The sequence below is a fragment of the Gobius niger genome (assembly GCF_951799975.1).
Source record: "Gobius niger genome assembly, chromosome: 18".
Classification (NCBI taxonomy): Eukaryota; Metazoa; Chordata; class Actinopteri; order Gobiiformes; family Gobiidae; genus Gobius; species Gobius niger.
Window position 1 is genome coordinate 23,161,247 of NC_136869.1, and position 142,485 is coordinate 23,303,731.

Genomic DNA, 142,485 nt, shown 5'->3' on the forward strand with positions numbered 1-142,485 from the left:
CGGTGCTGAGAGACTTGCGTGAAAAAATTTGAGAAAAGTAGAAACCTGGTGACCACTTTTGATCGAGACAAATGTTTAAACTAGGTCAGGACTCATACAAAGACTTCTAAAGAGGTTTTGTGGACAGTCTTTTTATGGTCTTGTTTATTTATTACATATCATATCTAATCTGGAGTTGTCAACCTGTTTGAAATCCAAACATAGGAGTGAATGGGCGGACCGATCATGGGCGTATCCGGGACGTACTGTAGTTGTAAACGGTTTTTTTGGCTGGCTCACTTGGCACCGACTCCAACACTAGTCTAAAACATTAAGACACTGAGCTCCTCCGTGATGGTGGTGGCGTCGATGTCTTCCCGATCCCCGGCTCTCAGCGCGCGGTTCTCCACAACCTTCTCGGTGAAGAAAAACAACTCTGTTCGGCGTTAAGCCCGCCGACTGAGCGCAATTCTGCACCCCCCGCTGTCATAAGCGGATTTGCACGTTAATTAAGGACCGCGTGCCACGACATTTTGTAAACATCCTCGCAGTTTGTGGCGGTTATTCCCTGTAGTGCGCCACCAGGATGACTTTGGGGGGGTTGGGGGAGGCCGGTTTGTGCGGGGACGGGCTCGGCGAAGGGGAGTGGCGGCGGTGTCCCTTGGAGGAATCGTCGCGGATGGACAGGGAGACCGCCGGGTGCGCCCTCTCCTGGCGGATGGTGCGAATAGTCCTGGTCGCCCGGGAGAAGGACTTGAGCCCGGAGCCGCCCCGGCCCACGCGGGAGCAGCTGATGAAGGCCCTGAAGCATCTGTAGAACTGAGCATGGAAAGTGTGCGTTAGTGAGGTCAAACGCAACGGACTTTTTTAACACACGCTGAACTTCACAATGACATACATGTTCAAGTTTTACGAAACTTACATAAACATTATTTTGACAGTACGACAGTCGTAAAGATTGTTGTCGACAATCCAGTTAACAAAGCGGAAGGAGATTATGTAAAGTAACTAAGTAAGTAATCTTTCACAGACAAAGGCCACAAACACAGTTAAAAGCAGAAATTACATACAATATAAAAAGGGGTCAAAACAACACAGAAATCATAGCAGCCCAAAAGTAGCTAATTAACAGCTTGAACAAATTAATGTGTCTTAAGTTCGCTTTTGAAAGAATCAACAGAGTCAATAGAGCGCAAAGAGGGCGGAAGATCATTCCAGAGCCTGAGAGCAACAGCCTGGAAGGATCGGTCACCTCTCGTACGAAAACTTGCACGTGGAACCTTTAGCAGATTCTGATCCACAGACCTCAGAGCCCGCGCAGGGGTGTAAGGCTGGACCAGAGCACTGATATAAGAAGGAGCCTGACCCCCCCCCCCCCAGAACGACTAGTAAATTTTGTGCGGTTGCAGAAAGATTTGGGGTCCACGTATGATGATATAAGGAGCCACACTAACACAAGTCTGCTTCATTTCTCTTTGGTGAAAAGAGGCCCCAACACAGTTCAACGGAGCTTGTTTATAGTTCTCTCAAATGGAAATTAAAAGGAGGATCAACGGCAGTAGAGACAGTAGAGCGAATAGCGATGTACTCTTTGTAGGTATCAAAGCGCTGGCCTCGCCGCTTCTGGAACGTGACCAACACAGTCAGCACGTGTCGGTAGTATAAAGTATAAAAGTATAAAAAAAGTAGTATAAAAATGACCAACTTGCATTTAGTCTCTTTAATGTCACTATTTTCGATAAAAAAAAAAAAAAATCTAAGCTATTCACCTTATTCCGCCCCGCCCACTTTTACCACTTTTTGCGTTGTCTCGGCACTTCCGTTGTCCAGACACTTCCGGTCGAGCGCGAAGCTCGTTCATTTTAACGGAGAACGAGGGAAAACATTCTCCGCTCAAATCAGTCGATTGATTTGTGTAAAATGCCCGATGTTCATTTGCACCAACAAGTCGACACTGCAGCGTTTCTCTGTGTTCTCTCTTGTTTTCGTGTAAGTGACTGATTTTACGCGGACTTCTCCAGCCCCATGTCAACACATAGGAGAAAAGGGGCGGGCACAATTAATGGCGGCGCCCACGCGAATGTCCGGGATAAGGTGAATAAGCTTAGTCTATTGGATACAAAATAGTAATGGTCATTTTTATACTCACTACTGCCACCTCAGGTCTTGTGCGTAACTGCAGTTCTAGGGGGGGGGGGGGGGGGGGGGGGGGGCTGCATGCTCAGGAATTCATTCTCTTCAAAGGGCCACATTAAATCATCTTTTGGGCCAGGCTCGAATCTGACAAAATCAAAGTCTGCCTTATAATTGAAATGGTTTTAACTTTGAGTTGTTCAAACTCACATACTTACAAGGCAAGAGCCGCTGTGACCGCCCTCAACTACTCACAAACCTCAGCAAACTCAACCCACAGCAGGAACAAGGTCTGGTTCTAATTGTCTCAAATCTGCCACATACAACGAGACATGGGCTCTCTTTCAGAGCGTCTTGGTCTCACTCCATTGTCGCTCCATGCTCTGGCCAAATGGAACCGAGCCAGACATGTTTGTTTCTTCGCTGTGACGCATATTTCACTAATGCTCCATGTGTTCTTTGTCTTTGTCGAAGCCGAAGAGCTCATTGTCCAAGATTCTTTACACAAAGCAAGATGGCGCCCAGAGCTTCATGTGTTTATTCACTCTTAATTCTGTTCAAAGTGATGTTTGTAACGCTTTAGGATTAAATGGTAGATGCTTAATTCCAAGGTACTATACCTGTACTAACACTGTCCATCTAATTACCAAGTATTTGTATCAATTCCATGAACTCTCAGGCGAGTTTTCTAGCACCTATGTGACAATGACCTTGAGAGGTGGCCCTGCAAGTTGTAAAATGTGCCTCCAACCTCGTCCCTGTGAAGAATCGGGATAAATATGTTAGAAAAGGAATGTGTTTGGACCAACTAACACATCCATTTAGTCGCCTCCTCTTTCGTTGTATTGGGACTTTAACTAAACTAAGACTTATTGTCGTCAAAAGCCTGTCACTAAATGTAAAATAAAAGATGTGATTTCTTGCCAGTATTAACACTGATTGCCAACATTTTAGGTTCGCCTTGCGGACTGGCATTAGACACATGTGGGTAAGGAGACAAGAAAGGACACTTTTGGAGTGTGCACTTGACCTGTTGGTCCCAGCAGGCAGCGTGCACCCCTGAATAAACGTAGTGTACTTAGTATACTCTCTGCTTCCACACGTATACTGAAAGTCAACTACATTTTCTCAGAGGGCCGCGATGCAAACTGTGCATCTAAAACGGTTCGGCTCCCACTGCGCTCGCCAGTCGCTCACACAACCGCAGCACAGATGGGAACAGTGTTGATTCGATGAACCTGCCAGTGTCTAACAGCAGTGAGTTTAACAAGGCGACCGGTGACTGAGACGGCGAGAATGTGGAGAGAAAATCAATTCAAAAAGTGATTTCATGTCAGTCGGGCTGGGCTTCCTTGGCCACTACACGTTAAGGATTTCTGCTTAAACTTCTAAATAGAGTTGTTTTCTTCATTCAGTTTGTTAAATGATGAGCTCACACGGTAAACACAAACACACTGAACCCTGTTGTCTTCCATAATGACAGTCAGAGTAATTTTGTCAGAAAGTTGTTGTACTTTTTTTGCTCAGTCCATGCCTCAACTCAGCCATAACTTCCCTGCAAACCAGCTTTGACGACAAACAACCGATTTTTCCAATCCCGGCCTTCCGTTGAACGCTCACAGTCGTTCTCATAAGACCTCCCCCTTCACTCCAGTAACTCGTCTTTATGGAATGGAATGGCCTGCCTATAGTGGAAATAAGAGAACCGTATTTATTGAGCATACAGTCGCTCACAGACACTCGCATTCCGTCTTGACAGAGTCCACAGATCGTTTTATACAGCCATGTGTACATTCAAAGTCAACAAGGCCCGGAGATCTACCTGTAGATTTCTCGAAAGGTCGCAAATGGGGAGTTTTTATCAGGGTTGTAATCATTGGAATGGCACAAAATGGTAAAAATGACAGTCCTTCGAATTGCATGGTGATTCATTTGATTTTTCCACCCCCAATGACTGGAACGAGCTACAAAAGTCAAGTTGAAACCTCCGAACCGCGATTCCTTTTGCCACCTTCAGATTCTCCCTCAGATCCGTGGTTATGGATGTGCGCCAATGGTGTAAAAACACCCTTTTAAATAGACTATGCAGACTGTGAAAATTGGTTCTGAATCTGGTCTTACCTGGATAAAAAAAGGTCACATAAATAAATCAAACCAATTTAGCCTATAAAGTTCTTCCAAAGAAAATGACGCAACCTTGTTTTTGTTTACCGCTGAGTTCGGAGCGCCCGTGTGTTCATCTAAAGAAGAGATGTTATTGGAAAACTGCCGTGGGCTTTTCAAAGTGAACCCCCCCCCCAAGGCGTATAGAGAAGGGGGGTGGGGGTGGAATGTGTGAAGTGGGTGGGAAGTGTGAAGAAGCGAGAGATGGCTTTAGGAGGAATACACTCCAGGGAGGAAGATGCAGCAGCAGGACAAAGTGAGAATGACTATCTGTGGCTATCTGCGCTGTAGACTGAGGATTAGGAGAGGAGGTTTATTGTGGGCCGACATTTTCTGTAAGGTGACTTTGGATTTGCCAGGGGAACAACACTAAGAGGAAATAAAATAGAGAAAAGTGGGGGGGGGGGAATTAGGTTGGATATCATATCGTAATCCCTTCGGTATGTTTGTGAACAGTCTTCGATGGCCAAGACAGTTCACAGAGTGTTGGAGGAATAACTTGAAATTGCATTTAGTTTTTTAATATTTGACTTAAAATGTATTTTGTCATGTATTCCACTACTTTGTCTAGTCAGAGGATTGTACTACTACTTACTACATTATTTTCACATTTATTTGCATTATAGTTCCGATCAAAAGCTTCAAGGGATATTTCAGGATTTTCAACATAGGGCCTCATTTCCTAGTTATCCACAGTGTTGTTGATTTCTGGAGATATATATATTTTTTCAATTCATGCAGTCGTTATATTTGAAGAGTTTAGTGGCGCTCGGCTGGTGCTAGTGCATTTCTACGGTATCAGCTAGTTGGGTCAGACTGTTTTTAATGCAGGCTAATATGCTAGCCTTGCACTAGCGCCACAAATCTCTTCAAATATAAGGAATACATGAATACATTTTCTTTTTTTTAAATCTCCAGAAGGACAAGATCACGGATACAAGCGGCCGGAATGAGCGTCCTTCGCAGGGTGGCAGGGAGCACCCTTTCGAGATCGGGTGAGGGGCTCAGTTACCCGGGACTTCGGAGTAGAGTCGCTGCTCCTTCATGTCGAAAGGAACAGCTGAGGTGGCTTGGGCATCTGTTCCGGATGCCTCCTGGTCGCCTCCCTTGGGAGGTGTTCCAGGCATGTCCTGGAGGGACTATGTCTCCGAGCTGGCCTGGTGTCGCCTGGGGGTCCCCCCAGAACAGCTGGAGGAGGTGTGCGTGGATCGGGAAGTCTGGGCATCTCTGCTGAGATAAAGCGGAAGAAAATGGATGGATGGATACATCTCCAGAAATCAACAACACTCTGGATAATGAGGAAATTAGGCCCTATGTCAAAAATCCTGAAATATCCCTTATTGAACTCTATCTGTTCAGACCGCGAGTGGCCTTATGTCAGACATGATCGAGATAGGATAGAGCGCATGTCTGCAAGGAGTTGTCAAAGGTACGCAAAAAAAGCATGTTTTTTGTGAGAGTGCTATGTGAAAACAGTAGATTATATAATAAAAAAAAGCTGGCATGTTTTTATCGCCACATGTCTCTAGATTCTATTGAGCCAGGTGTGAGCTGAGTCTGCTGAAACACCAAGGACTAGTACATTAAAACATCAGGTGAGTGAACATGGCTTCCTGTTGGTCGGAGGGCGGAGCTATAATCATGCTTTCTGACTGTCTCTATGTGCTCTATCACTGTGCCAAACGGAACTGATGTATGCCAAAAAAGGCATGCCAGGGGGCGCTGACGAGCCATTCTGTTTTTGGGGCGTGTGCATGTCGCCCACTGCCACGCCCGTCGCCCACGGATCACTGTGCCAATTTCTGTGAGTTTTCGTGCACTGGAAGGCACTGAAAAAAGCAATTCACCAGGGGGGAAATAATATTACCAAGACATCGGGGAGAACAAAAGTAAACATTGGTGGAAATAGGGAAAATATTAGTAATAAATAATAGAGAAAAAAAATAATAAAGAAAAAATTAACCCAACTGCAATGAAATAATCCTTTGACGAGCTTTGGGAGCCCAGTATATTCCATAATAACTGAGCTCATTACGTATAATCAGATTGTACCATTTCTGGCATTTTGAAAGGTCGCTTTATATCAAATGAATGGTAATGCACGCAGCCCATTTTCCTTTGCTGCCAACAAACAATAGGTGTGAAAAAAATGAAGTAATTGTGACATTTAGGAATAAGCGATAATTAAACCTCGTAGCATTTGGAGCAATAGTGGATTGTGAGGGGGAAAGAGAGAGGCGAGTGAGATAAGCGCGGCATGTTGTTCCAGTGTGCCGGTGCTTTTGGGATTTGGTGTAATAAAACAGAGCCTGTGAATAAATATGTCCTGAATTAGACGATAAAGCTCGCATTAGAAGGGAAGATCTCAGGCCATAATGGGCTCATGAGCAGCGATTAAAAGGCCTCTCAGGGGACGGACGCAAACACAGATTTATCCTCTGAACCCTTACATTCAGTTTTATTAAATTATAAGTTTACTCAACCTTTTACAGTTTTTTGTTGCAACTTTTAATCCCAGCAGTAACAGGATCACGTTTGGGCTGTTCCTTGACAACATTATGCTTGTGCTTACAGCGGGAACCATATGTTAATATACACTTTATAAAAGACACATTAGCATTTTTTTCTCACAGTCTGACATGAAATCAGAGTTAAGAGTTAAGAGTTAATATATATCTATATTTGCTAAATGCCAGAAGAATGAGAGATAGAATTTTCTACACGGTTTTAACCAAAAGTTTACATACATTTCATTAATATTTGGTAGAATTGCCTTTAAACTGTATAACTTGGGTCAAACGTTTTGGATTTCCTTCCACAATTTTCTCACAATAGTTGGGAGGAGTTTTGGTCCATTCGTCCAAACAGAACTGGTGCACCCGAGTCACATGTGTAGGCCAACTTGTGTGCCTATGCCTTTTCAGCTCTGCCCATACACTTAACTGGACTGAGATCAGGACTTTGTGACGACCACTTCAGAACATTGACTTTGTTTTCCTCAAGTCACTTTGTAACCAGTTTGTCAGTTTGCTTTGGGTCATTGTCCATTTCGACCCATCTGTGCCCAAGCGTTAACTTTCTGGCTCTTGAGATTTTGCTTCAATATTTCCACATAGAGTTCTTTCTTCATGATGTCATCTATTTTGTGACGTGCACCAGCCCCTCCCACAGCAAAACAACCCCACAGCATGATGCTTCCCCCCCCGAATTTCACAGTTGGGATGGTGTCCTCAGGCTTTTTCCTCCAAACGTGACCATGGTCATTATGGCCAAAAAATGTATGGATTTTTTTAGCAGACCACAGGATATGTCTCTTGATCTTTACTCCTAACTCCAAACTGGCTTTTTCATGTTTCTTTTGGAGTAAGAGCTTCTTCCTGACAGAGTTCCCTCTCCCATGTCGGTACAGGACTTGTTTCACTCTAGATCAGGGGTGCCCAAAGTGGGGCCCGCGGGCCAAATTTGGCCCGCCGACGCAATTCTGTTGGCCCGCCAGAGGGTGACCTACGTTTGCGCTGCGTGTGGTTAATACTAACTCTCTTCCATTCACTCTCAATGGTAAATATGGATGCAGTACACTTTTTGACCACGAGTGTCAAATTGGGGGCGCTGTTTCACTCCTTTCGCAAAGTTAAGGAAACACTGTTGTGGTGTCTTGGTATTTATCAGTTACAGAGCGTTGTAGCAGCAACTTTCAGAGTTTTCCAAATTTTATTGCAAAGGTTGTTGACATTAACAACAGTATATGTTAAAAATTGACTTTTTAAAGAATTGATGCTGAACTGACATATCAAAATAATCTAGAGTGGCATTTTCTTTGAGTGAACGAATGAGGTAAAGTTATTGTAGGTGCTGTAGATGCAGGTGTTTGTTTGTTTTTTGCACTAAATTGCTACAATGGTTGATTTTGTTCTACTAAAACTAGGCTTTTGCCATAGTTACCATTTGTTTTAATATAGCATGTTATTTGCATAGATAGAATCAAATGCAAATGTAGGCTATGTTATGGAAATTATGGAAATCCAACTGTATATTATTATATGTTTATTGTAATCACATTACGTATGTGTTATGAGCGACTGACAAGTACGCACTGTACCCTGTTTACAGCTAAGAGACAGTGTTTACAGCTAAGGGACACCTGCTCGGACACCTGCTTGGCCGGGGTCAGGACATCTTATCTCGAATTGGAGACAGGGTGTTTGTGTCCTTCCTGTGGCGACGTTTGTCTTATACATCTGCGTCAGCGTTTTTGAATGTCTTAGGTCAATCTGAACCATTACACCATTCCACAATCGTATGATCATTGTTTGTCTTTGTGTATAAATACTGTGAGCTCTGAACTGTGCTTCAGAGCATCTTGTATCCCGGTACTTGGTGTGTCTCCATGTGCACATGTCCAATAAATCGGCACGCTTGACTCACGACAACTTCTCTCCGGTTTTTATTTAATATGGTCTCAATATTTACCATAACAGCTATCGAAAACATTAAAAGTGAATAAAATAAAGTACCTTTATAATTTGCAGTTATATGTTGTTTTTTTTCATGCTTGACATCGCCGCGTTTGGCCCGCGACTCACAGGCACTTTTACATTTTGGCCCTCGGAGACAAAAAGTTTGGGCCCCCCTGCTCTAGATAATGACAAACTCTTACCAGGTTCAGCATCTTCCCCAGGTCTTTGGCATTTGTTCTTGGGTTGATATTCACATTTCAGAACCCGCCTTCTTTCTGATCTGTATGATGACTGGTCATTTCCATCATTGTTTGAACCAATGACCATGGCACCTTTAAGTGAACCCAAGGATGAACCAGACTTGTGCTTCCCAGGGCATGACACCATCATCTGGAGTGTCCCAAATTGTTTAAAGGTACAGCAATCTCAGTGTATGTAAATAGTACTCATTTATCTGCGCCAATATATTTATCTTATATATTATCTTATGTACAATAATGTGTGCCCAGAAGGAGTTAAAACTAAAGACTTCTTTCCCATCTGTCCAGCCGCCCTGATAAGTCAGAGTCAGCCGTACAAAAGTGGAGATTAGATGTTCCCCCTTTGCGTTATGTAAAAGCCTTACGTAAGCAGCCTTTGACAGGAACAGAACCAGGTACGAGGCGGGGTTAAAGATAAAAAAAAAAGGGCAATAAAAAGAAAGGATCAAGATTATCCCGACCGAGCAGCTTCTTCAAAGAGCGTCTAAAGCCCTGGCCACATCTCCAAAGAGGAACAGCTGTAAGGTCTAGCGAGGAGGAATCCGCGTGATCACAGAGCACGGCGGCGGGGTCGGGGAGGTGAAGAGGCTGCTGTGGAAGACGGTTATTAAATGGTTAGAAATCTTCAACAGAACGACAGGTGAGAGTTACAAGTCAAGAACGAGAGGTCTCGTCGTTGCTGATACGTATAATCAACAAGACTTGGTTTATCGCTGGAAGAAATGCACTTCTGTAAATCCACAGTCTGTTACAAGTTACTGATGAACTGGCTCAGCAGAGTCACGCTATAGAGAAGTAGAGGCTTGCTTTTTCAAATTGATTTAGAGGAATAACTTACCACAAATCAGAGATCAAATGCTCAAAAAATTAAGGAGCAGGTTCTAACCCAGACCTGGGCAATCTGGCCCACGACTTGTGGAGCATAAATTCCTGAGAATGTCCCAAAAAAAACAGTAAGACTTTAGCCCATTTAATTCCGTTGCAGAGTTATGATTTTTTTTAAAGAAATGACCAGAATGTTCACTCCAGCCACTAGAGGGCGGCTTATATAAAAATAAAATAAAAGAATGTCCAGCAGAGGGCACTGCCATGAATTAGAGCTCAGGAAACAAACAACACTTTGGCTACAGTCCTGTCAGGCTCATTATTATTTACTATTGAAAAAGGTTTCCTCAATAGTATTTTCCCAATCCAACATATTTTTATTTAGGAGCTTTAGTTAATGGACCCCGGCGATACACTCCCCATGCATGTTTTGGCCCCCAGGGAACTTGGAGACCCCTTGGTGCGGCTCCGACTCAATTCAGGATTCTTCTCTGGCCCCTTAGGAGAATTAATTGCTCACCCCTGATCTAACCTGACTCTAGATATGATCCGTCTGATCGGACCACGGCTTAATTCTGTACAAAAATGAGCTTGAAATGAACTGGCATGTCTCATCCCCTCACGCTCTCTCTCCCCCCCCGGGATCAGGAGAGGGGCGGACCAAAGAGCAGAGGTAATGCCAGCTCACACAGGGGCTCATACTGTGGAAAATAGGACACACTGACCGTCTCATCCTCTACCACCACCAGCGTCCAGACTCCAGGGGGAAGACTCTGTCAATCATTCACCATTGCCATGTATTTCATATGCTTAATTATCTTCCCCTGGGGCCTGAGCCTCAATCATGTTTTATGTCCGATAAAACTGTTTGTGTGAGTCTTTTCAGGCTGAAATGAAAGAAGAGACTTAGATCTTTGGGTTCTGCGAAAAGCGCTGGCATAGAGTTCAAAATCGTAATGTAAAATCTCCCGGGCCTATAGGAATGCCATAGTGGTGCTACGGTTGGCAGCTTTCCTATTTTCCTCAAACATAGGAGCCTCTAATCTCCTTAGCTTTGTTGACCAAACCCAAGTTATCTGTGTGTTTTGAGTTCATTCGCAGTTGAAGTCGTTGCACAACCCATTCACTTTTTTCTTAAGTATTTAGTCCGAGAGCGTGTGAGCTAACTGCTCATGCTTAGCAGAAAAAGAACAGAACATCTTGAATTCCTGCATGCGCGCTTCGAAATTAATGCTAATCTAGTCGGCGTGTGCGCATGTCGTTGCTGTGTATGCAAAAAACAAATTTGAAAGTGAAATGTCTTTTTTATGTGCAGTGGAGGAGCAGGAGGTAATGTGTGTTTACAGGTTCTCCCCTCCTTCATTTGACACGCTGCTTTGGTTGGGTCACTTTATTATTTAATGGTTTATTTGCTCATTTGGAGAGACAGGGCATGTTAATGAACACACAGGAGACCCGTGCATGTTTACGCTCACTAATGAACGGACTCAAAAGTGCGATGGTACCGATTTATAGATTTATGTCTTAAGCAAACATCTGGGACTTGTCTTGCAGCAAATCATGTTTGGTGTTGATCCAATTGCTGATATTTGTCTCATATCTGACCAACAACAACCAGGGCTTGATCTGGAGAATCTGCAGAAGTCTGCTCTGCTTCACACACACACAAGGGTCATGCACTCTAAGATTTGGTTGGAGCGCCTTTAGCTTTGATCACTGTGGCATAAGCTCCTGCAATGTCCCAAGATCCAGTGCTGCTTACATTTGTCATCAAGATGTTGGGTAACACTTTATAATAATGGTACATGAGTTCATACATGATTTTCATGAACTTGCATGAATTAATGCAGGATTTCCTGATGCATTCATGCATTAGTAAATCATGACTTCTCAGGAACAAACATGATCACATGTCGGATGACTTCATCCCTGAATTAAACGTCTAACTACTGTAATGAATGTACATGAAAATTTAAATAATTCATCATGATCATGAATATCATGACTCACATGGTGGAAATCTACTGTACATTACAGCCCATAATTTGCAAGTAGATTTCCACCATGTGAGTCATGATATCCATGTATGATCCTCATGATCATGATTGGTCAATTATTTTATGGTCATTTCATTCCGTTTTAGTGACTTCCTGGCATTCTTGTGTGATCTTCATGATCATCATGAATTATTAAGAATGAATGCAATACAGTAGTTAGACGTTTAATTTAGGGATGAAGTCATCCAACATGTGATCATGTTTGTTCCTGAGAAGTCATGATTTAGTAATGCATGCATAAGTGCATGAAATCATGCATTAACTCATGTACCATTATTATAAAGATGATGATGGGAGAGTGTGACCACATCGATAATCACTGAGACAGATAAAGGTTCTTGAGCTATCGTCTATACTCTTTTTTAACTCACTGCTGCCAATATGGCTTTCTGGTGTAGACGTGGCTTACACCCACTTTGAAAGTTTAATTTTATGAAGTGGCACTTGGTTGGAAAGGTTTGACAAAACTCAATTTGACATGTTCCAACAATGTCCTAATGTGTAGAGCCCAGATCTATTCATCACAACTGCCTCTAATCCTGCACCGTCACTCAAAACGGTGTGACTTCGGGCCTGAATTGCCGTCATGCAGGAGCTTAATGTAGAAGCTGCAGTTACATGTATGACCTGAGGTGGCAGTAGTGAGCATAAAATGGCTGACTTGCATCTAGCCCCTTTAAAAGCCTTTTACTTTCCATCCCAGTGGTCTTGTTTTTAAGGGTTTAAGGTAGGTTTTCACTGCTGATGGACGTGTCTCCATGGTTTTGTACATTGCATTCAGAAAATCTCCCAGAAACCCTAAAAAAGCTGAAATAAATAAAATCGGTCCTGGAACATCATGGAGCCCACCAGGATGGAAAGCAAAAGCTAACCACATACAGCAGCTGGGTCACTGAAAGGTCAAATACACACTAATATCAACTATAACTAAATATTTACTACTGATTTATTATGCATTAGGTCTACTAAGAATCATAATTTCTGTTCTTAATAATAATGTTCAATATAATACTAAATAGTCTATATTGTGATGAATATGATTTACAAAGATTTCATGATGTATCTTTGTAAATAGCCTAAATGCTTTCCTGCATCTACTCTTAATTCAGCGGTGAGAAGCCTCCCATTAGGACCCAGAGGCGAGAGGTGTTTTAACTGCTCACCTTGGTCGATGTGTGGGGCGTAGACACAAGTCAAATGATGATGTATCTGGTCAGAGGTTAGTGAGTAGATTGTTTGACACGACAGGAGCGCTTCTGGATGGCGCAGGCTTTAATACACTTACACTCACACTACACGCACACGTTTGTTTTTACCATATTATTATTTGTTCACTTTTTCAAACTCCCGAAATGTGTCAAACTGAAAGGCTGTTGGATTGAAGTGTCCCTGATGATGGCGATGTTTGTAATGAGAGGAGCAGCCAAAGTCTCACAGTCTCAATCGAGTGAACAGACTTATTATGCAGCTGTTTTCCCTCACATAAATTAGGAGGGGGAAAGCATCTGAAAAACTCCAAAAGCTGGTCAGAGGGAAGCAGCCCTCCTTAAAATTACAAAAATATTGGGATGGGACTGTAGAACCATCACGCGTTTTGTAGAAAAAGTCACTCAGAAATCAAACATAAAGCCATCAGGAATCCATTTTCTATCAGTGCTGCCATTTTCAGCAGCTGCATCCGGCCCGAAGTGTCCAGAAGTAAAATGTTAAGACTGGGTCAGGAATCATCTAAAGACGGAGTTTTCAGTTTCATGAACTGTTGAGATCAGAGTGACTCTGGATGGGCTCGTGCCTGTATCAGTAATGGGTAATAAAGCTCTTTTTGGGCCAGAAAGATGGAGGAAGGGCACTGAGGTGAGCAGATATCATTAAAGATGAGGTAGTTGGACTATTTCAAGTTGACAGTGGACTTGAAACTCGACTCCCAAACCTCCTGCCAGTTCTTAGAGGATGTCTCCTAGTGGTGGGAGTCGCTCTGATCTAGTTAGTCCATAAATCCTCTGTAAACACTGTCTTTAGATCATTCCTGATCCCGTCTATACATTTGAGCCAGTGTCTCTTGATCAATAGTGGCTGTATTTGCACTTTTTTCCACATTGGCGATCTCTCTCTGAGCACTGAACACCTTGTGCTTCTGGACACTTCATGCGGTCCTTCAAGTGATGCTGCTGAACACTATCAATATGCACATAAATCTCGGCATATTCTGGAGCAAAACCTGGACACAGAGTACATTCCGTCCGTTACGTCCACCGGGCCCCTCGTCTCTGCCCATACATGCCTTCAATAGTTCATCTCACCGTTTGATCAATTCCAGATACACTTCCCAGGCCATTACGTAAGCTCCGTCGAGTGACTTTTCCCCCCGTGTGTAGACTCCTGCAGTTGCAGTCTGTTGCAGCGCTTAAAGTCTTCAACTCGCCTCAACACTCTGCAAGAACAGGGTCCGGGCTGGGAGGAACTGAAGACTGACAGCGCCACACAGAAGAGGTCCAAGTCGGGAACGCTCGGCAGTCAGGTGACATAGGTAAAATAAAAAAATAAAATGTAAAAAAGTCTGTAGAGAAAGGAAATGGAAAAGAAAATGTGCCAGGAAGAGGCGATGGAAAGGAGACGTAGGAAAGACGTTCATCTTCTTGATCTGTGTAAGCCTATTGCGTTTTTTCCAATAGTGTGAAATGTTAGTATGGAAATGTCCTGATTCCATCTAAAGCCACGCTGGGGCACAATTCTGCTTTTAAAGTTGTCAGCGGCAACCAAGCAAACGTTGCCCGTGTGAGCAAACATGCACCTTATGCATGAAAAAGGCTTTTAAATATTGTGCTCCTTCTGATTAGAATCAGTGAGCTGGTCTCTCTTAACTCTTTTAAATCTAAACTGAAAAAATGTGTACAAAGCCTTGATGGTTGCTGTTGTTTTACCTAAGATGTATTTTATATTTTGTATTACATTTGATGTAAACTGTTTTATGATGTGTTGCTGCCTCTCAGCCAGGTCACTCTTGTAAAAGAGATTATCAATCTCAATGAGTTTTTTTCAATGGGCGCTGGCTGCTGTGCTTTATGACCACGACCCTGGGGGCCGCCATTGCTGTAGTACCTCCATATCGCCACTAGGCCCCCATTGAAAGGCATTGGAGTTTAGACACCTTAAAACAACTTTATCGCCTGGTTTCAATTTTTCAACACTAGACTAGGCTAGATATTCCTCCTGAGATAACGCTGGGTTAATCACAATATATGAAACCAGGCTGGTTTTCGTAATATGAATTTTTGAAATCTCGTACTTAATGAGGCTCGGACTGTTAGCATTGGAGCAGCGCGAGCTACACGTCACGCAAGGGCCGAGTCTACGGTGAAAATCCCGCCCTGATGCCCTTTTTAGGAACATGCTTCGTCAGAGCTGGGGAGGGGGAGTCTGTAAATCCGCCATGAATTCCCCCTCAAATTCAAATTCAAATTCAAATTTACCTGGTTAAATAAAGGTTAAATAAAAAATAAATTATGGTCTGAAAAATCTGGTAAGGCTGTTTGTGAAGCGGGGACGAGGACAATTTTTATAATGTATAAATGCACTGTCCTCAAAATTATGTGTTCAAAGCAATTGTGTAATATTAATGGCACAATAATTAGCCTATATACACTGATAATAAGAGCTGCTGGCGGTGGGACAGAATTTTATTTCCTGGCTTATTTAATTCTCTCCACATATTGTGTTCATGTGTCCCTTGATTCCGATCACAGCTCTGCCTCCGCTTTCGGATTCAGTCCAGCCAATCTCAGCCCGATGCACCGCAGTGAGAATTCGCAAACCTGCATGGCCCGCTCCGCTCTGCATGTTGGGGAAAAGAGAGAGCCAGAAGACTATTAACAGGACACTAGGCACTGATCCATCAAGGGCTATTCTTTCGGGGCTGTCGGTGCTTATGCAAATGGGCCATGTGGTAAAGTTTTCATGAAGTATTAAATGTTCACTCTTTACTGTTCATTTAAATAACTAATGCTCATATTGATGTTTTATGGGCTGGTTTTGGCTTCTTGTAATTGTACGTTGCTGTGAAGCACTTTGAATTGCCTGCTGCTCTTCAAATGAACTCAGCTCGCCTACACGCGATATCAAGCTGCTTTAGTTCGATGAATGTTCTTACGCCAGGCTGAAGTTCTGAAGCTTCTCCAGTTTGAGAATCACTGATCTAAGAGACATTATTCACTCTTAAACTGCTTTCATGCATGAACAGCAAAAACAGAACGTTCCTTATTCAAAATCCATAGATATTGCGTATCCATTTATGTAAAACCTTACGTAACGTCAGTGTGTACGTCTACATTAAAACCAGAACAAATTCCCGTGAACATCTCTAACATTGGCGGGTGCTCTTCACGGCCGTTCATCTGCGGGACAGTTTTCCAGTTGGGAGGCATTGCCGACCTGAGAGGGGGAGCTTTTCCCCAGGGCTTGTGTTCACTCTCATGCGACGGCAATTTAACTAATGACCAGTAATGACGGATCCGTGGTCGGAAGCAGCGAGGAACACCTTGGCTGTGCCCTAACACGCAGCGCCGACTGTCATCAAGCAGATTAGCGGGACTTAGCCGCACTTAGCCCGCGGTGTCCTTGGCGGTTAGCGATGCGTGTCAGTCACAGGAAGACCTGGAGAGCTGAGCAACACGTTCCCATATGTGCCCAATGACATCTGGGAGCTGCTGGGACCATTCGATTTGACTTCATTACTGCACTTTACCAGAGCTTTTGAGGGGCCTGTACTTTACTTGAGTCATAGTTTTGTTGAGAGAACTTTTTACTTATACTCCACTGGATCTGAAAGACATACTTTGTGCACCACTACATGTCTGTAACGGCTCCAAAGTAAAAGCTGTGTTTTGTCCTGTTTAACCCCGGGATTCCACATCATCCGCCTGTGCGCTCAGCTCCGCTCCGCTCCCCCCCCCCGACTCCGAACGGCTGCGATATCAACACCCACTGTCTCCACTTCAGTCCGCCCCGGTCCTCTCCGCCAGTGCTCCAGCTCCACGAGGAGCACGCGCACGAAGCAGCGACTTTGAGAAATAAAACTCCCAATAAAATCATAAACAACTATGTGAGCATGTGAGCTATGCCGCGTTGAAGCATGAACCCTGTGCCCCCCCCTCATGCGCGAGGGAGAGAGAGGCAGAAAAAAAAGTTATGTGAACGAAAGCAACAGAAGCTTAATCGGGTCGTGTGATTGTTTTCGTGATAACAAACTCCGCAGAGGGAATTATCGAGGTCACTTTGTGTGAAATAGTGACATTTTCGTTAAAATAAAGTCCGCTCGGAGGGTATTTACTTTGAAAATACGGATATTGTTGTCGTTTTGTTTCCCGTTTGGTGCGGTCTGAACTGTGGAGCTTGATCCGGCCGGAGCTGACGGGGCGCAGACGGACCTGAAAATAGAGCTGATCCGTATTTTTATCGTGGCGAGGCGGAGAGGCGACGTAGGCCCCTCGGAGCGGAGTGGACGATGTGGAATGTTTCTGAACGTTCAACATTATTACATTTTGGGCAAATTTGGTCTCTTAACATCTGTCCATATTTTTATTTGATAAATTTTATTTTTTTATTACATTGGCGCGACATAAATAGCACCTACAGACTTCAAGACTTTCCAGCCTCGGACTGGAAAAAAACCCACCTGTTTGTTCATGAACACGTAGATGAACGGGTTGATGGCGGTGGAGCACTTGGCCAGCAGCGACGGCGTGATGCTCGCCGCCGGGGTCAGGAGGTCGCGTGGGCCGAAGGTGGAGAGCAGGGCGGCGACCCCGTACGGCAGCCAGCAGACCAGGTAGCACACAACCATCGTCACCACCATCAGCAGGACGCGCTGCTCCCTGCGCCGCGGGACGATCGAACTCATGCGGCTCACCTGGGGACACACGGGGGGGAGTCGCTTTATGTCCATTTCCAAACCGGTTTTAGCCATAGGATCTGGCAACCCAAAGTGATTGGCTCACTCTGGATTGTGACGGGATGATTGTCTTGAGAAACAAAACAAAAAGTGTAACGAGAAACAACCTTTAGATCAAAAAATATGGATTTCACTTACGCACTGCAGTTTCTCGGGTACGATTTGGGACAAACAAGACCAAATTGGTGGGAGGTCTCTGCCATGATAAGAAGTGTCCGAACAGTGCTGTGTGGTGGTGATGTAAACTCCAGGTGGGGCTGTTGTTGCAATGCACACATGTTGGGTACATTTTTTACAGATCAGATCAACGGTTACAGCTACATGACGCCATTTAAACAGCAGAATATTAACAAACAATGCATTTACCGAAAGCCCAAAATATGACTACATAAACGAGTCACTTATGTCCTGCTAAAAGTGAACAGCGCTGTACAGGCAGAATGACGGAGTAAACAGTAAATTAACCCACTCACCCAGTAGCATGGAGTCTGTTAAGCCTCTTTGAAACTCACACAGCAGCTTCCCCACTACAGAGTGATCCCAAAAAAATAAGGAGAATATCCGTATAATCCACCGGTCTTTTGCTAATTGACTTCAGCAGAGGCCCCTCCACTGATTCTGAAAATTGCCAATGTAATGCCAAATAAACACCAGACTCACCACGGAACATTGCACATCACACTGTCAGTAAATGGCCCAAATGAAGGCAGTCTGTGCTTTTGCTTTTGTTCAGAATTGAAACTTTGCATACGTCATCAGCTGTTGGTGATGTCACTTCTCCTTTCCACCACTGAGTGAGGACGGTGGGATTGTCCGAACGCCGTTTAAAGGAACAGGCCACTGTTTTTACATACGGAAATATGTTCTTACCTGAGCTTAGACGAGTTGATGCGTAACTGTGTGGTCTTTGTGTGTGCCCTCAGTCACACAAAACGACCAAAGATGTTGTTAGCATTTGGCCTCTCCCAATGTATTCCTATAGCTCCCAACAGGGGTGAATTTGGAAGCTACCACACTCTTTCACAGGCAAGCACAAAGACCAGACAGGTCCGCATCAACTCGTCTAAGCTCAGGTAAGAACATATCTCAGTATGTGTAATATTCTGTATGTATAATATTGGAATAAGGTCAACCGTTACAGGTGAAACTAGGAAAATTAGAATATCGTGAAAAGGTTAATTTATTTCTGTTATACAACTTAAAATGTGAAACTACTATGATAAAGACTCATGACAAGCAAAGTGACATATGTCAAGCCTTTGTTTGAGTGGGCTGACATTTCTCTGTTTAAAATCTTTTTTATTGTTTTCAATATTCTTATCTTCTGAACTTTTTATTTGGTGCTTTTACAAGCTGTAACCTGGCTCTATCCATGATCTAGATTTTGGCCATTTTCATGCATTATTTTTTAAAAAGCAACACATTTTGCCAGTAATCAACAGCAAAAGTGATGTCTCATAATTGACACAAACTAACGCACTTTAACAACGGCATGAACTCTGAATGTAAATGCTGCTGCAACTCTTTCACAAAACACGCCACAAGTAGCTTCACGTGTTATTTCAGCGCTAGTGCCATATACAAAAGTTCAAGCAAACTACAGGCTAACGACGCTATGGGATCAATACTGTTATCCGATTTACCAGCTTGTCTCCAAGGGTACGACGCGCTTCTGTTTTAATTGGATGTATGCCCACACGTTTGTGCGAGCATGCCATTGGCCTCAGCCTCCAAAGACAATCCGACGAGTTGCAACTATTAAATTGTTTATCGTGTACAGCCTAGATTAGGTCCCGCGGTCTCGTTGTTGCCGTCCCACAGATCGCTCGCTATTACAGAACGCCGGGTGAATAATTGGTTTTCCGTTAATAGATAAACCGGCGCGTTGCGTCTGCCTGTTGTTTTGTCCTGCTCTCTATAGTAAGCCACAGCAATGCCATGGCATTGCAAGTGTTCAATTATCCAACACAAAGGGACGGAGAGAGAACGCGCTCCCGTGCAGTGACACATTGTCCTGGGCAGGGGGCTCGCTGGGACGACGGCACGATGCTTTCTTGTCATCGAATGTTCCCGTCTAGCTTTGGGGCTGTTGTTTTACAGAAACATCCAAACAGACGATGCACAAACGTTGAATCCCATTGGGCTGTATGTAGACACCTTTTCACTTTGACCCACTGCTTGTCTCCATCGTTTCATACAAGTTGCTGCTGTTTTTTCTCTTGGTTTTTAGTCAAATCGTCAGACTGGTCAAAAAATCTGCACATTTTGTCCCCATTGTATCGAGACCAGGGCTTGGATCTGGAGAAGGTTCTCAGGGCAATACACCACCATCAAGTGTAACTTAGCCTGTTACCTGCCATCTTAGGCTCAGGGCTAGATTTAGGGCTAGAGTTATCCAAATCTCAAAGTGTATTGGCTTGAGACCTTGCAGCCAATATGCTAGTGTGTTACCTCATTTGAAAGCCAAGACCTTCTAGTTTCTAAAACGGTGTGAAAGAGCTGAGTGAATGAAACACAACTTACATCATATTTGCCATTCGTAACCCTAATCATAACCCCCTGATCCGGGGGGACGGCAAGTAACAGGATGAGCTAAATGACTAGAAAATGGTAATAGACAACGAAGAAACAAGGGTCAACAGAGATGAGTGGGTGGGTATTGTGTCGTGAACATCTGCTTGGGTTTACATTGAAAACAATACAGTCGTGGCTTCATAAACGGTCACCCATCCTTATTCCTCCGAAAAAACATCTTCTAAACATTAGTTTCCACAGGAGCATAAGTCGAGAACAGGGAATATTTCTTGGTGATATTCTGAAGGAGTTCGTATTCCGGTCGCTCTGCGGCGTCATCGACCGAAACACTCGTCTTTGATTAACTACTTGATTTTGCAATTAGTTCATTGCGTTTTGATTTGGCATTTGAATCAAGTGAACGATTTGGCCCAAAATGAAGTTAATATGTTCCACGACGAGTCATTTTCCACTAACAGGGAGGATGTTGTTGACAATGTCTGTGCCAGTTTGTCTAATGAAGTGGTGGCTCCAGAGATCATGACCATATTCAGGACAAAACGTCTGTTGAAAGGCAAACTGCACCGTGAAATTGCGGCCTCCTCCTCAATATTCCTCTAACACTGAGGGTGAGGCCTAAACTCGATGGTAGTGTTTGGCTTTTAACTCTTAAAACGCAGACATCGGGACATGTTTAAAGATCACTGTCTCTGAATCTGCGCAAGACACAAAAACTGCTGCAAAGTTCAGTGTGTCCTTTGCACATTATTTTTCACGATTGCACTAAAGCCTCATTGTCGGTTGAACAGATACTTGAAGCCACACGATTGATGTGTGCAGATTTATTTTAAAAAAGATAGTTACATCATAGGGTTTCTTAGGTCCTTGCCCTCCGTTTTGAGAGTTCCGATTCTAGGGAGAATGTGTGAACAGTTCTGCATCTGCACACTATGGACTCTTAAACATGTTCAGACGTCACGTAAACGCAGCGTGGCGCTCAGCAGCTCGTGCTTAAGGCGGCTCCCCTGCAAAGACAACGAAATAGGCTTCGCGGACTCCTCTGCCAGAGATTGTGTGAGGTTATTTGTAGCGTGCTGATTCAAATCGCTCAATAATGCGCCGCGTCAAATGAATTTGCTCCCATGCCAATACAACAGTAATAAATTGCCAAACAAAGGCTTCGGCTAATTTCCTTGTTATGACAAATAATGCGGGATGAATGCTAGTCGAGATGAAACGCAGTATAAACACAAGACAGGAAATCAAGCAGGAAGACCTGAGCGTGAGATCAGGCTGCCCTGCGGTTAGGCCTGACCGATTTAGTCAATCAATATTTTACATTTACCTAGAAACAGCCTTTAGTAGTTGTAGGATATTAAAGGATCTACATCATGCTATTTTAGCCATTCCAAAGTTAAGTATAGGCATTTATATGATACATTGCACCTCTACCACTATGGAGTACTCATTTTTGTGATAAATATAAGTATTTTCTTGAGGTATTTTTCAAACCCGGAAGACAGGATGCTTGGATTCAGTTAACTCCGCCCCTCTCCCCGAATTGATGCAGCCGATGCAACTTTTGAAGTAGTAGAAATATATCACAGCAAAAAGTGAAGTTACTTCACAATGCAGTTATAAGGAGTTGACATTTGCAACACAGCTTCATAAATGGCTAACACACACGCTAACACACACACTAACACACAAGCTAACACACAAGCTAACACACACGCCAACACACACGCTAACACGTGTTTTGACTCACCATCGCTCTGGCCGCTCCATCATCGCTGGTTATAAGAGTTTAATCCACTTTGATTCTGGTGAAGATTCACCAAACATCCATCAAGAGACAGTCACAGAAAAACACTATATTGGCTGTTAGTCGCTGAATCCCGGATGGAAATTCCAACTTCTGGAGAGTGGCCTCTTCTTTAGGAAGGTTGAATGAAGTCCTGTCCTCTCATACCCAAACGCTTTTTCGCCATGACATTAGTCTCAGGTAAGAAAAATGAACAGGCGTGTCCAGAGTAGGTTCGAAAGAGCTCCATCTTCACAGCTTCCAGTGCAAACATGACATCTGTTCAGACGCTCAGGGGTGCGTTTGTTTTCTCCACAGGGGCAGCGCGGACACCTCGGGCACTTCCTTTTTTATTATTATTTTTATTTCTCACAACGGAAATAATGAAAAGTCTGTTTTATAAATCAAAATCAGGCTGTAAGTTGTGCAGAAGTTGTGCTCTTCCTGTTTGACACTATGACGTAAAAAACATCACAACTCAGTGGTTTTCCAGCAGAGGGCGGCGTAGCAGGCAGCAGGATTCAGAACTGCGTGAATGAAGCCAAAAACCACTCTGGGGGTGTTTTTGATAAGGAAGTAGCACAACAACATGGCTAAAAGCTCCAAAATGAACTCTGAATTGGGTACAAACTGAGACCAATTTATTGACAACTGACCTACTCTGCACTTAGTAAGAAATAATGAATTAGAACTGCATTATAAACGTTTCACCGTACATGTACATATGATATACTGTGCACTTTAACTAGACCAAAAAACGAAAGCATATGGTGGAGCACACGTCTCTCATCGCTCCATTCACTTCTATGGACCACAGCCATCATTGTGCCTCTGCCATTTGGAAATCCTGTTATGTATTAAAATTCTTTATACTAACTATAACTTTAAACAACAAATAAAGAAACCTGCATCCTTGTGTGTCGTCCATAAACTACACATTTATGGAAAAAGGTCACAAAGGTCACTTCAGGCTTTCTTGTCAACAAATGAATATATGTAACCTGGCTAACACCAGGCTGCTGTGTGCGCTCGAATTATTTCGAACTGCACAACAGCCTGGGGACCATGGCCGAAATCTCCGGTGGATTTGGGAACCAATCACAGAGCGAGGAGGGACGGCAAGACGATGACGCGCTATTCGATATACGGAAGCTTGTAGTTTATTTACGGATAATTAAAAAAAAGTTTATTTACGGATCCAACGTGACAGCAGCAGACACGATGGTATTTTTTGATCAAGCTTTAGACCTTGTTCTAAATAATTTAGCTCAAAAGTTTACGGCGGATACGTCATACGTCATCTCATACGATGATACGATTGGCCATGGCTACGTGCAGACGCATGAGACTTTTTTTTTTTTTTCGTATCGCCCAATAAACGAGTATGGACGATCGTAAACCACACCTCTCCTACAAGAAAATGAATTGGTGGTCCCCAGACTAAATATCACTTGTGATTTTAGTCTGGTGTTAGCCAGGCTAGAATATATGAGCATGTGCATCCATATCCATAATGTGTTCAATATTGAAATCCATGGCAGGCGTCGGCTTATAATGGTTTGCTGTGATCAAATACAATCATCTGTGATTTCTACTAAGCCCATTGTAATGAAATGGACTTTGCACGGATAAATGAAACCGTCACATCGACATGCAGTACAGTTTTCCCTCTGCTGCTGCCAACCATGTAACGTGTGAGAACCTGGAGGCCAGAAGATGCTGTGCTCCATGTATGGCCAGTGGGGACGTACTTGTGATGTTGATGAGAATATGTGGCCAAATATTTGTGTTTGCATATTTGGATTATGAAAAGCAATTTATGCTTACATACGTCCATTACCTCATCGTGTGTGGGTGTGTGTGTGGCTGCGTGTGTGTGTGTGTGTGTGTGTGTGTGTGTGTGTGTGTGCGTGTGTGTGTGTGTGTGTGTGTGTGTGTGTGTGTGTGTGTGTGTGTGTGCCTGCGTGTGTGTATGTGGCTATGGGGAGGGGGGTGGGGTGAGCAGTGTTGTTGTCTGTTTGGAAGAGTGGGTGGTTGGGTGGGCGGGAACTGCTTTTAATCTGTAAAGCACTTTGTGTTACAACTTTGTATGAAAAGCGCTTTATAAATAAAGTTTTGATTGATTGATTGATACTATTATCTGTTACACATGTAACATTCTAAATGGCTGCGGCTGATGCATGTTTGATACGAGCAAAGGCTCCTGTCCCTCATGTGCAGTGGTGACGAAGAGACAAATGCAGCATGTTCATGTGGTGCTCACTTCAGGGTCAACACAGTGTCTTTCTTATATTTATTTACTTCTTTTTTTATGTCATTGTTTTATGATTGAGCCCAATGGTAAAGTATCGTTATGTTTTGGTGCATTATTCAAACATGATAGAAGTGCCATTTATTCCAATATAGACAAAAGATTGGCAATATTGGCTCCAGTATTTACTTGGTGTTGCTCAATACCAGAATGTCAGGCATCACTCTGTTTTAAGATGCAGTCACCCAGAACACCAGCAGAGGACGCACAACCTTCTCCGACAGCCGCAATGATGAGGGAAGTGGTTGATGGTAAAACGCAAATGTTGGAAGAGCATCAGGTTTGATGAGGGCGTCCTGAAGCAGAACTGTGTGGATTCTTCCATGTCATGTTTCTTGGAGTGTGGGCTGGCATTTAGAGGGCGGAATCTGGACCAAAAAAAAGTCACGATTACATGAAGAATAGCTAGGGAACCTTTTATATCTGTTCAATTACATCCATCCAGTATCTTGTCAGTAATATGGTGTTTTTATACTTGCAATTTATCCCAAATCAGAGCTTTCTTTGTGGACTCCAAATATGACTCACATGCCTATAATTTCTGAAAGGTTTGTGACGGGGTGTGTGCCAATGCGATATATTGGATCAAATAATAAATTTAAATCCAATTTGGTGAAGTAGTTGGTGGGTTTGCAACCTTCCGATAATTAGTTTCAAACATAAGCGATGTTGTTCAAATGAAACACGCTTGTCGAAACAGATAGATTATTGAAATACTCGACTGTGAGAGCGATGAGAAAACACTGTAATTAACCTCGAGAGTTGCATATTCATAATAATCCCCTGAGCAACAACTTTTTACTGCAAAACGATTTTTGGTGTTTTTGTCTTTGTGGACTGTCTTCTTTGCGTGAACTATTTGACTATTTTCTTTTACCTGACATAAATATTAGAGATCTTAAGTCATATTTTCATAGACTTAAAAAAAAAAATACATTGGCTACATAATTCTAAAAAGTAGGGATGGGCAATTCCAGGATACCAGTGATTTTAAATGAATGTATCATACATTCATTCTAAATATTGATATCTTTGAGCTTGAGACTCAATACTTATAATTGAGCTGCCTGGATCAAAATATAAAAATGTTGGCATCGATCGGCCCATCTTCACTGAATACATAATCCTGAATACATTTCCTCTGCGTCCCTCCGTGGACCCATCACCTGCAGGAGGAGCCATAAGGGGCTGGTGAAATGTGATCCATGATGGATGGACATCTATACATAAAGATCAACTGGCATTTCTAGGTCTTTATTTCTGTGGTTTTGTTTTGCCTGCTCTGCTCGCTTTGGCTACTTACTTCCTGTAGCTGTCATCCAAAAGGTCATGAGACAGACTTGTGTTGTGAGTCTTGTTGCTGCATAGCTTTCCTCACTTCTGTCCGAAGCCTTCTCCAGAACCGCTCCAGGTGTGCGATGAAGTGTACGCTTCGTCGTCCCCACTCTCATCTGTCCTTCCACTCACACCCTCAGCATGGACTGTCCTGAACCCTGCTTTGTTATTGCAATTATTTCATCCCCTATAAATAGAATAGTTTTGCAGTGATCATGTCTTGTGAGCCGGACAATAGAAGTGTCTTGTGTCTCCTGTAATCTCTGTGTATGAGCTTCTTGGCCTCAGTGTCTTTGGTGTCACAAACCAGCAATTGAATTACTTAAATGTTGCCAAGGCAGTGCAGCCAAAAGTCAGACGAGCCATAACTGTGGACTCTATTCACAAAACTGGGTACAAATTACATACAGTATATACCTAAACATGGGTTATTGGTGTCAGTTCAAATTTAAAATATTGTGCCTTGCTAATTTTAGTTCTTAAGCAGCAACAAAATGTTATTTAGGGATGTTTGAGCAATGCAAGGGAGCAAGGAGAGGGCAGCTTTTAGCAGGTCATCGAGAGACAGACAGAAGTTTGAGTACTGAGTGCATTTCTGAGATGTCTTGGTTAAAAAGCCAAACGTCTTTTAGGGAGATTTGGGATTTTGTTCCTAGGCAGCCCAGAACTGAACTGTGAGACAACACGGCCCTGATGGCGGTGCGTCTGGAACCTAAAATACTCATTGAACGGCCATTGAATCACTGGGGAAGAAAAGGAAGCTATATAAATGCACACGTAGCATTTATTGGTCGGATATATGTAAACCGCTAGCCTGGTTTTTTCCACACCCTCGTACTCATTGCGTTTCGTACAAGGGTCTGGACCTTCACAATTGAGGTCCGTTATCAGGTGGGAGGGGCGAACTCCTGAGTGAAGCAGCTCAATCATAGCTCTATCATAACTCTTGGGGGCATTTCTTGCACATTCCAAGGCTTCAATTTTAATTTCTGGATATTTGGGAGCCGAGCCAGAACGGATTGAGGAGCTTCCATTACTTTCGCCGCCGCCATTGCCAAAACTACAACCAGCAAATGCGGCGCAAATGCTTCACGTCACCTACAACGCCCGCCTCCCTCCCTCGCTGAATGATAGGTTGAAATTCAACCGATGTAACACTGAGATCAGACCCAGACGTACATGTAGGGAAATTATAATTGACCAGAGTGTACGGATGGCTAAGGCCAGGCTAGTAAATCGCTAAATTAGGGTCCAGATCGTATGTGGTTCCTTGATGTAAAGCGCTTTGGATAAAAGTGCTTTGTATGCTGAGACCATTTATAATTTTTCCTGGAGCAATGGGGAAGAAGGTGTAGTTAACTGACCAGGCACAGAGGCACAATTTCTTCCTATGCGCATAATTAACAAGTAGAACAGATTTAACCTGATCCTGAACTGTCACTGTGGATGCAGGATAGCTGCTGGCCGGGCTTGGGAGAAGTTGCAATGACACACTGACATATTTGTGGAGCTTGCTTGATTTTGCATTAATTGGAGACGGGTGGTTATATGGAGGGTCAAAGGCTACAATTTTGGGGTAGTCTTGAAACCCCCCATGACCACCCCTCCTCACGGCGTCACCACTAATGTTGAAGTCTGTCCAGACACTTTCTCTGCCTCTGCTTTCATCCCTGTCCGAGACCAGAGATGTGTCTGATTTCACAGCAGATAGAACAGGTTTTGAAGCTGTTGATCTGTGAACGTGAACTTTAAAACATGGAGGGGAAAGAAAGGCATCGCTTCATGACATCAGCAGCAGCTCTCGGGTAGTAAAGGGACAGAACGAGCAGGTTTACGATCATGAATGAAACAAAACCCGACTCCAGGTACTGTAAGTCTTTCAGGTGCTTAAACGACAATTCAGCAAAAACGCTGTCCCCATCACCTCCCCAACCTCTGTTCATTTAGCCCTTTTCCCAATGAACTGGAGTTGACCGGTGTAACTTCAGTGTGGAAAATATCGTCGGCTAACCCGAATATGTCACGCAGCTGCTCGGCTCGGTCTAAATCGCTGAGTGGCTGAGTTCGAACGCGATTTACAAGACTCAGAGCTGACAGTACGGCAGATTCTCCTTGTCTGTGGGCTATTGAACTTACTGCTTTGTCAGCGATAAGAGACTATGGGGGGAAGCTACCACACGGACCCCCCGCTGCTGGGAAGGTTGAGAGGTGTCGGGCCGAAAGCTGAACGGCCTGTCGCCCCCATCAAGGGCACACTCCATCTTCATCACACATGTCAGCGGCGTTCCGTACATGACGGTACAATGACAGTAGGGCCAGAAGAAGAGAGGGCAGCGTCTCCATCACTGTCACCGGACACGGGCCGCGCAAAAGGGACGTCAAGGTGAGGCCAGGAATGTGCACAGCGACTGCTCTGCCATACGCTTTTCAACCATTGTGTCCGGGCAGAGCGATGTGAAAAGAGTGTTCTCACAGAATGGAATATTGTCTGGCCACAAAAGACATTGTGTTCTATTGTGTTGGATGATTTATAAGGTGGTTTTAGGGAGAATCTGACAAAGACCAGAGAGAGAGGAAGGGATTTAAAAGCCAGAGGCCAAGGGCAAGAAGAGCCTATTAGGAAACTGGGATGTTTGTCAGTCTCACTGTTTCCATGTCAGTGTTGTTTTCGCCAACAAAGACTATAATGACATCTTTACGTTAAAGCACCTGTTTTTAATGCCAAAAACGTAATGGCGATGAGCTAAAAAAAAATAGCTCTTTGGAGACCAAAACATGAGACGTTTATGAGTTCACGTTGAGACGAAAATGGGAGGAGGTGGTTAGTCAGTGGAGCCAAACCACTTTTGCTCTGCCTCAGAAGCTAAGCAGGGAAGGGCCTGGTCGGTTCTTGGATGGGAGACCGTTTGGGAACACTAGGAAGCCTGGCGAATGTAGAGAGTTGGTTAGTGGTGGTCGGAGGGGCCGATGGCGCAGACTGGTTGCCTCGCTTCCATCAGTCTAGCACAGGGCAGCTGTGGCAACAATAGTAGCTTACCACCACCGAGTATGCCGTGAATGAATAATGCAATGTAAAGTGCCTTTGAGTGTCTAGAAAAGCGCTATTTAAAACCAATGCATTATTATTAGTCAGACATGTGCAACCAGAGCGTGAGCAAGGAGCCGAGAACACACTTTATCTTATCTTAGGACTCAATTAAACACAGTAACGAATGAACGCAGGCCTATTCTCCTTTGTTTATTCTAAACTATTTATTTATTTCAGATGGGACAGTACAGTACATATTAATTAACATGAGTCCTCAAGGTCCACATGCACAGTAAACATGCCAGAGTTAGCCACAATGGCTGATTTTCATCTGTAGTCCCAGGGCAGGTTGATGTTCACAGACAGGAGAGGCCACAGAACAACAAGCACAACAGACATGAATAAGAGACAACAGACATGAAATGGTTCGTAAAAATAAAACAGGAAATGAACACACAATAACGGTAAGCAGACATTATAAACAAGACAACACAGACACTATTGGTAGAAAACCTACATGTTCACACTGTGACTGCAGGTTTGATTGTCCAGGAGCCAGAGTTTGACTGATCTAGTGAAGGTTCTCAGTGTTGGGATGTTCCTGATGTTCCAGGTGTGAGTCACCCTCACTGAAAAGCTCAACTGATCAAAAGATGTTTTCCTGAAAGGAACGGCACAGTCTCCTCTGCTTTGTGTGCCTACACTGTCTTTTAGGTGGATGAATTCCTGCAAAGGAATTTCTAAACTTCATATTTCACATTTCAAAAATGTTGAAGCAATAATTAAGAGGAGAGCATTTTGAAAATCCATCCAACACTTCTGCCTATTGTGGTCTGTCTGAAGCTAAGTACAGCCTTTAACCTTCATCCCAATTTCCAATCCTTATTTTCAATACTTCTAAATCTATAACATTTAGAAATGATTAAAATGCAACTAAAACTCAAAGCGTTTTCATCTAAAAGACAAAAACAACAACTCGTCATCCAATTTGTTTTGATCCACAGCGGATCTAGCATAGAACAAGCACGTTTTTACACAGTCCTAGTTTGCCTCCATCCTTCGAAACTGCAGCACTTTCCATCTTCCAATTTCAGGGACCGTAACATGCGTATAAAATGTCAATGTAATCACTTGCATGGATTTGATGCCGTCAAATGCAGAAGGTTCACATAGAAAGAGAAAATAACGACTGCTCTTTCTCTCTGATATTGTCTCTTCCTGCATCACCCAGGGCCTACAATCATGTATCCGTCAGTCTGCCTGGTGATGTTTGACAGGTGACAACTGCATTTTGTTTTGCAGCTTGATTAAGACATAACTGGCGCGGCCTTGAGCTGTTCTCGCTGCTCCTGTCCCAAAACTTGCAATTTGTTGTCAATCAAAACCTGTGTCAAGTCAACGAGTGCCTCATCAGCTTATAGGGACTACTCGAGGAGGGGGTGCAGAGGAAACGTGATGCGTGGTATGGAAGCAGAGATGTTTTCATGAATAATGGATCTAGGATTGTATGCAGTACTCCAGATAGGACAAATCAGGGATACAGTTTTAGAGAGTTGACTCCCTCAGTTTCACTGTTTTGTGCTTCAAACACATCTGCTTTAAGGACATGATGCTCATTCACAACCTAAAATGTTCGAACAACTTGTACTATTGCAGTTTCTCTCAGTTGGAGAGACACTGGGTTCCATTGAAGGCACAAAGACACCAACACATCGCACACATTTCTCAAAACACAATTCATGGTAGGGGTGTACTCAAAATATCGATTCTTAGATATATACCGATATAATTAAAAAAGATACAGTATCGATATTCTAGCCCTTAGTATCGATACTCCGCCCAGCCATTAGGGGGCGCAGCGGCGCCCGCGTCTAAAGACGCTAAGAGAAGAAGAAGAAAATACTTGTGGAAAATGTCGAAGATTTTAGAAGCACCGTTGTCTTTGAAAGCAGACGTTTGGACACATTTTGGTTTTAAAGCAAAGGAAGGAAACCAAGGGATCGATAAAACAAATGCCATCTGCAAGCACTGCCAGGCTGCTATACGCTACACCGGTAATACAACTAACCTGCGCGCCCACCTGCAAAGACACCACGCTGACAAGCTAGCTTCGCCGCAGCCCAAAAAAACACGGGACCCCACGCAAACTACTTTGAAGAACGCAACATCCAAGCTTCCATCTAACTCAGTCCGTGCACAGAAGATTACGGATTCTGTGGTGCATTATATTTGCAAAGGTTTATGTCCCTACAGTGTTGTCGAGAACACAGGCTTTCGCTTTATGATAAACACGTTAGATCCTCGTTATGTGATCCCTACCCGCAGCTACATGACCGACAAAGCAGTACCGAGGATGTATGACAAAGTCAAAGACAATGTTAAGTCCGCCCTGAGTTCTGCCTCACGAGTGGCACTGACGTGTGACGGGTGGACATCGCGAGCCACGGAAGCGTTTGTTACAATAACTTGCCATTACGTTAACGAGGAGTGGGAACTGATGTCGCACGTTTTACAAACACGAGCCATGCACGAGAGCCATACGGGCTCAAACATTGCGGAGTTACTGAAAGCGGCGCTGGAGGAGTGGGACCTCGTATCCAAAGACCCGGCTATTGTCACTGACAACGCCGCAAATATGAGCGTTGCAGCGGAGCTTGCTGGTATGTTACATTTCAGATGCTTCGCTCACACTTTAAACTTGGCCTCGCAGCGTGCACTGAAGCTTCCTGCTGTCGCTCGTCTTTTGGGGCGTGTTAGACGCATATCCACCTTCTTCAAGCGCAGCACCACAGCTAGCCACGTACTTCGACAGAAGCAAAAGTTGCTCGAGCTACCTGAACATAAACTGATCAATGACGTTGTGACGCGCTGGAATAGTGCACATGATATGCTGGAGCGCTTTCTTGAGCAGCAACCTGCTGTATCCGCTGCTCTTCTGTCCAACGAGCTGAGAAAAACCGAGAAAGAGGTTTGCACCCTATGCGAGTCGGACATTACATCTGCGGAGGAGATAGTGGATGCAATGAAGCCCATGAAGATTGCTACTCTTGTAATGTCAAAAGAAAGCTCTCCAACACTGTCTGTTGTGGCCCCTCTTCATGCTCAGCTCATCCAGGATTTCCAAGAGTGCAGAGCAGATAGTGAAATAGTGAGAGAAATCAAAGCAGCTATTTGCCAAGATTTGAGCAAGAGGTACATGGATCAGCAGAAAGAGACCATGTATGTATGTTCAGCACTGGATCCAAGATTTAAAGCTTTGCCCTTCCTACCTGATGATGAACGAGAGGAAATATACTTGAGAATTACTGCAGAAGCTAGAAGAATTCAAGAACTATTTCAGGTAAGCCCTTTCACTGTATCAATAACATTAGCATAATGTGTTAGCATTACTTGGTTGAAAAACATTTTAAAAAAACATATAGGCCTATACACCAAATGTAATAAAATGAAATATTTTGTTCATAATTTCAAATTCATAATATGTTAGAGCTTAAAAAACCCAAAATGGTTTCTATAATATACTTCAAGTAAAGCACTATACTAGTAAAACAATATATTTATAAAGGTTTGTCAGTTCATTGCATTAAATAAAAGGCTAATTAATTTATGTTCTTGAATATGCTCATTATAGAATTAACTATGGGTTATTGATAACAAATCTGTATTTTGCATTAAAGGAAGAGGCTGACGGGATGCCAGGAGAGGAGCACAATCATGTTGAAGACAAGGATGACATTCCTGCCAGCCCACCACCCAAGAAGAAAAAGGACTTGTGCTGTTTGGCTGATCTGCTTGGTTCAACTTACAGTGCAGGCCCTGCTGTGAGACACAAAACCACACAGGCCCAGGCAGAAGAAGAGATGTCAAGGTACAAGGAGGCAGCACCCCTGTCTCTTGCTGAGGGAAGTCCACTCAGTTGGTGGAAAGAGCACCAGAATGAATATCCACTAATGTCACACCTTGCCAAAGTGTACCTGTGCATTCCAGGGACTAGTGTCTCCTCGGAGCGGGTTTTCTCTACGGCAGGCGATATTGTAACAGCACAGAGAAGTGTACTAAGCTCAAACCATGTTGACCAACTTCTGTTTCTGAACAAAAATCTCAGGTCATAGGATAAAGCTAGCATTACCAAGAGTATCCTCGAGTTATATATTTATTGTTGCAGTAGTTTGTGTTCAACCTGCCTTTTTGAGGACAAACCTGGTTTTAGCCTTTTGATTTTAAAATCCATTCCGTTATGAGGTGGATTTATTGTTGTGCCAAATGGTAAAGCAAGATGTAGCATTTTGAGTGATTTAATAGTGAATATTTTATGGCAGTACATTGTATCACAAAAAAAGAATTGAATCACCAAGATTTTGTGATTGTTTGAGATCAGACTGTACCCTTGGAAAGTTAAATGTTGACTTGTGGTAATTTTCAGATTAATATTGATCTGTCTACAATGTCTACAATTGTCTACAATTAATCTGAGCACTTAAAGTTGCAAACATTTAAGCAAAATGAACTTTTTTGTATGCACTTTTGTCTTCAATAAATTGAAGAAAAATGCAGAGTTCTGTTTGTTGAGTAAATGTGTTCAGCATTAACTAATTAGCTCTGGCCCATGTATTTTTACTGAATCGTATCGAATCGTATCACATTGTATCAAATCGTATCGAGACAGCTCCATATCGAGGTACATATCGAATCGTGACCTGTGTATCGAGGTATGTATCGTATCGCCAGGTTCTCCAAGGTATACAGCCCTAATTCATGGTCTGTTTTTTTTTTTTGCAGAAGACTTGACTCATAGTTTGCTCATTTGAAAACACTTTATCAGTTGTATCGGACATGATTCAACAAACTTTACAGTTTTCTTACACACTTTGGCGCATCTTTCATTTCTCCAAAGTAAAACTGTCAAATGTATTTGTTCCAAATGCAAAGGATGCTTTGTCATTAAAGTGGTAGTCTGTTTGTTTAAATGATATTATAAATGTGGAGGAGTTCAAGTATCTCAGGGTCTTGTTCACGAGTGAGGGACGAATGGAGCGTGAGATCGACAGACGGATCGGTGCGGCGTCAGCAGTGATGCGGTCGCTGTATCGGTCTGTCGTGGTGAAGAGGGAGCTGAGTTGGGGCAAAGCTCTCGATTTACCGATCGATCTACGTTCCCACCCTCACATATGGTCATGAGATTTGGGTAATGACCGAAAGGACGAGATCGTGGATACAAACGGCCGAAATGAGTTTCCTTCGCAGGGTGGCTGGGCGCACCCTTTGAGATCGGGTGAGAAGCTCAATTACCGGGGAGGAGCTCGGAGTAGAGTCGCTGCTCCTTCACATTCGAAAGGAGCAGCTGAGGTGGCTCGGGCATCTGTTTCGGATGCCTCCTGGTCGCCTCCTTGAGGTGTTCCAGACATGTCCTATTGGGAATTGGGACAAGGCCTTGTGGAAGACCCAGGACACGCTGGTGGGACTATGTCTCCGAGCTGGCCTGGTGTTGGTCCCCCCAGAACAGCTGGAGGAGGTGTGCGTGGATCGGAAAGTCTGGGCATCTCTGCTGAGACTGCTGCCCCCGCGACCCGGGCCTGGATAAAGCGGAAGAAAATGGATGGATGGATGGATTATAAATTAAATAAGTAGCATGTAATCGACCGTCTGGGCCTGCAATTTGACGCAAAGCAAGTAATATTACATGATTACATTTTTTCTATTTTCCCTTCCTTTGCTGATCTCAGAAACCAATCAGATTCCCCTGTGTCATTGCTTTGACCAATGAGACAGGCTTTCCTGTGAAGCAGCCTGTGTCAGGTCCAATCAGGAGGAGGAGGAAGCAGGTCAGTTTACTCATGACATTTCACTTCCATCTCTCACTATTTTGAAAATTAGGAATCTCCTCAGTTTGGAATCATGCAGACTAATGCTGCGTTGATGTGGTCCTCTGGAACTGGGGAGAGCAAAGAGAAAAATGTCGTGATATTTGATCAAGTTAACAAACTTAACAAAAAATCTCAGCTAAGCTCTTATCAGTGATAAAAGACTGTTTTTATTTGATGACATCAAAATCCCCACTTTCCCGCAAAAAAAGCACATAAACACAAACCAACTGGGGGCAATAATGTCACATCTCAGGAAAATGAGCTCCCCAGTTTACATGCATGTGGTTTATCACTTTAAGTAAGAACAAACAGCATAAAATGAATTAAAAATGCTCCTACTTCATTAGTCATGTAAAGCAAATTATGTAAATGAAGTCAGTAGCTCTTCTCAATGAGCAGCGGTGAGAGCGACCGGGCTAATCTCGAAGGGTGAACCGTCTTTAGAGCCAAGCACGCACATCTGCACTGACATGTGAAGAGCGTGTGGCTCGCATGTCTGAAAATATGTGCTCCCTTTAGGTTTGGCACCAGTTTAATTTTTGATGACGGATCCGCGGTCGTAAAGAAGTTGAGTGTGCTGGCAGGCGTGGGAGAAGCCCGCTGAGGCATGGCACATGAGCCGGCAAATGGGCTGGTAAATGAGATTCTTGTGCAAACAGCGCAGATCAGCCCGCCAAGAGAGGATGGGAAGACGGGTGTGGGATGTGGCAGCAAACAAACATACGGACGGCTTCCCCCGGCGGAGCGATGCCAGCCTCTGTCTACACATCAAAACAACGGCTAATATTGACACGCGCAATCTACAAGGGAAGATCTGATCAAGTAGTCAGCGGATGTTTAACTCAATGAACGTCTAAGTCAGTATCCCAGCATCTTTTACTTTACTGACATTGAATTTGATGTGTTTTTGATTGAATACAACAATTCTATATATAAGGAATCATTTGTTGCTTGTAGTGATGTTGGTAATAGTGCTGGATCTCATCATATCATACATGGTGTTATGCAGTGGCAGCCGCCCATACTGTCAATCTATCCAATTTGTGTGTGAAAAGAAAAGGATAACGATAAACTAATTCAGTAATATTAATGTGTAAAACACTTGGCTATACTTGTATAAATGTTGGCTATAAGCTGTATAAAATGGGTTTTCTAAGTTGCACTGTTATTGCCGGTCATTTGCTTGAAAACAGGCTCTGAGGGCATATAATGGAACCATAGCAGGTCTGGGAATAACACGTGAAATCAAAGAGCACAGCCAAAAATAACGCACTTCCTACCTTTGCTCTGGTTCTGTTGGTACAAAACAAATTATTTTGTTCTTAGAGGTTCAAAACAAACATATGTATAGGGATTATCTTTGCACTTTAATTTCACCGCCTTTGCTTTGCCCGATCCCGTCACACCTCGAAGCTCAGCAGGTAGGGCTGGTAGTTGGATGGGAGACCATTTGGGAACACCAGGAAGGGGGAATGTCACTTTAAAGGACTAGATGCTCTCTACTGCCACCTCAGGTCTTGTGCGTAACTGCAGTTTCTATATAAAGATAGTGCATGACGGAACTTCGGATCCGAATTAACACCTTTTTGAGTGACAGTGCAGGATTTTAACAGGCCACCATTTTGCCATACTGAGATATGTTCTTGCCTGAGCCTAGATCAGTGGTTCTCAACCCTTTGGAGCCGTGACCCCCATTAAAACAGTTAAAGGGGTTCGTGACCCCCCGCCCGGGTCACACCGTGAGAAATCGTAACATCAGCCTACATATTTCTTTAAAAAACAAAGAAAAAAACAAATGGCTAAAATAAAATTCATCAAATTACGAACCAATAATGGCACTCTGGTAAAATAGCACACACATGCGACAATAAAATATTATAATATACGCTAAAAAAAAGTATGTATTTTTTATCTACATGATCTGGCGAACCCCAAAATTTGTCTCGCAACCCCCTTCTTGCATGTCTTGCATTTGGCCTCTTCCAATGTATTCCTATAGCTACAGACGGGGGTGAAGTTGGAAGCTACCACGCTCCTCCACATGCACGCACAAAGACCAGACAGGTACGTATCAACTTGTCTAAGCTCAGGTGAGAACAGATCTCAGTGTGGAAAAACGGTGGCCTGTTCCTTTAAAGGTAGATGTGTTCAACAGGTCTGAGCTCATTCTACACATTAGGACATGGCTGGAACATGTAGGGGGAATACTCAATTTTAACATTTTTAAACTCTGTATAATCCCTTTAAGTAGGAACAAACAGCATAGAATTGTATATGTAGAGTGTGAGTGAGTGGTTGGTGGTGGTGGTGGGAGGGGCCGATAGCACAGATTGGTAGCCTCGCCTCCGTCAGTCTACCCAAAGGGCAGCTGTGGCTACAATAGTATCTTACCACCACCAGATTCTGTTTATTAGCCATTTGCAGTGTAAAACCACATTAGAAATAAATGTGCAAGGTGCTCAAAGTGCACTGTCAACACATAAAAGGACATTACACAACATAAAAACAAACAAATGCCACATGAAAAAACATGTAAAAAAAAACATCAGGTATGGAGTGAATAAATAGTGCAATGTAAAGCGTCTGCGAGTGTCCAGAAAAGCACTCTAAAAAAAGAAGCATTATTATCACTACGATTCCAGAAGCACAAATTCCTCTCATGCTTCTTTACCGTTTAATTGCATCTTTTGATAATGTTCTCCATAAATTATTAAAATAAAATGCCCAAAAGGTAACTTACTTTAAACGTGCTTTAAAATGAGAATACTGAAGGACAGAGGATTAAGCTCATGTGATCCACGTGTTTGGTCCAGATGTTGATTTGTTGAACCGAAAGCCCTTCACTGAATTGCACATACAAATTCACAAAAGGAACCAGATGAGGTGGCGTCACTGACAAACCCAGGGTCCAACACGCCAGGCCAAACGACTGCCAGCGTCACTTGAGGACTGGAGTTTTGCAACCGATCCGTTGCCGTGGCTGACGACCGACCGACCGACGGACCGACGGCGCAGCTATTCTCACCTCAGCACCTCATTAGCGACTAAATGATGTGCCCTTTGTGTTGGCTTTGCCAGTTGTCCCCCGGTGATTAGCCCAGGGAGTGCGCTTGATTTGATGGCAAAGAAATCAGCAGCCAGTAATTCTGATAATTAACCCTCGTCTACTTCAAGGAACAAGCACAAAAAAACAGCTGAATTAATTTGTACTTCACTAATCAACCCCTCGACCCTTCGCAGACTGCTCACTCCTGTGTTGGGCTGGGAAAGGGATTGATGCTTAACTAGAAGTGTCCGGAGATGATGTCATGACAACACGTACACATCAAAGTAATTAATGTGAATAGTGAATTAATTTACCGTAAATGCTCTAATATAGGCCGGGGCCTTTATTTACTCAAGGCCTTTATTGGAACCAGGCCACAATTAGAGACAGGCCTTTATTTCTATTTGAGCAAAACGGACGACCAGGAAAATGAAGAAAAAGGAGATTTGTGTCCATTTGCACCTAAAATATTACGTTAATTTATTAATTAACAATGCAAACACTCTCCCAGCGGCTGGAACATTGACGCCTTTTATTTTGTCGGGACAACAGGCAGTGTTTCGTTGCTATAAGCGGAGCATTGACATCAATATCACTGCAGGTTTCTGTTTCGTTTTTTACCGCGGACCGGATTATTTGTTGTTATCTTGTGTAAAAGGCGAGTTTAGACGGAGCGTTTGTGTTTGTGATCGATCATAAAAGACCCGAGAGAAGACGAGACGCTTGCGCTGATCGGAGGAGTTATTTTGAGGCGTGGGACTGACCTGCACACGGAGCAGCTGGACGTGCTTTGAAGACGCGATGGTGACTTTATTAAAATCCTGGAGGGTCACACAACATTTGTTTCTTGCCCTGTTTCCAAATATCGTCACAGGAGGTTTGAAAAGTGGCTAAATCTGTGTCAAAGTTACGCTCGGATCAACTCCTCCGCAGCGTCCCCCTCGGCCCGGGTTCCCGTTTGTTTACTTCCTGCATGTGAGTTATCATTTACACGAGTATGAGACAAATTCCTACCATGGGGAATATTTCTACTGTTATAGTTTCTAATAAAAGCCCCGGCCTGTTTTAGAGACCGGCTTTAATTTGCCTCCGCCAGCCGCGAACCCGGCCACTGTTAGAGACCCGGCCGCTAATGGAATACAGGCCAGTATTAGAGAATTTACGGTAGCTATCTATCCATGGATTGTTCCCTGTGCCTCTGGCTGCAACACAACTCCAAAGGATGATAGATCCACCAGGTTTAACAGTTGGACAGATGTGCTTTACTTGAAATTCTGTGCCACTTCTTCTCCATAAGGAACTTTGCTCAATCAGGCCAAAAAGTTTTATTTCAACCTCTGATTTTTGTCTCCTAAATGCATGAGGCTTGAACGAAACTGTGCAACGTTTTGGCCAGAATGAGCAAAAGTGTGGAGACGGACAATAGATGGACTATATTTTGGGAGGAAAAGGGACGAACTGTGAATGGAACTACCTGCTCTGGAGAACTTAACTAATGCTAAGACAAAAGCTAATTAATTATACATTTATGAACTATTACTGTTGGAATTCTCTTCGTCCTGAGAGAGGAGGTTTGAAGCAGCTAAACCGCTTATCTCTCCTACGCCGCCGCCACTTCCTTTCAAGGCCAAGCCACGGAGCTGAACCAGATAAAGACTGGGCTGAGCTCCTTGGGTCATACCTTGCATAACACTGACTTTCAGGATTGTAAACAACTGCACACACATACCCCTCCCTAAACCACGCCCACGTTGTTCTGCGTCTGAACAACGCCTCAATACGTTTCCTCAGCCCCTCCCCCCAGTCAATGACCAGCCATCCTTCCTGTCCCCAAGAAAAAATATGCTTTGCCTTAACTTTAACCTGAATGTAATTTGGCATATCTTCTTTTATGAGGCGCATTGAGTCTTGTGTACGGAATGCGCAGTGTAAATAAAGTTGCCTTGCCTTCATTTTGAACAAATTCTGAAGGAAATTGAAATAACAAAATCGTAAACACGGCTCAAAATCCATGACCTCAAGAGCCTTTTGGTCTTCACAGTCTCCTGACCTAAACCCCATTGGAGATCTGTGGATAAATCTCCCAAGTGATAGACACCACAACATTTAAACAGGACTTCCTTTAGACAATAATATAGGGTTCATTTCTAAATGCATGTAAGGATGCTCGACAACGAAGCAGAGCAAACAGCTGGAATGTGCGAAGCAAACCATTTTCTCTCAATTCCTTGACCATTTTCATGCAAATAAGTTACACCGCTGTTAGTTCTGCCTTCTTTGCTTGACCTTTTGCTGTTTTTCTTGCGGTTCTGTTAACCCCCCGCCCCCACTCACTGCTGATTATTCAACACAAGCGATTCAGTTAGAAGTATGAATGAGAAGAACAAACACACTCAGAACGCACAGATCTCCTTACGTACATAATGGGGGCGTAAATGAGCCTCAAGAGAGACAGATAATCCTCAGAGGAACTTTGGACGTGAGCGGTGTCCTTATGTTCTGAGCTGACCATTCCTATTCATCAGGGGCGCTCAGAGGGAGGGCTGTGCGAGGGCTCTGATGAGTGTGAAAACTGCCTTTTTCCATCCACAGTCCAAGAGATGACCCCGTTTACCCGGCAAAGTAACGGTCACTGACACCGTCACTCGACAGATTGCACAGAATCTGACTGGTACACTTTAACTGTAGCAGACCTCTCAGAATTTTGAACTGGCCTGGATCGCCCTCTGCTGACAGCAGTGGGGCAAAACGGGGATTACAAGCTTTCGCTTTCAGCTAAAGGCACGCTAGCGAATATATGAGTTGTGAACTGCTCCATAGTACAGTGATGGATTATCAGAAATGTTGCAAGTTTGCACTATGATACAATACAATCAAGGAAATACAGAAAACAGGATTACCTTAAACTGTGTGGTGTAGATTAAGTACATTTTGTATTGAATCCTTTTAACTTTAACATTATAGATATACTATTATATCTATCATTTGTGCTATATACAGTGCTTTTGATTGCGTTTAAATTGAACATTTCGTGTAAAAGCAAACTCTAAAGTCCACTTGTTTCTCCAGAATGTTTAGCAAGATGTTGAAGTGGACTGAGAAATTGAACAAATTGTTTTTATTGAGGAAAAACAAAAACGTGGCAGTGCGTTTATGTTCCCAAAAGGTACTAGACTGTCTTGAAGTAGGCTATTCCTCCTACGAGTCAGGGAATCTAACTTTAATGAATGACCCAACGCCTTTATTGTGCACATATTTTCTCACATCAATACTCTTGCCTCGCGCCGAACTCTCCAGGCAGTCAGGAAGCTTGAGGCACATGAGAGATCACTTTAGAAAGCAGATAAGATCCGATCCCTTAGTCACCTGCATTAGCACATTGTTATTGGCTCGCTCACCCACATCTGGGAGGGATTAAACTAAGTGCCAAAAATGAAGCCTTCCTGGCTCCAAGCGGCTAAACCAGGTGTGAATCTGAGTTCGGTGCGGCGCGCGTCAAAGTTGGCTATCAACAGGTCGTGATCTCGAGATAACCTTGTCCTTTAAGGAGTCGAGAAGAGCATCTTTCAAGAGTGAGACCCTTCAAACCAGCCCCCTTTGAAGGGCTTTGAAGTCGACTGTGCAGATGACTTTTGACCAAATAAAGAAGCTGTTTTGTAACACACAGTAGGTGAAGGTTGATGCCAAAGTATAGTAGAGGGACCGGCATTTGAACCTTCTTAGCTTTCAGGAGGTGCTGGGAGGGAGTTGGCTGAGAAGATGACAAGACAAACTTTATTCACAGTTTACTTTATTGTTTTATTGGCCTTAAATCCTGAGCTGCTACTGATGCCAGCTACAGCTAAAAGCGGTAACAACAAACCGAGTTAAATATGCAAAAATGGAGCACAAAGATGAGTGAAGTTGAGCTCATTTCTTGGCCAAACTGTTCACTTTATGATACAAGCGCTAAGTTTGGATAAACGTTGCTGTACAGGACCTTCTGTGTGTTAACAATGGGGGTCATTTTGCATGACAGTTTCATTGAAATACTGTAGCAGTGTTTCAAATCACACAAACATAAATCCTCCCTCAAGCTTTTAATTCCTTATTTTAGTTGGTCTTGGTTGTTTTTATGTATATAGCTTCCGACATTGTAATTGACGCATTTCAGGTCAAACATTTGCTCTTTCTTCCCGTGTCAATCTTCAATAAATCTGATCTTGTAATATTTTAGTTTTGCTTTATTGAAACTACTCTCCTCATGTCTGTGTAGGTTGTCTGTGGGTGCTTCCCCTCCCACTAAAAAATATGCACCTCTTGGACTCTCAGAGACTGTTAATCCCAATGAGTAAAATCCTGAGATCTAGCGCAGAGGTCTCCAAGTAAAGTTAAAAAAAAATAAATAGCGAGTTTATTGCTGGGGTGCATAAACAAAAGCTTATTCACTCAGCACTCGGTGTTGGTAAGCTCCTAATGTAGCCACAGTCGCCGTAAGGCAGACTGACCATTTACCACGTGGCTATAATGTGTTGTTTATATTCTGATCTCTTATGTCAGTGCCGTCTGCTGGACACGTGTGAAATTTCCCACCTTTTTTTTTTTCATTTAAACTGACTAACTTAACGCTGACTTTCTGATTGTAAACAACTGCACACACATACCCCCCCAACCACGCCCCCATGGTTCTGCGTCTGCCTCAACACGCTTCCTCAGCCCCTCCCCACGGTCAACGGCTGGACGTTCCTACCTTTGCAGAGATAAGAGAAACATGTTTGGAATTTCAAATGTTAGAGCTTAAACATTTACAGGCGGGTCAAATTTCTGCAGCACAAATACGGTGCACTCAGACAGGAGCGGCAAAACAGTCGCAAAATGACCTTTTACAATGACACTTCAAGAACAAAGCCGTGATGAATCCTCAATACGGACGTACCTGCCGAATGGCCCGCAGCAGCTTGCCATAGGAGTACAAGATCACGCAGAAGGGCAGAATCAGGCAGAAGACGAACAGGCAGACGATGTAGGACACGTTGTTGACCGTTTGAGTCTTCCAGTCCACGGAGCAGGTGGTCCCGGGTCCCTCCGGCCCGTATCGGCTCCATCCCAGCAGGGGGGGCACCGTCCACAGCACCGCGTACAGCCAGGAGAAGGCGATGCCTCCCAGCACCGCGTGGAAGTCCCTGCCGTCCGCCATCGTGGTGGCCGTGATGGTGTTGTAGCGCTCATAGGAGAGGACTGCCAGGGAGATCAGGGACACGACGCCTGCAGGGGGGAAACGGACGAGGTCAGCGATGGAGATCAAGCAAATACATAGTGTCATCTACCTTTTTTTTTTTTTTTTGATTGACAATAAAGATAACTAAGACTAGTGGAATCATAAGTAAGATTCGAAGTCTCGTAAATCATAAATGTCCGTGAACACTTTACTACAGTCTTATTTAAATTATGGAACTCTTGTATGGGGAAATACCTTCACTACTTTCCTTAACACAATTTTCATTCTACAAAAGAAGTTTGTCCATTAAGCTGCTCTTTCCAAACCTGACACGCCAAGTGCTGTTTTGTGAATTAAAACTCTTGAATATTTTGATAGAAATCCTCTTCTGAGCACTACCTTTGTATTTAGATCACTGAAAGATGATGACTGACCTTTTTGTGCAAAACATTCACATAATTATCAGGTTCATAATTATTCTACGAGGCAGGCTGCAAAACTAACACATCTCGTGATCCACTGACAATTTGATATCATGGAGGTAAAGTATGGAACAGGCTTATCCGACTTCTGGATTCAGCCTCAGCATTATTCACGTATAAAAACAAACAAACATAATACAATAGAATACTTCTGTAGACAGTTATTCATTTATTTCATTGTTTTCTTGGGAGTGGTGTTGTTAAAAGCCTCTCACATGCACATGCTATTGTTTTTTTGTGTTTATTGTTTTATTCATACATTTGAATTGATTTTTTTTTTATGTTCATCTTTTATTCTCTTTTAAAGACTTCTCTGAAGTTTCTAACAAGCAGTGGGAATGATGGAGGTTATTGAGGTGAATCTCCAGCGCAGAAAATAGCCCAAAACCTGTTCCGTTTTTGGCTCTGGTCACGTGACTCCCAAGCGTAAACTGTAGAATAACTTTGGACTAAGAGAGGATACCGTTCAGCAGAGGGCTAACTGAAGCTCGTTTATGCTAGCAATTTGGTTGGGTTTTTGGAGCCAGCTCCTATGTTAAGAATAGGGTAAAATATTGTCTGGCCTGCCAGACACGCCTCCTTACTGTTCAAAAGAAGAACCGTTAGGGCGGCGGCTCACAGCCAATCATTTCACAATTTTACCCACATCGGTCCAATCACGCACCAAGAGACGGAAGCCGTCACCCATCACAACCATGCACTCTTCCCAAACATTAAAGATGGCGCGGCGACTGGTACACTGTTTTCTTCTGCTCTTTTGTCTGTTTTAAATCATTTGAAAAAATATATATATATTTACGTTCCTCGTAAATAAGGAAATTTTTGGAAAGGCTTCCTGACGCTTGTTACTGCAACGTATCAAGCGTCGCTCTAATTGGTTGATGTCGTCTGTAGATCACTCCCACAGGGAAATTGTTGAGATCATGCTTACTCCCAGACTATATGTCTTTGAAACATCTATGAAAAAGCATGTAATTTGGCAGGCCAGGCAAAGTAAAATACAAATAGCAGCCAACCTCTTCAGCCGACTTTGCTCATCCATACTAATAAAGAAATGAAAGAAGAGCAGAGGTCTTGGAAGCATAAAAACGGATGGTCATAGCAGGGCAATTAGCATTGAAGTTCTTTGCTTTATGGACTTTTGAAGAAAACCTTTCTGTCCTTCTCTTTAAGTCACTCTGAAGCCGTGTGGATAGAGCCCATTGTGGGGATCAGTTTTCATCACTTGATATGATGGTATGAGACTCCAGTAAACTTGGTAATTGTTGCATAAGTGAAAAGAATGAGTATATAGCCATTTTTAGGTGGGTACCATAACTACGTTCCTTCAAGACACAAGCTTTTGTTCCAACAAGTCCTCATGCATTTCCTGGAAACACATCAGCTCTTTCAGCCCCAAGAACACCCTTCACAGGCTTAGAAACACCAATTTCCCAACGGCAACACAAACACAAACACACACACACACACACACACACACACACACTAGCGGAAAACAGGACATTCACTGCTGCAGATCCCAACACAAGATAAATCAGCTCTATTTAGCAACAATCTGCCATTCAAAGTCTCAAGGGCATTCTGTTCGGAAGCAGAGGGCAGATGTACTGCACATCATGCACTAGACCTCATGGGTAACTTGACTGAAATGGACAGTCAATGCTTTGTCGCTAAACTTGTCGGTCTGTGGTGCAACTCTCTCTCAGGTTTCCCCAAAGCTAAACGTTTTATTGCTATTATTTTGAGCTATCATGTTCTTGGCTGTGATCAAAGAATCAACCACATCTATGGGATATCAAAGCCTGGTTAAAAAACTTTTGCTTTCTTGGTATGTGATGTAACGGCCATTTTCCTCACATGTCCTTCATAGAGTTGATCAGGTTGTTGATTACTGAATATTGATCCACTCCACTTCAATGGCTGTGTGAAGTTGGTGGATATTGGCAGGAACACGATGCCGTACAGTACAGTATGTACCGATCCAGAGCAGACCCAAAACATGCTCAATGGATGACGTGTCATTTGAGATGCCATCAATAAAACGCACATAGTACGTTGTCTATATCAACCTGATCAATTCTATGACGGAGATGTGTTGCGCTGTGTGACGCAAATGATGTTCACACAATGAAGCCAAAATTAACATTTTAGAGTGTCCTTTTATTGCAGCCTAAGACACCCCTGTGCAGTTTTCTTTCTTAGATCTTAGATCTCTTTTACAAGAGAGACCTGGCCAAGATGGGCAGCAACACTTGGTTTCCATACATTTAAAACCATACACAACATTAGCTAAAACATTCACACACAGATGATCTGGACTTGAAAGAAATTCTATTCTGTGATTTTGAAGTCCTTCTGCAGTAGGTTCCGTGTAAATGGAGCTGAATAACTGAAAGCAGTCTTTCCCAAGTCAGTCCGCACATAAGCCACAACATACTGCAAGGTGTCATTAGAACGAAGACTACGCTGACTCTGCTTCACTTTTAAAAGACAAGATAAATAAGAGGGCAGCCTTCCAAGAAGCGCCTTGTAAATAAAAACATACCAATGAGAAAGTCGACGAGCCTGAAGTCCAATCCAATTCCCTTTAGAGTATAACAAACAGTGGTGAGTAAGAGGCCGACTGGTTATGAAGCTGTCTCCTCAGACACACATATGGGGGGAGGGTGGATTCTCTCTGACAAGGGACAAGTGCTCACGAACACAGATTTACAGTAGACAGATTTGTGAACAATACTTGGGAGAAATGGGTCTATTGTGCGTATAAAATATCAGTAATACATGCTGGTATCGTTTAATGATGAGCTCAATTTGGGCCGATTAAACCTCCTTTAATATGTTTGCGATGGACAAACCAAATAAATTACTGTATACAAATGTCATACAACATACTTTATACCTTATTTTGGGATGGACAAAACTGCAGGTCAAACTAAAGCTGACATTAGCTTTGATTTCTTCTTTGAAGTAATACCTACGTAACATTTCAGACACTCCACACTCCACACTAGAGTTCCTCCTCACAGTGACAACAAAAGCAAGCAAAAAATATCAATATAATTATGTCTCTCTGTTACAAGTAACTTCTTTTCTTCACTCTCTTCCACTGACAATGGAAGCTCCCTCTCACACAAAGAGGAGATGCGTTAATGACAAAGGAGGGCCGGGGTGACTCTGGTGAGCATGGACTCTCCTCGGGCAAATTCCGTGCCCCCGTCATCTCCAACCTCGTATGTGTAGCCATCGCCGCAAATTGCCAAGACTGTTTAAAGTCCATGGCTGTGACGCCCCCTCTTAGCAGCGACGTGAGGACGTGCAACACGGAGGGAACCAAGTGTTGTGCCAAACTCCTCCTGCGCCAAGAAGCAGCTGAAGGAGAGCTCCGAGTGCGATTCCCAGCTGGTGTTTCGCATACGGGAGCTCCATCCCGTAAGTCTTTGGTCACAGCTCGACTGGAGGAGCGGGTCCCGCGTCAGTCCAGCTGTGCCCCGCTCGCTGGTGATTACATAACACCTGTTGAAGTGAGTGTATCTCCCAATCAGCGTGATGTGTAATTGTCAGGGGCCACTTTAGCTCCACTACACGCGGGACCCCGGGGCCAGGGCCGCTGATTACGCTCAATTACAGCCGCAGCGGGAGTCTGATTGGTCCCCGGCCTGTGTGGCGTCCAAAAGCAGGGATGAAGGGGCCGACAGTGGAGGGGACAGAGGATTTAAGGTAAGATTTCCTCATTAGGATTTCTTATGAGTTTGTTGTAGGCGACACACTGCAGGTGAATAGGGAAAACAGACGAGTGCTTCAGGACCAGCAGGACGGGTTGTGTCACGGAATCATCAATTTGTTCACGGAGCAGATTGGGGCGATCAAAAAGGCTGATCACCACGGAATTTTTGTCTAAACTGCATCTAATTGGAACATCTTTACAGCAGGTTTTTGACTTAACTATATATGGGGGGATTTTCATAAAACAAGCAGCTTGTGATTCGGACAGGGAGAAAGAGTGTGAGATCGTCACATCTGTTAGAGAATGATTCAAACTAAGCGTGTTTTTCTGTGAACTTCATAAAAGGCCTCTTTGTCTCTTGTAGATTTGTAACTTCTAACACGAAGCTGAAATGTAAGGACCGTGATGTTGAACAGCAGTTTTAGAAATGTACATGCAGCTCGATGCTCAATTGAATGGAAAATAAAACATTGGGTACACATAAAATATTAAAATCACAAATCGAATCAGAATCGCAATGTCTGTCATGTGTTTGCTTTAATTTTCAAGGCACGTTAAGTGTAACATTGTGTATAATTCAAGGGACAACATTTTGGGAAACATTTTGGAAAGAGTCGGGTTTTAATTTGTAGACATATCAAACTAAAGCTTCCACATGTCGGAGTTTAGAAAGTTTTCAGCCTACGTAATGAAGTCTAAATAATGTAGTATATTAGTACAGTACAGTATATTTATGTCTGCAATAGTGTAACCCTAGCCCTTAAGCTGTAGTAATATCAAATCAAAATGCTGTTTGCTTATCCGTTTATGGCGAGACACTGCAGGCGAATAGGGAAAAAATTTAAATGTACAGATATCAATTTGAAACCTTTGCTGTAGATTAACTGGCATAAATGTGAGAAAAAAATACATGGCAAGTTTTCGGTCATTTTATCTTTTCATATATCATACAAGGTGTTTTATGCCTAAAAATGCCCCAAATTTCCCATCTTTTCGGCGACAAAATGTGAATAATGGATAGAGCTACATTCAAATTTATGGTTTCATTTTAGTGATGAATGAGTTTCCATGACTTTTTCAGAGGGGATTTAGGATTTCTTGTTTAGTTTTAAAATAAGCTGTTTTTTAGTGGAAAAATTTGTAAAAATTTAATTTTCGCCTTATTTTTTGACATTCAAAACTCAATAAATGGGGCTTAGGGATTAAAAAATAAAAAATCCCTCTGAAAAAATCTTCCAAATATTGTTCAGTCCAAGGCTGGAAAATCTGAAGTCTTTAGGTCTGACTGACGTGGACATAGTGTTGCCACAATGACAGAAAAATGCGTTTTGAGAAAAAGGCCCTTGAAATTGCATTGTCCCATATAAGTCTATGGGGGAACATTGAATCAGCGCAATATTTAAACATGTTTTTGTGAAGATTAGGTATATTTTCTGTTTCCGGGTGAAAGCTTATATGTTCAGAGACCAATTTGACCCAAAACATGAAAACTGACATTTTTTTGTTTTGCCTGTAGTGTCTCCCCTTAAAAACTACAATGTTACGGACGTGAACAGTAAGTACAGCCCCGTTGTCATGGCAACATTAGACAGACCAGCGTGGAGGCTCTGAAAAAAAAGTCTGTAAAAGATTTGTGAATTACTGACATTGCTTGTCCCGTGCCAATGCCCATAAAATGACCGATATCTTGAGGTAATTTCAGTTTAACCGACGTCCCCAGGTAATTCTAATCTTCCACACAAATGATTTCAAATGATTAAATACCACGGCTAAGGTAGCTACTTTACCGAATGTTTTTCTTAAAAGGAACAGGCCACCATTTTTACATACTGCGATATGTTCTTGTCTGAGCTTAGATGAGTTGATGCGTACCTCTCTGGTCTTTGTGCGTGCGCTCAGTCACGCAAAACAACCAAAGATATTGTTTGCATTTGGCCTCTCCCAATGTACTCCTATAGCTCCAAACGGGGGTGAAGTTGGAAGCGACCACGCTCTTCCACGGGCACAAGGACCAGACAGGTACACATCAACTCGTCTACCTCAGGTAAGAACATATCACAGTATGGAAAGACTGTGGCCTGTTCCTTTAAGCCAACTATGCATATAACATTTTAGTTTTTCTCATTTTTCTGTGTGCAAGTGAATAATAGCACTATGGGACCTTGCAGTAAAGAAAGACAACCATTGAAGAGAGTAAGGGTCATTTGGTCAATGCGTTGCTGCTGATGTGTCCTTGTGCAACACACTTCCCTTTCCTTGCTCTATAATTGAGTGAGAGACAGCAGCCGCATCTCTACCTACTCAACAACCTTGAGGCTCCGGCAGATTTGTCAGCCTGCGCATTTTCCCATCATTTTCTTATAAGCTCCAGCCATGTTCACCAAATATAAAAGCCATGTAAAATATTTCTTATTCAATGCCGCAATCCTGGGACTCCTCAGGGCTGTGTACTTTCCCCCTGGCTCTTCTCCCTGTACAAAAACTGCTGCACCTCCAGTCACCAGTCCGTTAAACTGATCAAGTTTGCGGACGACACCTCCCTCATCGGGCTCATCTCTGACGGTGATGATTCCGCCTACAGGAGAGAAGTGGACCAGCTGGCGTCCTGGTGCAGCCACAACAACCTGGAGCTGAACGCCCAGAAGACAGTGGAGATGGTCGTGGACTTCAGGAAAGACACAGCCCCACCGTCCTCCCTCGCCCTGACAGACTCTCCCACATCCATCTCCATCGTGGACGCCTTCCGCTTCCTGGGCACCACCATCACCCGGGACCTCAACCATCAGCTCCCTCATCAAGAAGGCCCAGCAGAGGATGTTCTTCCTGCGGCAGCTGAGGAAACTTAAGCTGCCGACCGAGATGCTGGTGCAGTTCCACACGGCCATCATCGAGTCCATCCTCACCTCCTCCATCACCGTGTGGTTCCCCGGCGCTATAGCGGTGCTTGTCCCGGCCTCTTTGGTTGCTTTGCACAGCCACACTCTTGCGTTTGTTAGTGTAGCCCCTCAGAACATAATTAACCGATATCGTCAGCGCCTTGTCCCGGTCCAAAACAGCATGGCGCTCGGCGTGTGCGTCTGGGCCTTTTGTCGGAGAGCCACTCTGCTGCTCCGTTAGCAACGCAAACGGCATTTCTGCTAATTAACCGGGGGCTCATTCCAAGAAATTATACATTGTAATTAACCTCTGAGAGACCTCACATGTTTACAAGTCATTCAGCTCTATCATGGCGGGCCCCTCTATGCAAGTCGCTACATTATTGAAGGTTCAACTGAAGGCTTGAATATTCTGCTTTTTTGGGTTATTTGATGACAGTTAAAAAAAATACTGTCGATCTTGAATAGTTTATTTGAAGTTTTATTAATTTTCGGTTCGTTCAACATGAGCTGTAAACCGCCTCTGTCTCGTTAAAGCCGAGAGTACATGACACCATTTTAAGTAAGTGCTTTATTTGTCATTATACACCCGTACAATGCAAGAGTGTTCCGGTGTTAGTCCTGAGCCATTGTGACTGAGCCGCACTGCCACTGTTTTTGGAGGTAGAGGTCTCCGTAGCACCCGGAGGAAACCCAGCTGCCTGCCCTCAGTCTCATCTGATCCTCTGAAACGATGCTCCGCCTCCTGGGTTTGTACCTGTTACAGAGCGTGGTCTCCTGCACTGGTGAGCTCCACCTCCTCGTTTCTCTTCCTCCTGTGCAGCTCCCTCAGCTCCACAACAGTCTTTCACCATCTCCTGGGACGAGCTTAGCAGTTCATCTGTTTTATTCTCCAGTGGATGTACATTAGTCAGCGATCATCACTCGTATGGTTGCCAACCGTCCCTTGGAATGCTGAATCATCCCGTATTTTAAAAAGCATAGGCGCGTCTTATATTGAATCAACAATAACATTGGTTCCGCATTTCAAGGATTTTCTTCTTCCCTCGTCACTCACAGCTTCTTAATCATGTAATTGGTTTAAGCTTCTGTTCTTCGATCAATCATTGTCAAAGGGGGCAGTCCCAAACCCGCTGCTCCTCACAGTTGTTACAAGCTTGCAGCGTTATGATGACAGAGACAGCGTCAGACTGGCGCAGATAGCCCTCCATGTCCCCGTTCAACTCAGAAAGACTCAGGGAAGAAACGGAAACAACTGCTGAAGTACAAACAGGAGCGGGAAGAACAACACGCTTGGTTGGTGAGTGGGAATTACTACCAAGCAAACTGCACGGAGGTCTGTCAGTGCGACAGGTTCATTAGGAGAGAGTCTTTCAAGTCAAGAACAAATCAAATCAAACAGTTCAAATCAGTTCTTTATCCCACAAGCCACTCCCAAGCCAAATAGAACTAAAAATTCACTCGCAAACAGAGATGAAGAGGCTTGGCCTGGTATACATGGCTTATGGGTAATTAGAGTCGTGGTTAGGTGAATGCAATGGTTGGTATGCAAGGAGTTATTGGTTGAGGCGTGGTTTTGCTCCTGAACTCCATTTAAACCCAAATTACTTATCTTGAGCAATAGAGAGAAAAAGAACCAATCTAATAAACATGCAATATATTACCTTAAGTGCTTAACCAGTCCAAGAGTTGCACCTCTCACATAAACGAGCCATTAACATGTCCAAGCTTTGTTGCCAAATCGATACATTTAGAGTCTCCTTAGACCAACAGCAGATCCTCTTTGCACTAAAACCGTTTTCTTCACGGCAGCATCGCTTGTTTGCATGCAGTTAGAAATGGTGGCTTTTGTTTTGTTCATAAAATTGTTAATTCCCACAGCTGGCAGTGAAGAGTGCTCTTAAAAGAACAACAGTGATGTGAGTGGCTAAGTTCCCCGTCGGGCCCTTTAATGGGATTTTCCCCAGCCGTTCGGAAGGCGAGAGAATAGATTGACAGTCCATGCCATGAGAGCATTCCCACCTGAGTCAGCAGCATGGCTTATCACCTTCCATTGTCTCCTGGACGCATTCAGTCCTCAGGCCTCTCCTTTATCATCTTTGGGGAAGCTCTGACAGTCCGGCAGAAATATTGCGCCATTCCTTGTTACGTCTACCCACTCGGCACAACCTACAGAGGGACGTCACCGCATCGTCGGTCTAGCAAGCAATAACGTGACTCAAAATGGCTCTGATGTTATATTTTTTTACTTGAAAGATGATGTTGAAGAGAAGGGCAAGCGATGAAACGGTTCAGTCTACTTTACTTCTGAGCCAGTCAGAATCAGAGAGAGCAGTCCCTAGACACTCTCCCATCAATACATACAGCATAAACTCTAACCTCTGCTTCTCGGTTTGAAATAAGTGCCAGTTCCTCACTTCCGACACACAGTAGCGCCTTTTATGTATCAGCTTTCCTTTATTATCAACACCATTTACATTCTCAGTGAAGGTGCGAGTGAATGAACACATGGGATTATGTAGGAAACCATTTCTGTTGACTACACGGTGAAGCTTTGTGAAAATGTCAATGTCCTATTTCACTTATGCTGCGTAAACATAATTCCACACATTTGTAAAAGTGGCAGAACTGTTGAAATGTTTTTGGTACAGGGAAATGCAATCGAAAAGCACTGTAAAGTAGAACTGAAAAACCCTAGTTGAAGCAGTGGGAGAAACGTTGAGCTGGAGCAGAGAAGAAAGGCTAAGGTCGGCCTGTTTGTTGGCTAGCGGGTAAGTGACTGTGACCGTCAGTATCACTCACTTATCACTCAGTTAAATAGCTGTTTATCCCATTCGGTCATGCTGTATGGCCAAACCATCTCTGTAGCACAGCCATGACCATGGTTTCGTTATAAATAAATAGGCTAATCACAATGCACTCGCTAATGCTAACGTCCACAGCAGCTTATACTCTCACTGAGGAGGGTCTGCACCTGCTAAAAACATTGTTACAGCAAGGAAAAAATTACCTTTGCTAGGCTTCCATGTTGCCTTTAGAGTAGAGTACCGTTACTGCTACGGAAAAATAAAAGTATCAAAAGCAGACACCAAGGACAGCATTAAAGCAGTACAAAGTAACTTGTTTACCGTAATAAATCCTTTCCGTAGTCCCTGTGGGGGTAATACAAATGTTAATGGGATGATTGGAGAGTCTTTCATCTCCCCCTGGTGTCTCTGGCCAGAAAACCACAATTGCAACTTGAATTCCACCGGACCGGAGCCACCAATACACGCTAATGGAATCATGAAGAACAGGCTAACGGGCAAAGCTAACTGCGGGCTAGCACCACTTTTAACAGTATTTGCAGCCAAGTTTGAGTGAAAAAAAGTATCTCCACTGTGTAATTGGATGTACAATATCCCTCTCTCCCTTTGTCTTTTCTGTCAGAGTAGTGTTTACTCTCACGGACAATTAATGAGTAAAAAAACGCAACATGCTACGACACCTGTAGTTCCGCTTATGGCCTCTAGGGGCAGGAGTTGCTTAGTACTGCGTTAAAAGGAAGTGACTTGGTTGTTACACCTCAAATAAATGATACAAATTTAAAAGCAATAGACTTTTATTGAATAAATTAACATTATTGCTCTGTGTTATGGTTCCAGATGACAAATATTTTAGTATAGGTAGACTATCTTTGGGAAATATCTCATGTTCATGCCTCAACTTGCGTCCCCCCCCCCATTGACCAAGCCTGTATTCCGGTTGCAATGAGGGTGGGAAGTGGGCGAGCAGTGTGGCGAGCCAGTCACAAACCCTTTTTTGTTTACTGCATTTGGTTCTTGGCATTCACTCCCAGATTGCACATGTTCCGCCTGTTCCCTCAGCAACATCACGCAATTTTGTTTGTACAATTATGCATTGACAATGAAAGCACTTACAATCATACCACGCTCATTCAACCCGTTATACGAAATTTGTCTTGAGAAATTGATGCGGCCGCGACAAGAAAATGACTTCGTGCTCAGTTTATATGACGCTGAACATGAATATACAGCTGTAAATCTACATGCCGTTACATGTATTTGCAAAAACACCGTTGACGCGCGGCACTGCGACAGCTTGATTGCGCCATTTTCCTAAGTGCGCTTTGTGGTCCCGACGCGCTGTTTCCTCAAGAGCCACACGGATTCCACGTCAGAGTTTGGAAGGCTTTGAGCAGGGAACAATTTAGCATACAGGGATAATGTCATCTGGGTCCGAACCATAATCTGAGATCCCAGCCGCGCATGAAGGCATCAACGCATCAACGCATCAACGCAATCTTTTACGGATCGGTAAATGCCATTAAGACAACAAGCCTCCTCTGGATGCAAGAAGATGAAAAATATTGGTTGCAGTTGGCGTTCTCAGGGCCTGTAATTTACGACACATTTGCAGAATAAGCTGAGTGACGCTTATTGTAGCTTTGGATGAGGATTTTCGATTTCTCTTTGAGTTTGAAGGAGACGGGCACAAATTACAAGCAATCTTTCCACTCAGCCAAGCCACCTTGCCACTTTTATTTATGTAGCATGTTTATTAAAGTTAGTTCTATCTCGTGGAGTTCTTTCAAAATGAGGGTGATGTGGTTTCTGTTCTTAGAGACATTTCGGACTCCCTGGAGTTTGGGCAGAGCTGGGAGGGGTAGGCTAAGGGGTAGGTAAAAAACAAACTGTCCTGATCTGGGGTCTGCATTTGGTCTGGTCTGGGTCTGAACATCCTGAATGACCACGTTATTCCCTCAATGGATTTCTTCTTCTTGATGGCACGGGCATATTCCAAGATGGCAATGGATTCCATGCCCGGATTCATCAGGTGTCGCCACAAAAAAGAAAGTCACGGGCTCTAATATTTGGTTGTAGCGCCGTTAGCTCTGATTAAAGCACACATTCGCTGAGGCATTGTTTCAATTACGCTTCTGTGTTGATGAGCGGAGAGTGTGACCACATGGGGTCAAGGCAAGTCGTAGCTTTTGTCAAGTCAAGTCGAGTCACACTATAGTCGGCAAGTCACCTCAAGTCGCACCGGACTTCGGACTGTCTTTTTAACTTATATGTTTAATCTACTTGAAAATATGCAAATGTAAAAGAGCTTCCTTGAAATGTTGCACTTTTTTGAAAATGTAGGTGTGGGGGGGGGGGGGGGGGGGTATTATGCAAAATCGACTTTTTCAAGCTTTACATCATGTTATTATGTCATTCCCTCATTAAAAACATTTATTTGCAGCCAAGTTTGAGTGAAAAAAAGTATCTCCACTGTGTAATTGGATGTACAATATCCCTCTCTCCCTTTGTCTTTTCTGTCAGAGTAGTGTTTACTCTCACGGACAATTAATGAGTAAAAAAACGCAACATGCTACGACACCTGTAGTTCCGCTTATGGCCTCTAGGGGCAGGAGTTGCTTAGTACTGCGTTAAAAGGAAGTGACTTGGTTGTTACACCTCAAATAAATGATACAAATTTAAAAGCAATAGACTTTTATTGAATAAATTAACATTATTGCTCTGTGTTATGGTTCCAGATGACAAATATTTTAGTATAGGTAGACTATCTTTGGGAAATATCTCATGTTCATGCCTCAACTTGCGTCCCCCCCCCCATTGACCAAGCCTGTATTCCGGTTGCAATGAGGGTGGGAAGTGGGCGAGCAGTGTGGCGAGCCAGTCACAAACCCTTTTTTGTTTACTGCATTTGGTTCTTGGCATTCACTCCCAGATTGCACATGTTCCGCCTGTTCCCTCAGCAACATCACGCAATTTTGTTTGTACAATTATGCATTGACAATGAAAGCACTTACAATCATACCACGCTCGTTCAACCCGTTATACGAAATTTGTCTTGAGAAATTGATGCGGCCGCGACAAGAAAATGACTTCGTGCTCAGTTTATATGACGCTGAACATGAATATACAGCTGTAAATCTACATGCCGTTACATGTATTTGCAAAAACACCGTTGACGCGCGGCACTGCGACAGCTTGATTGCGCCATTTTCCTAAGTGCGCTGTGTGGTCCCGACGCGCTGTTTCCTCAAGAGCCACACGGATTCCACGTCAGAGTCTGGAAGGCTTTGAGCAGGGAACAATTTAGCATACAGGGATAATGTCATCTGGGTCCGAACCATAATCTGAGATCCCAGCCGCGCATGAAGGCATCAACGCATCAACGCATCAACGCAATCTTTTACGGATCGGTAAATGCCATTAAGACAACAAGCCTCCTCTGGATGCAATAAGATGAAAAATATTGGTTGCAGTTGGCGTTCTCAGGGCCTGTAATTTACGACACATTTGCAGAATAAGCTGAGTGACGCTTATTGTAGCTTTGGATGAGGATTTTCGATTTCTCTTTGAGTTTGAAGGAGACGGGCACAAATTACAAGCAATCTTTCCACTCAGCCAAGCCACCCTGCCACTTTTATTTATGTAGCATGTTTAAAGTTAGTTCTATCCCGTGGAGTTCTTTCAAAATGAGGGTGATGTGGTTTCTGTTCTTAGAGACATTTCGGACTACCTGGAGTTTGGGCAGAGCTGGGAGGGGTAGGCTAAGGGGTAGGTAAAAAACGAACTGTCCTGATCTGGGGTCTGCATTTGGTCAGGTCTGGGTCTGAACATCCCGAATGACCACGTTATTCCATCAATGGATTTCTTCTTCCTGATGGCACGGGCATATCCCAAGAGGACAATAGATTCCATGCCCGGATTCATCGGTGGTCGCCACAAAAAAGAAAGTCACGGGCTCTAATATTTGGTTGTAGCGCTGTTAGCTTTGATTAAAACACACATTTGCTGAGGCATTGTTTCAATTACGCTTCTGTGTTGATGATCGGAGGGTGTGACCACATGGGGTCAAGGCAAGTCGTAGCTTTTGTCAAGTCAAGTCGAGTCACACTATAGTCGGCAAGTCACCTCAAGTCGCACCGGACTTCGGACTGTCTTTTTAACTTATTTTTAACTTATATGTTTAATCTACTTGAAAATATGCAAATGTAAAAGAGCTTCCTTGAAATGTTGCACTTTTTTGAAAATGGAGGTTAAAGGGGGGGGGGGGGGGGGGGGTATTATGCAAAATTGACTTTTTCAAGCTTTACATCGTGTTATTATGTCATTCCCTCAAAACATGCCTGAAGTGTTGCCTTGGCACATTCACGCATTTTTGAGTAATCTGTAAAAACTCTGATGGCGGCCATTTTAGGGATAGGTTTGCCTGAGTCCTCCTAGGAACTCCCCCACCTCCTGGAGACGCCTCCGAGCTTTCGTCACCAGCCGAGTAACCAACCACTGCTCCTCAGCAGAACCCCCTCCCCACTGATGCCACAGACAGCGTGTGGAGGGGGCGTGTCGGAAAGGGTCAGAGGTTCTTAAAGAGACAGAGGCCTATTTCAAGAAATTCACTACAGCCATTTTGAGAGAGCAATTTTATACAAGGCAGTTATTCTAATTTACTGCATTTACAGACCAACAGAAGGTTTGGTCATCATTGTAGTGTGATATAGACTGGTGCTATGTGATTGAAAAAAGCATAATACCCCCTCTTTAATCAAGCTTTTATCAAATCTAATGCATATGAATTTTAGGATAAGCCGATATTAAATAGTCACAAATAAAATAAAATGTGTTTTGAAGTCTGTGTGCCAAGTTGTTAAAAAATACTAGGACATTATTTTAAGGCAGGGGGCTCGGGGGGCAAAAAATTAAACAAAGAGTACATGAGCTGCTTTTCCATTCAGTCTTGAATATAAATATTAAACAGTTTTTTGTTTTTGTTTGTTTCTGAGTCAGGGGTTCCCCATAATGCCCCAACCCCTGTAAGCTCGGATTCACCCCTGCTCAAAGTACATTCTGCACAGTCTTCAGTCCTGCTGTAACTGGCCTCTGTGTGGCTGCGTAAAACAGACACTAAATGCAGTACAAACTTGTGTAAACGCACATTCTCGTCACCTACGCGCGTTTATTACACCGTAGCTGCTGGGATTGTGGGAGATTTTTGTATGTTTTCCAGACTGGATTCAGTCATTGGACCTGACTCATTTTGCTTTGTGATTTAATTGTCTTCAGAACCAAAACTAAAACTGTGAATATAAACAGCTTTTACATCATGTACATTGTCCTTTCATCAGTCTGAATAAATCAATGTTACGATTACATGTAAAACCAATATTTGACCTCAAATCTTTCAAGAGACACTGTTTTTGACATTGTAAATGCAGTAAAATAAGCTGTCATGTAACAAAGACAAGTTAGACGGAGATGTTGTTGAAAGAATGTAAAGAAAACCTAATTTTGGAAAACCAGGACTAACATTTTTGTAACGTCTGCACATGCAAGTGTATATCTGTGCCCTTTGTTTGCCCTTACCGTCTCCCAGAGAGGAAATGACCATATTTGGTTTGCGGTCGCCTTTCGTGTTACACGTCAGTATTTGCGAATGAATACGTGACGAAAGACAAGGGACCGCGGCAATGTTGTAGGGATTTCCTAAAAAGAGGACAAAACGTCTTAAAAGGAACATTTTGAAGGGAGAGTTTGGCATATGTTTTTCTTTGACAATAAAACTAAAATGTTAAGGCAGAAATCTAGCTAAAAATGTCAACACTGACCACTGTCCCACCTTTAACACTAACATACTATAATATTGCAAATTCCTTTTTGGTATCACTTTATTTTACAGTACCTTGATACATTGTACCTAACTTAATCTAGTACAATGTAATGTGCTCGGAAACAATCTGTAATAACTTGGACCTATGCGCTACATACACACTGGAATGTGTATTAGTACTTTGGAGGTACATAATGAAATAGGACATAAGAAGCGTTATGTCTTATTACATTATGTACCTACAAACTTCTAATACATATTATTCTATTGTGTATCTAACCCATAGAAACAAGTCACGACAAGCTGTTACAGAGCACATTACATTGTTCTACATTTAATTAGGTACAATGTATTAAGGGTAGTGTAAAATAAAGGGTTTCACCTTTTTTTATTTTGTTTATTGAAGCCTAGCGGAGGACCCCCAGACTCCCTTCATCTGAATATTAAAACAGTACTGAGTAACTCATGCCCCTAGAGGCCATAAGCGCCACTGCAGGTGTCCTAACATGTTTTTGTTTTGTTTTTTTTATTCATTAATTTTCCGTGAGAGTAAATACTACACTGCCAGAAAAGACAAAGGGAGAGAGGGATATTGTACGTCCAATTACACAATGGAGATTTTAAAAAAGTCACTCAAACTTGGCTGTAAAAAGTGGTGCTAGCCCACAGTTAGCTTTGCCCGTTAGCCTCTTAGCTTCTTCTTTGTGATTCTATTAGTGTGTATTGGTGACTCCGACCCGGTGCAGGAAAGTTGTAAGTGTGGTTTTCTGGCCAGAGACACCAGGAGGAGATGAAAGACCCCCCAATCATCCCATCAACACTTCTATTACCCCCAGAGGGACTACAGAAAGGATTTATTAAGGTAAACAAGTTACTTAGTACTGCTTTAATATAGAATTATATAATTAGGGATTGTAGCACAAAACGAGCATTAAAAGAAAGTGGCTCAACTGACTCATCTATTGAGTCAGAAAAAAACTTGACCCTGGGGAAAGATTATTGATCTACTGTATGAACTGTACACAATTCATAAGACCGTCTGCGAGGTTTTTAATTGCTTTACACTACTGGTCACTCATTCGTACGTAGATAATTTCGCACACAGCCTATGTGCAATTTCCATTTTAATCCATCTTCCATATCTCCTCTGATGCCATAAATTCCGCGCACACATTGGCAGGCAGCGTAGACCTGTCAATGCAATGTACGGACTAAATATAACTCTGTTCTCCCTGGCATTAACTCTAGGAGTGTTTGCTTTGAAATGTTCCCTCAGCTGAAGGGACGCTGAAAGACACTTACCACAGCCGCCCGAAACAGGAGAGAGACAGAGAAAACACATATGGTTTTATTATTGCAGTCAGCATGGCTTTAAAGCTCCTTAAGGCGAGAGGGAAAAACTCAAATGAATGTAGAAACATCAGTTTGAGGCTCTCGCTGTAGATTAATGACGCAAATGTAAAAGGAATGTACTGGCAGTTTTCTTCCTTTTTATCTTTTCATGAATATGAGGCGACAGGTGGTGGAGCGGGTCATCCTTTAACTGAGAGGTGAAGTACATTGGCGTTTGAATGACAGTGTGAAGGGGTGAGTGGTTCCTGGATGTGAAGTGATTTCAGTTTCTAAAGATGTGAAAGAGTGCAGTATGAATAGAGACTATTTGCCAAATCAAATAAGGCAGTTTATGGATAAAAATGTCCTATATTTTGCACCAAAAAGCTAAATAATGGATGGAGCCAGGATTACATGAATGATTTTCTTATGTTGATATTTTGACAGATGTTCAGAAGAGGTTTTGGATGTCTATTGCTTGCTATTAATGAAAACATCTGTAAAAGATATAAATGTTGCTTTGTTTTGGAGTCCATGACATCAGGCTGGAAATTTGATATTTTACAAACCCTCGGTAAAAAAAGAAAAACTTCAAAATAGATTGGAAGATTTGGTGTCTGGTGGTGCTACAAAAGTTGAAATGTTGAGAATTTTGAGAAAACATTTTTTGTTTTGAAACGAAAGATCCACCAACAGACTTACATGGTCAGTATCTTCCACAAAAGAAATATTTTTGGATGACGTAGATCATGGCTATTGACTTACATTTTTTACTGGGCCAGATTTCTCCGAGGTCATTGGCCACTGGGCCGGTGACTTGATGAGCCTAACACAGTCACCATATATTCATATTTTTGGGATAAATAAAGTGAGTTTATAGTTTACTTGTGTCAAAAAGCAAAATCACAATGTCAAAAGACCATTATTGAGTAAAACAAGACCGAAAAGGCATTGGCCAGGGGTCTTCAATCATTTTTATAGAGGGACAGATTTTTTGCAAGGACTTGGCCTTGGGACAAGACAGACTGTGGTACTAAAACATATTTAAAGTCCATAATTGCAGCGACACCGACAACACCCATATTACTGGCTTCTGATTGTAAAAAAATAAATAAAAATGTCATTACTGCTATGTCAAAACTACTTCCAATAAACACAGGACTAAGTCAGGACAAAACAGGACTACTTACAGTATTACTACTTACTTACAATGAACCCTAAAAGTGATACTGTAACACGAGTAGACACAATGAACGTTACGAAGTTTACAGGACTAGTTTGAACTACATTAGGACTAAGTCAGGACCAAACACAATAGTACAGTAAAATGTGAGGACTTGGTAATGAGCCAAGACCTCAGACCTGTGCTTCTCAAACATGAGACTCTGCTCTGTGCACCTCCTCACAGCTGAGAGGACAGAGGGCTGCAGGCACCTGTGGAGCCGCCGTTCTCCTGTCCAGACCTGGTGCGCTATGAGAAAACTGAAAGGAAGCAAAATGCACCTGTCATATCAATTATTGTGATCTTATTTGGCAAAGTACAAATCCATCCAGATAACAAGGTTTACCAGGAGTGTTGACCAGTTAAACACTTGTCACAATCCACAACTGCTGGTTTGCCTTGAAGCAGCTGGTCAGGCACTTTGTAATGATGAAGGCAGGGAAACACGCTGTCCATCTGCCGCGGAATGTGAAGAGTCCTGCTACTTCATGTGATAATCTGGGCAAAGCTCCAAAGACACGATGCTTCGGTTTGGTGAAATATGCGAGTCCGTCCAACGATAAGCCTTTTGTCTCTGCATTTGAGCGCGCTCTCTCCACTTCCATGGAGTGATGTGAAAGTGCCGCACATAATGCCCAATTTTTGTAGAAAATGAGGTTGCGGGCCAGATTGAATTGTTTGGCAAGCTGGACCTGACCCTCGGGCCGCCTATTGAATAGGCCCGACATTGATTTTAGGAAGAGTTTTACAACAGTATCAGGCAATGGCATGCTGGGTTTCCTGGAGTACTTTTGGGCCGGCAGAAAAAAACAACAGTTTTGCCATTACAGACCGAAGGGCTTTAACTGGGCTGCAGTTTTAGACATTACTAAAGACACATGATTGCTTTTTATCATGTAAGTATCTGAAGTAATGACTGAGGTATTGAAATCAGAAGGATTGCACTTTTCATCCATTGCGTGTAGCAGGGGGATACCATTGGGCGTTGAACTAGCTCAGAGGGGTGTTCAAGGGTATTCGATTTGAAGACTTCACAGATTTGCTGAAAAGCCGGCACACTGTTGGACCCCCACAGGGCTGCCCTTTTTCACCTGCTCTGTTCATCATCTTTATGGACAGAATTTACAAGCGCAGTTGGGGGCCATAGGTATAGCTGAGAACCACTAGATCTCGTTTCTGCACATTTCTATCCTGCTGGATTCAACCAGGCTTTTTCTGTGGACTGAAACAAAAACTGTGCATCTAATTATAAAGCATTTGTATCAATTTCATGAACTTCCAAATGAGTTTTCTGGCATTTTTGTGAAAGTGACCCTGAAAAGTGACCCAGCAAGTTGTGGAATGTGCATGAACAAGTCCTTGTGAAGAATTGGGACGCAACAAATATGTTACTATACTAACTTTTTATCATTTTAATTTAATAGTTTCCTGTTTTATTATTTGAAATTAAAAAAAAAAGCCGTCTTAGCTCCTCTTGACATGAAAATATGTTTTATTTTCATGACTATAAACAAAAAACATTTCCAATGATAAATGTGATCACACTTTATTTTACATTACCTTGATACATTGTACCAAACTAAATATAGCACATTGCAATGTGCTTTGTAACAATGTGTACCAGTGTTAATTTCATTGACTAAAATATTTAGTCTTAATTTTAGTCAAAGTGTTATTTTTGACGACTAAAATTGGACTAAAACTAAATTAAAACATTTTCATCAGACTACAACTATGACTAAAATGTCCAGATATTTTTGTCGACTAAAATAAGACTAAATAAAAATGAAAAGGAGAGACTAAAATCATCTAAACTTCTATTGACCGTCTGAAAGAGCCTCAGATCATTTAAATTCACTGTCAAATGAACAGGTCTGAGCTTTGTTCATGTGGAGCAGCTCCATGAAGTCGAGGACCTTGATTAAATATGATTATAATGAATATTATCAATGCAACTAAATTGACATGCAATTTTAGTCGACTAAAACTAGACTAAAATTGACAAGTTTTTTTAGACTAAATCTCGACTAAAATTCAATTACATTTTAGTCAAAAGACTATGACTAAAACTAAAATAATATATGTTGTCAAAATTAACACTGATGTGTACTAAGTTGTACCTGCAGAACATACACAATGGAATGTGTATTAGTACTTTGGAGGTACATAATGTAACAAGACAGAAGACCCATTGGGTTAGGGCTTAAGGTTAGGGTTAGAGTTATGTCTTATGTCTTATTACATTAGGTACCACCAAAGTACTAATACTTATTATTCCCTTGTGTATCAAACCCATAAGTACAAGTTGACTGTTACACGTCCCATTACATTGTGATACCTATGTAGTTATCTTTTGAAACTACAAGCCCTTCAAAAGAAAGCCATTCGAGCCATCTCTTGGGCCAAGTTTAACAGCCCCACTGACTCCTTTTTCTATAAATATGAGCTGCTGAAACTCACGGAGTGCAACTTCTTTCAAAATGCATGTGTAATGTATAATGTCATGTCTAGACCTAAGGATAGACTGGCTCAGCTCATCCCAACTTCTACACCTGCTCATGATCACAACACGAGACATAAAACCCTCTTGAAGGGGAAAACGAGGACACTCAAGTGTACAAGTTTTAGTGTGGCGTGTAAAGGCCCCGAAATTTGGAACAAACTGAACACTGAAATTAAAACTGCTACATCTTTGATCATTTTTAAAAAGAAATTAAAAATTGAGCTTCTAGGAAAATACAATAAACCCTAGTTGGGCCTCTAAACAATAAAAATAAATAAATAAATAAATAGATACATACAAATAAAAAATTAAAAACTTGTGTCTGATGGTAGTATGTCCCAATGTGTGTGAGCATATAGTGTGTACTCTTTTAAATTGATGCATTGCTAAAGTAATAAAAGTAAGATAAGGGAGCGTTAGATTAGAGCAGGTAAGGTTAGTTATAGGTTTGGAAGGTAATAGGCAACAAAGGTAATGTTTCCTAGGTTGCTAATGTATTAATGTATGTTTGTGCTTTTAATATTGTGTCCTATCTTGGGCCCCATATATAAGCAAACTGTTGCTTCAAGGGTGTCCCATTTATGAATATGCAATGCTCCATGAATGAATGTGTAAATGTTTTTATTGTATATTCATAATAAACGAAACGAAACGAAACGAAACGAAGCAAAATGTACAATGTATCAAGGGCAGTGTAAAATGTTCCCATCAATCTTCAGTGTATGGCCAGAGGCAGACAGTTTGTATTTCTATATCATTATACAGAGCTTGTACACATGGGTATATTTGGTTTAGTAAGGCTGAGCGATATTGAAGTGAGTTCGTGCATATATTTTTGTATGATCCAAAATGAAAAAGAGATGTGCCTTGTTATAAATTTTAAGTACCATATGGTGTATTTATTTTTGTAAACGATAAATCCTTTATAGACTCATGCATCAGTTTCTTGCATAAGTGTTTGCCGAAAGTTTTCCTTTCTTCGGTAAAAAATGTTTGAAATACTTTTCTTCTCAAATGAATAAATAAATGAAAAATGCATCAGCTGGGCGTTAATGCGGCTGGTTCTCTCTGAGGATGAACCAAAGGACAGGCTCTGGTGGAATATCTGACCAGAGTGTCTCTATATTGCAGAGGGTGAGTCTGAAACTGCTCTTCATCATCATCACTTTCTGTGGCTTCATAACGTTACGCTGGTTCATGTTTGAAACTTCCAGAGCCAGTGCAGATCCAGCTCAGAGTCTGCGGGGTTTGTGAAGCGCTGTTTTATTGAACAGCAGTTTGACTTAACGGAAGTCTCTCAAAAGAATCAGATCCTGCATGTTGAAAATATAATGAAAGCTAGTGGCGTGCGGGTTGGGAGGTTTGGAGTCTGATTGCGTGGGTGATGTCGTTTTTACGAAACAGCAGTTGGCGGACTAACCTCGGCTGCATATAGGGACCTCACCATATGGCCGTGGTGGAGCAGGAGCAGTAATTCCATGGATTCTGGCTTAGACATGTGCCTGAGATCGATCGTTTGCAGTGGCGCGATCGATGCATTGGACTTCGACGGTCAAGAAAAGAACTTAGTCGGAGGGCAAAGCTCTTGTTTGGTTGGCCAGCACGTGTTCCTATACTCTTCCTCTACTGTATGAAAGGGTGAGACAAGTGGTCAAAGGTTCTATCCGACGGAGCGTCCATGTTCGCGAGAAGATGGATCAACGGACGGATGAGTTGTTTCTGATTCCGTGGAGAACCGTGCCCGAACACCCCGCAGCACAGGCGGGGCAAATGACGCGGGACGCTGAACGAAAACAAATGACTACACCTTATCAAAAGCAATCACAGCAACCCCCCTCCCACCTCTCTTACAGTAAAGCACTCGCACAATTCCTCAAATCCACTTTCTCCTTCGCCCTGATATGAGTCCCTCCAGTGAAGCGAAGCCCCCTAATCCGCTTGTTCAGAGTCTCCCAGTTATAACTTGTTTTTTTTTTCCTTCTTCATTTTTCTGTTCCTCTCAGAGTATCGAAATTCCAATTAGAATTCCCCAGGCCCGGTGATAGCTAGGCGGCAGACTGCAGTGGAAATCCCACCCGATATGTCAGGAGCGAGTGGTTTGAGTGTGTGGGGGGGGGGGGGGAGTTTAGGGCTCATAGCTTCATGGTTGAGGGACCGAAATGAGGGCGAGGGATTTGAAAAAAAAGCACCTGACCGGCAGCGAGATTCCCCCCGGAGAGAGCGGAGATTTAAGAGCAGCGACGGAGAGGGGGAGCGATGGCACGCAGAGGGAAAAGTTTGGGAAATCTATTTGCTCGCTGTCAAGGCGACGTGTTTAAAGGCAAGGCAAATCATCAACGATTATCGGACATTGTTTAGAGAGAAAATAAGCATTTGCAACGTCGTCTGGGCACTCAAAGCTCTTTTAAATCAAGGAACCATTCAGGCGTTCACTCGTACAATCCGTCAACGGAAAAGGCGTCTTTTGCACCGCGGGGGCCTTTCACCGTTTTATTGAACGCAGCGAGAGCATTACGTGTGTCACTGCGTTTGGAAATGAGCTTTTAAATGAATGTTTGCGCCGCACAGTACAGTTTCTGAAATGACTCACCCGCTTCCATTTCTCTTCTTTACTTTTTCATAAAACGGAGGTCGACGTATTGTTCTCTTTCTGTAAGACTCCCAATGCCAGCTCATCGCACGCCGATTGTGTCGAAGCTCTAGACATTTTCCACAGTGAAATTCACTCACTGACATCGCTGCTCCAGGTTTTTTGACCTTCGGGTAAGAATGTAGTGTTTCTGTGGAACAGCGGAAAGCATCGCAGGAATTGTACAAGAATTAAGGCCGTATACAGTGAGCTCCATGAATACTGGGACATCGACTGAAATGTTGTGTTTTTGGCTCTATAAATCACCACAATCAATTTGAAACAATGAAACAACAAAAATGTGGTTGAACTGCACACTCTCAGCTGTAATTTGAGAGTATTTGCATCCAAATCAGATGACCGAGTGAGACATCCAGAGTTCATTTCAAGTGTGATATTTGCCTTTTGGATGTTGTTGCTGTTTTTTTCAATATGAGATCCAAAGAGCTAGCACTACCAGCCGAAAAACCGAAACAAACCCATCGGAGAGAGAGCAAACATATTAGGCGTGGCTAAATCAACAGGTTGGAACATTATTTCAAAGAAAGAACACACTGGTGAGCTGAAAAACACCAAAAGACCCAGAAGACCACGGATGACAAATGTGATGGATGACAGAAGAATTGTTTTCCTGGTGAAGAAAACCCCTTCACAACACGAGGTCAGATCAAAAACACTGTCCAGGATGTGTGTGTCAAAGTCAACAATCAAGAGAAGACTTCACCAGAGAGAAAACAGACCACAAGGTGTAAACCACTGGTGAGCCTCAAAAACAGGAGGCAAAAAAACATCTAAAAAGCCTTTACAGTTCTGAAACAACATCCTAGGACAGATGAGACAAAGATCAACTTGTGCCAGAGGAAGAGAAGAGTATGGTGCACTTTTCATCATGGCCATCGTTGGCCTTGTTGAAAACTAAAAAGTGCACCAGACCTACTGTGTAATATGGAGGTGTTTCTCTGATGCCACTGGCTCCAGCAGAAGAAAGAGAAGGTCCCGTCAGTGACCATCTCAGTCTTCTGACCTCAACATTATTGAACCACTGTGGGGAGAGCTCAAATGTGCAGTTCATGCAAGACAGCCCAGGAATTTACAGGAACTACAAGGAGTCGTTTTGCCAAGAAGAATGGGCCGCTTTACCATCAGAAATATAAAGAACCTCATCCACAACTACCACAAAAGACTCAGAGCCGTCATTGATGGTAAAGGGGCAATAAACGGTATTAAGATCACCAGTTCTTTTTGATCAGAGTCATTTTGGTGCTGTCTTTTTTCACTATGATTTATAAATGGCAAACTCAGTTGTTTGAGCATAAATGGATTTTTGTGTTATCTTTCATATTCTTTGAAAAATGGTCAATTTTTATTTTATTTATTCTGCCAGGATATGTAAACTTTTGAGCACAACTGTATAAACTTTCACCTGGAAATGAAAAATACCTAATATTCACAATGTTTCTCCAAAGATTTATTTGGGTAATTTCAAGAACCATTTTTTCAAAATGCATTTTCATCACATTGTGGTAATGACGTGTCCACATCAGTAGCTCCTACAAGACTTCAAACTTTCCACTCTCAGACTTAGAATTTTGTTTTAATATATATATATATATATATATATATATATATATATATATATAGTATAGTTTTTAAGTACAAACTGCTGGTTGTAAAACTAAACGAGATATTCAAAACGCCCTCTGAAATAGTCTTTGAAACAAATATATCAACAAAATAAAACCATGAATTTAAACCTGGCTCAATCCATTATTCAGATTATACAGGAAAATACAGGAAACTTTGGGCATTTTTAGGCCAATACATATTCATGCCAGTAATCTACAGCAAAAGTTTCAGATTGATATCTCTACATTTACAGTTTCCCTTGTAGCGTCACGCCTTAAATATCAACATTTCCTAATAGTTCCTTTCTTCACTGGAATGATGCTAATGTTTGGAAATAATAAATGCAGAGTTATGTTGCGTTTCGACTTTAAAAGTTTGATTGGTGTTAGCTGAAGACCTTCCTATCTGACACTGAACTAAACCGTTGGCAAAGACAGACACATGTTTGAAACATACAGCCTTTCCCACGCCCCGTCTGTTATGTAACACATCAGCTGACGCCGTCTCAGCCTTTTTAATCATTATTTCATGCCTTGCTTCTTTCACTCCCGCTCGATTGTCTTCAAAAAGTTTGCGTTCCTTTTGAGACGTGGCATCCTCGACTCTTCAAAGGCTGATAATACGTCATCCCGGCAGGCGGGGGGTCACCATGAACAGCCCGGGTGATGGCGTCGTCGGGCTCCAGAATGAGCGCGCACCAGTGGTTCCGTGCCAAAGTCAATGGATTGTGAAATCTGACTGATTTAGGACGAGGAGCGAGCGAGGGGCGAGCGAGGAGGGGGGGGTGGGGGGGTTGGGGTGGTGGACTGAGGGGAGGAGAGACTGGAGAGGGGAAAGAAGGAAAACACATGTACAGCATGAAATAATAAGAACGGCTTAGATTTGTACATTTTAACAAGCGCGTTCGCTCACATATTCCGACTCTAACCAACCACTCGCACGCACACACACACACACACACACACGCACACACACACACACACACACACACACACACACACACGCACACACACACACACACGCACACACACACACACACACACACAGCTCTTTCCCGATTACACAGCAACAGTATGCACCAGTCATAGGCGGGATTCAAACTAAAGACCTTTAGTTTGTAAGTCCAGAACATGCCTGGACTAGTGTTTAACCTCTTAACCCCCGCCTTAACTGAGCACATTTTCGAAAGAGAAACAATAAAGTGATGAAAAAGCTACAAAAAGGCAACAAAAAAACTGCTGAAAATCACAACAAGCAACAAAAACACAACAAAACAATTCAACCTGGATAGACTCAAACAGACAAAAGCAGCGATTAGGGAGATTTATTGACATGTACTTTGTTTTGGCGATCAGACCCCGGCCTGGACACTGGTGGTGGTATAGGAGACCTGTGAAGACGCAGCAGGGAGAAGCCGTGGGCAGAAGAGGTGGATATGGGGTGGACAAGGGTCGCAGCTAGGGCTGTCACGGTATGAAAATTTTACCTCATGGTTATTGTGACCAAAATTATCACGGTTCTCGGTATTATCGCGGTATTTTTTTTAAATGTGTGTTAATATGTTCAGAAAGCATTGATAGTCCTACACAAACTGAAATCGTTTCAAAAAAGTTTGACAGTGCTTGTTACATAAAAAATACAGACAAAGCCTTATCACATCAAAGTAAAGGAACTATAACGATGTGTTGTTGATCATTTCGAGGGTGTTACATGGACTATTTATAGCGTCAGAAACGAAGATAAACCGTCTATATCAGGAAAACTGTTGTTGTCCTTCCAGTGAGCTTTCGCTTTGCAGATTTGGGAAAATGCCTCATTATTAAATTCATAAAACTGCTGCGAGAGTGAATCTATTGCAATCTGCCACCGGGAGCCCCGTAACGCATTGTGCCATCGTGCGGAGGTATCCGGACACGGCTTATGCTGGTGGTGGCGCTGCAGCCGCACTATGAGGCGACTCGTTACATTCTCCCTCAACCCAAAGTCCCACATCAGCATTTCAGCTAAAGCGCTAACGTTAGCTTACTGCTATAGAGCTGTGGGAGACGGTCACGCTAACGTTAGCTTACTGCTATAGAGCTGTGGGAGACGGTCACGCAGGTGAGTCAGAGGTTCGAAGTATTGCTGCATTTGGTGACACTTTTTCCTGCACGCTCCGCAAACTGAACTCTGAGGCTGACAGATCCTGCGCTGTCGTGTCGGACATGATTCCAGCTTCGAGAAAGTTTTGTTTGGGTTGCAAACCACAAAGTGCGCATGCGCGGAAACTGCAGCAGATGAGACGGTGGCTGGTGAGGCTCACCGTGCCGACGCCGCGGGTGCGGTTATTCACCGAGATAATAATAAAAACACAAAACAAGAAGGTAATTCACACCGTCAAAATTTTTACCGGGGTTCACCGCTACACCGGTTACCGTGACATCCCTAGTCGCAGCACAGCTGGGAAGCAAATGATCCATGATTGCTGGAGGCTTAAAAGCGGGACCGAGGGCAATGATTGGCTGCTACGGAGGTGGAGGTGTGGCCCTCACAGAAGCGATCATTGGCTGGAGGTCGTTGATGCTGAAACTAGTCTCCCAGGTTGAATTAATGCCCAGGCTTCATAACAAAAACACAATAAAAACAAAACATAAACGCAACAAAAACAAAACAAAAACAACAAAGCAATACAACAAAACAACAAAGCAACACAACACAACAAAAACACAACAAAAAGGCCACAAAAGCAAAAAAGCTACGAAAAGGTGAGAAAAACGCAGCGTATTAGTTACACTGAGTTCCTGTTACTTTTGCTTCCTTCAGCCTTTAGAGTCAGAACTCTGAGGGAATCAAGTTCAGCAGCTAAAGTACGTTCTTTTGTTTAAAGTATCTGAAGTATCCATGTACTTCTGGTGTTCAGGCCTTCAAAATGATGCAGTCACAGTGAGAGTTCTAACACTGTTAATCTGCCAGTGCTTTGGTGGTTTTTTAAAAAGGAATTCAAATGCTGGAATATATGAAAAACGTTTATGTTTAGGCCTGATTCCATTTGAGCAAAACATTCTTATGAATTTATCTCAATGATATGAGTATGTTTGGTGGGGGTGGAGGGCTCGCCACATGAATGACCTCCGGAAAATCGGACGCAGTAAAAATGTAACTTGGACGCTGTTACCTAAACATGAAAGCTCGCACTGTCGGGCCAAATAGAAATCCTGAACACAGTGTCTCATTTCTCACTTTAACATATCTGTTAAACTAGATTAAAGTGACAGTCTGTGAGTCTAAATGGGTTCCAATTCATGAGTAAAAGTCAAGACTGAGCTTCCACACTTCACAGACAATCATCCCTGGAGCAAAAACAGACAAAAAAGAAAAGACCGGAGAATAAACTGGATATTTAGCTCTTTGCCAAGGATCTCTACAAGTACAGAAATAAAACAAGCTCCGGTCATCCAAAGAGGAGAATAAACACTATACAATCCCACTTCAAATGGCATTTACTGGCTGATTTTACAACAACAACAAAAAAAGGCTGTGACGTTTATTGAAAGATGAAGCATGAGTGCACTTCTATCCACAATAAAATTACAACTCAGCAGCAGCAGAATGTTCAGCTCCGGTTTGGGAGAAAGACTTTAATGGTCCCGAGACTCTTCCGCTCGCTTTGCCGTGAAGAGCAAAGAATTCAAGCAGCAGCCGGAGATGTTTGTGGTGAGAGAGTGATTATCAAGTGGATGGTTAAGCAGGAAGTTTAAGAGCTGATTAAAGTGATAAAAAATGACTTTACTTGTTCAAACGATCATGTTAAATCTACTAGAAAAAACATGTGGGCTTAAGGCGAGGTGAACAGGCAAAACAAACTCAATAGAGAGGCGTCGATTTGGACTTTTTTTCTGTGCATTAGTGTAACAAGCCAGGTTTAAATGCACGGTTTGATTTGGTTGTCTGTCAAAATTATAATTTTTTTTTTTTTTTTTAGATTTCAACGCTCAATAAATCAGGCTAGTAATTAGCTATTTAACCCCTCTTAGCCCCCACCTGAACCGGGCACATTTTCTCCAGTTTGGCTTTACCCAGATCGAAAGGCTTCTTGAAAAAAACAACAGATTGTCAAAATGGTGACAAGAGCGAGGATGAAAACGCAACCAAAAAGTGATGAAAAAACAACAACAAAAACAGCAACAAAAGAGCGACAATGAGAAGCAAGAAACATGTTGGACAAGGAATAATAATTTACAAAATTACCAAAAAGTGATGAAAACACGACAAAGAAGCAACAAGAAAAAAATGACGATGAAAAAGCAACAAAATGCAAAACAAAAACTACGAGAACACGACGAAAACGTGAGAAAAACGCGAGGAAAAAGTGTTCGACGACGCGACAAAAAAGTTGTGATCTGTTTTGTCGGCCTTAGCTTTCAAATGAGGCGTCACACTGGCCCTAGAGGCTGGAAGCTCTCCGGTCATGAAGCTTTTAGATTCAGGCGATGCCGGACTGGAGAAAATGCACTCAGTTAAGAGGATAACCCTTTAACATTAAGTCGACGGCCCGGGGCAGGCTGTCTAGTTCCAAACACAAAAGACAAAAGCAAGTCTCTATTTCCGTTCCGAGGTTTTCCTCCGAGAATCGGCGATGTTACAGATGGCGGGAGCATGGGGTTCAAACATTAAAGCGCAATTCGTCGCCCCCTCCAGCAGATGGCGCCAAAAGCCACCGCCTGGGTCGCCTATGCCTAGTGCAGGCCCTGTTAAACCGCGTTTCACAACTTTCGGGGAGCAGACATAAACAACTGCAACCCTGCAATTTCACGAGCGATGTAGAGTTTGCGGTGAAGTTTGTTTGTTTGTTTGTGTAGTTTATTTGAGCAATTAACATTTTCTCTTTCTCCATAGTTTCACAATCATACAGTTAATGGAAGCTCTAAGGGAGTCGACTGAAGCAAAAGCTTATAAGTGCCGACCCCTTGTTCATGTACATTACATTTGCAATTCATGATGCTACAGTTATACATTTCTTTTACATTTACATTAAATAAACAAAGTACAATCCTTTCTGAGTATTCTATACTAGTTTCAGAACACAAATATATACCTATATGTATTTGTGAGTTAAGTTTTATCCTACTGTTGCTACAATTGTCAACATACAATCAACAGACTTTTGCAGCACTGGCAAACAAGGAGGTTTTACCATTTCATATCATTAACACGGCATGCTAATCAAAAATAGTAATAATGTAATTGGTAGTTATTGTTATTTATCATAACAATTGTCATTCTTGTCATTATCAGTGAATGTCCGATTTCATATAGTCATATTGGACTTTATAATCTGCCATCTTGCCACTTCCTTATTGTCATTACTATCCACTATTTGTTATTGATATTAGATCAAAGACATGTCCAATTTGTATACCCTATCTAGTGAGGTGCGTTAAAAAGCCAGAGTGTGTAGTGGCCGTGGTATAGTTTAATGATGATCGTGAACAAGCTTCTGACTCCTTCATCCATCCAGGCATCTCTTTCTTCCTTTCAAACTACTCTTCTCCCTTCTATCCCAATCTCACACTTTGACTTGACCCCCTTGATTCAAACTCCAAACAATCGTCCCAACACTCAAGCAAAACTGATGGGACGTACACCATATTGGGACGTTCTTTGAACCATAACCGCAGACCAAACAACGCCAGTCTTTTTGGGATGCTCTTTTGAACCAACGATCTGACAGATTAGTCCAAACGTTTCTATGAGTGTAATTACTCCAATGTCCAATGTCGCCACAGACAAAACGACACTTTAAAGACGAGCTAAACAACTCAAATAAATACTCAAACACCGTCGTCTTTCAAAAGATTTAGTGCAAACTTATTGTTAATGCAACTCAGACTTTGAATGAATATTTTTTGTGCGCTTCATAACCCATTAGTGCTTTTACTCCTTGTAGCCTCGGTAACTCCAGCGTAACTTTACCACAGCTAATGTGTCACACCTTCACACAATAGCCTATTAATAATTTCAATCCAAAAAATGAAGCAAACATTTCCACAAACTCCAGCCCAAACACCAATGCTTCTTTTACGCACGATGAGCGCATTACCATTTTACCCAGCCAACTCCGATCGTGGAGAAATCCATTCTTTACATTCCGTTGCTCTTAAAAGCATCCCCCCAAAACGCAACAGATCATTACGCACGACCTCTCACACCGACCGATCCCACCACTGCCCCGTCCCGTACAGCGTATGGGACGAGCTCCGGAGCGAGAGAGAGAGAGGGAGAGGAAAAGGCGCTTACCCAGGCACGCGTTGACGAAGCCGTACCACACGCAGCCCGCGCGCCCTATGAGCCATCTCCCGTGGATGCTGGCGGCGAAGCTGAACGGGGTCCCGAACACGCTCACGAGCAGGTCGCTGAAGGAGATGCTCACGAGCAGCAGGTTCATGGGCGTGCGCAGCGTCCGGTAGCGGCAGAACAGCGTGAGCACCAGGAAGTTGGTGAGGAACGCGACGGTGCCGATGCAGCCGAGGACCACGGCCACGACCAGGTGCCCCGTGGGCGAGAGGGACTGCGGGGAGTGGTGCGCTTCGGCTGGGGGCGAAGAGGAGGATGAGGAGGCAGAGGAAGGGGGCACGGAGCTGGATAAATGCGGCTGGTGATGTTGCTCCTCCGCGGCGGCCGTGGCGAAGCAGTGCGCGCAGTGCAGGCTCACGTTGGATACGATCATGCCGCAGAGGAGTTTGTTTTGCTCCACAGCGGGACAGTGAAGTGGGGAAACTCCCGTGCGCTGTCAACCCATGTGGGAAATTTAAAAAAAAAAAAAAGGGGGTAATCCCGTTGCGCACAGGGCACAAAAAACTGGAGGATAACACAACTCACTCACTCCACGCAGAGCCCTAACGGGAAATGTGGAGCTCTCCGAGTACAAACACACGCGCGCTGCTGCTGGTGGTGGTGCCAAGTTGGACCCGCCCCCCTCCCTCTGTGCGCTCTATAGAGGCAGAGGTGAAGTAAGCGCTCCGACCCTTCATCCACCTGACCGGCTGGTCTTTGGAGAGCTGTGCGTAAAGTGCGCCAGGAAGCGCAAGTGTGAAGCGGATGGAGAGTCGTTGGTACACGAAGTATCCACATGTGTGCCGACAGAAAACGTATTGTTAAACAAGGGGATGTTTTTTATGGAAGCGTCCTGGTCTCACTTTGTGTTGTTTTTTCGCCGGTTATTTCAAGATAATTTCATGTTTGTCCAATGTACGGATCACGTTTTTTCATGATACCAATTTATTATGAAATAACGTGATATTTATCACTTTATTTCATAATAAAAAATATATCAGGTTAGTTCATTATACAATTACCAACCCAGGTGCGGCGGGTTGCTGCGGTCAGAACATGCAGGCGTGATGTAATGCAAACAAACAGCGAGTTAACCTCAAGTTTTGGAATAGATACTTGGTTTGCTATTTGGTCATTCTGCAGTTTGTCATTGTTGGCTGAACGCAAAAAGTGCAAAAGAAGTCTCCTGCCTCAAGTGGAGGAGTTCAACTTTCTCGGGGTCTTGTTCAAGACGGATGGAGCGTGTGATCGATAGACGGATCGGTGCGGCGTCAGCAGTGATGCGGTCGCTGTATCGGTCTGTCGTGGTGAAGAGGGAGCTGAGTCGGGGCAAAGCTCTAGATTTACCGATCGATCTACGTTCCCACCCTCACCTATGGTCATGAGATTTGGGTAATGACCGAAAGGACAAGATCGTGGATACAAGCGACTGAAATGAGCTTCCTTCGCAGGGTGGCTGGGCGCACCCTTCGAGATCGGGTGAGGAGCTCAGTTACCCGGATGCCTCCTGGTCGCCTCCCTCAGGAGGTGTTCCAGGCATGTCCTATTAATAAAGTGGAAGAAAATGGATGGATGGAAGTCTATAACGAAAACTGTGTCTGTATTAAATGATCCTGTCCGCTGGGCAGGCTCACACTGGCCTCCAGAACCAACAAACCACAGTCACGTCGTATACCGAAATAATCAGATATATTTTTATTATGAAGTAAACCAATAACTATCACATAATTTCATAATAAATTGGTGTCATGAAATAACGTGATAATTTCATTTGAAATAACGTGATCCGTATTATGTGCAAACATGAAATAACGTGACACCAGCAAAAGGAAACAACACATCCACAAGTGAGACCAGGACACGTCTGTAGTTTTTGCAACTGCATGGATTATTCTTCAAATTTGTTTGTAGTCCAAATGTTTATTTATTAGTTCAATAATCATGATGTCACAGATAGACTGGTTTTCACCATCAACTCTCTCACATGCACACCCACCCAAAACCAAAAACATGCACAATTTTATTTTATTTTTTGTATTTTTTTGTATTTGAAAAAGAGGGACAATACATATTAATGAACATTTTTACAAATGTAAATATGCCAGATTATAGCCTTAGGCCCCCTGGCAGGTTGATGTTACACACGAGTTAGTAAAAACATACAGAGACACTATATACAGACTATGTAACATCATGTTAAAACAAATAACATTAACAAGAGTGGACAACAGAGGAGAATATAGAAAATAGTAAATGCATCGACTCTATTGCACAAACCTCAATAATGCACATGCCCTGACAGACCTGATATTGCACTGACCCATATTGCACCATTCTGTATTGGGCTAAATCCCCCTGCTGAGTGATAATGACAAAAGGGTTAAAGGATGGCTCGAATGTGGAGGGAGGTGATCTCTCTTCAGGGAGGGTCAACAAAGTCATTTTTTGTTCCCCTCAGAGCTTTCATAAAACTCTACTCTAGAGCTAAGATTTTATGCCCGAGCCCGAGGGGTCACGCATTACAGTCGGGTTTGGGTCGGGGTTTAAGATTTAATACATTTTTTACTGAAAAGAGGAGACAGAGACACAGAGCTGCTGTCCCGCACGTGGGCCATGCGTGTACCTCTCACACAATGGTTTCGTACAGCCCAATATCACATCAGAGGTTAGCGCTCAGTGAACCGCACATCCCGCTGCAGCGTTTCGCCTGAGGCAGCTTTGCTTTGGGCTGCGGGTTAGAGCTTTACCTAAACGACCTGATCATGAGTAAATAAATAATTATTTACGTCGGGTTTGTTTCGAGCTCGGGCCGACCATTCAAGTTAATAGCTGGGGTCGGGTCTTCTTTTCAAGAACCCTAAACACCTGCTCCCCACATGCTGATGTCACAAGGTGGGGATTTCAAAGTCCGGGCACCCTCATAGATTTATTTCTATCATTTCAGTGCTCACATTGATAAACATTATTACCATTAACCGTGTATTACAAATAGGTGCCCAAAGTAACGTACCAGGCCACAAAAACTGTATTACAACACATTTCCTTTCATTAATGTCCAGTTTGGCTTCACCCAAATCTAAAAGCTTCTTGACTGGAGAATCATCTCTCTCCTGTACCTTTTTTGTTAGCTTTTTATCACTTTTTTTTTGTCTCGTTCTTGCCGCCGTTTTTTTACGCTTTTTTCCAAACATAAAAACACTTTGGTGAAGAGGTTAAGCCACCATTAAAGCTCAATACGCAGAAATGACACAGTATATCCGGTTGCCTCGGCCCATGTATTTTCATGTAAATGTATTTTAGTGCCTTTTATGACATCATGGCCATGGCTAATCTAATCTAACGACATAAGAACTGACTCACAACGGCATCATTTCTACTTTTCCGCTGCATAAATGGTGAAATACCTAGATACAGACTTTTCATTGCTCTCTATCCAAATCTCCTTACTGTTCCTGGAAGTCACTCGGTATATAAAAAAACAAAGCATGCATTGAAGCGATACACTGATGCCGCGTCACATGAAGGTGTGCATGTCGACCGCGGTGCCCTTTCAGAACGCTCTCATCTGCCAATAATACATGAAATTATTACATAATGATTGAACCGCACCGCCCCCGGAGGCCGGCGCATAATGATTTTGTGTCAGACGCTCGGAGTGTTAATCCGGACTTGTGATGATGAGTTAAATTAGCGTGTAGCCCATATGAGATCGCAGCGAGCGGAGCGGGTTATCGAACTCTCTTAGGTCTTCTTCACCTTTTATACATGTCAGAGCACGGCGGATTCGGATACACGCAATCCAGTTCAACTATAATGGGAGACGCAACTTTTCTTCCAGCTTTTGGGCTTTAGAGACAAGGAAAAGTGCCTAATCTTCCCAATTTTGCACTGATTTAACGCTTCTCCATTGATTTATATGGAAAATTGTAATTGTCAAAGGCAACAACATCTCCTCTTTTGTAGTATATCCATTTTATTGAGTTCTAAAACCCCCCATAAACAGGACTTATTCAAAAACTAAACAACATCTCCAAACTTCCCTTCAAACAAGTCTTGTTAAACCTGGCTCTGTCCAATATGTAAATTGTGTTTCCATTTGTATGCATTTATGTCTTCAACAACAACAAAAAAGGAAACAAAATAACGACGAAAACAGGGATGAAAACACAACAAAAATATGACCAAAAAGTAGAAAAAAAAAAGTGACGGAAACGCAATGAAAAAGCGACAAAAATGTGCCAAAAACCAGACGAAAACGTGACAAAAAGCCACACAAAAAAGCGATGAAAAATCAATCAAAACTGACAAAAAAAAGAGACAAAAAACCGACAAAAACGCTTCAAAACTGTTGCTAAAAACGTGGCGACAAAGTGACCATCACTTTTGTAGATCTCAGCTTTGAAATTTATCTCCGGTTGAGAAGCTTTTAGATTTGGGTAAAGCCGAACTGGAGGAAATTCAGTTGGTTCAGGTGGGGGGTAAGAGGTTTTATTTTCTAAAGATTCAAAGACTTTTTTGAAGGAACAAAGTGTCTGGATTTGTCTCTGTGGGGAGTGGTGCCTGGGAGTTACTTTTCATAACTACGGTTCTTTAAACGGGAAGAAGAAAAGAAAAAAAGCCAAACTCACCCTTGTCTATTTCATGATATTTCATCCGCTCCTACCGACTCCACAATATCCAGTCATTTACTTCACAATATTTTTAATGTTTTTTCCTGATTTATTTGAGCATTGAACCACGGAAAACAATCCGAAGCCATGGTTCTCCACCGGAAAAAGGTGGCTTCCCCTCTTCAGGTCGGTGAGGAATCCTTACCTCAAGTGGAGGAGTTCAAGTATCTCGGGGTCCTGTTCACGAGTGAGGGACGGATGGAGCGTGAGATGGACAGACGGATCGGTGCGGCGTCAGCAGTGATGCGGTCGCTGTATCGGTCTGTCGTGGTGAAGAGGGAGCTGAGTCGAGGCAAAGCTCTCGATTTACCGATCGATCTACGTTCCCACCCTCACCTATGGTCATGAGATTTGGGTAATGACCGAAAGGACAAGATCGCGAATACAAGCGGCCGAAATGAGTTTCCTTCGCAGGGTGGCTGGGCGCACCCTCCGAGATCGGGTGAGGAGCTCAGTTACCCGGGAGGAGCTCGGAGTAGAGTCGCTGCTCCTTCACGTTGAAAGGAGCCAGCTGAGGTGGCTCGGGCATCTGTTCCGGATGCCTCCTGGTCGCCTCCCGCGGGAGGTGTTCCAGGCATGTCCTAGTGGGACAAGGCCTCGTGGAAGACCCAGGACACGGTGGTGGGACTATGTCTCCGAGCTGGCCTGGTGTCGCATCGGGGTCCCCCCAGAACAGCTGGAGGAGGTGTGTGTGGATCGGGAAGTTTGGGAATCTCTGCTGAGACTGCTGCCCCCGCGACCCAGCCCCGGATAAAGCAGAAGAAAATGGATGGATGGAATGCATGGAATTGAATTTCTATAAATAGCTTATTCCAAAAAGAGATCCAACCAAGATATTTGAAACTCCCCAACTAATAGATCAACAAAATAAAATCTTAAATTTGAAACTGGCTCGAGCCACAATTTAAATTTTGTTGCCGAAAATATGAGCAATTGTGGCCCTGTTTATACATAGAATATCTGATTTTACAAATGCAAAAAGAAAGGTTCAAATCAATTCCAGTAATCCGAGGAATGAAGGAAAATATGGATGTTCAATAGCAATCTCGATACAATCAAATTCAAAGTTTTTTTAATGACATTCAGGGCCTTGTATTTTAGTTATGGAACGCCGTGCTTTGTTATTTACATCACGCTACGATCCATATCATCCTCCACAAATCCCCAAGAGATTCAATCAGGGTTGCAAATATTAACGATGGACACTTATGCTAATGTATTCATCAAACACTGAACAGAATAAATAAAGAGCTTTGGTTACTGTTGCACGTCATGTCTTTTTAATAGAAGGGCTGTAATGGCACTTCCACACGCGTCTTGATGTGGAGAGGCTGCACCCCCGGAAGCCGCTGTGGACGTGTAGCCCCACAAGTGCACCGCTTTCATGAACTTGATCGTACGGAACATGCACAAGTGCTCATGAAAATTGCAGGGTTTACACATCTGCTATTTTCTCTAATGAGAGGCTTTGTAAAAAAATGCATCGCCCGACGCAAACAGACTGGCTGCAGTTGAAAGAGAGGGCTGTAAAGATCAGATCGAGGAGGAATAGTCATGGTTAAGGCGAGACCGCAGGAGAACAAGGGGAGAACGAGATTCAGAGATATCAATTTGAAACGTTTGCTGAAGATTCCTGATATTATAGGACAAAATGAATTGCAAGTTTTCTGTCATATCAAGAACAATAATAATGGCTTGCACTTGTATTGCGCTTTACAAGCATGTGTTTGTCTGAAGCCAGTCCTTTGCTGGATTGTGTTCCTCAAGGATCCGTCTTGGGGCCGACTTTGTTTTTGTTGTACATCAGCCCTCTTGGAAGAATCATTAGCCGCTTTAAAAATGCGTCTTATAATCTCTATGCTGATGACATATAACTGTTTCATTTAAGGAGTCAGAGATGACCAGACTGTCAGAGTTAATGGATTGTCAAGTCAAAACTGCCTTCAGCTGAATTCTAAAAAGACTGAAACTTTGATATTTGCTCCAGAGCAGAAGATCCCCTCGATTGTGAAATACCTTGGTTCTCTGGGCTCCTTGGTTCAGTCGAGCATGAGAAATATTGGGGTTTGGTTTGACCAGTCTCTGTCTCTTGACGCCAATCGAGGCATCTGGTCAAACAAAAGATTTTTCCATTTGAGAAACATTTTCAAGTTGAGGCCAATTTGATCCAACTCTGATCGTGAATTGGTGATTTGTGCTTTTATCTAATCTCGGTTAGATTATTGTAACTCCCTTTTTGCTTGTTTTAACAAATCTGCTTTGAATCGTCTTCAAATGGTTCTAGGATGTAGCAGACGGTCACACATTACTCTCATTTGATCCTCTCTGCACTGGCTCCCCATCAAATTTCCAAGTGAATTAAACTCTAAACAATAAGACTTTTAGAGCGTTGCATGGTCAGGCTCCCAAATATGTCATTATTGATTCATGCCATACCCTGTAGTGGTGAGCTTTAATTATAGCCACAGCTGCCCTTTAGAGTAGACTGACAGTAGTGAGTCTACCAGTGCCATTACAAACTACACTCATTCTGGCATATTGTACATATTTTAAGTGGTAGGGGAAACGGAGTATCCGGAGGAAACCTACGCTGACACGGGGAGAACCACGGACCGAACCGCCTTTGCTCTGCCCGATCCCGTCAGATCTCAGAGCTCAGTAGGAAGGGCCTCAGTATGGGAAACACCAGGAAGCCTGGGTGAATGTAGTGAGTGAGTGAGTGGTTAGTGGTGGTTGGAGGGGCCGATGGCACAGACTGGCAGCCTCGCTCCTGTCAGCTGTGGCTTCAATAGTAGCTTACCTACACCAAGTATAAAGCTAATGAATAATGCAGTGTAAAGTGTCTTTGAGTGTCCAATTAATCAATGCATAATAACTTGCAAACCAAACAGAGAGGTCCCGTCCAGGTGGGAATCGAACCCGGGACCTTCTATCTGTGACGCTTAATGGGTTTTAAAGTTTTGTAACACCAGTGCTGTATGTTTCTCCCGTCAGTGTACAGAGTCATCTCGTTCACCTTTGGACAACCAACATGACAACATCTGTCAATGAAAATGTGTGGGAAAGTCGATGGCGTAGTTATTTCCTAGGTATCTCAGAATCGCTAGCAACAAAATGTCAGAAAATAAGTCTTGCGAAGGTTTGGTCTTTTTGTTACTGACATTAATGGTGACTCAATATTAATAGACTCCGTCCCCTCACTCCTCCCCGTTTGCCATAATAACTACGTTCGAGCGGGACATCATGGCGGATTTACAGACTCCTCCCCAGCTCGGACGGAGCTGTTCCTGCATGTTCCTAAAAAGGATATAAAGGCGGGATCTTCACTGTAGACTCGTGTAGTTCGGTCATAGCCACGCCCTTACCAGTAGCTCTAATGCTAATGGCTTGTCAATCAAAGACTGGCCCTCATTAGTATACGAGATTTCTAAAATGTTCCTTACAAAAATGGTGACTCTGACATTAATAATAATAATAATAATAATAATGCATTGGTTTTATATAGAGCTTTTCTGGACACTCAAAGACGCTTTACATTGCACTATTCGTTCACTCCATACTCGGTGGTGGTAAGCTACTATTGTAGCCACAGCTGCCCTGGGGTAGACTGACGGAAGCGAGGCAACCAGTCTGAGCCATCGGCCCCTCCGACCACCACCAACCACTCACTCACTCGCTACATTCGCTAGGCTTCCTGGTGTTACCAAACGGTCTCCCATCCAAGTACCGTCCAGGTCCTTCCCTGCTTAGCTTCCAAGGTCTGACGGGATTGGGCAGAGCAAAGGCGGTATGGCCACAAACTGTTAACTGGTTAATTTCCAACCTGCCACTTGGAAAAAACGCTCAAAGTGGTAATTACAACTTGTAAATTCCGAGTTCAGGTTTGCGATGAAGACAGCAATGGCGCCCCCCAATGGAGAAGTGCAGCGAATGATAAAACTTTAACAAAACTACTGCATCAGTGAAGTGAACCTACTTGTGGTCACATCCATCAGTATAACGTTTGATCATGTTTTGAATTATATCTCATGTTGAGAAACATTCATATAATGTTAGCTAACTGTTGTAGCATTAGCCGTTTTGTTTACATGCGTTCATTCCCCTGGAACGCTCTCAGGTTGTATAATTTCCAAGTGAATGAATGAACACGAGTCACCAGTTGCTTTGAACGCACCATTGAACTAAGATGTTAAGGGCCAAAACTAGCCCAAGTCTCAACATTGACCATGCGTGTAAAAATCAATGTTTTCCCCCGTCGTCTCTCGCCTGACTCACACTTTTCTGATCATTTCTTTCTGACAAATCACTGCGCATTTGAAAAGGGACACACGCGTAGAGAGCAAAAGATGAAAAACAAACGCCAGAATCCACCTGAGTCATCTGCCTTTCTCATGAATCGAACCAAAGATAGTTCAGACGGCGTGAACTCTCGTCCAACTCTGTGTTTCTGCTGCCAGCATCACCACCAGCAGCCCACCTCCGGAAACATCTGCTCCGCCGTCTGACAAAGCTCCGCTCTGTCTTGCGCAACCCACAGTCACTACAGGGCACCATGTTTATTCGAGCCACATCCATTTCCCCAAAGAGAGCGTGAAAGTGCATTCCCGCTTTCTGACAGTGTGGGATACTTGGAAGAACTGCGGCTGCGATCTGTATCATCAAGTCTGGTAAAATAGGCTTTATTTGCCAACTCATTACAAGAAAAAGTAATGAATTTCGAATGATAAAATCTCAAACCCAAGGGCAATCAGAGCTGCCAGATTTGTTAAATGAATAAAAAACTTTGCTCCACTCTAATACCGTATATAAAGTTATAAATTAAGAAATATAGTAGCTGGATAAAGTGTCAGAAAGGACTGCAGTGTGTCGCTTGAATAAGGAATTATGTATGACCTTCAAGGTTTTTTTTCTTTTATGTAAAGAATTCAAAAAATGCAGTTCGCTTTAAATGTGGCCTTTTCTTTCCACATTCACCTGTCTTGTGCTTGAAGGTCATGTCATATACTATGTTATTGAACCCTGTGGTACCTGTTGTATAACGTAGAATAATGTAAACCTTCGGACTTTAGTTGCCATAAGATGTGCCTGCCAGTGTAGTGGAGAAACCAGGCTGAAACAATGGCTGCTACAGTAAAGCAGAGCAATTGATGTACAGTGGGAGGAAAATGTATGCGCCTTGGAATTTCTCACATTTCTGCCTAAAAATCCCGAAATGTGGACTGATCTTCATCAAAATCAGAAGAATGTGCTTAAACTAATACTACCCGAACAATGTTGCTGTGCTGTGCGTGTTCCTCCACACATGACGTTGTGTGTTCCGTCCAAACAATTCAACTTTGGTTTGTAAAAGAGCACTTGGATGCTCCACAGCACCACTGCCAAAATATTCTGTGTACTGAATTGTCTGGGCATAATACATGACATCATGTGTGGAGAAAAAATGGAGCAGCAGACCAACATTCATCCATCCATTCTCTCGCTTTATCCGGGGCCGGGTCGCGGAGGCAGCAGTCTGAGCGGAGATGTCCAGACTTCCCGATCCACACAGACCTCCTCCAGCTCCTCCAGGGACTATATCTCTGTAGCCTGGTGTCGCCTCAGAGTCCCTCCAGCATGTCCTGGGTGTCATGTCTGGTGTTTAAGTTCTTGTTTTGTGTTATATAGTCATTCTGTTTTATTTTGAAATAAAACTGAGCTCCTCACCCTGAAACCAGGAAACTCAATTCAGCCGCTTGTATCCACCATCTTGTCTTTTTAGTCAATACCCACGTCTCACTTACATTTCACAGACCTCACTTTCGATGAGGTCTGTGAAGTATTAAGGGGCCAGTCCTGTCAAAGCTTTAAAATCAAATAATAAAATCTTAAAATCAATTCTAAAAGGAAACAGGAGGCCAGTGCAAAGAAGCACGGATTGGTTCCTGTATAGAGCGCATTCCAGTCGTCCAGGTGAGAGGAGATAAAAGCGTGCTTGACTTGTTCAAAGTTTTTCAGTTAAAAAAGGTTTCACTTTGGCAAAAAGAGGAAGGTGATAAAAACTAGATTTAACAATAGGGTCCTTCTGTTTATTGAGTGTGAGGCTGGTGGCTAAGGGATGGACATATTGCTGTAGGGGACCTATGTCAGAAGAGTCTGGGAAGGACTCAACCACAGCTTGCCTACCAAAACTTGGCACAATCCCTGAGGTTGGGTGGGACTCAAGGAGATTTTGACAAATATACTTTTCTAAAAACAAAACAACTTCAAGAAACTTAAGTTGAAATGTACTTCATGTACTGTCTTATTGACCAGGCGGATGTTTCAGTATATGTGCCGTATAGGCAGCCCTCGGGGAAGACTGTTAGAACAAGAGTGCATGAACAACTGTTTTATATCCCCATGAAATTGAATCTTACAACCCATCAGTTATGAAAGAAGCCAGCCATAGTTTGAAGTTTAAGTAAAGAGAAGGCCATGGTTTGTTGTTTCACGACAAAAACAGTATCAGATGATTAAATCGATTATTAAAAGCAATAAAAGATCAAAAACCTATATTATGACCGAGATAGCGAGAGAGAGATGGACATGTCTCCAAAGATTTTTCGCCGTTTTACATTGATGGGAATGTTTACGGTTTATGAGCTATAACATTAGAGCTCCCTCCTCACAGCAGGAAGGTTCGTGAGAGCATTTCTGCTTGATGGCAGGTTCTCCCCGTGCCTGGCTTGGCTTCAGTGAGAGGTGGTAAAGCTTTCCTAAAGTGCCTTATGTGTTGAGCTTTCAACACCAAAAAACAAGGCAAAATCTGATTTGTTTTTTCTAAATTAAACAAGAAATCCATAATCCATGTTGAACAAATCTTATATCAACAAAATAAAACCATATCCTCATAGAATTGTCTCAAGTTATAGATCCCATTTGGCCATAAACAACACTACTCTGTAGACTTTGAATGAGAGTTCTCCCAGTACGTGTGTGCAGCACATCATCTGACCTGGCAATTTCAGAATTATGTTGAGATTGTACAAAGCAGTCCTTGAGTTATCTCGTACCGACATAGAATGAAGAACAAAGCTCCCTTATAATGAGACTTCCAACACACCCCTAATGTCCGTATAAAAGACTATTGTTCAACTGTAAGTGATGAAGCGCAACACGAACATCAGTGAAGCACATCAACGTCAGACTGATCACGGTCTGCTTTTCCAAGAAGTGTCAGGTCAGAATAATCACGGTTACATAAACATCATGAGACGGTTAGAGCTCTTGTAGAGACCTAGCCACTCATATAACCATTTTTGAAGGTGTTTAAATAACTAATTCCCACATTTTCATAAGTAATGGTGGAGCGGTTAGTGCTCGTGCTTCACAGCTAGAGGGTCCCAGGTTTGATTCCCACCTGGAAGGAGCACTTTAAGAAACTTGGTAGCACATGCTCATAAAGCGCAATACAAGTATAAGCCAACATCATTCATTGTTTCTTGTTTTTTGTCAATTAGTGTATTGTTTATTCAGTGGTTCTCAGCTGATTTGGTGTCGGGGCCCACCATCACCCCAGTATGACAAGCTGCCAAAACAGAATTTAATTTGTCATTCGTACTGTATATTCTTGGGCTGTAGCGACACCATATGTATCACGATACAGAGGGCCCGATATGTGTCGCGATACAATATATTCAAATGTGCTAACGGGGTCAAGCTTAATAGCAAGGACAAGCTGGAAAATAGCATTTAGCCGTAAAAAAAAAACATTTGTATCATTTTAATGTAGAGCAGAATTGAGTATCAAAGTATTGCGATACTTGCCTTCTTCTTATCTTCTTATCTTTCAGAACTGCTTTTACCTTACAAACCCTCACGGCCCCTTCGCTCCTCCGGCAGGGGCCTCCTAGTATTTCCTAAAGTCAACAAAAAGACTCATGGTGAGGCGTCTTTCCAATATTACGGCCCTCGCCTCCGGAACCACCTGAGGAGGAGCTCAGACATGAGGAGGAGCTCAGGGCTGCAGAGAACGAAAATGTTTTTAGGAGCAGCTCAAGACCCACCATTTTAGCTTAACTTTTAACTGACTAATCTATTTATAATCCTAATATATAAAATATATGTATGGGAGGTTGTCCCAGGCGCATTGTTTTAAATGTTGTAATCTGTAAAGCACTTTGTGATACCTTTCAGTTTGAAAAGCGCTTTATAAATAAAGTTTGATTGATTGATTGATTGATTGGTTTGATTCTGATGCAATACGTGTATCGCAACAAAGATGCATTGCGATATATTGCAAAACAATATTTTGTCCCGGCCCTCGTATTTTCTTAACAAAATATTGTTGAAGAAGTATTTAATGAGCCTAAAAAGCACAATTCATCATGAAAAATAAATAATCAAATAACATTACCATTAACTAGACTAACACACTAATGTTTCTGTACTTTTTCAGTCGATAAATCTTGACCACATTTGGGTCCCAATCCACCAGTTGAGAAACACTGGTTCGAGCTGTGTTTTAGCTTTATATTTCCCCAGAAATTATTCAGTTTGATGAGATAAGTGCCCTTGTATATTTCATGTATCCAGCAGCGGTTGGCTGACACAATGTACTGTGTGTTTTACAGTTTTCATCCAGTGAATGAAACTCACGCAAGAACTGTCTTTGAGACTTCTTTGCCGGCGGATCATCTTTGTGTTTCTTGAAGACACTACAACTGTGTTTACATTACGTACATTGCTCGCTTCTGTAGTGAAGGCTCTAAAATCAGTAAAAAACAGAAAATAAAGATGCACTCTCTTCCCCTCCTTTCTGCTGTTTAAGCATCAAATCTCCTCTCCGCCTCGAGATTTCTTCTTCACCACCACCAGTAAAGTCCTTATTCTTTAGCTCCCGTCGCTGACATACAGTACATACACTCACGAGGTCTACACCTATATCTTGTATTCTAAAAATGAACACATCTATGAATAAATGGTCATGAGATTTGGGTAATGACTGAAAGGACAAGATCGCGAATACAAGCGGCCGAAATGAGTTTCCTTCGCAGGGTGGCTGGGCGCACCCTTCGAGATCGGGTGAGGAGCTCAGTTACCCGGGAGAAGCTCGGAGTAGAGTCGCTGCTCCTTCACGTCGAAAGGAGCCAGCTGAGGCCTGTCCTAGTGGGACAAGGTTTCGTGGAAGACCCAGGACACGCTGGTGGGACTATGTCCCCGAGCTGGCCTGGTGTCGCCTCGGGGTCCCCCCAGAACAGCTGGAGGAGGTGTGTGTGGATCGGGAAGTCTGGGCATCTCTGCTGAGACTGCTGCCCCCGCGACCCGGCCCCGGATAAAGTGGAAGAAAATGGATGGATGGATGGAATAAATATACGTTTGTTCATGATTTTGCAAAGGGAATAATTAGTTATATCACAAACTACAAATACTCTACTTTGAGATCATGAATGGAGATACAGTCATCATCCTAATGAGACAGACGAGCCATTTGGATGGATTTATAAAGGACATCTTTGTGTCTAATTGAACAAAATGAGGCTTGTATAACCCAGTCATTTTCTGATCTCATTCGTTTTGTTGTGATTGAAGAGAGACATGAGTTCGGAGCGTGTTCTCTAAACCAAAGCGTCAGCCGCTTCTGCAACTTCTGGACTTACGCCTGTAAACACAACAAACCCCAAATACATGCCAACTGTGGCGGCTGGTGATGTAAACTCTAGGTGGGGCTGTTACACTGTTCATTTTTTCTCTTCTTTTTCTCTTTTTTTACTATCAGATGTACTAAACATATTTCCTGCTGCCTGTCAGGCTAAAAAGAATATCAGCAAACACCCACGGAACTAGCATTACAGACAACTCTTATTCTCAGAGCATCAGACATACAACAAGGCAAAAGTTGACTCTATAAACGGCAGTCAAACAGCTACATAACGTCATTTAAACAGCAGACTATTACCGAACAAATGCATTTACCCAAAGCACAATGACACCCGGACCGATGTGAACCGTGGTGTAAACATGGACTCACCCTTAGCATTGCGTCTGTTTAGCCTCTTTGAAACTCCATAAACACATGGCAACTTCGCCACTTCAGGGCATCAGCTCGAGGACACTGTGAGGCCCCACACAGACAAACCTCCTTTGGACAGACGGTGCTCTCTGTCAAAGGCACCAAGTACTGGAATAGTCTTCCTTTATCAGTAAGAGAGACTCCAACTCTGGACAGTTTTAAAGCACACTTCTAACAGTGGCTAAAGGAAAACCAGGCCTGAGATCTGTATTTATTGCTACATTTCGAGTAGCAACAAATACAAGTGTTGTTCATTTCGAGAGATTTTTTATTTTTTTTTAATTGATGCCGTCCTTATATTTGAACAGTTTAGTGACGCTAGGCTAGTGCTAGGCTAGTGCATGTCTATGGTAACTAGTAGCCTGCATTAAAAACAGTCTGACCCAAGTGCACCTGAGGCCAATCACTTATAACACCAGACTACCGATATAAATGTCTGCGTTGAATGAATTTTTTTTTTTTAAATAAAACCATGTTGCATCTAAAATAACTTATATTTGAGCTGCATCAGCTTCCTGGTTGTATAGATACAGAGGTCATCTCTGGAGTCGCCCATATATGGTCATATTTGAAAACAGTTAAGGGCGAAAACAATTTAGAAAAAAAATATATTTTCTCTAACTACTCAAAAACTACTGTAACAGATTCTGAAATATGAACATAGTTTCTACTAAATAATGATACAAAGAGATGGGGAGGAGCAAAGTGGTTCATCATCCCATAAATACATGAATAACGGAGAATGCTAACTTGATGCTACATGTTAGCATCGGGCTAATGCTAACGGTTAGCTAGCGCTTGCTACAACTGACGTTTTTTCACTTCTACTGAACAATCTGCTGTGAGAAAATTTCCAAATGGGCCCGATTTACACTTGACTTTATTTATGTGTGATAAAAAAAGTTTATATTCCACCAGAAAATGGCTAAAAAGAGTCAAAAAGTGTGTTTCTCTAAAGATTCTATTTTCCCCCTCGGCGAAGCCACGCCCCTTCTATGACGAGAGGCCGTCTGTATCTATAAGCTACGCAGCGGCGGGATGATATGCTCGGTTACCAGATCTACAGTAGTTTGTTCACCTGCAGCCGGCATTACTACACGTGGAATTCACAAAGGAGCTTTCTACAAATCAGATATGGCAACGTTTGGAGGACGACCCCATGATTTTGAAGAGGTTTTTAATGCAGGCTACTAGTTACCATAGACATGCGCTAGCCTGGCACTAGCCTAGCACGACTAAACTCTTAAGGACTGCATGAATTTAAAACATATATATCTCCAGAAATCAACAACACTCTGGATAACTAGGAAATGATGCCCTATGTCAAAAATATCTTCTTTCTCTTGTCAAAAAATGAAGGGAGGGACTTAGCCCACTGATACCAGCCATCCCTGCGTGCAAAGAGTTATAAAATGGAGTAATCAAACCACAGTGTTGCGCAGTGTGGCTTTAAACTCAGTCTGCTCCGAGTAACAGGTAAACATCGGAGCTCTTAGCTGCAGCCGTTACGAGGGCTGCCTGGAGGTGCCTCTGCCTTAAAGTGATACGAGATGGAGTCAGGACACTGCACTGCTGTTTTTGAGAGATAGCTGGTGTTGTGACACTCTCCTGTTGCGTGCTGAAAATATGATAATTGCAGCCAGCCATGTGCTAGACCTTTGCATAACCTGTGATGAAGCGGTAAATACATAAAAAGTTGGAAACGTTTGAATTTACGAGAGAAAACCTGTGCGTGAAAGCAGCAACAAATGGAGCACACATGGACCTACGCCGCCAGAAATTCATCTCAATCTTTAAGGTCCTACACGACATCACATATCATAGATCAGTTGCAATAGCATTAGTATTTCACATTGGTGAGTTACTGTAAATAAAGGCCCTGTACCGGATTTTTGTAAACAAGGAAACTTTGCTGTGTGTAAGTTGTAAGTTGTTTTCTAACAGTGCAGTTCTTCACAGGGACAAGTTTATGAGCACATTATTTTAACCACGCACCCGCCTGTGCATTAGTATTGGGAGGGTCAACACCACAATATTTATTTCTAATAGTAAATCTTATTATTATTAAATATCCTACTTTAAATGATTTATAATTGTGTTTTAAATATCATTCATGACATTTTCTGGTTTCATGTTTGTCTTTCTGCTCAGTTCTGCTCTAAGCAGTACTAAGTAACTCCTGCCCCTAGAGGTCATAAGCACTACTAAAGGTGTTGTAGGATGTTGCGGCGTTTTTTGACTCATTGATTGTCTGTGAGAGTAAATACTACGCTGACAGAAAAGACAAAGGGGCAGAGGGATATTGTACATCCAATTACACAATGGAGATATTTTTTTTTTCACTCAAACGTGGCTGTAAATACTGTTTAAGTGGCGCTAGCCTGCAGTTAGCTTTGCCCGTTAACCTGTTAGCTTCTTCTTTGTGATTCTATTAGTGTGTATTGGTGAATCCTACACGGTGGCAGCGAAGTTGCAATTGTGATTATCTGGCCAGAGACACCGGGGGGAGATGAAAAAAAAAAAATGTTAAAATGATGTATTTTCCTCCCCCTACATGTTCCAGCCATGTCCTGATGTGTAAAATGAGCTCAGACCTGTTCACCACAACTGTCTCTAAAATCCTGCACTGTCACTCAAAAAGGTGTTACTTCGGGTCTGAAGTGCCGTCATGCACGAGCTTAATATAGAAGGTGTAGTTACACGTATGACCTGAGGTGGCAGTAGTGAGTATAAAATGGCCAACTTGCATCTAGCCCCTTTAAGGTAAACAAGTTACTTACAATAGTTCTACTTTAAAGTGTTAGACCAGTGTTTTGTACATTGAATGACTTCCTCTTTATGAATCCCTTTAAGCAGCATTTGTGGACAAAACAGAAGTTTATTATATTTTATTGCAAACCTTTTGTAATTTGTATTACTGGTAATGATTTATGCGTCATGTTTTTTTTGGGCCCGATCTTGTGCATCAAAACGGAGACGATAGTGTGACAATTTCCGCTCAGTAGGAGCACTTTGTGATCTTGCCACTCCAGCCTTAGTGCATTTAAGTGGGTGGAGACACAGATTTTCCTCCAACCAGATCGACTCCGCGTCCAGGAGAGTGGTTGTGTGGTTGTGAGGGGTGAACATGTGCTTTTGTTTTGCTTCGCGTTCACGCCAAGCGCGGGCCGATCCGCGCCACAGCGGACGCTGTAGCTCTTTTTCTCGCGAGACGTGAACATGGTTTAGCTCACGATGGGGTAAATAAAGTTTTTAGTTTGAACTGTGAGAGCCTAAGGCTTAAGAAAGAACGCAAGACAGCGCAATGTAAACGAGGAAGTGAATGTCAGCCGTGTTTCCATCAGTGCAGTCGCCTCCTCTTGTGACGCCCCCTCACAGGTGGCGGAGGCGAATGGCACATATGGCGCCGCCACTAGGAAAATAATTCGCCAAGAGCCTGCGCTGCCCCGTGCGCCGCCACAAGATCTGGCCCTTTATGTCTTAGGGCCCAGTCTGCAATTTAGCTGTTATATATGGCCTATGAACATGGCATTGGTTAGTTGTAACAATGATTCTTGTTCTGTCCCTATCAAAAAAACATCTAAATAAAAAATCAGATCTATAATCACTGGTATCAACCATCCCTATAGTTTACATAGAAATAAATACTGTACTGTGACTACGCACACACACACACGCACACGCGCACACACACACACACACACGCGCACACACACACACACACACACACACACGCACGCACACACACACACCATTTTTGAAAAACATTCCTTGCATGTGTTGGCACACAGTGGCTGTGATTGTAGCTGCCCTTGGTCAATGTTTGAAAGACCTTCTCTTGGAGATACTGTATGTAAAGAAAATAACGAAGCATGCATTCAGACATATAGATATGAATCAGCGCGGCAAAATGCATTTTTCATATTCAGCTGCTCATTATTTTCACCATGGGCCTGCTCAAAGAACAAGTCTATTGTCGCAATGAGCAATGGTAAAAGTAATAATGGTGTGGATTTGTATTGCGCTTTCAAAGCTTCACAAGATTCTGAAAGCGGTACAGTGAACCATTCATTCACTCTATAGTCGATGGTAAGCTATAGTATGTAGACACAGCTGCCCTTAGCTAGAGCTGTAATGTGCCTAACGAGGCATTGGTTCACTTCTCTCCGGTCCCGCAGACCAACAGACAGCTCTATTCTCTGTCACAGTGGTGTGTGTGCAGATGGGTTTCTGTCTGAGGCAGCTGTTTTAAAGTGGCTCAGTGCTTCTTGAGGTCTCAGATTCACCATCTATACCCTGGGGCAAAATGGCAGAAGCATAGCCACCAATCAGATCCACTTACACACCACATTCATTAACACAAGATAGGGTGACTTGTTTTGCAGAAGAGTCAAAAGTTCTCTTTTAGCTCTGGGACGATACGCTGTTGTAACGATACATAGGGGCCAATTGTATCGTGTTATGCTAACTATTCCATAAGGGATTCCAATACTTCCCCCAGAATGAATAGAAAAAGAAAGCACAAGAAGATTTTTCTAAAGTTATAACTGAAATGTTAATCAGTCAGACATTGAGACAGGCATGAAACACGTAATGTGATACATCACACATTTTTTGACCTATTTGACCTTGTGTGGCTGGTGGCTTTAACAAGGAGATGCACTGGACAAACTGCATCAATGTGGAGGTGAACCTGGACAAATATACAAAAGGGCAAACCCTCATCAGCGCCATAGCTCTTACAAACCCACAGCTATTTATAAAGGGGTTCAGCAGGTTTGCTGTATTGATTGGACCGTCCACAGGGGCTGGGGTGTAAAAGTGTTCTTCCTGGGAGAACACAGAAATGACAACAGAATCAGTTTTATATGCAGAGAATAGTCAGAGTTGAGCGAGTTCCTGGTCCTATAAGAAAGTCCTGCCCCTAGAGCAGGAGCTATAACAGTTCCTCCAAATGTTGGAGAGCAAAAACAAGGTGGGCACCAAGAACTGTAAGAGGTTCCAGCGGTGGGAACACGCCTCATGGGCCTTAGGTGGAATCATCCTGGAGAGTTAGCAGCCAAAAAGATGTGTCAAAAAGAAAAAATGTAGGAATGTAGGAAGTCAAGTAGGAACCAGTGGGATGAATATACTTGCAGGAGTTTAAAAAGCTGTGTTTGTCCTCAAGTGTTCCGCTTGAGCCCCAGTGACGCTAAATCCTGACAAGATAACAGATTTCGGTTTGTGCGCATCATAAGGGGCTTTGGAGCTGCACTCGGTCCCGGCTCGTCGTCACCTCGAGCCGTTCGTTAATCAGATCAAAACATCTGCATTTTGACTAAAAGACAAATTCTCCACAGAATACCGACCTTTTCACAGCAGTACCCACAGTGTGAGCTCTTTAGAACGCAACCAAACTGAGGACATGAGATGAATTTCTGGCACAACAGCCTCATTCTTGACACTAATCCAAATACAGTATGGCTTTTTTCCCACATCTGTCCACACCTTTCCACATTGTGACATAAAACCTACAATACTTGTTGACGTACCAAACAAAACCTTCACGGAAAATGACTGCATTGTGTTAAATGTAATGAAAGACATTTTGTCAATATAACCGCGAGTCGTCTCACGTCATTCACTGCTAATGGGCTGCGAGCTGCTTGATGATTATGTCTTAGGGGCCAGGTCTGCAAATTGGCTGTTAGCTATATGGCCTATGAACATGGCGTTGATTATTTGTAGCAATCCTTCTTGTTCTGTCCCTATCAAATAAACATATAAATAAATATTGAATCAACCATCCCTATACTTTGTGTAACCGGGGGTGGTGTAGAGGGGTAAAAATCACTAGCAGTTAGCCACACAGATAAGTAATATTGACACAGAGGCAGGTTAAATACTTTAAATACCAAGATTTATTTGTTCCAATAAGTTATTTTTCTTAAGTTTCACTTTTTCTTAGTTCCAAGTTTAATACAAGTCCATATAGCTTGACTCATAACATGTACAATGGTCGAGACCCACAGTGGGCTTACAGGACAGTATCACACACACTCATACACACAAAACGTTGTGGATGGAGCAGCTTGGAATGCTTTCTGATACACAGAAGGAAAAAAGAAAAAAATGTACAAAATGGAATTGCTACAAACTTGAAACCTAGAAGTCTATTTTCAAGAAATAAAAGACCCACTTAGGTGAACCTGTTGAATAGCAAACACTCTTTCACGACGTGAGCCCGGTGAATAGTGACATTGCCATCTTGGAACAAGGCCGTATGGAATAACCTGGTCATTCAGGATGTTCAGGTCATCAGCTGATCACATGCTGTGGGCTCATAGTGTCGCTGAACCAAGACCAGACCAACTGCAGCGACCCCAGATCACAACACTGCCCCCACAGGCTTGTAAGCAGGCACTTTAGGCCTCCATGCTGGGTCATCACTTCAGCAGCCTCTCTTGTCTCGCTGATCGTACTGTGGACCGGCTTAAACCTGGACTTTACAGACCACATCACCTTCTTCCATTGCTCTAGAAAAACAACTGTACAACTCAGGGCTATGTCTAAGTGACAACTGATCATCATCAGTGGTGCTTTTGGTTAATGGGCCACATGGGCCGTCAGCCAGGAACCACATTGTCCAAGGGGCGACATAAGAGAGAGAGAAACAATCACATCTTTTGACCAGGCTCCCACTCTGCCTTCCATTGACAACAGAAGTCTCTGCTGTTGTAAAAGGTAGTTAGTACGAGCACTGTGACCCGAGTCCACATGGTTCTATTCACACTGATACTGTACACATGTACCGATACGCATGGCAGTGATGAACCAAAACAATGAACCAAAACGACGGGAGAATCAATCACACCAGGAGGAAAAAAAAAAAGTTAGCATTTTTATTGAACTGTGTAAAATGTCAATTAACTACCCGAAATGTAGGGAATCTTCATGATTTGATGAGTTCCTTTACTGGCCACTGCAACTATAAAAAGTTTGGAAGCAGCTACTGACATACACTTTACCCTTGATCCATGACTTATCTTTTCTAATATCTGTTGTATAATTGCTGCACAATTATAAACTCACATTGTTGGCCGGTTTGCAGTTGTGTTACTAATATATCCAAGAGCATTCATTTTAAGTGCAAACAAGATGTACGGTGAGAGAAATCAATCCAGAACGGCAGGGTAATGAGAGCACAAGGCAAACAAAGGCTACGAAGGTGCGGAGACGAAAAGAACGTCGATAGTTGGCCAAACAGGACTGAGATCTACAGAAAAGCATCAACACTGAAGGCAATTTTCATACAGGTCAACAAAACAACTGAGGAAAGATGAGAAAGATGGCAAAATGTAAATAATGGATTGAGCCAGGTTTGAATGCATAGCGTTAGTTAGTTGATGTAGCATTAGTAAAGGGGATCTTGGATCTTTTTATGGATAAACTGGGGGGGGAAAAATCTGTAAAACATTCAAATTTCGCCTAGTTTTTTTTTTTTTTTGGGTTCACACCTCAATAAATCAGGCTGAGAAAAACATTAAATAGTCCCTCTGAAAAAACCTTGAAAGCATTGTCAAACCCAAGACGAGAAAGCGTGGAGGAGTCTGTGGGAGCGACTGAAGGGGAGATGTTTATGCAAGAGTGGAAAGAAAACCAATGCAGTTCTACAACATCTGCACATGTCACATACAGTATATCAATATTTGTGAGTGATTAAGCGCGGGAAACTAAAAAACTAGAAAACTAGCTTGCAATCCCAACATTGACCACTACTTGAAAAAAAACCACGTCTCGCAATAATGACGTTTCTTCCTGCATTTCTAGACTCCATTGTCCCCGTTGCGAAACACTCTAACCCATCTCTCACATGAAATCACTTACATTGTTCCAAACCTCTGTTAATTGTTCCCTAAATAATGACTGATACAATTTCACAGAGACGTGGACGTTCCATGACGGCCCTTGTATCTCCAGGAGAAGATCTCATTTCGTCAATTGTCCAATTCTCTCGGAACATCAAATGGGCAGTGTACTGTCTATATTCTCTTTGGAGCGAGCGTAATTAGTTTTTTTTCTGGGCAGGAAGGAGGAAATACAGGGTGGCATTTGACTGAATAAAATGTTATCATCATCTGCGGCGCCAATGTAGACCGGGGGTAATACAATCGGGAAATGTTCAGAGACATGAATATATTACAATAACATTAGAAAGGAATGGGGGATAATTATCTACCTCTCGATGGGTTTAGGAGTTGTGATGTTCGTCTTTGTATGTGGCAGGCTTTTATTGCAAAGTTCTGCGAAAGGTTAGTCCTGACAGGCCAAAAAAAAATGCCAGTTTGGTCGGAGGGCGTCACAGCTTTAAGCGTTTTTTCAGGGCAGTCAAGAGTGTTTCGATTCGAGGTTGATTTTTGCCCTTTCTTCCTTTAACTCTTCCCGAACTAAGACATTTCTGGGCGGTCTGTCACACACTGCTCTTTGAAGGCTTATCCACAGATCTCCAATGATGTTTAAGGTCAGGACACTAGAAACCTTTAGGTCGTCTTGAGGTCGTCCTTTATGAATTTTGACGAGTGTTACGCATTTGTAGAAGAAGATTTCCATTTGAACTCCGGCCATTTCACTGATGGTGTTGCGTTTTTTTTCCCTTCAGAATCGGTTGGAAACTAATTGAATCTATTCTACCAATGAAATGGTCCCCAAAGCATGTTGGATCCACAGTTGGACAGAAGTGCTTTTCATGAAATTCTGTGCCCCTTCTTCACACCTTTTCTCATTCCAACCTGAAGGCATATTTGACATTTTGCAGAACCCCGCCGCCAAACGGTCAATGTCCCATTATACCTCATTGCAACAGTTCCTACAGGTTATTCTCCCATTCTCCTGCTACCGAAAGTAGGGGAGTTTTGGGTGATGTTTTTCGCCTTTCAAAGCAAAAACTAAAAAGCAGAAGCAGCAGTTTGTAACTTCTTTAGCCAAGGTAAGACTTGTTTATGTCTGTTTTGTCATTTGCCAAGAGGTCATGGGGCTGTTGTTGTTGCAAAAAATCAGTTTCTGCCACTGGAGAATCATGACTAACTATACTATAAAGAACCACAGGGGAGGCATAGTGTTCCTGTAGGATTAGCAACTTAACAATTACATTCATAATGTATCAGTAAGAAGAGAGCGTGACGAGCATGACTATGCCTATGTCCACTTATAAGTTACTAATTTATTATCTAAGCTTAGCCTTCTCCTGTTATGGAGGTAAAAAATAAAACAAGTCACTGCCATATCATTGTGCATCTTCCCTGGGTACCCTTCATGGATGTGAGTATATAATGAATTAGTTTTCATTCTGATTTTAATGAGCAATATTGTTCCTGTCTGTCATCTGCATTCCATGCATCGTCCAATGCTGATGGTTGATTATTGTAAGGCGCAGTGGGGATCTGTCTCCTGATCCTGAAGTGGGTTCATGGAGAGAAATATCTTGCTAGTGGATTGTGTTTAGTGTCTGTGTAATTACAACAGTATATGGCGTATGACAGTATGGCATGTTAGTCTCCAGCTTAAGGTTCTTTGTGCTCCCATCTGCTAGCACTCCCTGTTCAGAATTGTAAATATCACTTCCTCCCAGCCCCTCTTCCCTGTAAAGCCATGTACATTTGATGAACCCCGTTCCTTGAAATCCACCCATTTCCATATGACTTTCTTTTTCAAATCCATGTTCAAAGCCCTGCCAGCGTGATCAACCCAGTTATTTGGAAGACACCCTGTTTAATTTACATGACGGGAAAGAACATTTCTTCGCGCTGAAAATTCAATGCGCTTCGGCGAAATATGGATCCCTCTCATCTCGGGCTATCAAAACCGCGCGTCCATCAAAAGCCACGAGTGACCAAAGACATTTACCATCAAAGGCATTCATTTGCCATTTACCGTGTGCGTGACTTCCGATAAAGTGATTAGGGAAAAGGCAAAAAGACGTCAACATGAAGGATGGTCTGATGTTTTTAGGTTTAATGTGACTAGAAACGTTTTGTATGAAGACACACATGAAAGTGAGGCAGTTTGTCTTTGTAGAGTCCTTGTGGAGTTGTTTTCCTTGAAGACTGGATCCATCCTGTCATTTCGAGCTATATGTAAGTCAAGGACAAGCTAAGGGCCCCACAAACTATACGTAGGAAATACTACCTACAGATCTAGGATGTTTTACCAATGTTTACCACTAAATATTACTGTCTTGTCTTTTGGGTTTATGTTTTGGGCCACGTTGTTTGGATTTGTTTTCTTTCCCAGTTAATGTGTTTTAGCAGTTGACGTCAATCTACTGCTAAAACAGTTCACAATGAATGAATTGTGAACTGTGAGAAGCAAATGACAATGTGAATCTAAATCATTAATATTACTGTACATAGACTATAAAACTCACAGAAACCTCATGGAAAACTGTGTGTGACGTGGACAGGAGTGTGGTCAGTTCGTTTGAGTGCAGAAAGGGGAGATTAACCTGCTAACTATGTCATGTTGCTTAAAAATGAGGTTTATTTCCATTGTAGCATCTCAAACTTTTGCCCCTCAGAACAGCATTTTGCATAGAGCCCTCGTAAAGGCTGGAGACAAGCCTTGCTCTAAGTGATTGGCTTTTGCTGGGAGTAAGATCAGTATCCATTTATCCAGCCAGCATGGTACGCGCACACAAAAACAGGTCAGCAGTCGACAACAGGACCTCCTGACCTCTGCAGAGTGCCGCTGTGTGATTACGGGACATTGCAGCACACAAGCAGAGCCGCAGTGCATGCTGGGTAAGATGGAACTTTGAGGAAAGACAATGAGGAAGGACGCAGTGTTTCCTTGGGGAGGAGGCTTGGAGAGGTTTTCGAAGTATCCATGGTTGGAGACTGGACAACTATTGTATAATCTCTTATATAATTATAATATTACATGATTTAGAAAGTCGTATAGGCTAAGGCTTCTTGACGTCTGTCAGATGACAGCTTTTTGAAGCCTGTGGGTGAAACTTGTCTTGACTGAACAAATAATTGGAGGTTTAAAAGGTCTTAAAATATCTACTGTGACATAGCTTCTTCTTTTTTTTTCATATTTCAAAGCAAGTACATTTGTAAAGCACCTTTCAAAGACAGACATCGAAGTAATTAAATTCTTTAAATGATCAAAACCACAGACACAGTTCAATACCTTTAGGCCAGTGTTCTCTTTTTTTGTCAAAGGTTACAACAAGCACCTCAGTTTTGTGTGAATTTTAGTGAAGACCGTTTTTAGCTAACCTGATCCAAATAGCTTCCAGACCCTTCAGCATCATACTGAGATTAGTGCTGCCATGCGTTATGGAATAATATAATTGAACTTTGTCAGCGTACATGTGATAAGAGGCATCTCTGAATATAAATATTGAATTATCCTACATAAGGATACAGATACAGAACAAACAAATTTGGCCCCAAAACTGATCCCTGGGGTACCTCGAAAGAAAGGAACTAATACAAAGGGAAAAGGACCAGATGCAACAGAGATGTGGGCGGGACAGTTAGTGCAGTGGTTAGCGCTCATGCTTCACAGCAAGAAGGTTCCAGTCCCACCTGGACGGGGCCTTGCTGTGTGGAGTTATCCTCATGTCTGCATAGGTTCCCTCCGGGCACACCGGTTTCCCACCACTAAAAACATCTACAATAGGTCAGGATGAATCAGAGTGTGTTTGAGAGTGCGATTACAATGCTTGTCTCAATGTACTCTATGTTCATCAACATGCACTGTCCTGACCAAATAAACAAATACATGATATAAACAGGGCCAGCGTGGCTTATGGGGAAAGTAAGGAGATTTCTGGAAGGGCCGGTCAGGTTGAGGGCTGCTGGCCACATGTTAAACTGACTCTGCTCTGCGGGGCTCGGCTGCTGCAGATGCATCACTGGGTACTTGTGCTGCCAGTGAATAGATGCGGGAGGCCATTTGTTCCGTCTTTTGGATTGACAATGGTCCACAGAAACAGCCGTGGAGATAAAGCGCTGCGTACTCGTAGATTCTCATATAAATGTAGTAATAAATAAAGTAATAAGTACATAAAGAATCTGTTTGGCTTCTACAACAACCTTAATTCATACACTTAATTATGCCATTGATTCTGAGGATGAGGACGTCCTCAGCAGCGTTAGAGTGGAAACGATATAATGTCCCATATGCAGTTGGTATTGCTTGATTTTTTTATTGAATTTCATGCCTGTAATAGCTTGAGCATTAAAATTGGGTGCTGACACCCTAAAAAAACAGCAGCTTAGTCTCACTGGTGATTTTTATTTTCTATTTTTCTCTTACATAATGTGTTGAGCTAGATTGTTGGTTTTAATTAAATTAATAATGAGGTGATAAGGTGGTTATGATTTCAGGACACATTTTATATTTTTGCTGTCCAAACTGTGATTTTGGTGTGGTGTACTTTGAGGGTATATGGTATGCTCAGTTGTTATGTTGATCAAAATAAAATAAAGTTTTATTATAATCAAAAGTGGGGATTGTTATGGAAATCCAACTGTATATTATTTTATGTTTATTGTAGTCATATTACTTATGTTTCATGGACAACTGACAAGTATGCATTGTAACCTTTGTACAGCTAAAGGACATCTGCTTGGCCGGGGTCAGGACATCTTATCTAGAATTTAAGAATTTCCATAATCGTATGATCATTGTGCTGTCTTTGTGTATAAATACTGTGAGCTGTGAACTGTTCTTCAGAGCATCTTGTATCCAGGTACTTGGTGTGTCTCCATATGCATATGTCAAATAAATCTGCACGCTTGATTCATGACAACTTCTCTCCGGTAATATAGTCTCAATGTTTACCATAACAGTTAATAAAATATCAACTTGTGGCTAATTCTGGCATTTTTACAGAAATGTTCATTAATATGCGCTGTCCCTGAAAATAAATAAATAAATAGTAGTAGTAGTAGCGATAAAACTATGTGTTGTTTTTTTCAAGCAACTGCAAGGGATCACATCGTAAGGGCAGAAAGAGATGTTGGTGTGATTTATCAACCCGGATCATCTCCCAAGTGAGACCGGATTGAAATGATTGATTATTGGGTGAGATCTAGGTGCAAACCCCCTTCTTGCTCCGGGCCCGAGAGGGGATGGGATGCGGCCAGTAATGGTTTCAGAGACAAACCGAGGGTTGCTGCTTATTTTGAGAAAGCGGCAGTCATCAGCCTAGCATCTTTCACCATGGAGTGATGGACAGCGAGGGGCTCAATAAAATGGATTCCCCATTTTCTGTCTCCGCCCTCAAGGTTCAGGGGGTAGATGCCGTACCCAGTAACCATTACAAGATCAAAAGCATCTTTTCGGACCCCTTGTGACTCGCGGTTATCAACTTACAGTAGACACGCATTTTGGCTTATCTGCTCGACAATGACATAAATATCCCTTAGAAGCTGAAGCAATGAATGATGAAATTGTGCAGTAATATAATTATGGTGCACGGATTAAAAGATTCCGCAGCTAATTAGCCGTCTGTTCTTCCGCATTCATCTAATCACAACGCATTAAACTCTGCCTGTCTTTGAAGTGGAAATACAAGTCTATAAAGGTAGGGGGAAAACATCGCACTGTCCCATTGTAACTCCTGAATCAAGGTTATGTTGTCTTGTAATCCCAATGGGACTATAGAGCATGAACTGCCCCAGCACAAAGTCATTGCTGCGGATGCATCTGGGTTAAGGTTAGAGAGTAAAGTAAAAGGAGCTCCATAGTATTTATTGATTTCTTCTTCTTTCTCTAGTTTTGACCAGGTAAGCAGCAGACAGAGACACAAAAACAGGAGAAATATTTCAAGAACAGGAGAAATAATTACAATTGCTTTGAAATCTGTGTAGAGTTTACACAGGCTGAAGCAGGTCAAATGTAAATGCTTTTGAATGCCATTTTAATATCCAAATGCTATCATTTAATGCACAAACAGTGAACAAAAATGGCACTTTCTTCAGATTTGCAAACATAGGAACCAGAATTGGACAAAGGGGGAAACTTTTGAGCAAAAGAATGTGGTCAATTCAAGCGAAAACTGCAACTGAATATTTTTCGAACCTCATTTTGGCTACGTATCCAGTAAAACAGGGGTCCCAACTAAATCAGCTCGATGTCCGCAAACTCTTCTTTCATTACTTTCAACATAAGTCCAGGGTCCGGACATGTGCAGTCATTGCTCTTGAAAATGAGCACAGGTCAATCAATCATTTTGCCATTTTATTTCAATGTTATTCAAATTGTTAAGATAACTGTTAATTCAGCCTTAGAAATCAAGTATTTTGAGAGGATGAGAAGGCTTTGGGGTCCGGGCTAAAGCCTCTGGAGGTCCAGATCTGGCTTACATTATATAATAAGGCGAGAGTATTCCACAATCTCGGGGGGGGGCACAAGCTTTAGGATCGGTCTGGCTGGAGGTTTAGCAGTGTTTGATCCCAATGCATGCAATTATCTTTGTATTTTTCCTATAGCCGTTAGCATTAGCCATCAAACATTCCAAATGATGGAACAATCCAGATGTTTTCAGCTGTTGTCAACCCGTCGACCACGCTTCTGCGATGTAAAAGCCTGGTTGGAAATTATGAATGTACAGACCTTTTGAGATTTTACTATGGAAAAATGTATAGTATACGCCAAACCAAATTTCCCTTTTGTGGGTGGATGGCCAAGCTGCAGCAATCCAATTATTTTCTTCTGTTTGATTCAAATTCATTCGGAACCATAGATCTACATTGTAAACGCGACGTTTGTGAAAGAAAAACAGACCATGTGCGCTGTTGTGTGGCAAAATATCTACATTTCCTCCAGCGGATAGAGCAGCCTTTGCCTTTCATTCTGCACGTGAATGGGGCGCTCAATTTAAAAAAACGCGTCCATAAAACTAATGCATGGATTAGTCGGAACAGGCTCAGCGCTAACAACGGTTCAGTGAGCTCTGCGCTTCTACATGTGGGATAAAACAACATTTGATGAAAAACCTGCTAAACGACAACGTGGCCAGTGTGCAGCGGCATTTCTCATAGTATTGCAAACAGGGAGCAATCAAATTAAACCATTCTAATTAACAGACTGGGCACGCTGCACAGATAAGGAACGAGGTGGTGAGACTCGATTCAAACAATTATCATAATGCTTTCAGAAACTTGTGTAGCTGCATTGCCATTCAGTGCGTCCCTCCTTATAGATAACAAAATTAATTTCTGGTCGCACGGATTTGCTTGTGTGAATAAAAGAGATATAACCTACCCTCTGCAGATCGATGGCCTTACAACAAAACTGTATTATATGATAAAAGTTCGTAATGTAAGTTCTCTTGATTGTGTAGTAAGTCATCGGCGTCTCTGCCTTCTCCACAAACTGAAAAGAGTCCGGGCCCTCGGTTTCTTAATGCAATGCAGCGATGGCATTTTTAACTGTTTTTCGCATAATGGTGTCTCTAACAGGGTGGATCACGGCCGGACGAGCCCCAGAGGAGACGCTTTAGTCCTGGGTACGTTTCACTGCTTTTCCGCCTGGGTGACGGCATAAGCCACACACTCACTCCACCGATCAATAGGCCACTGCCCAGCACTTCCCCGCCACATTCACCACCTACTGACTGTACAAGTGGAGGTCAGCCGTTTGACCTCACGAAGACTTTCTCCAACCATTCTTGCTATTTTTGCTTTGTGTATATAAAGAGCTTCCATAAATACCGTTGGTTGATTTTCCAAAGCCTGGAGATCTTATGTGTGGCAGCTCGATGGGGACACTCTGCATCGGCGCATGGAAGCAGCGGGGGAAAAAAAGCACAATAAAACTTCAAGCAGTTCACATGTGCTATTTCGGGAAAAGATCCGGGGAAATATCAGAACAATCAAAGTTGGATGATCTTTGATTTTCTTTCTACCCCAGTTTTCCAAACGTTCTAACAAAACATTGCCATGATAGGAGGACGAATATGGCAGGATTGTAGACCATCTACCCATCCATTTTCCTCTGCTTTATCCAGGGCCAGGTCGCGGAGGCTGCAGTCTGAGCAGAGACTCCCGGACTTTAAGCCAGATCAGAGACATGGTCCTTCTAGCGTGTCCTGGGTCTGGGCCTCCTCCCAATAGGACTCTACTCCAAGCTCCTGCCGGTAGGCCCACCTTAATGCAACCATAGGCCCCGGGGTTTAAACAGAATTGCAGGCCCCCACCCCCCCTCAGCACAAACCCCAAACCTAACCTATAACCCTAACCCTAAATCTCACAAAAAAAAACCCTAACCCTGCTACTCCTACATGCATCACTCTGCGCCAGGTAGGGTGGGCCTAGTCCAGGCGCACACATAGGAGCTTAGCACAATCATCGCATTTCGGTTGGTCATGCCGCAAAGTGAAGGGATTGACAGTATCACTCTGCCCTTGACTATGGTAGGCCCCTGGGCTCCAACCCCTGCTAGCCCACTGGATAAGGTGGCTAAGCGTCCCGGGTAACTGAGCTCCTTACCCTATCTTGAAGGGTGTGTCCAGCCACCCAAAGAAGGAAACTCATTTCATCTGCCTGTATCCATTCGGTCATTACCCAAACTACATGACCATAGGTGTAACAGTCCAACACAGCGACCGCATCACTGCCGTCTTTCCATCTCCACCTGTCCCTCATTCATGAACAAGACCCCGAGATACTTGAACTTGGCAGTAGATCAAGAGCAGGTAGACTGTTTGTATATTTTCTGTTAGGAAATGTCTTTCAGTAACTGCCAGTGAACTAATCTATGCAGTGTTTTAATTCCTTGCCCAACCTTGTTCATTTCACAACCAGAATGAGTTGTTGACCCTTTGAGGCTTTATCAAACGCCGCGCCTTTGTTCATCTACTTTCTGATCACTTGACGCTGCCCCGTCGACGCCATCGCCCGGCCAGATCCGCCGACACACAGAAGTCCGGACGCGGTGTTTCGTATGCTAACAGCAGCCCACTGCAGGGTGTGAAGTGCGCTTTGAGCTGTTAGCGCTACCGGATTCGCGGAGCTAAAGTCTTTGAGATCCATTCACACCGCCTAATTGTCGGCGTTATTGTTGTTCACATTAGACGCCTTGTTTGTTTCGGGCGCTGTTTTGTTTTTCCGCGCTTCTCGGAACAATCCTTTCGTGCGCGGCGCGTCGGTTCTTCCTCCTCTCCTCTTGGGAAACACATTTTCCTCTTGGTTTAGAGGCAATCGATTTAGGCCCACTTCAAGCAACACTCTGCCCCCCCTCCCCCTTCACTTCAGATTTGGTCCATCGTCATTTCCACTCTTCTCCCTTTGTCCAGGCCCTAAACGCTTATGTTATTATCCAATTACTCTCCTTTGTCAATGAAGCCAATCACTTCCCATGTAAATCACTTTGGGTTTCAAAAGATGCTGTGTTCGAAGAAAATGTGCAACTGAAAATGACCAGCGGTTAGCGTCCAGTTAGCTAATCAGATAAAAGTTTTCAAACAGGAAAGTTGAACACAAAGAGTAGATCTATAAAGAGTGTTTTGTCAGAGAGGCCTTTGTTGGAAGAGTTTGGCATGGATTGTTCAAAATGCCCTGTGACCACGGACATCCGCAAATATGTTCCGTAGAAAAACATTTCTGCGTTTCCATCAACAAAAAGGCGCCATTGCAGCATTTAGTCAGCAGATTTGTGATTTAAATCAAGGTGGAAGCTTTTTCTGTTCACGCTTTGTTTTTGGCCACATTAGTTTATCTTGTTGCAATGAACTGGTTGTTTTTTACCTGGAAAGTCATTTCACTCATTCAAGGATCACGACGAGGCCTGGGTATAGACTCAGATTTCCCAACTCAGTTCGATTCGATTCACTTCACAAGGGCCCGATTTGATTCAGTTTGATTGATTTTCGATTAAGTTAAGGATGTTGAGAATTTAGCCAGATGCAGTTACATTAATCAAGTAAGTTTTATTTAACATGACCTGATCAAAAAAGTCACATGGAAATATTATGGGAAAAAGACGTATTAAAATGACCGATTTAATTTTTTTTTTAACGATATTGGGCTATTCAAAGGAAAATCAAATCAAATCGATTAATTAAACGCAGCCCAAATTACAACCTAAAATAGAAGTGAAATCAACTTTATTTAACAGGGAAGATGACGATGAAGGCGATGATGAGCTCATGGGCTTTCATCTAGGGCCCAACAAATATGTTTTAAGTGTCGTCTTAAAACTCTCTTTTATTCTTTGGCTTTTAACACAGCTTGAGTTGTGTGGCCCTCCGAGTCCTTTTTCATTTTATTTCTTTTTTATCCTTGCTTTTACTGTTTGACGGCAGGTTTTTATGGTTTTGCTCTGCCCCATCCCACCAGACCTTGGAAGCTCAGCAGGAAGGGCCTGGTCGGTACTTGGATGGGAGACTGTTTGGCAACTCCAGGAAGCCTAAAGTGACTGAGTGATGGTGGTGGTCGGAGGGGCCGATGGCGCAGACTGGTTGCCTCACTTCCGTCAGTCTATCCCAGGGCTGCAGTGGCTACAATAGTAGCTTACCACCACCAAGTATGGCGTGAATGAATAATGCAATGTAAAGCGTCTTTGAGTGTCCAGAAAAGCGCTATATAAAACCAATGCATTATTATTATTTATTTAATTTGATCTGTTTTTATTGTTTTTATGTTTTTTTGTGCAGCACTTTGGAAACGCTCTTAGTTGTTGAAAAGTGCTATATAAATAAAGGATTGTGTTGGATGTATAGGCTAATATTTTAAGTCATTTTATTTAATGGATTATCTTTTTTAATCTCTTAGTTTGTAGTTAAACATTTATTATTACAGATTTTACTCATACAAATATATCAGTCTATTTAATAGAGGTCGACCAATGTGCATTTCTCAAAGGCCGATGCCGATCATTGAGGACTTTGGCCGATGCCGATAAGCAATTCAGGACATTCATGTAAATTATTTCAGACAGAGGTTGTTTGAAAGACAATAATCAGTAGATTATATTTAAAAAAAAACAGGGTAAGTCTCTATCTCTTATGGTTCCGAAATTATATGCAAGTCTACAACATAAAATATGTAAAAAAAAAAAAAAAAGGTGTGCAAACTTGTCACCGTGATGTTTCTCCGCTCCCCTGAGGGCGGTGCAAATAACGCAAGTCTCTATCACTTTCAGCTCCCGAGATATAACGGCCTTTTTATTGCCCAGCCAGTATATGGGCTTCTTTCATCCCCACAAGAACGGAAAGCAGAGCAATTACGGACTGATATAGCAAAGGCAACTGAGCCGAATATTTGCAGGGAGCAGACTACTTGCTAGGCTTGGTAGGCTCCTTTTATTACTGGAAAACTGCTACTTTTTTGGGGTCAACCTCCCCTTCAAGTTATTTCATTTAAACATATTTGTAGCCAGGTCCAGTGCTTTGCGGAGCTTCTTCCACAAAGGATCTTGACCTTCGGCACTGAGGTCCACGTTCATGCAGCACCATTGTTTCAGTGATGACGATGACATCACAGCACCAGGGTTGTGCACATTATCCATAATCTACTGACCTCATGACTTTAACTGCACCATCCACCGCGAGCCACAGGTGACGAGGAGAAGAAACACCGTCGAGCTTTCCTCCTTTCAGTCTGTTTTTGGACTGACATTGAAAGTCGGGTCACTGACAGCATCACAGCTTTATTCCCATGATCTTCTGAAGCGTAAATACACCTCCTCGTCATGATCCGTCTGTCGTTAATCCATGGACTCGGTTTCATTGATTTCCTTCCAAGTTTACAGCACACGCGATTGCCACAGTCTTGTTCTATTTGTGTATTATTTGTGCGTCACAGCGACCCCACGCAGGCCCGGCAGATGAATCACCGTGGTTTTACATAATGTGAGGGAAACCATACACCAGGGGTAGGCAACGTCAGGCCCGGGGGCCAAGTCCAGCCCTTCAGCACAGAACCTCTGGCCCTCAAGATGATTTTGAGAAACATTATTACACAAATCAGAGAGTACTTTTAACATTATTAGAGTTAAATGGGAGAAAAAAAGGTAAGAAATACTGTCAATACACCCAATATGGTTATACATTATGTACAACACTAGCACTTGAAAGAAGTGCACAGAACAATAATCGTTTTAAGGAAGAAATGACATAAATCTACTTGAATTAAGAGATTAAATCTGAGGTTTTAGTAGATTTGGTCTGGTCTTAGATGAGATAAAACCTCTAGTAGTAGTTATTGTCTTTATTCAGATAATTATGTGTCAATTCACGTGAAAAAAAACAATTGTTTGTCTGATTTCAAGTGGGTTTTATACTTGATCCATTGGCGCTATAGCATTTGTATCTTGGATTAGTTCAAACAGACTCAAATTCAACACGGAAGAACTTTAATTCAAGCAATTTTAAGTCATTTATCTCATATAAGGTGGTCATTTTTCCAGTGTTGTGCTTTACTGGGCAAATAATCAGCGGCTTCGACTCTTGGTCTATTTACATTAAAGAAAATCGTCCCTCCGCCAAGAAAACTTGCCTACCCCTGCTATACACCTATTGTCTTGGGGCGGGTGGGTCATCATCTTTTCATTTATATTTATAGATGATGGAATATCTGGACATTTTCGCCTCAGTTTTAGTGTCATTAAAGACTTTTAATTACGGCATCCTCCCCCCCAATTGGCTTTGCATCCATTCGTGAGGAGGGCTGCCGTTATTGGTTTGCTTTCATACGCGGCGTGGCATTTATTTCTCCTCCAGCCTCGACCCGCCGTTGCTCAGCGCGATCACGTCTTTCATGGAGCAACACCGAGAATCTTCAATGCCGCGAGCGGGTTGTTTGGTGTCTGGCTGGATGAGACGTGTGAAATGAGTCCACCTCTAACTGAACCTGTGATGTGTGTTTGTCCATTAGCTCCCCGGTCAGGCTTGGCTGCTCGACGGCCCATTGGATTTTCAGAATGCTGCATCAAAAAAAGTCAGGGGTTTCATTTTAACTCCTGAGTTTGAGCTGCTGAAGCAATGTGACAAAAACAATGAAGGATGGGGGAGGGGGTTCTTTCAGGTGTGCCAGTGAGGTCTGGAGAGGAAGGTGAAGGTGAACATGAACGTGAAGGTGCAGCAAGTTCAGATCTTTGGGAATCAGATCTAGGTTCAGCAACACTATACATGCCCGAAGAATGAGATCAGCTGAACATCGTGAATGACCAGGTTATTCCATCATTGGATTTCTTCTTCCCTGATGGCACAGGCCTTATTCCAAGATGACAATGCCAGGATTCATCGGACTCGCATTGTGAAAGAGTGGTTCGGGGAGAGTGAAAAGGTTTGGCCATCACAGAGCCCAGATCTGAACCCCATTGAGAATCTCTGGGTTGAGCTGGAGGAGGCTTTGCGCAGTGGTCACACTCTCCCATCATCACTGCAAGATCTTGGTGAGAATTGAATGCAACACCCGGATCTTGGAATGTGTGCCTCTAATCATAGCTGAAACCAAAACTTTAGAGCGTGATTCTTTTTTCTTTGTTCAGGCAGTGTATTTTTGCTCGATGGGCAAGACAAGAAAAGTTTATTTGTAGAGCACAATTCATACACAAGGCAAGTGAAAGTGCTTCACAGTTGCATAAAAGTACAAGAAAACAGATCAAATCCATCCATAAAACATCAACATAAAATTAATCAATTACAGTAAAAGGCAAGAGTGCAGATAAAGTACTTTCAGTCATGTGCAGAGGCAAAAAGAACTGTTTTCAGCCTGGATTTGAACATTGTCAGGGTTGAGGCCTGTCTCACATCCTCGTGAAGACTGTTCCAGATTTTAGCTGCATGAAACTGAAACGCAGCCTCACCGTGTTTATTATTGACTCTGGAAACCACCAGGAGACCCCTCCCTGAAGTTCTCAGGGCCTGGGATGGTTCATACGGCTCTAACATGTCAGAGATGGACTTTGGTGCTAAACCATGAAAAGACTTGTTACAAGCAGAGCTGTTTTTAATTCTATTCTCTGAGTGACAGGAAGCCAGTGCAGAGACCGGAGCACTGGACTAATATGGTCGCATTTCCTGGTTCTGGATGTTCTGCAGCTGTCTGACAGTGAGCTGCCGTTACAGTCGTCTAACCTGCTGGAGACAAATGCATGGATAAGTCTCTCTAAGCCTGGTTTTGACACTATTCCTCTGATCTTAGCCATGTTTTTCAGATGGTAAAAAGCTGCTGATGTTATTGCTTTGATGTGGCTGTTTAAGTTCAGGTCTGAGTCCATGATTACTCCTAGATTTCGAACCTGATTTTTGGGTTTTAGAGAGAGAGACTCAAGTTGACTGATAACACTTTGGGCCAGATCTTGTGGCGGCGCACGGGGCGGCGCAGGCTCTTGGCGAATTATTTTCCGAGTGGTGGCGCTATATGTGCCATTCGCCTCCGCCACCTGTGAGGGGGCGTCACAAGAGGAGGTGACTGCACTGATGGAAACACGGCTGACATTCAGTCTTGCGTTCTTTCTTAAGCCTTAGGCTCTCACAGGTCAAACTAAAAACTTTATTTACCCCATCGTGAGCTAAACCATGTTCACGTCGAGAGAAAAAGAGCTACAGCGTCCGCTGTGGCGCGGATCGGCCGCGCTTGGCGTGAACGCGAAGCTAAACAAAAGCACATGTTCACCCCCCACTCCCACACAACCACTCTCCTGGACGCGGAGTCGATCTGGTTGGAGGAGAATGTGTGTGTCTCAACCCACTTAAATGCGCCAAGTCTGGAGTGGCAAGATCACAAAGTGCCCTCCTACTGAGCGCAAAATGTCACGCTATCGTCTCCGTTTTGATGCACAAGATCGGGCCCTATATGTCTTTGTGCCTGTGGGCCAAAAACAATGATCTCAGTTTAGTCTGAGTTTAGTTAGAGAGAGTTGCTTTGCATCCACAAACTGATCTGTTGCAGTGACAGAGAGTATCTACAGGCCCATGTTCACCAGCCGTCAGTGACACGTAGATCTGAGAGTCATCTGCATAGCTGTGGTACGACACATTGTTGCTGTTTATTAGCCGACCCAATGGAAGCATGTACATACACACAGTTGGGAGTCATTTCTTTTACTTTTTCTACATTTGCAGAAGCTTTGATTTGTATTTTGTGCATTCCTTGCCAATGTCATTAAAAAGCGTGAAATTGGATTCAAACTGAGGCATTGGAAAACGATGACATTGCTCAACAATTTTCATCGAATTCATCGAAAAAAGTTCATCGAAAATGCCAAAATTGATTTGCTTCTGCCTGTATAAAGTATTTAAGCACTCGAACAATGATTGAGTTTGAGCCAACTCGAGGAATTTCAGTCCCGTATTATGACTAGAAAGAAAATCCAATCGATATAAAAATGATTCTGCTTGTTTAACATAATGGGCATTAGAACATTTGCCTTCGCCTGTAAGTCTCTTCCCACAGATCTGAACCGTGGGACATGTAATTAGTGCATAACAGCTCATGCAGCCAACTTGATCTATTTGACACGATCAAACAGAAATAGCCACATTATTCATAGCCGTGGCAGTCTAACGCTTGGTATGACATTTTCATCTGATGTTTATCTTGGTCCCTATTTAAATATACTGTGGTAACAAATGCTACCTCGTTTCCAACATACACCATACACACAAAAGGTATACCCTGAATACCTGGAGAATGGTCTTGTTGTTTAATCTCGTAGACTCGTAGAGAATTTTTCAATCTTTTGCTATTTTAAAGCATGATGACAAGTGCACAGACCAGACATTAAACTCACACTTTTGTATTTGCACAATCGTAGTGACAATCATAAACGTTAAAATCACAGAAATGCCTTTAGCTAACGAGGACAACGCCACAAGAAAGTGCAATTAAGATTTTATCCACAAGGTTATAGTGTGGAGTGAAACTGGGCGAGACTGTGGGTGGGGGCTCCGTCTCGGATGAACCCAGCTCTTCGGGACCACCCCTTCATTGCTGATATGGAACAGACGTGGAGGGTGGGAGGGTGGGGTCGATGACGAGGCTTGGCTTGGTAATCAGGCAATCTTTCTCCAGTTCATGGTTGACCTTCAGGGCTGCCACATTTACTTTACGACTTCAACTACAGCTTTGCTCCTGTCTCAGAGTTCGGTGTCTCTGGTCTCACAGTAAGTGAGGAACACATAGTTACTTAAGTCAGCTGCTCATTTACACCCATTCAAAATATGGCATATTTAGTTTCTCTCTCCTGTGGCTGTTTGTACCAATGACACTGAGCCTTCACCAGGGAAGTCTCACATATCCCAGGAATGGGTGGAGCAGAAACCAAGTTTCCATCTTCATTATTTTATTTTTTATGATTTTTTTTGTTCCCAAATTCCTAATTTTCCAGTAATTTTGGAGCATTTTTATCTGGTCCTCTCATGATGCTTTTCTGTCATTTTATTAGACATGACACACTTCAGTATATGTATTTAATATATGTATTGCCATGTTTTGATAGATTTTGTAGACAAGTACTTTTTTTTTAACTTTTTTTGTACTTTTTTTCCCCCCTGGTCTTTGGTATTCAGTTATTTACCACGTTACAATGTTGTTCTCTCGTCTAGAGTTGTTTTACGACCCACTCGCCCATTTTTGAGTAATCTTTGAATCTTTCCCAGAGGCCATTCTTATTGTTTTGGCAGTTTTGGTCCTCCATACCTAAACATGGACTTAAGACTTAACATGGACTTAATGGAGTTAATGCAACATACAGAACGACTCTTCTCTGGAACCGTGGATTTTCAGCCCCGGTGAATTGGTGGTGGACTGTTGGATTGTTTTTTGGGATCATCATATTGACAGATCCAGTTTGTGCTACCAGGCAATAACCGACACAAAGACCCATCATGGAAATCCATATCTGTGTCGTCACGGTTCCTCAAAAAGCATGTTTCCCCAATGTGACGGAGTGCTTTGTGTTGTAGAGAGGCGGCGCAGTGAAAGCGAAGTGCAACTGTCCAGGGATCGCACCAGCGAGCGAACAGAGCGAAGCACAACGCTGCAGATGGCAATCAGTGCGAGCGAGTGGACAAAGGGGACATGCAGCTTGTACCGTAATGGAAAAGTCACAAGTTAGATCCCAGAGGAGCACACGGAAACAACTCTTCCATTAGAGACTCCTGCTTGAACCCATCACTGTAAGAGGCATGTCCGCCGAGGAGAGGCAGAGATGTTTATCTGGACCGCGACCCCAGTGCGGACTGTCCGGGATGAGATCATTAAAACAGCAAAGGACGGACACAGCAATCTATCAATCAGTCATTCTGGTGACCTGAAGAATATCCAGCAGAAGAATCATAAAAATATGATTTTGATTTTTAAATGATTTTTTTTTAGATTTTGTCAGACATGACAGCTCGGGGTGAAAAGCGGGAGAGACATTCAGCAAATTGTCGAAGCATCAGGGCACTTTTGCTGAGTCCCTGCCTATCTCGTTTTATTCTACGGAGGCAGAAACAAACTCTCGGATCTGTTCTTATTCTGGGGATAAGATCGTCCAAGCCAGTGTCAAATTAAAATGGCCAGTCCCTTTAACTGACGATCAGGAGCTCTTTTATTTTAAATGGAAAGATTTAGTTTATCACTGCTACACTGTCGAGGGTCATTATTTGGGAAAAGCGCCACCTGGTGGCTGTGTTTCATGCCCGTAATTGTAAATATTCAGACATATAAAAACAGGCTCAGTGTTAGGTCTAATAAATAATTCTCTGGGTCTTAAAACACAGGTTAACTAATTAGCATTAGCAGCAATTAGCTGCTGAATGAACCATGGCTATTACTCTGACAATATACAGAACTATCACAGGCTGCATACATTTTATATAATAACAATATAAAAGGGACAGACATTGTAAACCAACATGCGAAAAAGTTACACAAGCAAATGTCAAGCTTATCATATGTCATAGCTTTTGTCAAGTCAAGTCAAGTCAAGTCAAGTCTTGCTTAAGCCAGCAAGTCACCTCAAGTCACAAATGCCAGCGTGTCTACTTTTCAAAATGTTTTTAATCTTGAAAATTACAAGTGCTTTCTTAAGATATAGCGATTTTAAAAATGTAGGCTAAAATTTTAAATTTAAAATCTCATGGATTTGGATTTAAAGTCTAATTAATATTTAGTTGCCAAAAAATTCCAACTATATATATTTTAAATAAACAGTCTATGTACAAAATTACCGGGACAGCATTTTAAGGAAGGGGGCCCGGGGGGGCGACTTAAAAAAAAAAAATTAAACAGAGTCTTTTAAACGTGAGCTGCTTTTCCTTGTAGTATGAAATATAAATCTTTTTTTTTTTTTTTTTTTCATTAGTGTTGTTCCCCAGATCTCCTCGTTCCTCCGCACCCACAACCAGAGGCTTGCCTTCTCCGCCTCTTCTGGCAGCTCCTTTGTGGCCGTCCTCAGCTTTGCTCCTGTGATCCCGACATCTCTGAGCAAGCGCAGCATGGACTTTCCCACAAACCCCCTGCTGCCCACCTCCATGGGGCGTGGCTCCCGCCCACCTGGCCTCTCTGCATTCTGCTCACAGCACCGTGTATTTCGGCCTCATATGATTGTTCCAGTTTCTTTTCTAGCGTCCACAAACCTCACTGCACATCCTGAACTAAAACGTTTTACAACTTCCAGACTGAGAAACATCTACCAGAGCAAAAATAGTTAGAAACAGAACAAATCTTGAACAAAGGCCCTGTTCATATTCACATTGATTCCACTTTTCTTCCACATTTGAAACGGCCCGTGAGTTCAGCCTGTTAGTTCAAACAGGTGTGATGTTTATATGCTCACTGACATTTAAGAATCACCTACATTTAGCGCAGTCAGTTGATCTTGAACCTGCACGAAACACCCCCGAGTGAGCCACTGAGGGCCACTAAACTTTCCAGTTATCATTTGTGTCACGCTGTGAGATCATGTGGACATAATAGAAATAAAACAGCCCGCACGCACCATGCTGTGTGCCTTCGAGCGCCCAAATCTCCCATCTGATCAAGTTCTGGTGGAGATGTGCTTCGCCTGCTCCTGCCTGTTTAAGTGCAGATAATTGACCAGAACTGGACACTTCAAAGATCAATGGTGCGCCATGTTCCTGGGGGCCACACTTCCCGCCGCGCGAAGCAGACACACGCAGAGCTCTGACCTAGTAACGGGAAAGTGGGGGGTCTCTCAGAAAAACCAGGAAGTGAAGACGCTTTTCATTGTAGATCTAACTCTAGAATGAGCTGGGTAGATTGGGAAAAAATTAATATATCTTTTACTGCTTCTATTTGAGGATCCTTAATACATTTCCCAGATGTGCTGAGATGCCTACATGATTAAACCTTATAGTCAAATTATAGCCATGTTCTTTTTTCTGGTGCCACCAGAGTTATGTTATAACTGTTAGTCTGATCAGAGCCTCCAAAACCTCTAATCCTAAATTGGTATGTGTTATGCTGCAAGGCCAGGGGGCTGGGTTGTCGGCTGATTGATTGTGGAAGCTGTTCAAGCTAGAGGCCAAACAGTTTTTTGACCGTGTGATCCAACATTGAATATTGAATTGCGGAATTTGGAATTAGTATCATCCTTATTAAACACCCATAAGGCCAACACACACTACACGACTTTTCTAGTCGTAAACGATTTTACATAGAATGGGGGGTCCACACTACACGACTGGATTCAGTGCGATTATAGAACGTCTGGGGGTTCACACTTAACGACTGAGAATCGTAAGAGCGAACACACTACACGATTCTGACAAATAGCTGATGTTTTATAACACGTGTGTCCTCTCTACCGCCTCATTTCACCTCCGGCTTCGAAAACTGACCCCAGATCAGCAAAGACAGGTCTGTTTTTGTGAGCGTGGGAAAACGTGTGCGTGTACCGATTGGTCAACGGTGTCAACAATGTCACAACACCGCAGCGCTAGAATACTGCTACTACGAAGCTTCAACTTGGCTATAGTTCTGTCAAATGGAGATAAAAGTTGGCGATGCGAAGAAGCGGGACGTATTTCAGTGGATTTAATAAGGAAAGGAGACGGGCCTCAGTGATGGAGGAGACGGAGGAGAAAGCGGGGAGGCTAGCCGCCGTTAGCAGCGACGTGAAGCTGAACCAGGGCTGGACTGGCAGAAAAAATCGGCCCGAGACATTTGGGTCAAGACCGGCCCTCTAAAAAAACAAAACAATCATATTCAATGCAATAGTCAAGGTGATGAGCAAAACAATACGTCCTTGGCTTGAACTAAAACAGTATAAGCTACGAATCGAGGATAATATTTGCATGTTGTTTCTGCCGAATTCAAGCTAACACCTCAGAGCACTCAACACTTTCATCTTGTCATTTACAACTTGAAGGAACTTTTGTAAAACAATCTTAAAATGTGCGTTCCGTTAATGAAGTTCCTCTTGCAACACAAATAAACTTCTCAAAACCAATCGAATGATCCCACTGTATAAGATGAAATGGTCAAACTCACCACGGAGTTAGAGAGGTGTGGAGTGAGGATAGAAGTCCCAAAAAGGCCAAACATTGTAAATACTTTCAATGGAAATTCCAAACTGCGCGCACTGACTCCCAGCATGCACTTCTTTGCAAACATTTGTCTAAAATGTATAAAAAATAGAGGTCTAAGGTTCTGTGGGTCCTGGAGGGAGTTACAATAAACTATTTCCTCTTATATTAGCAATGTGAGGGGCATGAGTGTTATGTCCCAGAGGCCCATTGCTCATTATACGAGATTATCGGTGAACCATGTCTCAAGAAAGCGCCACCAGAGGGGTATAAAAGGCGTCACATCCCTCTGGTGGAGGAATAGTGTAATTGCATCTGAGTAATGATAGAAATTCTGATGGCTCTTCCCGCTAATTGTGGGTCGGTGAAAGGTATCACGGGCCTTGTCTGGATCTGACTGGCCCAATCGGCCCAAAAATACGTCGGCCCACCGGGAAAACTCCCGAATCTCCCGATGGCCAGTCCAGCCCTGAGCTGAACAGTTCGTCTCCAAACTCAGTAAGTGCCGCTAAACTCTGTTCGTGGTTGAAATGTAGCTGGAAAAGGTGGTTGTCGTGACCTTTGGTGATATAAAGTTGTGCTGTTTCGCGTGTGGGGCTGTGGCCATGAAATGAGTTGTTTGTGCCACTGGTTTAACAGAGAAGTGAAAAAAGGAGGCGCTGCAGTGTCTTTATTGTACTCCACGTTTCTCCCGTGCGTCCAAAATCGGGCTTAAAAATCAAACATGTTTGATTTCCTACGACTGGAGTCTAGTTGCGTCTTTCTGCTGCCCACACTACACGATTCGAACGTCAGTCCAGTCGTGACCCCCCCCACACTACACAACCCGACTCCGTGTGACCGCCTTCGACTAGACGCGACTCGATTAGACTCGGCACGACTGAGAATTAGAGCAAAATCGGGCATAAAAGTCGTGTAGTGTGTGCTGACCTTAACTTCATCCATAAGTTTGGACATTGAGTTTATTTATTTTCATCCTGGATACATGAGTCAAACTTAAGCCATGCCCGGACAGCAAACTGCCACTACACGAACATGTTTGATATTTACGATCTTAACGTATGTGGACAGTGAGCAAGTCGGCCAGTCCGTTAGCCTGCTCAATGTATTTCTCCTATAGTCGTTAGCATTAGCCACCAATCGTCGCAAATAATAAACCATACCATCAACGCCTCGTTAGAAATCATTAATGAAAGTTATTATTGCTCCGTTGCCTCCTTATTCATTTGTATAGGGTTGGAACGTCCGAGATTCATTTGTAGGAATAGGCTCAGATAGCTAAATGGAGTCAATATTTATTGACTAGGTTCGGGAGCAGAACCACGGGTGCGTCCGAAACGAGCAGATTGGTCAGAGCTCTTACGCCAAACCGGATGTGCGTCAGCGTCCGCCATGACAAGATGCTTCCGAATTGTGCTGTCAGTTAGGAAGGAGTTAGAAAAAGGAGCCTCGATGCTAACTATCATGGCCACTTTAGCATAGGGACCTCTGGTGCTAACTAACCGGTGATTAGGAGCTATGTGCCATCCCATAAGCCACTGCGCCAACACGATGTTGTTGTTGGACACTGTACACTAGGGGGCGACATGCACTTTTGTTTGGCCTGCACTCCACCAATAACTTTACAGAAGAAGAAAAACAGCTGTTGGTGATGTCACTTCCCTTTCCCCTGTTTAAGGATGGACGGAGTGTGCAAAATGCTGCTGAAGCTCTAGTTCACTAACTGCAAAGAGATCTAACAGTCGACCCCATGAAAGGTTAAGGAGTTAGTTGCTAGTGTAAGTGCTTAGAGGCGCATTGAGTTGCCTTGTGTACGAAATGCGCGGTATAAATAAAGTTGCCTTGCCTTGCCTTACAATTTGATGGTTTCAGACGCAGCCTATGCCTCCAGCTATCACACCTTGCACACCAACCGCTCTTGCTTTCACCTAACCACGCCTCTAATTACTCACGAGCCATTATACAGGTGCTCGTCATATAATTAGAATATCATGAAAAAAGATGTTGTTGTTATGATGTTGCTAAATTGATCATTTGCTCTAGGATAAAGTGAGTTCATGACAGAGCACATGTGCATGTACATTGTGTGTATGTGTGAATGCTGCTTACGGTATCATTCTGTAGTTTTATCTTTGTTGCTTCGTAACTAGCTTTACTCCTTTTTGGGAATGTATACAGTACAGTTTCAGTTATGTAATCTGACTTAAGGTAAATACCATCTTGTGTGCATGAAATCCATGTTTGCTGTTCTTTGTTGTTGTTTTGTTCCTTTTGTACTATTTCCTTTTGTATTGTTAATGATTTTTTGATTGCATTGGGTTTGGGGGTGGGCGCTCAGAAGCTTCTTGCTTCAGCTTTTGAGCAGAATGCATACTGCTCAAATAAACTAAACTCTTGTTACGCCCATCTTCTTACGGAAGTTCCTTTGAATTGCAGTTTATCCAACTAAGTTCTTTGCATTGAAGAGGGGAATCTTTCTCCTGTGATATTGCCAAAATAACATTTTCTCCATAATGAACCGATAAGGGGGCCCATGTGAGCAGTTTGGAACAGATGTGTCTTTGTGAGGGGGCCTGTGGGGGCTTGAGGCGCCATACCCCATGGGCCAGCCTATATTTGTACATATGATTTTACAGATGGCGGTCGGCACGCACTTTGTATGCATAGATTGTGGAGGCAACTCCAGACCGGTGCCAAATCACGATGCATTGTGTGCCTTCGGTCGACTGCAATTTCATTCCAACAGCACGCATTTTCAGTTTGGCCTCGGTCCAGACTCGTCCTCAGGCAGCAGCATGCACTTGTGCACTAATAGCTTAGCACGCGAGGGTGTTCGACTGTCGCTTTAGGCACTCATTTTTACTAATCTGTGAAACATCTCTGCACACATTCTACAAGTGATCGAATTCCCCTGCAGACCCGCGGGGAGGAAATTCACAGAGTAGCAGATGCGGCATACAATCTGTACAGGAAATTCATCTTTAGCTTCAACTATCACTTTAGACCAGGGGTGCCCAAGCTTTTTGTCTCCGAGGGCCAAAATGAAAAAGTGCCAGTGGGTCACGGGCCAAACATGGCGATGTCCAGCGTGAAACACATATAACTGCATTTAATAATAGTTACTTTATTGTATTTTTTGGTATACATTTATATTTGATTCTATCTATGCAAATAACATGCTACATTAAAGCAAAGGTTAACTCTGGCAAAAGCCTAGTTTTAGATGAACAAAATCAACAATTGCAGCAATATAGTGCAAAATGTAAAAAAAAAACACCTGTATACTGGTGGGAAAGTTGATGCTACAACGCCCTGTGATAAACACCAAGACACCACAACAGTGTTTCCTTAACTTTGCGAAAGGAGTGAAACAGCGCCCCCAATTTGACGCTGGTGGCCAAAAAGTGTACTGCATCCATATTTCCCATTGAGAATGAATGGAAGAGAATTAGTATTAACCACATGCAGCACAAAAGTCACTCTCTGGCGGGCCAACAGAATTGTTTCGGCGGGCCAAATTTGGCCCCGCGGGCCCCACTTTGGGCACCCCTGCTTTAGACAAACACTGCTCTCTTATTCCAGTGTTTGCCAAACCAGGGCTACGGGGAACGTCTCCGGGGATTACTTTTAAAGAGAAGTTTCGGTCTCAGTTATGTTATTCAGTAAAAGGTTTGATTTTGAGAGTATTTTAGCTACGTCTTGAACATAATACTCAACTAAATACTGTAGTGTAGATGCTCACTTTGCCCAAATTCTGGCAGGATCCTCGAGTTAGGGGGTACTCGGACACAAATGAATGTCTCAAGGGGTTCATGCATGGGACGAAAAAGGGTTGGGAACCACTGTCTTAATCTACTGCTTGATTTTTATCAGCAATATTGCAATTATGACAAGATTACCCACGATATCTCCCAGAACCGTCTCGAACCTGTTTGTTTACAGTGTTTAGAGGTAATATACACCGTGGACAGTTTGTTCTCCGCAGCACACCTGTCTCCGAACTTCATTTCATCATTCGTCATGTCGGATCCTCCTGTAAACCCGTCTTCATCCTAAAATCACCCTCCTCCAGGAATAACCTCATCCCGCAATCCCGAAAAAGAAATGAAATATGAATGAAAGGGATTTGGAGGAGTGGAGCAAACACACCGAAGGGCGTGCTCAGCCGCGCAGTTGATCTCCATGTCCACAGAACACCGCAGGCGGGAGGTCAAAGAGCCCGGAGAGGATTCCTTTCAATAATTGAGCGATTGGACATATATAATTTACGCTTTTGTGGTATTCAGAGAAGGCTCGGGAAACCTATGCGATGTACAGTGGAGCGGAAACGCAGGATACTTAGCAAAGGGTGCAGTCGGTTGGGATGAAGGTCGCTGCACCGAAACGGATTTGTCTACATTGTTTTATGCACTGTTGAGCGTTGGGTGATTCACGATGACTTTCTCCAACTGTTGCGCAGAGTCAGGGGCGGACTGGCCATATGTCCATTCTGGAAGAGCACAGAAGGGCCACCGGTCTGGCCTCTCACTTGACCTTACCCCCGGGCGTAACCGAGCTCTACCCAAATCTAAAAGCTTAACCTCTTAACTCCCGCCTGAACCGAGAGGATCTTTTTCCTCACGTCATCAGATTTTTTTCCCATAAATTTTTTGTTGGGTATTCAACTCATTTTTGTAACTCATTTTTTTGTCATTTTTGTCACTTTTTTTTGGTCATTTTTTCGTCTAATTTTTGTCATTTTTTCTGTCAAATTTTTATCAAATTTTTGTCACATTTAAAAAAAAAAAAAGTCACATTTTGTCATTTTTTTTGTCACTTTTTGTGACATTTTTGCCACTTTTTCATCAATTTTTCGTCACTTTTTTTGTTACATTTCCATCATTGTTTTCATCTCAGTTGTGTCACTATTTTCACACCTTTTTTTCCAGAAGCTTTTGGATTGGGGTAAAGCCAAACTGGAGAAAATGTGCTTGGTTCAGGTGGGAGTTAAAGGGGTTAAAAGAAATTATCCAAAAACAAAAATGCGCTGGAAAAGCAACCAAAAAGTGACAAAAAAAAGTGACTAAAACACAACAAAATGTGACGAAAACGTGACGACAAAGCAATGAAAAAAGCGATGAAAAAACAACAATAACATGAAACCCCCCCCCCGAAAAACAAGAGACGAAAACACAACGAAAAAGTGACAAAAAAGTGACGAAAACACGCCAAAAAAAGCCACAAAAAAGTAATGAAAAAGCACCAAAAACATGACAAAGATGCAGCGACAACGTGGCAAAAAGTTACCGTCACTTTTCTAGATTTTAGCTTTCAAATGAGGCGTTACACTGTTGCTCTCCAGTCAAGAAGCTTTTAGATTTGGGTAAAGCCGAACTGGAGAAAATGCTCTCGGTTAAGGCGGGGGGTCAGAGGTTCACATATGTGTTTGTGGAAGTGTCACATTTACGCTAATTTGGGCCAGGCTGACCAGAGTCCAGGGCAGTTTTTCAGTCCCAGTCCGGCCCTGCGCAGAGTCGTTCAATTTTGTTGGAAATTGGGATGAATGTTGTATCAAGCTTCTGGCGGGCAGATTACACGCACAAAAGTACTTTAACGATACTTGGTTTTCAATACCAATACCTGGACGACACTTTTTTTCGATACCTATAGCCTACTAAATGATATGTCATGTAGAACCATAAAACACAACAATGTGATTTCTTTTTCGTTTTGCTTCCAGTTAATCTCTTTTGCATTTGTGTCATTTAGGAGAAAGGAGAAAAAAACAAAGAAAAAACACTTCCCAAGTTTTTTTTCTTCTCATCTTTTTCAAGTTTTTTCCCCCCTAAAATGTTTCCACTTTATTTTTTAATTAATTTTTTTTCATTTTTTCCCAATTTTCCTCCCTCCCGCGGGAGGTGTTCCAGGCATGTCCTAGTGGGACAAGGCCTCGTGGAAGGCCCAGGACACGGTGGTGGGACTATGTCTCCGAGCTGGCCTGGTGTCGCCTCGGGGTCCCCCCAGAACAGCTGGAGGAGGTGTGTGTGGATCGGGAAGTTTGGGCATCTCTGCTGAGACTGCTGCCCCCGCGACCCGGCCCCGGATAAAGCGGAAGAAAATGGATGGATGGATGGATGGATGGATGGATCCCAATTTTCCCAATTCTTCCTCCCGAAATTCTTAAAATTTTGTCCACAATTTTTTCCAAAATGTACCCCTTTCTTTCACCCCACTTTTTTTTCAACTTTGAGTTTCACTTTTTTTTTATTTTTAATTTTGATTACCAACAGCGTCAAAACTTGTATATAAAGATTTTATATTTCTTTTCGGAAACAGCTTTCGATACTTATATTTTTGGTATCGTTTAACCTCTTACCACCCGCCCAAACCAAATGCATTCTGTCCTCTTTGGCTGTTATATACAGTAGGCCTGTGTAACACCTCATTTGAAAGCTAAGACCCACAAAACTGTTTTTTTTTTTCCCTCGCATTGTTGATGCGTATGGTTTTTTTTGTGTGTGACATTTTTGTTGAATTTTTGTCACATTTTTGTTGAGTTTTTGTGACATTTTTGTTGAATTTTTGTCACATTTTTGTTGAATTTTTGTCACATTTTTGTTGAACTTTGGTCACATTTTTGTTGATTTTTTTGTCACATTTTTGTTGAGTTTTTGTCACATTTTTGTTGAATTTTTGTCACATTTATGTTGAATTTTTGTCACATTTTTGTTGAATTTTTGTCACATTTTTGTTGAATTTTTGTCACATTTTTGTTGAACTTTTGTCACATTTTTGTTGAATTTTTGTCACATTTTTGTTGAGTTTTTGTCACATTTATGTTGAATTTTTGTCACATTTTTGTTGAATTTTTGTCACATTTTTGTTGAATTTTTGTCACATTTTTGTCACATTTTTGTCACATTTTTGTCACATTTTTGTTGAATTTTTGTTGAATTTTTGTCACATTTTTGTCACATTTTTGTTGAATTTTTGTCACATTTTTGTTGAATTTTTGTCACATTTTGTTGAACTTTTGTTACATTTTTGTTGAATTTTTGTCACATTTTTGTCACATTTTTGTCACATTTTTGTTGAATTTTTGTCACATTTTTGTTGAATTTTTGTCACATTTTTGTTGAATTTTTTTCACTCTTTGGTTGAATTTTTGTCAAATTTTTTGTTGCGTTTACATCCTTGTTTTCTTCTCATTTGTTGTGGCTATTTTGGTGTTTTTTCCCAAGAAGCTTTTTGATTAGGGTAAAGCCAAACTGGAGAAAATGGGATCCGTTCAGGTGGGAGTTAAGAGGTTAAAGCAGAACTTTTTTACTCATTAATTGTCATTAACTCATTAACTGCACTGACAGAAGAAACAAAGGGACAGAGGTAATAATGTACATCCAATTACACAATGGAGATTTTTTTTTCACTCAAACTTGGCTGTAAACACTGTTTAAGTGGCGTTAGCCCGCAGTTAGCTTTGCCCGTTAGCCTCTTGATTCCATTAGTGTGTATTGGGGCCTCCGGGTCGGAGCAGGGAAAGCTGCAAATGTTGTTTTCTGGCCAGAGACACCGGGGGAGATGAAAGACCCCCCCCTAACACTTGTATTACCCCCAGAGGGACTACGAAAAGGATTTATTAAAGTAAACAAGTTACTTAGTACTGCTTTAACAGTACCCAGGGCTTTTCCTTACAGCCTTTCTCATCATCCTCTGTTTGTTTGATTAATCAGCAGCGCGTCTTGTTTTTAATGTTCTCTGGTTCGGCTTTACCCAAATCTAAAAGCAGCAAAATAGACAACAACTTCACTAAAAACACTGAACTTCATATCTCCTCCTATTCCGACATTGTATGTAAAACTATTGCGTCTCTCTCTATGTGTGTTTTCTCATCCGGCGAACATTCACTTACCTTCCATCAGTGCGTGCGGAAGAGGCGTCGGGAGTTTGAAATGACTTTGGAAATTGACAGTTGTCTTCACAGCAGTTACAGGTAATGACTGAGCGGCCTTTTATTCAGACGTGGGATCGCAATCAACACCCGGTCATTAGTCTCCGCTCGATGTCTCACGGCAGGACGGAGTAAATTACAGAGTGTTTCGAAAAGGCCTCACTTTCTTTCAAAGTCGATTTACGCCATAGTGCGAGGAGGTCATGCATCCCTCTTCCTCCCCCCCCCCTGTTCCAATCACACAAACATAATGGAGGCTCAGACGTGGACGAGGAGATGGACGGGTGGGTCTCTTGAGGGGTGTCTCTGATCTGCAGAAGTCAGTGTTTATCAAAAGGGAAAGATGATACACATGGCTCAACTTATGGAAGCAGCAGATGAAAGCTTTTGACAGACACGATACGGGAACCTTCGCTGTCCGTCAAAGGGGGGAGAATTACGCAACATCAACTTTTCAGAGGTTGTACAGTACCTGACAAAAGTTTGGAAACGCTTTCTTTTTGTGTATTGGTGTTTTTACCTCTTAAACCTCAACAGAGACTACAGGCCAGAGTAACGGCTCATGTGGAAAATAATACTCACAAAGCTGATCTCTTTCCTCGGGTTGTTGCCGCGTTGACGGCACTTTTTTCCACGTTCTTTTTCATCTCTTTTTTTTTTTTTTTTTTCTTTAATTATTGTCTCATTTTTTCACATTTTTGTCACATTACTGTCACATTTTTGTCACTTCACTGTCACATTATGGTCACATTTGTGTCACATTATGGTCACATTTGTGTCACATTTGTCTCATTTTTTGTCACATTATGGTCACATTTGTGTCACATTATGGTCACATTTGTGTCACATTTGTCTCATTTTTTGTCACATTATGGTCACATTTGTGTCACATTATGGTCACATTTATCACTTTTTGTCACATTTGTGTCTCTTTTTGTCACATTACTGTCACATTACTGTCACATCATTGTCTCATTATGGTCACATTTATCACTTTTTTCACATTTGTGTCTCTTTTTGTCACATTATTGTCACATTATGGTCACATTTGTGTCTTGTTTTGTCACATTACTGTCACATTTGTGTCTTGTTTTGTCACATTATGGTAAAATGTATCACTTTTTGTCACATTTGTGTCTCTTTTTGTCACATTACTGTCACATCATGGTCACATTTGTCTCATTTTTTGTCACATTTGTCTCTCTTTTTGTCACATTATTGTCACATTATGGTCACATTTGTCTCATTTTTTGTCACATTTGTCTCTCTTTTTGTCACATTACTGTCACATCATTGTCTCATTATGGTCACATTTATCACTTTTTTCACATTTGTGTCTCTTTTTGTCACATTACTGTCACATTATGGTCACATGTATCACTTTTTGTCACATGTGTGTCTCTTTTTGTCACATTACTGTCACATTATGGTCACATTTGTCTAATTTTTTGTCACATTACTGTCACATTACTGTCACATCATTGTCTCATTATGGTCACATTTGTCTCATTTTTTGTCACATTACTGTCACATTACTGTCACATCATTGTCTCATTATGGTCACATTTATCACTTTTTGTCACATTTGTGTCTCTTTTTGTCACATTACTGTCACATTATGGTCACATTTATCACTTTTTGTCACATTTGTCTAATTTTTTGTCACATCACAGTCACATTATGGTCACATTTCTCATTTTTTGTCACATTTGTGTCTCTTTTTGTCACATCACTGTCACATTATGGTCACATTTGTCTCATTTTTTGTCACATTATGGTCACATTTGTGTCACTTTTTGTCATTTTTGTCGTATTGTGGTCACATTTTGTCATTTTTGTCACTCTTGGTCACCTTATTGTCATCCTATTGTCTTCATCTCATTTTTGCGACTTTTTTTTGTGGCACTTTCATCACTTTCATGTTGCTCTTTTGTCAGTTTTTTGTTGCTCTTTTGTCACTATGTCTTTCTCCCACTAAACTCAGATAAAAGGGTCATTGTTTTTGGCCCACGGACACAAAGACAAAGTGTTACCAGTCACCTTGAGTGTCTCTCTCTAAAACCACAAAATCAGGTTAGAAATGGTGGAAGTTTAAAATATGACCGGAAAACTCCCGGAGAGTAGCGGATCGTGTGGTCGAGAGGCCACATGCTGCATTCAGAGCACTTCCCATGTCTCTCTCAAGTCTGTTCGTCCCCAGAAAGACTTGAGATTCACATATTATGTAGTTGTTACAGCCCTTTGTATACACAGTCATTAAAATAGTTCACATTCTGTCCTTGGGTCTCATAACAAATTGTACATAGTTTGGTGTCAAATCAAATTAACCTTGGCATTCTTAAACAAGGTTATAAACAGAATAACTGACATTTTATCTCCTCACAACGCAGGCGTGATCATGGACTCAGAGCTGAACTTAAACAGCCGCATCAAAGCAGTAACATCCGCAGCTTTTTACCATCTGAAAAACATGGCTAAGATCAGTTCTCGCTCAGAACATTTTTGAACCGAACATCTGTAATTTCCTGTAATTTGTCATGCATTTTAGAGGAATTAATTACATTGCAACATGATTGTAAAAATAAAAAATTAGACCGTATTTGTTATAACAATTTACAAGATGCTAATCAGATTGTGGCATAATTGTATTTCAAGAGAGTATGACGGTGATAACTATTTATTTTGCTTTCCTATTGTGCAGAAGTGTCATGTGTGAGTTAGAGCTGTATGAGTTTCTCCCTGTGTCACCGATAAAACAAATGAAATCAACTTTAATTTCATACAAATATAATCTGATCAAATCAATCATCAGGAATAATAGAAACAAAAACCTGTGATAAGCACTTTAGTCTGTGTTAGACACATATCCAGTGTTAGTGGTCCTCAGTGGAGGCCCTCAGCAGCCTGTGCTCTGCCCCTTTGTCCTCTCACTGACACAGGGCTGTGACTCAGGCTGCGCTAAACTAAAGTCTGAAACCTCTGTCAGGACTCCTAGCATAATGTTTTACAGATTCTATCGTGACTCATTTACCTGAAATACAGCGAGAAATGTGTCACAAGTTGCTGTGCTATATGTGCTCTTGAATACACAAACAGATCTGTTTATCAGCTGGTATAAGTCTGTGTATATGAGACGGATTATCAAAAATTAAAAACTGGCTAAAACCGTGTGATGTGGAGCCTCTCTGTAACATCTATACAATTCATACAATCATTATTTACTCCGTATGTGCTGTTGAAGACCAGCACCATAGTTGACACTGCAGGTAGAGACAGAGCAGAGAGAGCAGAGTCAGAGGCGACAGAGCTGTGAGGAGAGGGGAGGGGGAGAGCTCAGCTACAGCAACGAGACATCAGACCAAATCATTTAGAGAAGAGGGGTGTTTAGGCTTTTTTTTCTTTAAATAAGCATATTTTAGTAAATAAACCCAGAAATATATCATAGAAGTACCTGATATGTTTCAGAGTAGATTTTATTTCATTTCTGTTATTGTATTTTTGGCCTGACATTTTTAAGGTTACTTCAATTAGTAAAATAGGCCTCGCCCCTGGTTAAGATCAGAGGAATAGTGTCAATAGTGCCGCTATAAACGAGCTGTTCGACAGCTGCAGAACATCCAGAACGCTGCTGCTCGAGTCACCAGGAAATACAATCATATTAGTCCAGTGCTCCGGTCTCTGCACTGTCTTCATGTCACTCAGAGAATAGACTTTAAAACAGCTCTGCACCAAAGTCCATCTCTGACATGTTACAGCCGTATGAACCATCTCGGGCCCTGAGAACTTCAGGGAGGGGCCTCCTGGTGGTTCCCAGAGTCAATAATAAACACGGTGAGGCTGCGTTTCAGTTTCATGCAGCTAAAATCTGGAACAGTCTTCACGAGGATGTGAGACAGGCCTCAACTCTGACAATGTTCAAATCCAGTCTGAAAACAGTTCTTTTTGCCCATGTGTAACCACGGGGCAAGGCTAGGGGTCCCCTGTTTAAACAAACCCAATGCCCGCAGTAAGTCTGGTAACAAAGGAACCAAAGCAGAGGTAGTAAAAATATAAATTTATTTTATTTTACATTGTAGTTCAATTTTATTAAAGTTGCTTAAAACATGACCCTTCCATAAACAAACAAACACTTAAAACATAGCTAAAGTAAAAGGGGAATTTAAACCAAAAGAAAATATTCACAAAAACTAATAACAAACTAAGGGTTAATAAATCAACAAATGAAAAACGTTAATAGAAAGCAAACGCAAACAAATAACCCATAAACCAGCTAAGGTGCTGTAGTGCTTTGTGCTTTGAGTTAAAGGGCTATTTATCTTGCAAATTCGGAGCTTAAATGGAGCAGCTTTGGCATAGCTGAAATACATAAACATCAACATCAGTTCACTGTCAACTAGCGCCCCTGATCTGCACCTAGGCAGGCAGAGGACGGAGCACAAACAGGGGGCTCAGGGCACCTCCGAGGAGCAGCATCAGCCCAGCAAACTCCACAGAAACCCTAGCCTACAATTCAAATCAAACCAGCGCACCGACAAATAATTGTTTTTTTTGAATAACACAAGGTGGAAAGGTCGCGCCAGCATACCAGCCCCGACACTAAGCAACTCACTGGTGTGCACACCTTTTTGTAATCGCCCCATCAGAGGGAGTGGAAGAAGCTTTTCGATTTGGGTAACAGCTGAAGTGGAGAAAATGGTTACGGCAGAATCGATGGTAGTGTGTGCATGTTGTCTGCTCTGAATGTCTCTCCCTGCTCTTTATCCCCTTTCACCGTGAACCGGGGGTGGGAGTAAGTCACTAAATGCAAGTCTCAAGCAAGTCCAAGTCAATTGGTCATGGGCTTAAGGAAGGGGACCTGGGGGGACTACTAAAAAAATGGAAACATAGTCTTTTAAACATGAGCTGCTTTTCCCTGCAGTCTTAAAGATAAATATAAAATAATATTTTTTATTTTAGCTAGTTTCTGGCAGGTTTTTCAGTCAGTGGTTCCCCTGTAATGCCCCAGCCCCTGTATACTCGGATTCGCCCCTGTTCAAAGTAGTTTCCACAAAGCCTTCAGTCCTGCTGTCACTGGGCTCTGTGTGGCTGCGGAAAATAGCGACTAAATGCAGTAACTTTCATGAGGACACCTTAAAACACCGAACTTCTGCATCGAGGTTCTGGAGGCTCCTGTCGGCACCGTAGTTCCAGTCCATTGTTTCAAACTTTTCCCGTCCTTAATAAATGTCTTTGAATCGTCACCTCATCACTCACTGTAGAAAACATTTAATGCATCCAAAGAAACACACATTTCCTCCTGCCTTTTCACGCTGTCTTGATTAGACGTGCTCAATCAGGAAGCTGAAAAAGCATGTGGCTAATCACCATATGTAAATATAGATGCGCTGCTTTTACGCTGTTTTAGATCGTGTGGTGCTGGGTGATCTGGTGACACAGCTGGCTTGTCAGCTGTGTTGACAATAGGCCGCCACGCTACCTAACGAGACTCGACAAAGCTTATTATATTTCGTCTCAAACAACATATTAGATTGTCTTCTCAGTGGTTACCACTTCAGTGCACCCTTACCTTGACATCGATGGAGCAAAATGGATGTTGAAGCTCACAGAGAAGTGATTTGAGAAGCTACGTGCTTGATTGAAAGCAGACGTGCATGTCCTAGGGTTTCATCAGCAGAACTGTCTCAGCAGCAATGCCAATTCTACAAGCACACGCGCCACTCTCGGCAGGACATCCACTGATATTCCTCATTGTGTTCAAATAAATGTGCTTTTCACCCATATGTATAAGACAAAACGAGGCTCGACCGAGCTCTCTCAGTGCTCTACAAGCATCTACAGCAGGGCACCTGTGGCAGTGTTGCCTGGCCTCCACTCTGACGTTTGTGGGGGTGGGGGAGAGGGGGGCTCTTGGGGAGAAGTAAAGACAAATCCTTGCAATTCAAGAATGACTCAATTGTTGAACAATTGTATCTGCAATCAATAAATCTTTGTGAACTTTTCACGTGTTTTACTACATAGTCCCTCTGCTGGTTTCGAACCAGCGAACTCTGGCATCAGAGTCCATGACCTTTAGCTGTCGCACCAACTGACAACTGAAATTACAAGGCCAAAGCCAATATTTGTGGATTCCATTTATTCTCCACGTTGTATTTCTTGTTTTTGCAAACGATCATTGAAATTGCACTGGTCTAAAGGAAGCAGCCACTCGGCTACAGTCCTAATGAGGCATAATGAGGAAGAATTATCAGACAGATCACATCAGAAATTTTAGTTTCATTGACGGGTTACATCACAGTAGCCCAACAGGACACGCCCACAAACAGCTGTTTTGCTCCTAATTTGCATTGCAGCTGAGACCGTTCGGTTGAATCAACTGGGACATGCTCGTCTAGTAATTCAACCAAACACATGGCGTCTCTGTGAGCGCCAGCGTCCATTTAGCTGAATCGATGTCAAGGCAGTGATGCATTGGAGCGGTGAGCACTGAGGAGACGATCGGTTATGTTGTTTGAGATGAAATATAAGCTTTGATGAGTCTTGTTAGGTAGCGTGCTAGCCTATCATCAACACAGCTGATGAGCCAGCTTTGTCACGAGATAACCGAGCACCAGACGATGTAAAACAAACCAATGAATCCTGATCTTTCAACAGTTTCACTCAAATAAATAAAAACTATAAAGTCACAGCGAGTCACTGAGAGTCATTGGCCTCAAGTCCAAGTTATGTCTTGAGTCCCAAGTCAAATCAAGTCTTTTTGGAGCTTTGGTCAAGCAAGTCTCAAGTCCCGAAAATTGCGACTGGAGTCTCCCACCTTTGCCGTGAACGGTCCTGTCTGATGAAGCCCACGGTTCAAAAAGAACTCATGTCAATAAAAAGGTTGGCCTCTGAATTAGCACGAATTTACCCACATTTTTGAGCGTCTGACACCTGAACATGCTTTTAAACCTGACAAGCACGTACTCCCTGACAGACGCTTCCATTGCCCTTCATGGCGTCTCGTATGAAGCCTGTCCAATTACTGTCGCGGGTGAATAGAGGCTCTTAAATTAGTGGTCACAACATGTTTTGACTAAAAGCAGAACTGAATGCTCCTGCTTGTCTGCAGTATTTTGCACCAGACTCACACCTGCTGAAACATTTTTTTTTTTTTTTGCTCTACTGTGTTTGGTTTGCACTTTGATCTGTAAGCTCCCGCGCACAATTTGCCGAATCCGTATCTCTCCGTTATAGAAGGCAGGTGCGAGCGCTTTGATGGAGGTCTGCGTTATCCGCGTGCTTTCCCCCCGACGCCACATTGTCCGATATGTCAGATAAAACATTACACGCGCAGCAAAATCTGTATCTCGAAGGGAGAATCTCACAATATATGGGATCTAAGGAGATACTGTGGGGCGGCTCGGGGGCCGATGGAACCGCTACATTATCTCTAATATACGCTGGCAAGCCATGCAATTATTATTGTCATGTTACAAAAGAGTAATGACCGTCATCTCTTCATGTGGGCCGCAGTGAAATGAAGTCAAAGATCATGGTCAATGGGCGGAATTAACATGACGCGAGATGGACTGTTCGAGCTTTCACCACTTACCTGCCTACCTAAGTCTCTCAAATGAGGGATTGTGCAAGCCTGTAGGCTGTAGAGAAAAACGCAACAACAAGCGATGAAAACGCAACAAATATTTGACAAAAAAACATGTCAGAAAGCACAATTTACTACAAAAAGCTCTGCCTCCCAATTAAATAAAACAGAGAAACTTAGAATTGGAAAAAGAAAAAGAAATAACAGTTATAGAGGAAGAAATGGTGACTAAAATTACACAACAAAACACAAAAAGCGTCAGGAAAAACTTAAGCAAAGTCGTGAACTCAGTGAACAAAGGCAGGGCACCAGGGCTTGATCGGATACCACCAGAGCTTTATGTTGCCTTTTGGCCTCAATTATTAGGTATGATCAATTATTCATTATTGCAGACGATGTTGGTCTTTTGGCTTCATCAAACCAGGACCTTCAGCGCGGTTTGCAGCCGAGTGTGAAGCGGCTGGGATGAGGATCAGCACTTCCAAATCCACCGGAAAAAAAGGTGCTTCCCTTCTTCAGGTCGGTGGGGAGTCCTTACCTCATGTGGAGGAGTTCAAGTATCTCGGGGTCTTGTTCACGAGTGAGAGACGGATGGAGCGTGAGATCGATAGACGGATCGGTGCAGCGTCAAAAGTGATGACTGTCGTGTCCCCGTAGGGAAATTTGTCCTCTGCATTTAACCCATCCTTCGATGCCGCTGGGGCGACCCGTAAGGAGCAGAGGTCGACGGCAGTGCAGCGCCCGGGGACCCGTCTCCATGATGTGGAGCCAGGCTGATGGTCAGAATCACCTGGCTGGAGGATTCACCTATTGCACATGTTTTTAGTGGTAGGGGAAACCGGAGTACCCGGAGGAAACCTACGCAGACACGGGGAGAACATGCAAACTCCACACAGAAAGGCCCCGTCCTGGTGAGAATAATGACCAAAGGACAAGATCGTGAATAAAAGCGGCCAGAGTCGCTGCTCCTTCACATTGAAAGGAGCAGCTGAGGTGGCAAGGGCCCTGGATAAAGCAGAAGAAAATGGATGGATGGATGGATGGATGGATGGATGGATGGATGGATGGATGGATGGATGGATGGATGGATGGATCAATTATTCAGTAACAAACGGGTCTTTCAGTGATGGTAACGTGGCCATCATTTCATTGTCACTTAAATCTAATAAGCCGCCCACCGACTGCTCCTCCTACCGGCCACGCAGCCTTCTCAATACAGAGCTCAAAGTCAAACATTTTAGCCACTAGATTAGAACATCATATGACTGAATTGATCCACAGCAACCAAACAGGATTCATTAAATCTAGACGATCACTGCATAATAAATACATCCTCAACATCTGATGATTATCATTAGACGCTGAGAAGGCGTTTGACCGTCTTGAATGGTGCCAGCTGTGGGCTGTGTGTGGCATGTGGGTTTTCCAGTAGATTTCATAAATATGGTTAAAACTCTTCCGTCTGCAGTTGTGTTAACGGGAAATGTGTGCTCGCCCAGGTTTACTGTATCCTGCTCATCGCGACAGGGCTGCCCCTTATCCCCTCTGTTATTCTGTCTATCTCTGAAGACAATAGCACAATTAGTCAGACAATCAGAAGACATTGCTCCAATAAAGGTTCATATTACATTTCATTTAATCTCTCTGTATGCCGATGACATTTTAATTTATACAAGGAACCCTTCAGAATCAATACCTTATCCTTAAAACGTTTAAATCTTCCGGGAACATCTCGGGGTACAAAGTTAACTGGGGTGAATCTGCTTTTTTGCCTCTCGGTCTAACAAACATGTCCGGATCCTTGTGCAACATCCCAACGGTCTCAAGCATGAAATATCTCTGGGTTCTTATTAATCCTTCTCTCAATAGGCTGGTTGAAAACAACTACAGGAAGATGCTGCTGGCCATAGAGAGTGATCTTAAAAGGTGAAATCCTCTCCCTATGTCGTTCCAGGCTCGTTTATCAGTTATTAAAATGAATTTATTGCCTCGTGTTGATTGTATCAGTTCCATGCTAGCTTTAGCACCACATCAAGGCTACTTTGAAAAACTACATTCACTTGTATACAAATATTTGTGGAACCAGAAAAAAAACAAGCTTCAAATCTATATAGATTTAAATCATCAGGGGGTGTAGGTCTTACAAATTTTGAGTGGTACTCTTGGTGCTTTGTATTAAGATCACTCTTTGCCTATTGAAGCAGAATTAATAAAACCCTATGCCATGCCCAATCTTCTTTATTATAAACTGCCTTTTCAAAAAAATAATTACAAGTCAATATGAGCCCAGTATTGGGAAGGGGAAGGAGAATCTTATTTGTATTGCGCTTTTCATATGACACAAGTCACACCCAAAGCACTTCACACATGCTGATGGTGGTAAGCTACATTTGTAGCCACAGTTTCCCCTGGGGCAGACTGACAGAAGCAAGGCTGCTCACATCTGCGCCAATACCATAGGCATTGGGTGAAGTGCCTTGCCCACGGACACTTCCGATCATGAGATGACCCGCTCTACCATCTGTGCCACTGTCGCCCCTATTGCACACCTTGTGTCTGTGTGGAATCAAGTCAACACATTTATGGGCAAAGATAAAGATTTTCCCTTCAAACACCAATGTTCCACAACTATTATACTCTTGATTGATAAGAAACCTATTTGTTTCCCACATGGGAATGCAAAGGAGTTCACAATCTAAGGGAGATTATAGGACAGCATGGATGAAGGGAGTTTATGACTTACAAAAGTGTTACAATTTACCAGGCTCCTCTTTCTTCTTTTATTTACAGTTGCAAACTGCTATGAATTCTCATGGGGTTCCTTGAGGATGAGCGCTAAAAAATCAACCTCTCCACACCAACATTATTAGTTTGTTCTTCACAAAAGTATTGCCTATTGAACAGCTTTGGAAAACAGAATTGAAGGATCACTTAGAGTGGGATTGGAATCACATTTGGTCAAATATTTCTTCATATGGTGTGGCAATGTCCTGATGTCCCGATGTCCCGGTTTTTAATTTTTGGGAAAATGTTGCTAAGATGCTCTCAAACATCATGGAAGGACTCATATCCTGCACTCCAAGGCTTCTTTTGTTAAGTGATACTTCCAAATCAAATATCAAAATAAAATAACCGCCAAATATTGTTAGCTGGCCTCACAAAACATGGTAGTTTGCCGATGGAAGACAGTGCAGCCTCTGACTGTGAGGGAAAGGCTCCTGTCCTACAGAGATATCATTCAGTTGGAGCTCTCTGCCGCTCGCATTCATGGAGCTGAAAGTGAAAATATCTCATACTGGTCCAATCTATTAAATACACTCAACTGGATTAGATTTGGAGATATAAATCATACTGTTACATTTGAGATATCTTTGCCTGTACTGTATGTGTGAAAGTTTATTGCATAATTATATGTATTGATTGCAGTATTTTACAAAGTGGTTGTGTATACTGCTGTTTCTGTGGATGTCGCGGACGGAGGAAATCAGCATCTCGTATTGCTCAATTGTACACTTTGCTTCACTCATTGCAATATCAGTTCATTAATGGAACAGTTTATGTACATTAACCTGGACAGGGTTTTTTTTTGTTTTATTTATTTTTTGTTTTTTTATTCATGTTTTGTTTTGCTATTTTGAGTTTCTCTGCCCATCACAAGGGAAATGGGGATGTGGAGAACAAAAGGGGATAAAAATGTGTGATGCATGCAAACAAGTGTGAAAATGTAAAAGCTATGTAACACTTGAATAAAAAATGTATCACAAAAAAAAGTTAACAGCAAACCACTGTCATTATTACACATAAGTCCATGAATGTAATACAGGAGTACTTTCTCAAAAACATGTAGAATGACTTGCTGTATGAACCTTGTTGTTTCCAAGGCACTCCATCTACAAAAATAAGTTACATTTAGACTTGATCATGGTCCTGATTTAGGTTATTTTATTTTTGGTTTGACCTACTATAGGAAACATCTCATTTCTTACAACTTGAGTATTAATTAAAGGGGTTTGTTGCCAATTCTCTTGCTCATACGTAGACATTTCTTTACCTGCTGACTACACGCCATGCTCACAGGTTTCACCGCTCCTGTTGATATGGAGTCGGACAGACCTGGTGTGTCCATACGCTTGACCTCAACCTCATCACCACGTCACCAAGAGCATTCACCCCAAGACCGCAGCTACCTCTTACCCCCCGCATTAGCCAAACGCAATGTCTCCAGTTTGGCTTTACCACGATCTAGAAGCTTCTCGACTGGAGAGCAGCAGTGTAAAGCCTCGTTTGAAAGAAACCTTGATCGCTGCGTTCAGGTGGGGGTTAAGAGGTTAATGTTAAATCAGTGGTGATGACCGTTGGCTTCCCCTCTCCAGGTCGGTGGAGAGTCCGTTCCTCGAGTGGAGGAGTTGGAGGAGCTGGAGGAGTTGGAGAACCTCGGGGTGGTGTTCTCAGTGAGGGAGGGATGGAGTGTGAGATCGATAGACGGGTCGGTGCGGCGTCAGCACTGATGCAGTCGCTGTATCAGACTGTTGTGGTGAAGAGGGAGTCTTTGATCGGCTGCGTCAGAAATACCAAACTGCTAAAGCACATTCTTTTTAAATATTTACAAATGTTTGTTAAATTAATGATCTCATCTTTTGTATTTGTATTTGTATTTATTTATTTTTTAAAGGGACAATGCATTTATGCAAAGTACAGTATACTTAAAATGCAGGATTATAGCCCAAGCTAATTTCCATCCTCTGTCCCCAACCGGACCAGACCCGGCTACACCACACACCACTCACTCTGCAAAGCATCAATCAGTCCTTAACATTTATCCTGCACATTCACCCCTGCACTCACTCACACAGTCCTATACCTTCTAAAACCCACTTTCCACCCACACCCCCATGATTATGGTCCTGATTTAGGTTACTTTAGCTTTGGTTTGACCTGCTTAGGGAAAATAAAATATCTTGCAAATTGAGTTTCAATTAAAGGGACAGTTGCCAATTAAAAACACAGATGTTCAATCAGTTCATCTGGACATTTTCATGCATAGCTGCCCGACGTTTGGAGAATCATCCAGTTCTCTTCTTCAAAGGGCTGAAGATGTGAAGTCCCATCAGATGGTAGATTGGAGAGTATGTCACTACCCAATCTACCATCTGATGGGACTTTACATCTGTGGCCCTTTGAAGAAGAGAACTGGATGATTCTCCAAACATCGGGCAGCTATGCATGAAAATGTCCAGATGAACTGATTGAACATCTGTGTTTTTAGTTGGCAACTGTCCCTTTAATTGAAACTCAATTTGAAGATATTTTATTGGGTGATGTTTATTATATTGGTTCTTGGTTGAAATAGTTGCCAATTCCTTTGCTCACACAAGTCTCAGACCTTTCTTTACCTGCTGACGACACGCCATGCTCACAGGTTTCACCGCTCCTGTGGACATGGTGTTTTTGCAGCTGTGGTCAGTCGGACAGACCTGGTGTGTCCATACGCCTGACCTCTGCCTCATCACCATGTCACCAAGAGCACTGTCACCTCTGGGAAGGCTTGGCGTTAGCAGGTGCAGAAACATCTAAGACGTGTGGAAAGATTTCATTTTCCTTGTCCAAGATGAACAGAAGGAGCTAACAGGAACCTTTTGCATGTGCTTGGTGTGTGTGGAAGTTCTTTTTAATATTTGGTCTTAGTTTTTGTTTGGGACGTCTAATTCTGTTTCAAATTGTTTAGTTTAGGCTTCAACGCTGTGGTTTAGGATTGGAGAAAAGCCTAAACCAGCCCTTCTTCTTCTTCTGACGCCGTTTCTCCGTCTCCTGAAGCACGTCCTGAAGCTCACGGTTGCGTGTGAGCAGGGCAGACGTGTTCTCCTGTGAAGCCTTCAGAGCGTCAGAAAGCTTCTGTACCTCCCGCTGCAGCGCTGCCCTTTTCCCCTCCTCTGAGCTCTGCAACGCGCTCACCTCTTCTCTGTGGACGACCCTGAGACGCTCCATTTCACGGCTGAGGTCCTGCCCTTTCTTTTTCTGGGCCCTGAGAGCAGAGAAAGTGGTGTCGGATTTCTCGATCAGGGTCTTAAACATGTCCCGCACGGTTTGTAAGTCCTGCTCTAAGGCTCGTGCTGTGGCCTTCTGCTCTCTGACCTCCTGCTCCTGCTCGGTCACTTTGGAGCGGGTCACTTCTGTGTCTTTTTGCTGCTCGCTTAAGGCTGTATCGAGAGTTTCCACTGAGGTCCGCAGATCACCTTTCTCCTCCTCTAGAGATGTGACTCTGCGCTGGGCCTCTCGCAGAGCTGCAGTCTTTTCGAGCAGGACAGATTCGAGGTTGTGCACTTTCAAGACTAATCCATCTCTTTCTGCCTGCTGTCCAGCCTTCTCCTCCTCCAGACTTTTAACTTTGCTCAGGGCCTCGTGGTCAGCTGACGTCTTTTCACTGATTTCAGATTTGAGGGTGTTGATCTGCAACTGTAGCCCGTCCCTTTCCTCCTCTAAGTCAGCCTTCTCAATGAACGCAGTAGTGAGAGAAGTGTGGAGATAATCTACTTCAGTCAGAAGATCAGATCTCTCTTCTTTCAGACGGACAATTTCGCTCTCAGCCTCCCTGTATGTCTTTTGCTCCTCACGGAGTTGAACTTTGAATCTATTCACCTGCATGTGTAGTCTATGCACTTTATCGTGCAGGTTGTTTATTTTCTCCGGATCCTGGACGGAGGTGCTGCTTCTCTGTTTCTCCACTTCGCTCTGAGCAGCTGCTGTGATTTTCTTTTCTTCAAGAAGAGCCGATTTTAATTGCTCCACCTGCTTAGAAAGGTCCCGTTGAAGAGCATTGTCAGCAGCCTTCTCCTTTTTCAGTTCGTTTATGATGTTGTCTCGAGTTTGGAGCTGTTCTTTGTGATTCTTCAAAGTCTGACTCATCCTCTCACCTTCTTGGTCACAGTACTGCTGGTGGAAAGATTGCAGAGTGTCGTATTGCTCTTGCTGCGTCTTCACCTGTGTTTTCAGAAGCTGGATTTGCCTCAAAAGATCCTCCTGAGAGGTTTGCCTTTCTCCTGCATCCATGACATTAGAGTTATTGTCAGTGACCGTTGTTGCCTCAACTTTCTGCTCCTCCAGACTTTTGCCTTTGTCCTGGGCCTCTCTGTTTGCCCTTTTCTCATCATGGGGCTCATTTCTTAGTCCATTGACCTCCAGCTGTAGTTCACATGCATTATCCTGCAGGGTTTTCATTTTCTCTAGAGACTGCAAAGAGGCGCTGCATTTTTCCTCCTCCAGTGTCTCCTCCATTTCGACTTCACTGGAGGACCACCGTTGTTTGGACCCCACACTGCCCCTCTCTCGTGGAGGATAGATGTTGTGCTTATTCGGGAGACTTTTAACCTTCTCTTCTGCAACGTTAAGTTTTCCCTTGAATGCTTCGAAGTCTTTCTGCACTGCATCTCTGGTCATTTCCATCTGTTTAGTCACGGCGCCTCCATGCTCCTGTTTGTATCTTTCGATTATGTCATCTACGTCTCTAAGATTTTTTGCGTGCTGCTTTACCTGTTTATTCAGAAGCGGTATTTGTTTAAGAAGATCGTCTCGGGAGGCTTGGCTTTGACCTGCATCCATAACATTAAATCTATTGTTTATCGGAGGAGGATTTGTCTCAATTTCATGCTTCTCGACAGTCTCCATTAGGGTCTGTGCTTCCTGTTGAGAAACATGAACTGTTGGTTGACAGTTTGCTTCCATTTGTTCCCTCTGCACAGTCTGCGATTGGGAGTCCTGTAGATTAGACATCAGGGGCTGTGGGTCCTGTAGATAAGTCTCCTGTGTGTCCTGTAGAGGAGTCCCCTGTGTGTCCTGTAGAGGAGTCCCCTGTGTGCTCTGTAGAGGGGTTTCCTGTGTGTCCTGTAGAGGGGTTTCCTGTGTGTCCTGTAGAGGGGTTTCCTGTGTGTCCTGTAGAGGGGTTTCCTGTGTGTCCTGTAGAGGGGTTTCCTGTGTGTCCTGTAGAGGAGTCTCCTGTGTGTCCTGTAGAGGAGTCCCCTGTGTGTCCTGTAGAGGAGTCCCCTGTGTGTCCTGTAGAGGAGTTTCCATCAGGGGATGTGTTTCCTGTTGAGACGTTTCCATCACTGTTTCACAAAACACTTCCAGTAATACGTCGGCGCTCGCCAAGCTAGATGGAGCTGGGGCTGGGGTTGAAGCTAGGGCTGTCTCCTGACTTTTTACTTTCTCTTCTGCGGCTGTAAGTTTTACTTTTAATGCGTCAAAGTCTTTCTGCATTGTTTCTCTGGTCGCTTCCATCTGTTTAGTCACGGCGCCTGCATTCTCCTTTTTGCATCTTTCAATGATCTCATCTATGTCTCCAAGCTTTTTTGCGTGCTGCTTTACCTGTGCTTTCAGAAGCGGTATTTGTTTAAGAAGATCCTCTTGGGAGGCTTGGCTTTGACCAGCATCCATAACATTTAATCCTGTAGTGTCCTGTAGAGGAGTTTCCATTAGGGTCTGTGCTTTCTGTTGAGAATCATGAACTGTTGGTAGACAGTTTGCCTCAGTTTGTTCCCTCTGCACAGTCTGCGATTGGGAGTCCAGAGGAATCCCCTGTGTATCATGTGGAGGAGTTTCCATCAGGAGATGTGTTTGCTGTTGAGATGTTTCCATCACTGTTTCACAAAACGCTTCCAGTAATACATCGGTGCTCACCAAGCTAGCTGGAGCTGGAGCTGGGGTTGGAGCTGGGATTGGAGCTAGGGCTGCCTTTTCCTCTCGTTCCAGAGCCCTTCGTTGAAGCCGTCTTATCTTACGACTTGGTGTGTTCTGCGTCACAGCGGATTGTGCGTTGTTCTCCTGACTTTTTAGTTTCTCTTCTGCGGCTGTAAGTTCTACGTTTAGTGCGTCAAAGTCTTTCTGCATTGTTTCTCTGGTCGTTTCCATCTGTTTAGTGAAGGTGCCTGCATGATCCTTTTTGCATCTTTCAATGATCACGTCTATGTCTTCAAGCTTTCTTGCGTGCTGCTTTAGCTGTGTTTTCAGAAGCTGTGTTTGTTTAAGAAGATCCTCTTGGGAGGGTTGGCTTTGACCTGCATCCACAACATTAAATCCTGTAGTGTCCTGTAGAGGAGTCCCCTGTCTGTCCTGCAATGGGCTTTCTTTTGTATCATGTGGAGGAGTCCTCTGTGTGTCCTGTTGAGACGTTTCCATCACTGTTTCACAAAACGCTTCCAGTAATACATCGGTGCTCGCCAAGCTAGATGGAGCTGGGGCTGGGGTTGGAGCTACGGCTGTCTCCTGACTTTTTACTTTCTCTTCTGCGGCTGTAAGTTTTACGTTTAATGCGTCAAAGTCTTTCTGCATTGTTTCTCTGGTCGCTTCCATCTGTTTAGTCACGGCGCCTTCATTCTCCTTTTTGCATCTTTCAATGATCTCATCTATGTCTCCAAGCTTTTTTGCGTGCTGCTTTACCTGTGCTTTCAGAAGCGGTATTTGTTTAAGAAGATCCTCTTGGGAGGCTTGGCTTTGACCAGCATCCATAACATTAAATCCTGTAGTGTCCTGTAGAGGAGTTTCCATTAGGGTCTGTGCTTTCT

The 142,485-nt window shown here is 42.8% G+C and overlaps 1 protein-coding gene across 1 annotated transcript; it reads right to left on the minus strand.

Annotated features, from left to right (window-relative positions):
* Window positions 1-244: 244 nt before the first annotated feature.
* LOC306977571 (pinopsin-like) lies at window positions 245-74,930 on the minus strand. The gene is made up of 4 exons (XM_079575962.1): window positions 74,213-74,930; window positions 42,639-42,967; window positions 17,546-17,779; window positions 245-798 (listed from the first exon to the last, which is right to left on the minus strand). The coding sequence occupies exons 1-4, from the start codon at window positions 74,640-74,642 to the stop codon at window positions 541-543; spliced, it is 1,251 nt and encodes a 416-aa protein (XP_079432088.1). The 5' UTR covers window positions 74,643-74,930; the 3' UTR covers window positions 245-540.
* Between the last annotated feature and the right edge of the window lie 67,555 nt (window positions 74,931-142,485).

Bases quoted from the DNA above. Each gene is read 5' to 3' on its own strand.
- LOC306977571 (XM_079575962.1), bottom strand. From the start codon at position 74,642: ATGATCGTATCCAACGTGAGCCTGCACTGCGCGCACTGCTTCGCCACG. The intron at 42,968-74,212 runs GTAAGCGCCTTT...TCCCCCCTGCAG, and splicing joins CTTCGTCAACGCGTGCCTGG to GCGTCGTGTCCCTGATCTCC. The intron at 17,780-42,638 runs GTACGTCCGTAT...GTGTGTCCCCAG, and splicing joins TGCTGCGGGCCATTCGGCAG to GTGAGCCGCATGAGTTCGAT.